At 36.8% G+C, this 138485-nt stretch overlaps 18 protein-coding genes and 1 long non-coding RNA gene across 37 annotated transcripts in view; 11 read left to right on the top strand and 8 right to left on the bottom strand.

Annotated features, from left to right (window-relative positions):
- Positions 1–1224, top strand: part of LOC114722239 (U1 small nuclear ribonucleoprotein A) — a 5641-nt gene extending 4417 nt beyond the window's left edge. For all 7 annotated transcript variants that reach the window (XM_028908218.1, XM_028908215.1, XM_028908217.1 and 4 more), the window contains exons 9-10: positions 534–619; positions 779–1224. In XM_028908218.1, the coding sequence (XP_028764051.1) occupies positions 534–619; positions 779–821 (129 nt within the window). In that variant the 3' untranslated portion in view covers positions 822–1224. The remainder of the gene's footprint in view (positions 1–533; positions 620–778) is intronic.
- Positions 1225–5399: 4175 nt separating this feature from the next.
- On the top strand, positions 5400–6691 carry LOC114722277 (ethylene-responsive transcription factor ERF011-like). Its single transcript, XM_028908266.1, has 2 exons — positions 5400–6114; positions 6154–6691. The coding sequence occupies exon 1, from the start codon at positions 5400–5402 to the stop codon at positions 6078–6080; it is 681 nt and encodes a 226-aa protein (XP_028764099.1). The 3' UTR covers positions 6081–6114; positions 6154–6691.
- A 1672-nt stretch (positions 6692–8363) lies between these two features.
- Positions 8364–11926, bottom strand: LOC114722282 (CBS domain-containing protein CBSX1, chloroplastic). 2 transcript variants are annotated; one of them, XM_028908270.1, is made up of 8 exons: positions 11517–11926; positions 10564–10651; positions 10395–10459; positions 10063–10111; positions 9882–9958; positions 8998–9113; positions 8818–8875; positions 8364–8726 (listed from the first exon to the last, which is right to left on the bottom strand). In XM_028908270.1, the coding sequence occupies exons 1-8, from the start codon at positions 11733–11735 to the stop codon at positions 8652–8654; spliced, it is 747 nt and encodes a 248-aa protein (XP_028764103.1). In that variant the 5' UTR covers positions 11736–11926; the 3' UTR covers positions 8364–8651. The 2 variants fall into 2 exon arrangements, with proteins under 2 accessions (XP_028764103.1, XP_028764104.1); XM_028908271.1 differs by having other exon boundaries at positions 9906–9958; positions 11517–11922.
- Positions 11927–18313: 6387 nt separating this feature from the next.
- LOC114722280 (floral homeotic protein APETALA 2) lies at positions 18314–21797 on the top strand. Its single transcript, XM_028908269.1, has 10 exons — positions 18314–19412; positions 19523–19548; positions 19743–19773; positions 19913–20000; positions 20118–20263; positions 20353–20397; positions 20499–20587; positions 20680–20852; positions 20937–21077; positions 21179–21797. Exons 1-10 carry the CDS (start codon positions 18886–18888, stop codon positions 21392–21394), a joined length of 1482 nt encoding a protein of 493 aa, XP_028764102.1. The 5' UTR covers positions 18314–18885; the 3' UTR covers positions 21395–21797.
- Positions 21798–30549: 8752 nt separating this feature from the next.
- LOC114722235 (OTU domain-containing protein 3) lies at positions 30550–37203 on the bottom strand. Of its 6 annotated transcripts, none has more exons than XM_028908203.1 (13): positions 36717–37203; positions 35554–35777; positions 35234–35340; positions 34850–34925; positions 33897–34046; positions 33544–33605; positions 32801–32885; positions 32525–32674; positions 32239–32356; positions 31832–31956; positions 31611–31705; positions 31260–31406; positions 30550–30802 (listed from the first exon to the last, which is right to left on the bottom strand). In XM_028908203.1, exons 2-12 carry the CDS (start codon positions 35617–35619, stop codon positions 31274–31276), a joined length of 1167 nt encoding a protein of 388 aa, XP_028764036.1. In that variant the 5' UTR covers positions 35620–35777; positions 36717–37203; the 3' UTR covers positions 30550–30802; positions 31260–31273. The 6 variants fall into 6 exon arrangements, with proteins under 6 accessions (XP_028764036.1, XP_028764035.1, XP_028764037.1 ...); XM_028908202.1 differs by having other exon boundaries at positions 31611–31708; positions 36717–37199; XM_028908204.1 differs by having other exon boundaries at positions 31611–31708; positions 31832–31947; positions 36717–37192.
- A 2981-nt stretch (positions 37204–40184) lies between these two features.
- LOC114722233 (filament-like plant protein 7) lies at positions 40185–45371 on the top strand. Of its 3 annotated transcripts, none has more exons than XM_028908198.1 (7): positions 40185–40327; positions 40474–40665; positions 40875–41002; positions 41363–41507; positions 41639–44090; positions 44194–44251; positions 44781–45371. In XM_028908198.1, exons 3-7 carry the CDS (start codon positions 40907–40909, stop codon positions 45279–45281), a joined length of 3252 nt encoding a protein of 1083 aa, XP_028764031.1. In that variant the 5' UTR covers positions 40185–40327; positions 40474–40665; positions 40875–40906; the 3' UTR covers positions 45282–45371. The 3 variants fall into 3 exon arrangements, with proteins under 3 accessions (XP_028764031.1, XP_028764033.1, XP_028764032.1); XM_028908200.1 differs by having other exon boundaries at positions 40875–41005; positions 41366–41507; XM_028908199.1 differs by having other exon boundaries at positions 40474–40772.
- Positions 45372–45933: 562 nt separating this feature from the next.
- On the bottom strand, positions 45934–54416 carry LOC114722237 (protein IN CHLOROPLAST ATPASE BIOGENESIS, chloroplastic). 3 transcript variants are annotated; one of them, XM_028908209.1, is made up of 11 exons: positions 54408–54416; positions 49043–49187; positions 48757–48840; positions 48012–48086; positions 47686–47728; positions 47545–47602; positions 47215–47382; positions 47078–47140; positions 46728–46997; positions 46516–46626; positions 45934–46290 (listed from the first exon to the last, which is right to left on the bottom strand). In XM_028908209.1, the coding sequence occupies exons 2-11, from the start codon at positions 49152–49154 to the stop codon at positions 46150–46152; spliced, it is 1125 nt and encodes a 374-aa protein (XP_028764042.1). In that variant the 5' UTR covers positions 49155–49187; positions 54408–54416; the 3' UTR covers positions 45934–46149. The 3 variants fall into 3 exon arrangements, with proteins under 3 accessions (XP_028764042.1, XP_028764044.1, XP_028764041.1); XM_028908211.1 differs by lacking the exon at positions 54408–54416 and having other exon boundaries at positions 46728–46809; positions 46903–46997; positions 49043–49239; XM_028908208.1 differs by lacking the exon at positions 54408–54416 and having other exon boundaries at positions 49043–49242.
- On the bottom strand, positions 50933–52603 carry LOC114722234 (uncharacterized acetyltransferase At3g50280-like). Its single transcript, XM_028908201.1, has one exon. The coding sequence runs from the start codon at positions 52433–52435 to the stop codon at positions 51131–51133; it is 1305 nt and encodes a 434-aa protein (XP_028764034.1). The 5' UTR covers positions 52436–52603; the 3' UTR covers positions 50933–51130.
- Positions 54417–59909: 5493 nt separating the features above from the next.
- Positions 59910–61364, bottom strand: LOC114722317 (protein ENHANCED PSEUDOMONAS SUSCEPTIBILTY 1). Its single transcript, XM_028908326.1, has one exon. The coding sequence runs from the start codon at positions 61349–61351 to the stop codon at positions 60011–60013; it is 1341 nt and encodes a 446-aa protein (XP_028764159.1). The 5' UTR covers positions 61352–61364; the 3' UTR covers positions 59910–60010.
- A 4514-nt stretch (positions 61365–65878) lies between these two features.
- LOC114722316 (uncharacterized) lies at positions 65879–83600 on the top strand. The gene is made up of 3 exons (XR_003738150.1): positions 65879–65947; positions 83165–83169; positions 83589–83600. It is a non-coding gene; the product is annotated as an uncharacterized LOC114722316 (long non-coding RNA).
- On the top strand, positions 70552–74233 carry LOC114722314 (PI-PLC X domain-containing protein At5g67130). Of its 2 annotated transcripts, none has more exons than XM_028908323.1 (9): positions 70552–70781; positions 70874–71005; positions 71144–71281; positions 71594–71692; positions 71800–72103; positions 72187–72410; positions 72510–72596; positions 72840–73240; positions 73864–74233. In XM_028908323.1, exons 1-8 carry the CDS (start codon positions 70677–70679, stop codon positions 73029–73031), a joined length of 1281 nt encoding a protein of 426 aa, XP_028764156.1. In that variant the 5' UTR covers positions 70552–70676; the 3' UTR covers positions 73032–73240; positions 73864–74233. The 2 variants fall into 2 exon arrangements, with proteins under 2 accessions (XP_028764156.1, XP_028764157.1); XM_028908324.1 differs by having other exon boundaries at positions 70554–70781; positions 70883–71005.
- LOC114722315 (F-box protein At5g67140-like) lies at positions 74947–77758 on the bottom strand. The gene is made up of 5 exons (XM_028908325.1): positions 77622–77758; positions 77381–77527; positions 75924–76059; positions 75450–75548; positions 74947–75272 (listed from the first exon to the last, which is right to left on the bottom strand). Exons 1-5 carry the CDS (start codon positions 77714–77716, stop codon positions 75108–75110), a joined length of 642 nt encoding a protein of 213 aa, XP_028764158.1. The 5' UTR covers positions 77717–77758; the 3' UTR covers positions 74947–75107.
- A 43-nt stretch (positions 83601–83643) lies between the features above and the next one.
- LOC114722276 (probable E3 ubiquitin-protein ligase RHG1A) lies at positions 83644–86958 on the top strand. Its single transcript, XM_028908265.1, has 4 exons — positions 83644–83889; positions 86148–86228; positions 86399–86512; positions 86824–86958. Exons 1-4 carry the CDS (start codon positions 83644–83646, stop codon positions 86956–86958), a joined length of 576 nt encoding a protein of 191 aa, XP_028764098.1.
- A 1929-nt stretch (positions 86959–88887) lies between these two features.
- On the top strand, positions 88888–91972 carry LOC114722260 (transcription factor SPATULA). Of its 2 annotated transcripts, XM_028908251.1 has the most exons (9): positions 88892–89441; positions 89499–89708; positions 90110–90214; positions 90314–90379; positions 90468–90533; positions 91087–91407; positions 91483–91561; positions 91649–91781; positions 91887–91972. In XM_028908251.1, the coding sequence occupies exons 1-9, from the start codon at positions 89271–89273 to the stop codon at positions 91945–91947; spliced, it is 1212 nt and encodes a 403-aa protein (XP_028764084.1). In that variant the 5' UTR covers positions 88892–89270; the 3' UTR covers positions 91948–91972. The 2 variants fall into 2 exon arrangements, with proteins under 2 accessions (XP_028764083.1, XP_028764084.1); XM_028908250.1 differs by having other exon boundaries at positions 88888–89708.
- Positions 91973–93195: 1223 nt separating this feature from the next.
- On the bottom strand, positions 93196–105283 carry LOC114722254 (DNA polymerase alpha catalytic subunit-like). The gene is given in 32 exon segments (XM_028908241.1): positions 93196–93607; positions 93698–93772; positions 93881–94000; positions 94082–94135; positions 94300–94427; positions 94430–94512; positions 94901–94977; positions 95086–95175; positions 95263–95379; positions 95507–95590; positions 95709–95822; positions 96095–96140; positions 96254–96351; positions 96428–96550; positions 96894–96986; positions 97100–97156; positions 97255–97327; positions 97432–97550; positions 97989–98081; positions 98232–98552; positions 98650–98769; positions 99432–99545; positions 99630–99809; positions 100725–100839; positions 100969–101132; positions 102149–102337; positions 102440–102530; positions 102874–102938; positions 103086–103160; positions 103297–103380; positions 103512–103682; positions 104108–105283. Coding segments are annotated over 32 exon segments (4656 nt in total). The 3' UTR covers positions 93196–93460.
- A 2937-nt stretch (positions 105284–108220) lies between these two features.
- LOC114722275 (2-keto-3-deoxy-L-rhamnonate aldolase-like) lies at positions 108221–109027 on the top strand. The gene has a single exon (XM_028908264.1). The coding sequence runs from the start codon at positions 108221–108223 to the stop codon at positions 109025–109027; it is 807 nt and encodes a 268-aa protein (XP_028764097.1).
- A 9434-nt stretch (positions 109028–118461) lies between these two features.
- On the top strand, positions 118462–119406 carry LOC114722274 (2-keto-3-deoxy-L-rhamnonate aldolase-like). The gene has a single exon (XM_028908262.1). The coding sequence runs from the start codon at positions 118462–118464 to the stop codon at positions 119404–119406; it is 945 nt and encodes a 314-aa protein (XP_028764095.1).
- Positions 119407–124545: 5139 nt separating this feature from the next.
- Positions 124546–128114, top strand: LOC114722257 (probable serine/threonine-protein kinase At1g01540). Its single transcript, XM_028908243.1, has 7 exons — positions 124546–125459; positions 125539–125643; positions 125757–125879; positions 125993–126163; positions 126237–126366; positions 126459–126668; positions 127559–128114. Exons 1-7 carry the CDS (start codon positions 124810–124812, stop codon positions 127652–127654), a joined length of 1485 nt encoding a protein of 494 aa, XP_028764076.1. The 5' UTR covers positions 124546–124809; the 3' UTR covers positions 127655–128114.
- Positions 128115–128950: 836 nt separating this feature from the next.
- LOC114722261 (PI-PLC X domain-containing protein At5g67130-like) lies at positions 128951–132332 on the bottom strand. Its single transcript, XM_028908252.1, has 9 exons — positions 132098–132332; positions 131928–132008; positions 131700–131822; positions 131498–131635; positions 130488–130586; positions 130052–130355; positions 129710–129933; positions 129527–129613; positions 128951–129336 (listed from the first exon to the last, which is right to left on the bottom strand). The coding sequence occupies exons 1-9, from the start codon at positions 132101–132103 to the stop codon at positions 129154–129156; spliced, it is 1245 nt and encodes a 414-aa protein (XP_028764085.1). The 5' UTR covers positions 132104–132332; the 3' UTR covers positions 128951–129153.
- Between the last annotated feature and the right edge of the window lie 6153 nt (positions 132333–138485).

Genomic DNA, 138485 nt, shown 5'->3' with positions numbered 1-138485 from the left:
GACAATTAAATAAACAAGTATAAAATGAGTGCAATGACGATGACATGAAAACTGTTGCGAGGTCTGTCACCCTTTTTTTTTTTTTTTTTAATAGAAACTGAATCGCATTACTAGTAACAAGCAACAAGTACAAAGTTTCTTCTCTTGATCAAGATCCACCCCATGGAGCATAGGTGGAGATTGATCAAAGATACAAAAATTTCCATCTAATTTATGAGAAGCTTTCGCTAATTGATCCGCTAAAATAAGGTTCTCCCTAAAACTATGCTTGACTAGGACCTCCCAATCTAGATTAAGAATGAATCTAGTATCCTGCATAATGTCTGTCACCCATTTCAATGCATTATATTTAGACTAGCGTGAGTTTGTTTTTAGAAGTAATCCATGAAACTTTTTATTCAGCTAACAAATCCGGGGGTTGATCCAAATGAACATGTAGACCGTTGTGCGAAGATCTGAATGCTTTTTCTTTTGGATCTTGATTTCGCTTTGGGTGCTAGCTTTGTTATTCCTCATTGCATGCTTGTGTGCAGGATGTTGCCAGTTCAACTGGAGCTCTAAACAGTCTTCAAGGCACCGTTCTTTACTCCTCAGCAGCTGGGGAGGGAATGCGGTTGGCGTATCCTTTGTTCACTCCTCTTTTTAATGCTCAATTTTCTTTCATTCACTGGAGACAGAAAATGAGAAAAATAAAAGCAGTAAAGGAAAATGCGTTTGTCTTGTATATTACCCTTTCAAATTATCCCCAGTGTTCTGTTTTGCTTAATGAGAAATCTAGATATGCAAAATCACGGATGGGTATGCGGAAGAAGCCGAAGTAAGATGCTTGCTGCAGGAACGATCAAAAATAAAATGAAAATAAAAGGACGAAAAGGACAAGAGACACGGATCTTGATCAGTCATTTTGAGTTGCTGTCCCTCGAAATTTGCCTGCCAATTGAAGAGTGGGTGGATCGATGCTATGCATGTACCTGACTTCCATTTTTTGTTTTTACGTCGTTTGTCGGTCCCAGCGCTTTCCGAATCCTTATTTCCATTATGAAGTACAGAACGATAAAAGTTGTGTTCTCCGCTTTAGTGCCCTTGGTTTAGAATCCTCACGTCCATACTGTATTGTAGTATGTGTATATTTATTTTTCATACAAGTTCTCACCTCAACTGTCAACTGTTGTACTTGGCTAATTGTTTTTTCCTGGATTTGACACGTTTTATATTTTATGCTAATTAAGGCAAAACTAATTTGGAGTTGTGGTTTTCACTGATTTTGAATTAGATCCTTGAGGCCCCCTCCCAAAAAATTAGGTCCTTAATCTTTCTGCTGTCAAATCTGTTAGTCATTGCTGTTAAATAAGTACTACCTCCGGTCTTAATTATAAGGCTCAATTGACTAATTTGGAAAGATTAAAGAACTTAATTAAGTTAGTTGTTTGTAATGAATATGTATTATATTTTCTAAAATATCCTTGCTAATCAAGTTTGTTATCTAGAATTATCATTATTAAAAGACTATCTTAGAAAAAAATAGGTAAATATAAAAGACAAAGTAAATTAGGATCTTTTATTTATGATCAAAATAAAAGTCAAATAAAGTCTTATATTAAGGATCAGAGATAGTATTAACTCTTAAAAATTTCTGTTTAGAAAGCAGTAATACAACTCTGAAACATTTCCCTCGTCATTCAGCTTGACCTGTTTGGAGCATCATGATGCTCGAGTCATCTTTTGCCCAGGCGACAAAGTGAGGGTCACCCACAAGAGTTTCCCAACAGCATCCCCACCCTCATCAGTTCGTGCGACTGCTGCAACTCAACTCCACCCTTCCACCATTGTGAAACTTAATTAGAGTATGTACAGTGTTTATTGATTTTCTAGGCAAAGCATGCAAAATGTTAAGAAAAGCGCACATGAGCTTCTAATATATAAAACTACAAGGATGAGAGAACTTTTGAAGAACCGGGGTTTAAAAAAAATTCAAGGGAGATTGAAAGAAAATAATCATCAATAAGTCTTAATAACAAGTAAGAAGTTGTTATTTATTGCTTTCGAATTTGTTATTATAACTTGTTTTGTTGTCACTGGAACTTTTCAATGACTATGTTTTTTATTTGGAACTTTATAATAATTGTCCTAAAATTTAATGATGCATTTACCAATATAATTCTTCCCAATTGTAATACTTGATAACCCTTTTCATTAAAAATGGTTCAAAATCTGAATACGCTTCATTCCTCACAGGATATAAGCAGCAAGCAAAATTTAAAGTGATTTGAACCTCCCCAAGTTCGTGTTGTGAACAGAAGGAGGTGTTTGACTAGCCTTTTAAAAATAATTTTACGGGTATCAAAATAAATATATAAAAAAATTGTCTCAATTGAGGTTTAAAAAAAGAAAAAAAAAAAACCCTCTTTTTAGTGTTTCCGTTCCCAAACACCCTGAAATCACTCTGTTCTTTGCTCTGCTTTCTTTGTGCTTTCCTCTTTCTTCAATTTCCAAGTCAGAGCTCCATAGCCAACCAACAGAGTCCCAAACTTTTATGAGTCAAAGTCAGATAACACTGTTCTGTTTTCCTGAACTATCGTCTGAATTTTGTGCACCAAACATTTAAAACCGAGGAAGGCATTGCTTTACAGGATCACTTGGAAAGCGAATTGAGGAGCATCCGATAATAGTGAACAACCAAAAGTCAATCGCAATAAAAGGCCATTGAATTCCCTCTCTTCCACTGTTCTCCCAGCTTTGACTTTGCTCTTTTTCCACAATCATACGAATCTTTCCTTGCAATTATCTCCCCAGTGTCTCCATCGTACAAACAAGTTATCCCTCTTCCGTGCTATTGGGTCACTGGATCCGATGACTTCGGCGCTAATATTTTCAGACACATCTTGTTTCCTAACGTTGACTTAACTTACCGAGAAGATAAGTACACCTAATCTTTAATAAATATATAAATTTGGACGCAGAATTACTTTCTTTCTTTCATTTAGATTAAGGCCGGAATCGTCTTTAGGAGACGACAACTATCAAAGATAAATAGCGGTCCAATCATCTCATGCATGTGTATTGAAACACGTTAATTTTTAAATTCATCAACTCCCCCGATTTTAAGCTTAGTTAGCTTTGAAAAAAGTGTCATTGAGGAGAGAAAGAATCGTTGTCATTTGAACCTAACCTATCAAAAAGACGGAGAATTTATTGGTTAACATTTTCAACAAATTTTCTCTGGCCTGCGTTGGGAGTGTTTCTTGCAAGTCTTGTTAACAAAGCACCATGCTCATCAATGATTGATTCTAATGTTGCCCTTTTTTATAATATCGTGTTACGCACATAAAGCTTGCTTAAAGCGTTACAACCAATTTGCCTAAAGCTACGACCTTGCTTTTACGTTTATTTTATGGCAAAGCAGAAAGGCCAGAGGAAAGTTAGCCCTTTTCTCTATTTCCTGGCTCTGTTCTCAAAAGTAGCCTCGGCGAGGATAGAAAACATTATTGTGTTTGGAGCGCAAATATTAAAAAAAAAAATCCTTGGACTATTAATACACTGGGAAATGAATTAGACACACCAAAGGCAAAAAGGCGTGGGCATATTTTAAAAATATTATTTTTGGAGCTGTCATGCAATAGTGTGAGCATTATCCCTGATTGCTTGATTATTTTTCATCCTTCTTAGCTCCTTGTTTCAATTAGACAATTGCTATCATTTTATTTATGAATTCGAATTTTTCTTTTTTCTTTTTTCTTTTGGGTTATTATTCTATCCAGTCCTAAATCTAGAAACAAAATCATGTAAATTTGTTAAAAAAATTAATTAAGTCAATTATCTGTAAAAAATAATTTATATGATTTTTTTAATATAACTGTATCAAAGTAGTTGCCATATTGAAAAAATAACAAATATAAAAGATAAAGTGAATTAAAAATTTATATTGAAGAACAAAATTTACTTCTCAAAATTTTTTTTGATAGGCATGGAAAAGAAACTTACTTCTCAATAAGTTATTATATTTAGTACCGATTTTTCTTTAGATTAGTATACCACGCTGGTTTTAGAATTTGATAGAAGTAAACTATATAGACATACCAAATATAATTTCGGGATTGGAGGCAAGTATGTTTCTATTTATAAATTATTTTTAACATGTTTTATTAAAATTAAAAAAATTTAAGTTGCGTTAATTTTATACTGGAAGTTGACAATTTTTTAATTTTATTTAATATACAAATCTTCTATCAAAATTTTTTTTGACTCAATAACGAATATAGGATAAAATTATATATTTATATGAAAATTTAATAAGCTAACTTATAGATAAAAAAATCACAAATAAATCTTTATTTAAAAAAAACATTTTGTAATGTCATAATCCAGTTGAGTGACGCGTTGAGAAGCGCCAACCAATAGCTACACGAAATTACCCTTAATAATTATGTTGATAAATAATTAACAGAATAAAATGGTTGTAACAATTATTTTAAAAAGCCGCCCCTTAATATGATTGGTGGGGCGCCCCAACTTTAATTTTGTAGGATACTACTACATTTTTTTAAAATTCCCAGAATACCCCCATGGATATGCCTTTCGGTATTGCGTAGAGGAAAAGTCAATTCCCAACGGTATCCATCCACCGACCACCGACCTACCTCTTCAGTCTCGCCACACTTTAATTATTTTAAAAATACATATTGAACTAATTATGAGAAACAAATTAAAATTTTAAAGTTTATGCTTCTTTTTTTTTTTTCCAATCAGGCTTTCAATTCCATTTCACTAACCCGCAATAGACAGCAACCAACCCTCACCCCCACATGCCAGATGTTACGTCGTATTGTAATCCTAAAAGATTACTGCTACACGTATTCGTTTTTGGTGCCAAAAAAAAATCCCCAGGTTAGTAGTTCGGTAAAGCACGAGGAAATAAAACATATGCCAGCCCACACAACCGGGTCTTGGAGCTTTAATTATTTTGATATTTTAAAACATTCATTCAATTTAATTGTAGAAATTTCATTGCAATCCTTTACCAATTTCCTTTATTAAAATACTTTTATAAGAGTTAAGTAGATTGTGCTCAATTTTAATTCTTTAATGCCTCCGTTTGTTCAAAATACTAATTAAATTTAATTTAAAATAATAAATATGTCACATATTTTTCAATTATATGAAAGTATATGAGAGATGAATAAAATTGAAAATTCTCGGAGGAATTCTCTCCCAAGGTGTATATCGGGTCACAATTGATGAATAAATGGCCACATCAGCTTTAAAATACATAAAAAGATTAAAAAAATAATAATAAGAGATTATGTCGGTGAAATGGTTTTGTAATTTAGAACTGGTTATTGTTTTTTTTTTTTTCCGCTTTGGATTTGGGTTTCAGGAAAGGGACGTGGAGGCATAAGTAGATGACAAGGCCAGTGGAGGAGTCCCGCGACCGCGAGGGTGTCTCCAAAAGGCATCACTCTTTTCCCTCTTCGTCTCTCATCTCACTCTCTCTATATTCCTCGTTCCTCATGACGATTCACGCACTCTCTCTCCCTTTTGATCAAACTCGTCGAGAGAGAGGGATGGATGGTGAATCAGCGGAAGGTGGTGGAGTGAGGGGCAGAGAGACGCCAACCAGGAAAAGGGGGACCGTCGAACTTGCAGGCGAGAGAAGGTACAAAGGGATTAGGATGAGGAAGTGGGGCAAGTGGGTCGCCGAGATTCGAGAGCCCAATAAACGCTCTAGGATTTGGCTCGGTTCCTACTCCACTCCCGTCGCGGCGGCGCGGGCTTACGACACCGCCGTTTTCTATCTCAGGGGACCATCGGCCCGGCTTAATTTCCCGGACCTTCTGGAAGACGGCGGGGTTGGCGGATGCGACTGCGACATGTCGGCGGCTTCGATTCGGAAGAAGGCGACGGAGGTTGGTGCCAGAGTCGATGCGCTTCAGGCCGCTCTCCTCCATCACCACCATGCCTCGGTGGCGCCGGAGCTCATCTCACGCAGCGCAGTCTCCGGAGCGGGCTCCGGGGGGTTTTTGGAGGGGGTTGATCTTAACAAGATGCCAGAACCCGAGAATTCGGACTGCGACTACGAGTGAGATGGGAAGCAGACTAGAAGCAGTAACCTATTCTGCAGCTCAGTGCTTGCCTTGCTTCTCCAGCGGGAGAGAGGCTAACATTCAGCATGAAGACAGAGGGCCGATGGCTGATGAAGCCCTCCTCATCACCTCCTGGTCCTGGCTAGCGTTTTCTTCCATGCCGAAGAAATTTTGGTGTCGTTAGAAGAGTTGTTAAATGTAAATTAACTAATTAGTAATTAATTAGCCTTCTTCTATTTCGACGATGGTTTTCGTTGTTGAAGATGTTAGCAGCTTCTTGTCTCTTGATGTGTGAAGATTTGTTGTGGCTGAATGTGTGAGTTTGGAAATTAGGATTCGCGGGTTGAGAAGAGGGGACAGGAGTGGCCTACAAGAGGGGGAGAAGGAGCCATGTTACCCACTAAAGTGATAACTACTAAAAGAGAAGCGATAAGACCGAGAGAGTTAGGTGTTTGTTTTTCTCGTTGCGCTGTAGATTCACAGTGCCAGTGGTCGCTGCTTCTGCTTCTGTTTTTCTTTGGGGAGGATAACGACGCTGATGGGGTCGCCTCATCGGTTTTGTCGCCCTTCTCCTCCTAATTCAACTTGCATCTCACCATTAACCATAAGAATAAATTATCCTTGCTTCTCCGTGCCAAGCCAAAACTACATTTCCCTTGCTTATAAAGGTCACTTCATTCATAATATCAAGTTCGGTGACCTTTAATCCTCTCCTAATACTATGATCACTGTTATTGTTCTGGTCATATATCAGTATTATACTACTATTTAGATTATGTGTTGGTAATTAACACTTTCAATGGGTTTCGGGCTAGGTTGGCAAAAGGGAAAAAAAAAGAGAGTTAGATTTAATAGAAGGGAAAACAAATCAAGATTTAAATCCTTGTTAGAAGAAATATGCTTGATGATGACTTGAGTAATCTACGTAACAAAATAAAAGAAATTAACACTTCCAACAATTTGTCAGTGGTACTGTTTATGACGGTTACTGCTAATTGCTAACGCACCCATTAACGGAGCACTGGAGCGTTGCCGCTGCATTAAAAAACTAGCTTCATTAAAAGCCATTACTCATTACTAGCTGCGATGCACCTTTATTTCCTTAATATTTGCCTCCGGATCCTCTCTGTACAATTGGCCAACTAACCAATAATATATCTTGCAGCGATTTTCTGATTCGGATCTGAGCTGTACCCCATACTTTTAAGTTCGCAAAGATCTGTGACTAATCCATGATTAGCGGAGACTGAGATAACTTTTTAAACCCTGTTCTTATCTGAGGGGTGGCTTCCGGTCAGAAGTAGTAGTTGTCTCTTTAATCTATTTAAAAGGTCGGCCTCCCAGCAGGGGGGGAAAAAAAAAAAAAGATTCTCTTAAGAGGCTGAATCAAACAAGGCAGGGAAAGATTTATTCCAAGGCAAAGATATATCACATGTTATCACCAAAAAAAAACAAAAACATGCTGCATGTGGTCACAGGCCTTTAGCTGCAAAATTAAAGTGAAGAAGACATTCAGAAGCTCCTGCACTGTGTTTCCCCGAATCAAGGAATGTGGACGGGGAAGAAGGATCCAAATGACAATGAAAATAAGCTTTTTATGACTCACCACACCGTATTTCTCTCATTATTGATTTTTTTTTATTCACAAAATGTGAACCCTCAGTCATATTTAAAAGAATACCTCCACGATTCCACCAACAAGAATGACGTTCAACGGAAAAGCTAGTTTCTCACGACATTATGAATTAAAGTTTAAATATTCGTTAAGAAAAATATTCACATTTAGTATCCAACTGTGTAAAAAAATACTTCTGATTAGAAAAAAAAACAAAAAGAACTTCCTCTACTCGTATTTCACTGTTGTCTTAGGTTTCGATCCTTGTTCCAAAACTACTGTTTTAGAATCTCATTCTTTGTAAACTATCGCATTGGAGTTCGAACAAGGGGAAACCGGCTCAGATTAAGTCATATAGATGGCCCAAATATGTTGGACACTTCAGCGCAACGTGTTTAAAAATAAGATTAATACTATATTTAATTCTCAAAATTTAAACTTCTCTAAATTGAAAACAAGGTTTCAAGAACCAAAAATAGTGTTTCAGGGGGGAAAAAAAACTTTAGACAGACCAAAATAAAATGCCTCAAAATTCAGGAAACAAAATTAAACTGACATCAAATTTCAAAAATTAAAAATAATATTAACTCTAAAAATATCTTCATAGGAACATATTGATAGTTGACATTCGTACATTAATGGCAGGGAAATTGTTTGCAAATCAACTGTTGCAGGGTCTAGTAAAGATTCACTCACGTCATGCTCATCACTTTATTGCGTCGGTTTTCAGTTTTATGCCAAACATCAGACTGAGTTTCAGAATATATAGGGGTAATTTTACAAGGGAGAGTTGGTCATTAAATAATTAAATGACGATTGACATTCCTGTAATAGCAAAGCAACACTATAACTGATATGCACGTATGCATGCATATGCCAAAATTTTAATCCTATTCAAAGCTAGTATCGTCCACCAATTCAAACAATAAATCATATGAATGGTCTTCTAAATCGTGTCATGCTTTCTTTTCGATCTCCCCTCTAATTCGAAGAGCGGCTCTGACCACATTTCCTCTTGTGATAATGCCGACCTTCATATCATTAACAATGGCGCCTTAGAGACCCAAATTAACATGAAGACCGAGAAAATAAGAAAGAAAACGGAATTTAGGAGTCCCTTACCAGCCTTCCCTTAGCATCTACAACTGGAAGTCGTCGAAATTTGGTCTCCAGCAATAATCTGATGGTAGAGAATATAAATTTCAAAGGTGTCATCTTTGATTAACCAAAGTAAATCCTACGAGAAAAAAGAAGTGGAGGAGGGATGAGGTATGTTGAACTAAAGGGAGCACAATAAAGGACCTTGCAGCATCCTCAAGATTGGTGGTCTCCCGAACAACCATAGGAGTGGGGGTCATTAATTCACCAATCACCTGCCCGTTGGTCTTGCTAAGCAGTTTCTGAAGCTCATTGAAAGTCTGCAAGTCGTTATAATATTAACAACATCCATCTTTCATAAATTAAATAAATCATGAACCATCTAGGTATTTAAAATCCTACAAGCAGCAATGAATCCAGTTTAGCGTAATCATGGTTATGCCAATGTTAATTTCCCTTTCTGCCCATCTTTTATCTCAAGTAAATTGAGATGATTTCAGATCAATTTCAAAAGTTGCTCTTGTCTTTCAACCACATTGGGCAACAGCATTGTAAGGAATGGCTGGAATGCATTTTCATCAATATGTGATCTCAGAGTGTTACTGTGGGAAAAAGAAAAGGAGTTATTTAAATGAGTCTTGAAGTATGGTACAAAGGAAGGTAAGAAAAGGAGGAAGATATCTATCATGATTCATGAATACCCCCACATCCCGTGATAGCATCAACATATAGAAAGGGCGAAAGGAGGACATGCAGTGAGAGGTAAGGACTAGGAATTCAACCAGAATGGACAACTATGGAGTGTCGGAGCTGAAAGAGAACAATATACACAGATTATATGCATCATTGAAAATTACACCAGGTATAAGCTTTACAAACACCTCCCTGAAACATGGTGGACAACTGCAATATTCATATTTGAAATTGTTTAGAAAGCAAAGCAGGTATGGAATGCCCAGTTATATGCATATGTAGTGCTGGTGAAACGCGGCAATTTCAAGAATTGATAAGCCCTTCTTAAGCATCTCATCAAATGGAACTAAAATTGACAACTGCAGAACATACAAATGGAACTGAAATTCAACTACCCGCGGGGAGGATTTTTCACATACTTTCCAAGTACTGTCAACTTCAGGAAACATGCTGTTATCTATTCGTCCATGGCCTGAAATGAGCATTACATCTTATTTGAGCAAAGACGGCTTATTAATAAAAATAAACATCACAAATGCCAACAACTCATTTTTCATGTTTACCGAATCAATTTACCTGATATAGAGTCCAATGCTAACAGGTCATAATCTGAAACAACACCAACCTGCAGAGGAAAAGAGAATATTCAGAAATCATTTCATGACAACTAACCTGCCGATAATTTGTTGAACTAATCACATGTAAGCCTGGCTATGTAAAGTACGGAGAGCTTATGCAGCATAAATGATTACCAAGCATTTAAATGGATATTAATGTCTCTGAATATTTTAGAGAGAGAAAAAAATAAAGTTGTAAAATTGCCCAAGAGTTCTCTTCATCAGTGTAAGGACACAGATTACATTGGCAAAATTTAAATTGATTAATGAAAATGGGTAGAGAGGACTCACTAAATTCCAATCATCATCTATGACAGGAAAACCAGTTATTCTGTGTTCAACAAGAGTTTCCAGAGCTGTTGCAAAGTAGATAACATGTTAGAAATTTAAATTATAACCTCTTTCCCCACACCAGGAAGAAATTTGCGGGATAAGACATGAACATAAACATAAAAATTACCTTCCTCTACAGATGTTGTTGGCTTTACGACATGCAAGTTCTCCTTCTTTGTCATAAAGTCACCAACAGTATAAACACCACTCCTAGACTGCATGCCACGCCAAAATTCAGTTAGCACAACGAACACAATTTTCATAAGCGGACTTTATAACGGAGTAACAGTAGTGAACCTCTAGCATTATCAGGAAAGCAGAAAATATTAATTTGGCCTTGGTTTTTTCTACCTCACAATAAGAGGCTTCTCTCTGTTTGAAACTGCCAGCTAAAAAGATTTTCTTTTAATTGCCTTTGTTCTCCGTCACTTATAAAGTGGATGCACCGAAGAAGACAGATAGGGCCATGAAAAAAGAAGAAGAAGAAGCATAGGGATGTGAAATTACTCAATGTTTTTTGCGAGCAAAAGGTCTAGTCCCTGGACCCCGGGAAGTAGAATTAGTAGCTCGGTGCAAACTTTCAACCATTTTTATTTTTCCTCCCCGCCTCTAGTACTACTCCCTTTAGTTTAAAGAAGCCGCACATCACTGAATAAGATAGCCAAATAACTAACAAAATATATGTGCCATAGCTGTTGGAACAATGTTTGAAAATGCCAAAACGAGTCAGGTTCAAAGGTTTAAGATTCAGTTTCCCATTTTTGAACTCTGGACAGCCTATAAAAACAAATCACCCATACTTAAACTCGTGCGTAAAATTGATCCGTAAATTCAGGAACCAGGTCGACTATGTTGTGACATACTGCTTTTGTTTTTTTGGGCCAAATGAGACTAAATTTAACTACACATAATAATTAATTAATTAATTAATTATAACTCACACCTTCTCTTTCTCTGTTCTTTTTTTTCTTGGCACACATCGATTTTAATGGAAAGAATAAGTCTTCTCATTTATCAATATACACAAGGCAAAAGGAATTGAGTATAATTCAAGCGACACAGAGTACAGGAAAGATATACCGGGACTGAATTAGTCGCGAGAGAGCTGGAAGCGGCCACCAGTGATCCACGAATCCTCAGAACTCGACGGAAGCGGTGGAAGCAGGGAACATTAATGGAGGAGGCACCGTAACTGTTCCAGGTGGGAGGTGAAAAACGGAAGACGCAGGGCCGGTGGTGGTTGGAAGAGAAGCCAGGACCAGGCAGCAGCAGAGTGTCGAGGTGTATAACAGAGTCCATTGACAGCGTTTAGTGCTCCCAATTCTGGACTCGGAACTCGAACTGGGGAGAAGGGGCTTTTCGATGAGCAGCTAACACCCAGCAGATATTTGCTGGGCAAGGCGATCCGCGGATGGAGACCGCGATTTCTTGCTTTTAGAGTGAAAAATATCGAACGGATATATCCAAGCGGCGCCAGTAAATTCCTGGCTGTGTTGCCGAGATGTAACATCCAGAACGGATAGACAACCTGCAAAGGAATCTACGTGGAGCCATCGGAAATCGGAATATCACGACTACAGTGAAATGATGGGTTAGGCCCATGTATAAGGCCATGTTTCTTGAACGCTATGGCCCATCAGACTGCATACTGAAGCTTCTCTCCGACGATTGCGGATTTTGGGCCATCTTCAGTCAAAGAACGTCCAGCAAAGGTGGCAGACGCTTTTATGTTTTGTCCAGGTTCGGTTTAGTGTTTTATTTTCCTCAGTTGGGATTGGCCCTCTCTTATATTTTAAAAAAGAATAATCAACATATCAGAGGACACACACAAAATATAAAATTTATAAGAAGCTACGTTGTTTAAGGATCGTGAAAAGTTTTGCTTATTTATCCTTATATAATGTAATTCACGAGGCTGGCCAATCTAGTTTTTGAGGAAATAGGCAAAAAGACCCGCGTCTTATCTATTCTTATTGATAGGGTGTAATTGGGAGTAAATGTTTGTAGGAGCAAGCAGTAAGGAACCCACATCTTAATCAAAATTCAAAACTGAGTCCCAAATAAAGAGAAGCCCAGTCATATGTTACAAAAACAGCGTAAGAACGTCATTCCAATAAGGCCCCCATGTGACAGTATGGCTTTAGCTCCAAAATTGTGTTTTGGCTTCCCCTCCCTTCTTTTCATGCTCCTCTTCCTCTAACCCAGCAAACTAAAACTAATGCGTTTCATGCATTTTACACGCGAAAAAAGTCCCAATAATAATTCAAAAACATTGAATAAAATCAACCCTTTGTATTGTAAGTTCTGGTTTCTTTTTTTTTAAAAAAAAAGTTCTTGCATCCGCTTATTTTGTTAAAAGTAAAAGGGGGGAAATAATCAATAAAGTTATGAGAGGAGTTTTATCTTGAATTATGTAAAAATATTTTTTAAAAATATTTTCTGATTATTCCAAACATCCTTAGATATTGTGACGATCATTAGTTAGAACTTGAAACTTTATCACCGGTCAGTGTTTTACCAATTTTGACGGGCCCTGCTGGGGATCTATGTTTTTTTATTCATGTCTCTGTGTATAAAATCGGCGCTCTTTTTTTATTTCCCCGAAAAAGAGGTTGGTTTGGAGCAAGTTGTTCTCCGGCCCATCGTGAGAGCCTGCCGCTCCGATTAAACGTTTTCATAATGTAAATAAATACTTCCTTCCCTTGTTCTATTATATACTACTTCATGTGTTTAATATAAAATATTGTTTAATTTTTATTTTTAGTTTTACTTACAGAATTTCAATCTACTTTGTTTTTTATATTTATTTATTTACTTTTCAAGATAGTCCTTCTAATAGTGACAGTTCTAACTAATAAATTTGATTAGTAAAGATATTTTAGGAAAGACAACATCTATTATTACAAATAACTAACTTAATTTATTTTTTTAATCTACTTAAATTAATCAATTAACTCTTATATTTAAAATTGGAAGTAGTATGTCTATCTTTTTTCTTCCCGAAAAAGAAAAAGTGTTTCGTATGGTGTCTTTTCTTAATTCCATGGCGACAGTTGATAATTTTTTATTTTACCCCGGTGATAAAATAATATGTGTATCTTGACATATTTATTACATTCTCAATTTTGTCTTGCAATAAAAAAATCCAATGGAAGGAAGAGAGCGCATAGTATAAAGTGGAAATCTTGATCAAGTTGGCCAACTTGTGCCTTTGGGGGGCTACTTGGAGCCTTATTTTACTTGTTGAACTGCGGCTCCCCAGCAGGAGTCATCTAGGAACGGCAGCTGTAGGCATATTGATGTGGAGTGGACTCTGTCTCTTTCCATCTCGACGCCCCACAAAGTCAATGAGAGATATTACTCCGGCGCACCCGTTTCATTGCTGCATCTCGTGTCTATCAGCTCATTGTACTTCTGACTTACTCCTAAACCTTCATTGTTGTCACCAACTCACCGTTTTAAGGATTCCTCCCATCTCTTCAAATTAGTGCGCCCCACATTACAACATTAAGCTACGTGATGCGATCTAAATTAATTTAAAATTTTGTATTCATACAATCTTCCTGTTCCTTAAAACTTGATTTTATTTTAATTTTAATCTCTAAAATTTAAATCTAATAATTTTGATTTATGAAACTGAATCTCATTTTAGTTTTAGTCATTATTTCAGAGACCAAAAATACTGTTTTAATAACCAAGAATCTCTACATGAATCAAAATGAAATCAAATTTTAGTGAACAGAACCACTTGTTTAAAATTTCAGGATCAAAATCATTGGTTTTAAATTTTAGAAATCAAAACTAAAACTATATCAAATTTTAAGGGCTAAAGATGATATTACTCCCGAAATTTCTAAATTATAATATTTTATAAAGTAACTTTTTTTTTAGTAACGGTAGTTGTGAAGTTATTTTTCGGCAGAACCTGTGGGTCAAAACAGCCTGGCTTTGATGGTGTTACGTAGCGTCTATCTGGATGGGCACTGTATAGAATTAACGGAGGCGATGGATTTAACTGAACAGAAAAATCTGGTGGTATATTGTTTTAAGGAAAAAGATAACATATATCACCTCATATCTTTAATATAAAATCTTATTTAATTTCTATTTCGATCCTAAATATAAAACTTTAATTTATTTTATCTCTCATATTTATTTATTTTTTTAAGATAGTCCTTCTAATAATAATAATTCCAACTAATAAACTTGGTTAGTAAAGATATTTTAGAAAAAATAATATTTATTTATTATAAATAACTAACTTAATTTATTTTTTTAATCTACTCAAATTAATTAATTAATTTTTATATTAAACAGCAAAGGTGATATAATTTACGAATTAAACTTTGTTTAGGAGGAAGCACTAAAGAATCATAGATATGCCCATGTTTCGATGACTTACTAGGTAATGGGCACCTTTATATAATTAAAGGCAAAGCATGAGGGGGGCTAGACATGGCAAGTATTAGTATGATATTATGTCCACCCCCCTGACCAGCCTCCACGTGTTTGTTTCCGTACCAGCTTATTGATGCCATAACACGAGTCTGATAGGGCTCCACGTATGCAAATGCTATCCTTTGTATCTTCCGTAAAAAAATAATAATAATTGCAGTACATCACTGTGACTGGACTGATGCCTCAGTCCACACCATCTCAATTCACATGATTCACGGCTTCTCGCCACTCGCCAGGTCAACAACCTGGGTTTGATCACAGTTCCTCCGAAGCGCCTCGGACACCGTCTGATGTTTCTCCCCTCGCATCGGCTTTTGGGCCCCACCTCACCACTCCCCCCTTGTCCACGTATTTACTGTGGATTTGACCCTGCCCATTTATTCCCCGGACCAGATCTGAATTCCTTCATGTGGCTCCTTTTTTCCCGCCAACATCACAACGTTTTATACTATGAGACTGGGTTTTGACGGTGTCATCAGACATGAAATTATGAAATGCCAATAAAGAGAAAATGTTGGATGAAATTAAAAAAAGGCGAATGATAAATCATATCATGGGATTCCCTGGTAGGTCGGGGTCGGGGTTACTAAAACTGCCAAATAATATATAATTGATCACGAATGGGCTCTTTGCTACATAAGGGAAGTAACACACGTATTTTTTTGGTGTTCCTTGATATTCCAATTCTCCATATTGTCAATGAAACATCATGTTACGCTTTGAATATGTTCTTTTTGCCCATTCCCACGCAAACTTTGTTACTTGTTTTATTAAGCACATATGCCCTCCCCTCGCCCATCCCTGTCCCTTCCTTTTTCTTTCTCCTCTCGTATCCTCCCCCCCCGGGGCGAGAGGTTCTTTAGTTATTCCTTGTACCTCGTGGCGTTATTTTGCTTCAATCAATCCCAACAGACTGGCGTAAATACGCTCTCGAGCTTTTTAAACATAATTTACATTTGACGGCAGCTTTCGTAAATTATATATTTTCTGCGAATAATTTAAACGAGAAAAGGCTCCCGAAATTGATCCGAGCGAAGACTGACACGGATGCCATGTATAGAAGTAGTTAGGTAATTAATGAAGCAACAGTGCTTGATAAGGAGGAAATTAAAATCCGTGTTTGGACAGAAAGGGGATTTTATTAGGGCAGCGGAAGTGTGGTGCTAAATGAGGCTGCAACCACCCAGATATTTTGGCGGAGACGAGTGAAAAAAATTAATAATTGAGTGCCCCACTGGAATGGATCATTCATGAATGGCAACACAGAGAGAGGACCCCTCCCATTAAATTAGCTAATAGAAACCCCGAGACCTAATAACTCAACCAAAATGTATCATCATGACTTGAAGAAACCCTCGTGGGAGAATCCTCCTGCAACTGCTAAATTTGTCAAAAAAAAGCCGATAAGTTTTCTTTTTCTGCTTTTTTTAATAAATAATAAAAATAATTAATGGGACATCAACAGTTGGGTTAGACAGAGGGCCTAGAGGCTGAGAATAATAAAAGCGAGTGGGCCTGGCGGTAACACAGCTTTAGTGGTGGGCCTGGGCTTGATTATTGAATGAGAGGGAGTGGGGGCCCCACTCGGTTGGGGTACTGTTTCCCGTTCAGGAAAACATGCCTGTGAAGGAGAGCCTCGTCTCACTTCCATTATGGGAAGGTTGGTTTTCTTTGAAAGATCGTAGCGGCGACCCCCACTCATTGGCGCGATGAGAGAGAGAGAGAATATATGAGGATAAGCACGTTCCTTGTTTTTGCGAGGCTGGACTTGATGGCAATTTTGTCTGGGGTGCGCCCTGACGTGGCCTTCTCTGGGTGTGTTTTTTGACAGCCCCCACCTCTTCCTCCACTTTTTTTCTCCTCTTCTTTTTTTTTTAAAAATAAATATTTATTAGTTACTATTTTTCTTTGTGCTGTCCATAATTTTCTATAACGCCGATGATGTCAACCATGACGATATCTCTAATGATGTCCGAATCTATCTCTCGATCTTTCGCCCCATGGTTTCGAGTTGCCTTCGACATTCTCATACACGGGCTTCGACCCACGCTCGTCCGCCTCCCGTTTCTACGCATGCTTCTTCTACTTTGGTATCTCTATCAAATCCTGATTAGTGTCATTTAATTTGCTTTTAAATTTTATATAGTGTATCCATTTACTTTAGTTGAGTGGCAAGACATAAAATTAGTAATTGTATACGAGTAATTAAAATGAAGGAAGACCAGCTCATGTTAGGATGAACAATAATAATATGAGTAACTGACCATAGGTTTTTGTACCGTTTTTCTCTCTCTTTTTTTTTTATAAATAACTAACCTTGTGATGTAAACTAATAATTTTATTATAGTGTTAATCATTTTGCCAAAAAAAAATCTCTCATCCTAAAGTAAAGATATGTTCTTATGTTGGACCAAGGGATAAAGCGGAAATTACATAAATAATCATTACACAAAATAAAAACTAAATTGGAATGAAGATAAAAAAAACGTGGGATGCTTAATTGGTGAAAGTATAATGATGAGTTGGAAAGCGCGGGGGGGGGGGGGACGGAAAAGAGTCCGGAAATGGAGCATGAGTGGGGAGGGGAGAGAAGGGTAAAAGGGACCAAGGAGGGAAATGAACAGGAAAGGGGTGGAGAGCACGCGCAGAGGGGGGAGAGTGACGTAGCGAGAAAGGGTCATAAATACGAGGTACAGCGTAGGAAGGCCATTGGTCGTTTGGAGAACGAAAGAGGCAAATGTGGCCCGCTTCCCGTACTCTTGGATTCATTGGACTTTTCTGGAAAGAGTTTCCTTTTACTCCTATTATTCCATTTCCTTTTCTGATACCAAACCCCCCCTCCTCTCTCTCCTCTCTCCCCTCCCCCTGCTCTACGGCTCTCGTGGATTATTTCTCCACTCCCTTCCCCAAATTACCCTCCTCTTCCCACCCTTATTTCTTTCCTTATTTCGACCTCCTATGGGCCCACAATTGGTGACATTTAGTCATCAACTTTTTTTATTTATTTAAAATAAATTGTAAAAAGCAAAAGGAAGGAGAAAGATGGAAATAGACGAAGACGCAGGACGTGGATAGAGATGACTCGCGTGAGTCATGATGGGAATGATGAGCGATTACATGGTAGAAAAAGGTAAATTTGAGTTATTAGCTATCTTTTTGGAGTGCTTGCGCTGTCTATTTCCATTAGTGGGTAATTTAGAGGCAGAAGAGAGAGAGAGGAAGAGAGGGAGGGAGGAGATGCTTTTCGATCTGGTTAACGTGGGAAAGTTGTTTAAGAAAGAGATGGTTCTTTATTTCCCCGTTTTCCCCCTTGTAAGTTCTAGTATTATGAAAATAGAAAAATAGTAAATAGCCGGAGTGAATTAAATACGAATCACCTTTGGTTTTTTTTTTTTGGTTGTAATTATAAATCAAAATTTTTAAGAGTACATGAATGCAACGAAAGAAATAAAGGACACTTGACAGGGCCGGGGGGGAGGGAGAGAGAGAGAGAGAAGCAAGGGTGAATTATGAGTCATTGAAAAGAAAACAGAGGCCAGTGGCTAGAGAGAGAGAGGATGATGGTGTTAAGGAGAAGGTGAGATGCTTTCGGCTCAGCTCGCAGAAACTGGCCTCGTCTATGCTGTATTGGGCAGCTAGGGGAGTAAACAAAGATCTTCGAACGTCTCCTCCTTTACTACCTTTTCGCTACACCAACCTCTTTTTTACTCCCTCTCTTACCCGTCCTAGGTTTAATTTTGCTCCTCTCGATTCTCAATTATCGAGCATCTCCATTATTTTATTCACTCACAGCAGCAGGCTCGCAGAAGGCGGAACAAGACACGCAAACTGCTTAATTTTCTATTTCCGAAGAAAAAAAGTTCTCTCCTTTTCTTTGTTTGATGATGGGGGAGCGGGAATCAGAAATCTGAGCTCCCTGCTCGATTCTCATCGTTAGTGCCTGTGTAGTTTCGTTGCTGGCTCAGAAGCTGAAATCTTTACCCGAAGAAGAATGTGGGATCTGAATGACTCGCCCGATTGGAGAAAGGACGAGGAATCCGAAGGTGGTTCTTCCTTGAAGACATCCATGGACGGAGACGAGTGCAAAGGGAAAAGGGTCGGATCTGTGTCGAATTCTAGCTCATCTGCTGTGGTAATCGAGGACGGATCGGAAGAAGACGACGGTGAGAGGAGCAAAACATTGAAGAAGAAAAGCAGTAAGATATTTGGGTTCTGCGTGAACCAGGACGAGTCCATGGATAGTGACCCACCCGTGACCCGGCAGTTTTTCCCGGTGGAGGAGGAGGCGGCGGCCGTCTCATCAGGCGGAGGGAGCGCGGCCTTCCCTCGGGCCCACTGGGTGGGCGTAAGATTCTGTCAGCCAGAAGCAGTCGGCGGTGCTGGTGGTGGCGGAGGAAAATCCGCGGAAGTGGCGTCGCAGCCGATGAAAAAAAGTCGGCGAGGACCAAGGTCGAGGAGCTCTCAGTATAGGGGAGTCACCTTTTACAGAAGAACAGGTCGATGGGAGTCGCATATATGGTTAGTCCTCTCCATTCCATAAAATGTGGCGCCAGAAACCATTTTGTTGATCTTTGTTTTTCACTCATCTGCCATCCAATCAAATTTTGATTCTTTTGGTTTTTTCGCAGGGATTGTGGAAAACAAGTGTATCTGGGTAAGACTATATATATTGGGCCATTTCTACGATCATTTATTTATTTTTATTTTTATTTTTATAAAAAAGCTTCCTTGACTTGTTGTTCTGAGCGGCTTAAAAAAATATTACTTTTGATGTCTGGATTGGGGGAGAAAAATACGGGGTGTGATAACTGACGATGAGATGGTTTTTGTCTGGGTAAATTTGTGTAGGTGGATTTGACACGGCACATGCAGCTGCTCGGTGAGCACTTGCTCTCTCTTCTTTACCAAAGCTTGTAATATTACTCTTCTATATCTTGGGAGACAATAAGATATAAAATTCATTCTGGAAAATTTAAGATTGAAATAAGAATACATTTGCCCATTACTTCTCTGAGCAGTGCATATGATAGAGCGGCTATTAAGTTCCGGGGAGTAGAGGCGGACATCAACTTCAACATTGAAGACTACGAAGAAGACTTGAAGCAGGTAATGATGAGAGAAAGAGGGATTCATGAACTGACGGAGCTGATCTTATCTTCTACAGTGTTTTATATAATTATATTTTAAGTTTTTTGGTCTGGTTGCTTCGGCTGAATGCCATAGATGAGCAATCTAACAAAGGAAGAGTTTGTGCACGTACTTCGTCGGCAAAGCACTGGGTTCCCCAGGGGAAGCTCCAAATATAGAGGCGTAACTTTGCACAAGTGTGGAAGATGGGAGGCTCGAATGGGCCAATTTCTTGGCAAAAAGTATATATACATGCTTATGTTTCTGGCTTCTCCTTGTTTTTGTGTATCCTTGCCCCATAACTATTAACGCCATTAAATTTATTCGCCAGGTACGTTTATCTTGGTTTGTTTGACACGGAGATTGAAGCTGCGAGGTATCTTCTGCTCCCAATACGGTGTCAATTTTTTCATCTTCCGATATCTGCCAAGCGTTAGGGTTTTGAAATTTTCATTCTTTTTCGGGTAACTCCCATAGGGCTTATGACAAAGCAGCAATAAAATGTAATGGCAAAGAGGCCGTCACTAATTTTGATCCCAGCATCTACGACAATGAGCTTAATTCTGGTAATCCATAACTAGGAACCGAACCAAAGTTATTCACTTCAGTATTTAGATTTCATTGTTGATAATAAAATATGCATCACATCGTTGGGCAGAATCCTCTGGCAACGCTGCGGATCACAATCTGGATTTAAGTTTGGGCAATTCGAGCTCAAAGCAAGCCCATAGTCAAGCAGTGGGCAACGATGCCCCGAACGCTGGAACTGATCATCACCACATGGCATCCGAATCTAGTTGGAGAAACAATGGAGGATTAATGAGGCCTAAGGTTGGTGTAAGATTTTAACATCTGACTTTTACTAATCGAACCATTTGAATTCAATGCTTTTTCCCCTCTTAATGTTGTTTGTAGTTGACACTGCCGGATGGTCAAACTCAGCTTCATTCTGCAGCACCTAGAGAAATGCAAAGATTTGGCGCCTACAGGACATCGAGAGAGCCTCAAATGCTCCACAGTTTTGTTCCATCGCATCTTCAGCCACCAAGCTTTCATGTGGGTGACCTACTTTTTCCTGATTTAATTAAAGGATCGATAATTTGCACATTACATTTCTCTGATTGTTGGCTCTTAAAAGAAAACTGTGGGAAATGCAGTTTCCAAGCAGCAGCAACGAAGGGCGGATAGGGAGTGATCTTTCACTGTCGATGAGCGAGAATCATCACCAGCAATCGGGGCCGCCGCCTCCTCTTCATCAAGCTCATTATATGGCAACTGCTGCAGCATCATCAGGATTCCCAACGCAGATTAATAGACTTTCCCAAGGATGGCTGCAGAAAAATGGGTTCCACACACTCATGAGACCCAAATGACCCACAATTTAGGATCTTTTTTCTGCATAGCCATTTTAATTAATCCCTATTTCCAAATTCTAATAATCTTTATCTTCTTTTTCCTTGGGCATACCCATTTAAATTACACACTGGGATTTGAGCGTGTAAAAAAAAAAAAATGGTTGCAGATTTAGAGCTTAGATTCTTGCTTTATGTAGTGTGCTTCATGCAGGAACAGACCTCAATAGGTTTTATAATTGAGGGTGAAACAAAGGGGATTGAAAAAGACGCTCCAAATTGGGAAACGGCAGCTGGGGTTTTGGTCAAACTAACAAACCGACGAAATCTTTAACTAGATATTCTTGTTTCTGAGTAAAAACTCATGATTCGTTGGTTTTCTACGTTCTATGGTATTTATGACGCCACATATTCTTTTCTTAAATTGCATTCGCGTAGACTGTGAAGCTCCGTCTGCTGTTATTTTGTGGCCTCTGGCTTAGGTGGAAGATGCCGGGCGTTGTTAAATTTGACAAAACAAGGCGACAAGTGGTGGCTTGAAGAAATGTGGAGATAGCTGTTGCGGTAGCGTAGACTGAAAGAAAATATACTATATATATATATTCAGACTTCACAGAGAGAGAAAAGCTGAGTAATTTACTATATTTTCCTAAAGTCTCTCGGAAATATCACGGGGGTGGTGATGTATAGTCTCCATCAACGGTGTCCTTTGAATCAGTTCTCTCGGACATAAGCAGTCAGACAAAGCTATTATGACGAGAGGGACCTATCATTGTTCTCCTAAAGCTTCAAAAGGACACCCATTCATTGGGTGCGAGTGACTGACACACAAGCACCAAGCCATAAAGCTCTAATGCCTCCCTCCCTCGCTCACCACTATAATCAATCACTTTTTAATCACCAAGGGGCAAATCGTGTTTAGATCTCTCGATAAAATATCATAATGCTAGGGTATGCCAGTACTGCATGTGATTTATAAAAATAAGAGGAAAAAAAAGAAGCTGGGGCCCTGGTTCCTAAAAGGGATGATGGGGAGTGAGGGTTTGATTATTTATGGGATTTGCCTTTATGGAAGAAGAGAGAGTAATTGGTTCATCGGGGGATATGCTTTGTGAGCGTGGGAGGGAACAGGTTCTGACCTGGTAATGTATGAGACCCGGTATTTAATGAAGTGTGTTATCCTGTTAGCTGCATAATTACACTCATATGAATATAATAATAATAATCCCACCCATTTGGGATGTGGTTGTAGTTAGGTGAAGTGAATGAAATAGCACGAGTGCTTCCATCATCACCAGCGTCACTCTAGATATTTTTAGAAAAGCAGGCACAAACTCGGCCATCCTCATTCCATGAAATTTTCATGCTTTTTTCAGATCAGAGTCAGACATTTATAATGTGGGCAACACCCTCGTCTTTTTGCCTACCATTTTTAATTCATGCCATACGGAGAAGGGAAAATTACCGACCCAATCCTACTTCCCTTGCCTAAATGAAGAGCCTGCTGTGAAGTGTGGGGGAAATAGGCTATTGGATTTCTGTGATGATCATGTTTGTGTGGGGAAGCAGGGAAAGCCAGGAAGGATATGGTAGGTTAACAAGAAAGTGGTCCAAACAGAAAATGCCAAGGGCCTTGATTTTACGTAAAGGGAAGAAGAGAACAAAAGTGGTAAACGTAATTGGTGAGAGAGAGGGAGAGAGCAGTACAAAGTGGCCGTGTCTTTCACTAGCTTCAGGCCCTACCTCTTCTTCCCCTTAGATCTCCTTTCCTTTCTCTTCTCTGCATCGCATCTACATGACACACCTCCCTCCCTCCCTCCCTCCCTGTGATTTAACGGCCGGAGGTTATTACAGACCAAAAGAAAGAAAACGCCAGGATAAGCAATTCAATCTGTCGATATTTTAACCATTTCAAAAGAGACAAATTTTTTTGCTGTATATAATCCATATCCATATATATATAATGTATAATAATTTGTAACAGTTTGTGCTATTTATAGGTCAACAGCTCGTTTCTTAGTTTCTGTGAATACGCCCGGTGAATAATGAAGTGCATGTTGAAACTTGAAAGTGATAAAAAAAAGTGAAAAGGTATAGTGAAATGAAATTATGAGCAATGAAGAGTGACTGGATGAACATTGTATGGAGACAAAGGGAAAGAGGGGGGGGGGGAGGGGGAGAAATCAGAAAACAGGGGATGGTGGGGGGTATATATGCAAAGAGTAAGACAAGGGTAAGAAAAAGGGAGTAAAGCAGAAGATGAATAAGGAAAAGGTTTGGGTGGAGACCACCTTTTGTTCCAATGAGTGTTTCCGTTTATGGGATTTCCTCAACGGTTGCGATTTGATCGTGGCTCTACACCTTTAACTCGTTTATTTTGAATTTATAAAACAAATAAGGAGGTTGGGTCGCGCGTGTGATTGGCGCCGGGTTCCAATCTTTTAATAATTAATATGATAATTGAGAAGTTGTTGTGGGGATGTATAGTGCATATATGAACCACAATTGCAAAAACTCGTGATCCGAATTCCGTCCGACTAAGCTGGTCTCATCCAATGCATATAAGCTTTGCAATGAAATTAGATCAGACAAGATCAAACTGGCTAGTTGGCTTAAACCAGCTTTCAGCCTAAGTGATTACATGAATTTTTTTTTTTTATATTCTGTAATTTGGATGTTGCTTTGCTTTTTATTATTGTTGAATAATATTGGAGATTCTTGCAAAGTTACAATTGAGTTTCAATGTTTTGTGATGATTTTTATATGATTATAAGTATTCTTTATTATCATTTTTTTGGTACAATTATTTTAATTGTGTTTATCAAATTAAAATCTTGTAGCTCATAAAAAAAAACAAAAAATAGGTCTTGGAATACTTGAACCAGTTTAGACACTTCGGCAAATCTGACCTTGTCCAGCCTAACCTTAGGTTAGAATCGAACTAGACCAAATTGTCAAGTGGATGCATGATTAGCCCGGTTCCATATAAGCTATGCACATTCCGAATAGAAACAAAAGAAGAGCAGGTAATGTACCAGGATTTGTCGAATTACTTATTTCTAGTTCAATTTTTTTAAGGGGTGAGTTTTAAAAATTTTAGGTTTTTACTTTATAAGAAGGTTTTCCGGCTCCCTCGTAATAAGCCTTCAAAAAAAAAAAACTCATTTATTTTTTGTTGTAAATTACAATTTTCATTTAATCTAAACTTCTTATATATTTGGTTAAAAAAAACTTCTTATATCAATTTTCAATTAAAAAACTAACAGAAAACAATGATTTAAAACTAAAAACTTTAAATATCATTGAATAAATTAAAAAAAACACGCAAATACATTTATAAATGTCTCCATAAATGAATTTTTCAAAAAAATTAAACAAAAATAGAAACCTCAATAAATGCCAAAATTTTACACAAAATTCGAATCAATTTGATTGTTATGATATTCACAAACTTGAAAAATGACATCGTAATTATTTAAAATGATAATTCTAATTGTTTTGATATTGATATAGTAGTAATATTGGGGAAGTTTAACCCAGCCCCACCTCCTCCAATAAGCGGGCCAATTTTCGGAGGTCGAATATTTTACTTCTGGGTAATGATATGTAAGATTTAAAACTTATATTTATATTATTTATTATTTTGGATTCTGGAACTTAATTTATTACTTCAGACATTTATTTATGTATTATCCTATGAAAAAACTTGAAAAAATTTTGAAGCACCTATGCAGGCTCTCGACCTCAACCCTTGAACTCTTGAGAAAATTGACAAAAATTAGAGAAATACAAACTTGCGGACTTTATTTCATGTGAGCCAGGACCATAATTAAAGGTTAGCCTTACCTGTTTGGTCTCTTGTTGCATCCCTTTCACCATTCACTCACACAAGCTACGTACTCCTCTGCTTTCTCCCTCTCACTTCCTTTTCACTTTCCCTTTCTGGAATCCCATTGCCTTCCTCCTCCTTTATATTACTCTTCTTTTCGTTAACTTCACAATAGGAAATAGGTTTCACATGCAACATCCCATTATGTAATTCGTTTCCCTCCTTCTACTCTCTAGCTGCCGTACGCTTATCTATCCTTCAATTTTTAACAGGAAAGCCAGTCGTCATCAGCTTATACCATAGATCTAGATATGCGTGTGTGCGCGCGCGCGCGCGCACATATTCTCTCTTCTGTTTTTTAATCCCAGAGCCATTTGTATACATATATATGCTCCCATGAATCTACTTAAAAAGGAAATCATCGAGAGGTTGGCAAATCTGCGATCAATGCTGGAAGTTAATTTGATGGGAATTGAATTATATATGAGAGTTGCAAAAGAATATGGTCCATGAATCTGCAAACTTCATAAAGAAGTTGGGTGGGTTATCATAAAGTAATGGGGAAAGATCATTTATTCCTTTGGCCCTACGTTAAGACGCTGGACCACAAATGGGTGGGGCACTCTCCCTTACGAGCGCAACACCTAGAACTCTAGAAGCTAAGCCCCTTTGGATGGTCCCCCACCTTTTGCCTCCACGTTATTAATTTACATTTTTATCGCTCACTGTTGTTTTCCACCGTTTGCTTGTCTGCGATTTCGGCGTTGGCAAACGTTGTTTTGTTCATTTCTACGGAGGCATTATCAGTTTGCTGATTCCAGGTGCTTTTCCTTAATTTCCACTTTGTTAATTTTGTCCACATCAGACGATCCATTCCACACGTCAATCCTGCCATCTCTGTTTCTGGTTGCATTAGCTGTTGTTTTAAGTTATGCTACTGATCGGGTAAGTCTTTTATGCACATGGAAACAAATTCAGGTTCGACGACGAAGTTTGGGGGCATTTGGAATGCTCAACAAATGGAATTGAAAACTGTCTCTAATAGTTTTTGTAGTTAGAAAAACGTAATTCTAAAGACAAAGTAGAAAGTTTTGACATGGCTACGCAATTCCTACTATTGCTACGAATCCAAAAGTGAGAAACACACCGGATTTGAAATCAAACACAGGAAACCCTTAAGTCATCACATTAAAAAGGAAAAAACTTGAAGAAAATAAAACGAGTGCAGGTGAAAACTTGTGCAAGGCACTGGTTAATGAAAGTGAGACGAAAGAGTATGAATATAATGGTATGTAAGAAGGAGATAATATCTCGAAGGGGATTAACGTGGCAATGAATAGGGTTTGCGTCACGGGGTGGTGCCATAGCTCCCAGAAGGAAAGGTATCTATATAGGATGCATGGTACCCAGTTACGTACAGATAGGATGTGTGTGCGGCGCGCGCTTTTTCCTGTGTGAACCCTCTTTCGTTTTTATAGTCTGTTTCCTACAAAGTGGCCTTGCTTCCATATGAATCTCAAACATGGTGGACTCCACACACACACACACACGCTTTCACGTTGTTAGTTCTCCACTTAACTCATAGATTAATCCCATTCTAATGCCGAATTATACAACCAAACATTTATAACATATCCTCAGATATTTCCTCTCTTCGTTACATGTGAGAAACAATCGAGCAGTTTGTCTTGGGCAGCCAGGGTACCTTATCAGATACTAACTCTTATTTTTAATATAAAAATTAGTTGGCTAATTTGAGTAGATTAAACAAACTAGTTAAGTTAGTTATTTGTAATAGATACATGTTGTTTTCTCTAAAATACTATTGTTAATTATGTGTATTAATTAGAACTATTATTTAATAAAATATTTAATACATATATAACTACTACAAGGACTATCTTGAAAAAAAGAATAAATATGAAAAATAAAATAGATTGGAATCTTATATTTAAAACAAAATTAAATATTAAACTAGTTTTTATATTAAATATAAAAAGTATGATATACATATACATATTAGATTTACGACTATTTTGTTACAATTTTCCCATTCTATAAAAAGGGGAAAAAAAAGTTACAGTAACAAAATGAGCATATATGTTGTCACAAAAACGAAATAACAAAAGCTTATATATGTGTTTGTGTTTAGGTACCCACTTGGTGGTGAAGTGTCGGCAAACAGTACCGAAATTGTTTAAAGACGTGTGTGGGCAAATAGAGAAGAATATTTGTCACATCAATATAGTTCATCAGTCGTTGCTCCAAAGGCATGCGTCTGTTTGTTGTCCTCGACACAGCCAATAAAGATTTTTTGTTTTCCCCAATGATCACCCAACTCTCTCTTTCTTTATTGTTTTTAATGAGAGCCAACAGTAAACTCCACTCTTAATCTGCCATCCCACAGGAGATGTCACTGAGACAACATGGGCACAGTACGAAAAGATAGAGGATGGCTTTAGGTGAAAGTCTCATAAAAGTGGTTTTAGACAAGACAATTATCTTTAGCCAGTCGTTTCCCTTAAGGTGGTATCATTACGGAAAGCTACCCGGCAAATTAATCAATGCTTTTGATGTGAGACCTACCTTCTCTTCCCCATAATTATATTTTTCTCATGGCATCCGCTCTAATAATTAGCGTGAGAATTTAAGACGTGATCCGAAAAAGTTTTGCGTAATGGGACTGATATTGTTAGAGTAATTTTGGTGAGCACGACAAGAGTTATAAATTGGAAAAGAGAAAAGGACACAACTCTATATATCCCTTTCAGGGATAACTTGCATATATATATATATATAAAATACCACACCACACACAAGAAGAAAAGAAGAGAACGGGGGAAGAAAGCTTGTTCCGTTATTTATGTTAATCTTTCCACTAATTTTGCCGTGCGTTGTGTCCTTGACGTCTAGATCAAGGTTATAAACTAAGTATGGTCGTTAACGAGAAGAATAACTTTGTTCCTCATTTGTCAAGACTGAAGATTTCTTCACCTACTTGTCAAGCAAATTCCTTCTTTATTGGCTTAGCTTCAGGAAATCAAGCAAGTAAAATCTGAAAAACTGACGGAGTAACAAGCAAGCGCTTAACAGAGAAACCTTAATCACTTAACGTGAAGACTTGATATTACTCGTTTAGAGGTACTCTAGTTAAGCAGTCATCCAGAAGAGAAAGCAAAAATTAAAAGGTCCCATCTCACTATTAATTTGCAGCCTGATAGATCTGGACCAAATTAACTAGCAGCGAAGATTAATGTCAATCACATATAATAACAATACTCAAAAGGTTCCTCCAAACGCGATGTCAGATCGTTGCGGGTTCATTTCAGCTTTCACTTTCCTTGAACGATGTTAAACGGTCATATATGACTACATTGATATGAAGTTCATTACACATGCATGCTGCCTGAGCACGGAGGAGAGTTCACGCAAGTGCTTTTTCCTAAGATAGAAAAAGGAAAAATCGAAGGCCTCGTTACCTTAATGGAGGCTCATAAATCATTTCTTTTGATGGCCAACGACTCTTATGAAACCTTTAATTTTGCCAATAAATATGATGGAGGAATAGAGACCAATTAACAGGAAAAACACTATTTTTGGTGATGCTTGTCAAAGACGCCTAATCTCTAAGATAGTCGATATTTTCCTGGTGCGTCAATCAGAGAGGTCTACGAATGTCTAATACAGGGAAATGAATGACTTTTCCTCAATTTTCCAACTGATTGTTTTGTCCAAAAAGAGGGACGATGCCTAGATGATGCTCTGGTCCTAATGAGCACCGAAAGAATAGAGGGTGGCCGAAACGGCGAAACCTACTTGGTCCCATAAGAAGCAAAAATTGGAATGGTTTGAAATGTCTTGATGGGTTCTTTTCTTATTTGCGTGGGTTTGCTGAATTCGATGGACTTTTGGGGTGCACTGTTCTTTCTTTTATTGGAACAAGTTTGGAGTTTAACGCAAGCTCTTCCTCACCTACCTCACAAGTCATAGCTGATGTCATTGCATGCCATATCTTCTCTTTGCCAGGCTAAAGCGTGATGGTCATGGATAAGTAACTCAAAAAATCATTTTGTGTGAGAATTCTGTTCTCTTGCTTCTATGGAACACTACTGAGTACTGTGTAATCAGAGCTGATATTGATTCTATGCCTTTTATTGCAATTTTGAAGAATGGAAGAACACTGATACCTGAACATAGATGCCCTAGGTGTTTAGGCCGCCAACTAAAATTGGTATGAAGGAACTCTTTCAATGCAAATTTAGCCTACGCGTCTAAACCAGAACGTAACACTCTCTTCCTTTTAAAGGAGTGAAGCCTAGAAAGAATACCTGTTGCGTGTTTTCTCATTTCTGTTTCACACACTGGGCCAAAAAAAAAGAGAGAGGAGAGAACTGTTTTAGGAGCATGGTGTACTTTTCAAGGCAATTCTCTAAGTCCGCTAATTAGATGGGCGAGTCCATTTCTTCTAAACAGAACTCGGAGTACCTGTTGTATAACGGTGTTTTTTTTGGCAATAAGGTACTTTCTTAACCTTGTAAAAAAATTGTGCTTCCTGATAAAGTTAGGCTAGGGGTAGTTTTTTTTTTTTTTTTTTTCCGGGTCAAAAGCAGGATAGGGATAGTTTATATTCGATCCTTTCTCCTTTTTGGTTTTGTTTCTCATTAAGGCGTGTCCTGACAAGCAAACACAAGTTCCCTGTTACCTGAGACTCTCTCCTTAAAGTTCTACATTATAATTTCCAGGTGAGGCCGATCCACTTAATTGATATTTTATTACAAACCAAATACATTTTCAGTTTAGTCAACATACATCCAAACAGTGTATTAAGAAAAAATGTATCAAAAAACATACATCCAGGCAGTTGATTACAAATCAAATATTTACCTCACTCGTGAATAAATGTTTTGGATATTTGTTTTAAATAACTTTAAGCCTTAGATGCCTTGCGATTTTTCATGAAAATGGAGGGATAGATATTTTCATGCTTCCCTTACTCTGAAAGGAAGCACTAATTCCTATTGTGTACCATGCAATTAAAATGGAGAGTTTTTTATGCTCCTTTTCTCGAATCTTGTTTCGCTCATGTTAAATATGATCTTGAGTCCGCCAAAATCCTTTTAGCTAGATATATATATATATATATATCATATAATGAAATTTCTTTTCTAAGACCTTTTACAGATTGGGCCGCTACGTTTAACATCATATCGGATCCAATTCATAATGTAATTCGGAAAGCCTTTCTTCATATTTCCCAAACCTTGCTTCAACAACGGCAAGAAAACCACGCTGACCCTCCGAGGCACCTAAAACTATCCACTTTTACAAAAAAAAAAAATTTTTAAAAAAAACGATTATATAACATGTTTCCCCTGTTTTCATCCCTTTTCCTATCTTGCTCTTCGCTTCTACCAGAACGAAAGGGGAGCCCGGCCATCTATTCTTTTCGTAATATACATGCTACAGACACAAGTGCACATTTGATTCAAATAATCAGTAATCAGTAAAACGATCAAGTGTAGGAAGGCACCGGCGGATATTGGGAGATCTCAGATATGAAGGAGATGATAGCGTAGATTGATATCATCTGTAAGAAGAACCTGCAAGATGAAAAGCAACTATTATCAACTGTGCCTAAAAACATAATTGCACTCAAGGATTTGTTGATCTCCCTTTGACTGGCATCTTGCTAACCGATTAAAAAAAATAGCAATTGAATCGTGTAGCATCATAAAAATAAAGAGCTAAGCTTATATTATAAGGGTAGGTAAGAATCCCTCCTTCGCTTCCTGACAATGAATAGGCCATAGGGAAGGATGAATTGTAATAAGGCATCTCCTAGAAGAAACAATAGGAAGAAATTAACAGAAATAGAGATCAATCAGTGAAGAGAAATGGCCACAGGTGAACAAGAGCTAGAGATTACAACCAGATGCTACTGACTCATCAGGAGTTTCTCTCCTTCTGGGGAAGCAAAGTTTAAATGGCAACAAGATAGCACGAATCAAATTCATGAAAAGCTAGAAATTCACTGTAGACAAAAATACAAAGTCTTACATTTGGAATGCATGTCAAATACAAAGCGCACCCATGTCTAGCGTCCCTCCATCATCATATTCGTGTATCACATCATCTCTAGCAGGAACACCTTTCTTTCCCTGCTTCTTTTCTTTCCTACCCTTCCTAGTGTCGGCCGCTTGGTTGCTGATACAATAATAACATATTCAACACAAAACAATTTATTGTGCAACCCTTCAAAATTACATTCTCAAAGTCGGCCAAAGCATATTAACCAACATAAAATTCAACGAAGGAGAAGCAAACTCTTGAAATGAGCTATTTGAAAAACTCCAAGGAAACAAAATCTGCATAGATGAAAAGGACTACAGAACAGTCTAAGATACATACACAACTAACTTAGCAGATTGTCTCCCCAAGGCTGTACCACAACAAGCTTTGTATTTCTTTTTTGACCCGCAAGGGCAGACCTTGTTTCTAGGAATCTTCTGCATACCAAAACAGCAGGGAAAAAACAAGGATAGTGTAAAAGAAATCAAGATATCAGAATGGAGTGCACGCATAGCACATTTATATAACTCCTTTGGGGAGAGTGAGTAAGAAAAAGAAACCTTATCATTTCTTTGCAATCTGTTGTCGCCATTGATCTTTGTGGAGTTATTCTTGGACTCATCATTGGTGGGGGTAGCCCCTATTGTTTCTTCTTTTTTCTTATTTTCATCGCTGACTGGACATCCTCAGAAATTAAAGGAAAAAATTAGCATAAAGTCAAAAAGTAATTTTCCTTTATTATTTTCTCTAGGTGAGGGAGGAAGATGGGAACTTGGAGAATATTAGAGTGGAAATGATGCTCATAATTGCTCATGTTAAATAGTAATGAATAAACAAAGGTATGCCTGAAATATACCAAACCATAGGTTACTGGGGAAAACATTATTTTAAACAGAAACTAATGCTTGTCAAATGTCAAGTCCTTTAAACAAAATAGAAAATGCAAAACTCACTGATTGGCCATTACCAGAAGCATCAGTCAGGCTGGGAGGGGAATCAGACTTTGTAGAGCTCTCTTCTGTTCCTCGTTCTGCTATTAAGAACTCTATTGCGGCATCAACATCTCCGTTCACTTGTTTCAGAATCTGTCATCAAGAAGACATATTTTAAATACACCTGAAAGTTGCATGCAACGTCACTTTCTCAAAAAGTACCAACAGGCAAGATATCTCCCTGAACTGAAATCTTAGTCATGGAACCCAAGAAGCATAAACATGAACGGAGACAGTAAGAGAGAATGCGCACTTCATCACCTGTTCCACTTTTGCAGCACTTTCACATCCACTCCCTACCATGACAAGCTTTATGGACCCTGACTGAAAGGTTTCCCCGCCACCTTGCCTGTGAGACTTGTTGGCCGTGACTTTTGCTTGATGTGATGTTGCTGAAAGATCAGCATCAGCCTTTCACAAACTAGAATTGATCAGGCAGTAGCTAATACAGCTAAAAATTTTACTGTGCACAGATTTTAGGGTAATGCAAAATGAAATTTTAACTTAGGAGTTGGGAGACAGGATTCCATTCTAGACCTTGATCACAATTGGCCTTGCAGGCCCATCACCAGGATCATTCTTTAACCGCACACTATTATAGTGTTCTCCATCATGATAAGACCTGGAAAAGGATACTTACACCATCAAAATTCATATGCCAGATGAGTAAAATTTTGTATAGGTTACAACATAGAAATCAAAAAATTGTTCCCAGACAGACAAGCTATTGACAAGGATGCTCCGAAACATAGTTACAAGCACAAATAGTTTACTTGATAGTAGACAATGTTGTATTCCCCTAAACCAACAAAATGGCATAGTTTACTTGATAGGATACCATTAGTTACTTATTAAGCAAATCGAATCAAGAGTGTCTGCAATAAAATAAGGCTTAAATAACAATAGAATCCAGTCCTTGTTAAAATCATCAATGGAATTTTTCATCAAGAGACAAGGAATGGGTGTTTGTAGCTTGCTTTTGTCAATTTTTCTAATAAATAGCTCCAATGATATATATATATATATATATCAGTTACAAGTTGCTTCATATGCCCAGGACTAATTATCATTCGTCATACCACAGATGCAAGTCATCAGTATTGTGCTGCTATTACTTATTTAATAATATATATGGATTTGAAGAAGGAACAAAAGGTAACTAGTTGAACACTAAAAACAGCTGTCTGAACTAAAGTATTTTTCAAGAATAGGTTGCAGCACAAATTGCACAATTATGTAAGCAAATGCAGTTACAAAACTGTATGTTCAATAATACTTACAAATGGATCATACGAGCTCCACAGCCATTGAAATTTCTAATGTACCAACGAGGAGACATGTTCTGTTTCCAGAAAACCAATGAACGTGTGAATTACCAGATAACAATATACAGAAACTATCCAACATCTTAGAGGAGCCTGTCTCCTCGTGTATGTGTCGCTACACATGTTTGTCTTCACAATAATGAACACATGAAGAAATTGCATGGAAAACATGATATAAGGTGCAATCCTCCACCATGGAATTTCATTCCAGTTAAAATATGAATGACTAAACCAATAATCAGTATGAACATAAGTAAAAATGAGATGGGGAATATCATTAGGAAGCATTAGTTATTACTACTACCAACCCGGTGAATGCATATATTACTGTGTGTTACGAGAGAAGCTGCCTGCAATTCCATATGTCCAGCCCATGTGCCATCATTTTGCATGGATTGGCAGTATTCCTCAAATGGGACCTCATCCTCAATAAAGGGCTCAAATATGTCCCGGTTGTCCTGTTAATTACAGCTTCAAAACCAGATTATGACAAGAGGGTTTCAATCAGAAAAGAGAGATAACTGACGTGAGAAAGGAAGCTTTCAAGCTAGAAGAAGAAAATTAGCAAGCGATGCTCTGTCAAGTAAATCTATATAGCAATTAGAACGATGTCTTGCAGCTTGATGTTTTTTTTGGCACGCACAACAATTCACAAACACACTAAAATGGCCTTAATCAATTGTTATATAAATTAAAATAACTACCACTTAGAAAAGCAGGCTTGCAGTAAGTTGGAAAACCACAACCCTTGCGTTCTTCAAGCCATCAGCAATAATCACCTAACAACTGAACCTATAACTGTCTAATATAATATCATAATCAACATTTATTTTGCATCACTTTCATTCTAGTGTTCTACCATCTTTCCTTACTAGCTTAGTTTTAAACAATCAGGTTATTTACTGCATGAAGTTTCTTACTCAATCTTTCATGTTCCCCAATTGATCATCCTTCTTCATGTGACTCTGTGTGGGGGGGGGCCCAGAGGGGTTTTTTTTTTTTTTTTGGGGGGGGGGGGTATGCATTTCAAGTAATGGCTTTCATTTATCGTACTGTTATGAAGAATAGCATAACAAAGAAGAGGGGAAATGGATTGATGACATCAAATATGCCAGCTATGAATTTCATAGTTCATGCGCATCAAATTTATCAAATAAACAACATTGAAACAAGATTCTACAAGAGTAATCATTAAAATATTGGCTCCAAAAAGGCTATGAAAGAATCGTAATGCTTCTTTTCTTTTTCATAAACAACATACCATAATATGTTTTACTACCATGCTCCGATACTTTTGATGCTCCTCCTCATTACCTTCCAATTGATCAGCAAGGGCTCTACATAAGAAAGATCCACAAGATGCGATCAATTGTTCTTCAACCATCGGTATACACAGACATTAATAGATAACAAGTATTACAGTGACATACTAATTGAGATAGAAGCAAGATCCCATCTGACAAGGCCAAGATCTTAGGGCTCTATCTAACTCAGTTTCACAAGAGTAGATGTCATGAAAGTTGATGCTTTGGGAACAAATGAAAATACCTAGTATGTAATAAAGCACGGAAACTTCCTCAAGTATTTTCACATATCACATGTCATGGATGGCGAACGCAAATAAAAGTGAGACATAGGGGCTAACCTGAAGAAACAATTACCATCAGCAGTCACTTCAATAATCCGAAGGCCCAACATATCCAGCTGAGAGCGTAACTGGGAAACATCAACTTGTTTCCCTTGCTTCTTGATCTGCCATCCAACAGAATAGGGGTTTACTCACTGCCAGCATATAAAATAACATCACTTATCCCTAGAGCATAACATTTGGATTTAGTACAGACCACATTGGTTGCGAAGGTTCATTATTCTATGGTTTCCAATATTTTTACTTCGAAAAACAGCTAAATTTTACTTTAAAGTCATCAACTGGCAGTTGTAACTTTTCTAGAGGTGCAGGCTAACCTCCCACGTATAGAAAGTCAGAGATGGCAGATTCAATTTGCCTTCCAGAAACAACTTGTTCAGCATTAAGACACCATGCTATTGATATGATGCAAGAAGAACTTGGGCAGTCCGATAAGTCCGGGAAGAGTAGGCTCAGAACAGAGCAAAGGTCGCACAATAGTCCAATGAGCCCAATATGGAAGAAACAGCAATAGGGAATCAGAATGAGGCCGTGGTGAGTCCTGAAGGGTTGAAGAGGAAAATTACCATCTTTAACTCAAGATTACCACTTGCACAGCGAGCCAGAGAATTATGCAGTCCATGATTGAGAATGTTTGGGAGAATAATTAAGCCGTTATGCCATTGCCAGTTGTCCTCTTTACCGTTTTTTGTTGAGTGTTATCCGTTACTTGTTAAGTATAGTAGGAAGCACCGGAAAGGTAGTACAAAGTTTGTTTTCCCGAATCCATGCAGCAAGGGTGTGGAGTCATATTCCCTTCGCTCGCAACAAAGCAAAGTTATGCTACTTTTCATAACCCTTCATATCATTAATATGGAATCATCAATATTCAGAATAACAAGAATTTTTAAGTGTTTTGTTTGGCCTGAACAGGAACCATATTACAATTGATTTCCTCATTAGTTCTTTCACTCTGATCCAATAATGTGTACGGCTCCTGCTTGTCAGTTATCGCCTATGGAGAATTCTAAACTCAAGTAGGGGTAAACAACAGAAAGGCTTGAAGATATGCCGAAAATACATAGCTGACGCAATCTCAGAGGCTGCTTTAGGATATTCTATACCCACTTGATCATAATTATTTAGTTTTAACCTCCAGTTGAAGGTAAATTAACTGCACCACAGCATCAATTACTACACATTATAGAATGGTGAACCAAATGCTGGAATACAAATTCAAATGCCTCAACCACACATGCTCTCAACTAACGGTGGCCTATCCTAAGTAAGACATTATGATACTGTGAAGCTCTGAAATTCCCAAGTACGAATGATGGATTGGAAATATCGACATATTAATGATTATGAATATTTCAAATCTTAAAGAGTGAATCAAACAAACGCAGGAAAACACGAGTATGAATCTCCGTATGTTAATGATTATGCGTACTTTAAGTCCTGAGGAGTGAATCAAACACAAGAATACTACATAGAAGCATACATGTGGACGTGGTTGTTTCTTGGATGGCTTCTGCTGCTTTGGTTTAGCCATCTCCTGCTCCTGCTCCTCCAAACAAAGAACCAGAGATTTCTATGATAGCCCCGGAGGTCGCCTGGTTGAAGCTCCAGCGATGAATATCCGCTTCCAGTATAGGCCCCACTCAAATTAGTGGCCCATGGACTTGGTGAATATCGTTTGCATAAATACAAGCAGTCCGTGGGCTTCATGAATTGTGATTTTAGGCCACCTCCACCCAACAGGATCCAAAAACACCATGAGCCCGTAAATAGGTGGCCGGCTTGATCGTGAGAATGTGTTACATGCACCGAACGTGCTTTTCTTTTTTCGGAGACCAGGGGAAACCATTCTCAGAATGTCAGGCCGAAAAAAAAAATGAAAATCAAATCGGATATTTACTTTTCTCGGTAGTGAATGAAGGAAGATCCGTCCAAATGAAGAACGAGCGCATCCTCGATATTGTTGAGATTTCTGGCAAAAATATATATATTTTGAGATTAATAATTTCCCCCCAATCCCGAGTATCTGTTCTTCTATGAAATGTGGCAGCTATTAAATTTTTCTGCCGCAGCAACGGTTAATTAATGGAGGATTATTTGACTAAAATAAGAATTAATGATTACTTAATCTAAGTGTCCTTCGTTCACAAGAAAACCATTTCTTGGAATCTTTTTATGTTTTGGCCGAATATTTCGGCATTTATGGAGTTACCAACGTATAGAATATACACATCAGGGACAGATCATACAGTGAAGATGTTAAGATACTTCGTAACTTTCGCATACAGGCACTGCAATTATATTTTCAGACCTCCAGAAAATCAGAAAAACACCCAAAGATGTTGTCCAGCCAAAACTTGCAAACCCAATATGCCACGTGCCTGGTCCACGGCAGGGGCGCCCGGGGGTATGGAAGAAACATAACTGAGCTCTGTGCTCACAAGAATATTTAAATTTGTTCGTGAAAAAAATCAACAAGAACTATATCTGCAAAGCAAAACTAAAACTGATTGAGTGTTTGAGATAAATGTTAAAAGCTATTTGCCTATCACCCCAGCAGATAATGGAAGCAGTGATGCCATAAAATCTCTCCTCTTTTTTTTTTTTTGTCTTAATGAATCGTATGGTTCAAATTACAGAAACGAGTTGCAAGGCCATTTTGGTGAATGGAGTAGACGAAAAGCAAGAACAGGAAAAAGAAACTGAGAGAAGGAGAGAATAAGTGGGAAGACTGGGGCCACCTGCAGAAAAATAAACACACATTGGGGCTAACAGGATATTATTATATGATCATTATTTAACTGAATTGGACGGTAGGTGGTCACATTATCAGAGATTCAGAATAGTACCACAAACTGAGAGACCCCAGTTCCCACATTGAATTTAATTTAGTAGCACAACCACGCCATGCAATCACAGGTGGCATGGAATCCAATGTTCCCCTCCAAAATTTTCCCTTTTATTTTTTCCATAACGCACGAGAGCAACTTTATCCAGCCCCAACTAAAGAAGCAAATAATAGAGCCAAGTGCTGACTATGAACATCACCCACCCCCGGGCTAATAATAATCTGTGTTCCAAAAGAAACTGAGATTTGCTGCATAATAAGCTAATTAATTAATTACAATGAATTGATATAATGCAAACCGCTCAACTGAACGACTCGTCATCAAACTCGTCATTATTGTTAAAGTGAAGGCTACGAAAGTTTAGAGAAGGATGCTAAGAGTAGTACTCAAGCCTAAATCGCTTTCTTTGCACTTGGATTTCTGTTGACGAGCCATTCTAACTAGAAACCAGTTGTTTTTTTGTTGTTGCTAACTAGCAAATCAGTCAGTTTTTCTTTCTTCATTCCAAGCTAATGTGACCCCTCAATAAATTATTAGTTAATCGATCATTTTAAGCTTGCATATATATCTTTTGTTCTATGTTACTCAACACCCACTACCTTCTCTTTTTCAAACATCATATGTACGTAATGGTTGATGATAAACACCATATATTTAAATCAAAAGTGTTTTTAAGAATCTCATTCCCAGCATTCAGTGGTGGAACTTTTTAAGTTTAAAATGAGGCATTACCTAACAAAGGATAGAGAGAGAGAGGAAAAAAAAGGTCAGCCTTGCTCTTAGGCCTGAGAGGAAAAGGATACATGGTTGCTGCTAACTCGGACACCATAGCGCATAAAGGAGCAATCGCAATATGTAGTTTTTGAATAAAAACTGGGTAATGAACAAGCTCAAGGGTCGAGGGTCTGTTTGATATGAGAGCAAGGAGAGAAGTGAAATTAAAACTTTTTAATTATTTTTTTCTTATTCTTTTTTATTAAAATTTTATTATCCCCCTTATCCTATTTTTTAGACTGAACTCATCTCTCTCTTTCCTTCCATTTTCGTTCATATACCAAATATTCACTAAAAGCAAGGTCTTCATCTTATTCCCAGTGATGAAGAGCGGTTCCGATCCAAGATGATGAGGCGCCGTGGTCTTGTGTAATGGATTTCCTTTGCGTAAATGAGCTCCAATTGTTGCACCAGCGCATACATGATTGGACTTTAAACCTTCGTTGGATCGCTACACACAGCGAGTTGCCTCAAGTCTTCTTCCCAGCACATGGACAGGTCCCCCAATTAATACCTTTATGTATTAATATTTGGATAATATAAAACACCTCAAAAACTACTTGTATTTTTATCTAATTGATGTCCTTATTAACTATATATATTTGAACAATAATTTAAAACATTCTCCCGTGAAAACAGAAAAGTTCAATGTTTAATTTAATTAATTCAACAAGACTTCCCTCTAAATATCCGCACTTATAAATTTCAGCACTTATTAGTGCTTATTTTAAAATTGTTTTTAAATAAAGTTCTGTTAAAAAATCCTCAAGAATCGAGCTGTTTGCGTTGGGAAAAAAAAAGGATAGGGAGAAAGAATATTAGGAACGAAATCTTCTAAATATTATCCTTAAAATTGAGATCTCATTCAAAGAGAAAAATATCAAATATTTGTCTTTTCTACCTAATTTTTCTCATGCAACTATAGGGTCAAAGTAAAATCCTTCATTATTTTAATACCAAAAAAATAACACTCATTAAGTATTCTTATTAACAATATCATGCATGGTTAGTAAATCCTTGAAAATAATATCCAAGATCAAAGTATTTAAAAAAGAGCAGGTTAAAAAAAAATTCCCATCACTCACCCCCACATGGCGCCGCTGAAATACCATTGGGCGCGTGACGGTTCAGAATCGAGACATAGACCTCCGCTCTTCCGGTCCGTGCGATGAAAGAAAAAAATCACCGCCAAAACCTAACTGAATGCTGTCAATCTCGTCAACGACCACGCGCGTGTTCGCACTCGCGTTTCAGTCAGATTCATCCCAAGCCGACACTTTGCCTTCCCAGGTACCAGATCCATTTTCCCGTCCTCGCCCGGAAATCAACATCTCACACTCCCTCACTCTCTGTCCTTTTCTCTTAGCTCGGACACTTCACTTTACTTTCCCATCTTTCTACCCTTTTTCTTTTATCGCCTACCAAACACACGCTGCTCGAAAAGCTTTGGTGATGGTAATTGTGGTGCCCGGTACGCTTCACATTTCCACTCGATTCATTTACCTGCAATATTCCTTCGTTAAGAGATCAAACACCATACCGTACTTTCTCATTGCTTCTGTTTCTTATTTTAAGCATTGTCTCTGTTTTTTTTTTTTTTTTGGGTGAATTTTTCAGGCGACGCGGAACTGAATCTCTTGGCCTTGGAACCCCTTCTCTTTTCTCCATGGGCATTCATGCATAAGCTGAACCTTCTTCTTGATGGTCATAGGCGAGAGAAAATAACGCCCTGCATTGAGCTGCAGTGGCTCTTCAAGAACAACCAGGCTTAGAAATTCCCTTTGCTGCTTCGTAGCCCTCTGTGATTAAGTCTGCTAACACACCCTTTTTTTTGTGCCATAAAGATATACATTTTGTTGCTTCTTTATTAGTTGCATGCAAATATTTTGTGGATTGATAGAAATTTTAACAGTTTGGTATGGTGGAACATCTTATAGTCGTTATTTTGGTTCAGTTTTATTATCAACTCATCCTGCAAGTTATGCTTATTCATACACCTTCCCCTGGCCCCTGGGCAGGCTTATATTCATCCGAGGTCTCCCTGGCCGTTATGGATCACAAGGCGTGGCTCTGGAGGAAAAAGTCCTCAGAGAAGACAACCAGTGCAAGTGACAAAGCCAATCTCACCGTGAAAGAAAATGAAGAGGTATTGACTCATTATATCATCAAATATTCTAAGCGATCACGGTATTTTTCTTGTTCATAGAATGCCATAAATTTATGACGTATGATTGACTTTAAGCTGCTAATATCCTACTCTTTTGAAGTATAAAAGCATCTTTAAGATTGCTATCAATTGGCCCAAAACTATCTGTAGTTTTTTTCCCCCCCGCCCTGGACTGGACCCCTTACACTGAATTAGATTTAGTCATAAAATCGGCAGAATAATTCTGGCCGCACCTAATCACTTGAGAACCATAATTCATTCCAAATAATATTACAATCGTTTTTCTAATACTGTATTCAAATAGTTGTTATTTTACCTTGTTTTATCTCTGCATGTTAGTTTAAGGAGCTTCTAGCTGATAAAGAAGAATTGGAGATTGAACTGAAAATTCTGAATGACAAGCTTGCTTCGGCTCTCTCTGACTGTAAGGGTAAAGATGAACTGGTAAAGAAGCAAACAAAAATAGCACAGGAAGCAGTGGCGGGTAATTTGTCCACAACTCTCTGTTTCTATCCTTCCCATACCCCTTGTAACTTGGGGCTGCAAATTTTCCAATTATGCATCAAGTTTTCGAGAGTATCTTTTACTAGTTTCTGATAAAAGCTTCATCTGAAGGTTGGGAGAAAGCTGAATCTGAAACTTTGTCTCTAAAGCAAGATCGTGAGGAAGCCTTGCAGCAGAAACTATTTTATGAAGAAAGAATGACACATTTGGATGGAGCACTGAAAGAATGCATGCAGCAATTACGTTTTGTACGTGAAGAACAGGAGAAAAGGATTCATGATGCTGTGACGAAGGCTTCAAAAGAATTTGAAAAAGCACGTATGGTTTTTGAGGAGCAGCTGTCAGAGGCCACTAAAAAGCTTGCAAAAGCTGGGGCTGAAAATGCTCATCTTAGCAAAGCTGTTCTTGATGACCAAATTTTGATTGAAGGTCTTAAAAGACAATTGACCCAAGCTGAGGCAGATTATAGTGCACTCATGGCTAGATTAGAATCCACAGAGAAAGACAACATCTCACTGAGGTATGAAGTTCGGGTGCTTGAAAAGGAGGTTGAGATTCGAAATGAGGAGAGAGAATTCAATCGTCGCTCAGCTGATGCATCTCACAAGCAGCACCTGGAGAGTGCAAAGAAGATTGCCAAGTTAGAGTCAGAATGTCAGAGGTTGCGCGTCCTGGTTCGCAAACGATTACCAGGTCCTGCTGCCCTAGTGAAAATGAAGAATGAAGTAGAAATGTTGGGTAGGGACTCAGCTGAAATGAGGCGAAAAAGGTCAAACTCAATCAGTTTCATTGATGACTCTTCAGTTGACAATTCTTCTGAAACTACCATGAAAAGAATCAATATATTGAATGAGCAGCTATGTTCTATGGAAGAAGAAAACAAGACTTTACGAGAAACCCTTAATAGGAAAACAAATGAACTCCAATTCTCAAGAACCATGCTTGCTCGAACAGCTTTCAAACTGTCGCAGGTTGAATCACAGCTTGAAGAACCATCAAAAGGTCAAGTGACTGGGGAGCAGCCCACTAGTCTCGCATCACATGAATTTTCTGTGGCGTCAATATCTGACATTGGGAGTGATGATAAGGCTAGTTGTGCTGAATCCTGGGCTTCTGCTTTGATTTCAGAACTGGAGCAGTTCAAAAGTGGAAAGCAAAAGGAATTTAAGTCAAGCAAAAGTATTGGATCTTCAGACATAAATCTTATGGATGACTTTGCTGAAATGGAAAAATTAGCAGTGGTCTCTGTCGAAAAAGCCCCTGAAATTTCACATGCTTCTTCAGAAGCAGCTAATGGAATTAATGGCTCCTTAGACACTGGGCTGATTGAGATTACATCTCCAGTAGTGAGCAAGGAGATCGTTCCTGTGTCTGAATCATCCAATTCCAATGACATATCAAATGGTCAAATTCCTCACTGGCTTCAGGGTGTACTTAAAGTAATCTCAGAACAAAGCCACATCACGCATAGAAATCCTGATGATATACTTGAGGATATCAAAGTGGGGATAAGTCATCTGAATTACGCAGACCTTGATGAGCCTGATTCAAGCAAAGGATCAGGACATATTGTCGCATCAAATTCTCCCCATTTCAGTCACTGCATCCCTTCAGATGATTCTTTGTTGCTAAATCCATCCTCTGGAGTAACTGATGCTGTCATGTCACCAATAAAGAGAAGGAAACAACAAACAGATATGAGTAAATCTATAGGCAAGATTATTGAGATCATTGAAGGGATCAACAAGCCTGCAGAAGAATATGATAATTCTGATCCCATATGCAGCAGAGATGGGAATGTCGTTTCATACAAGAACCTAGGAATGCCAGCAGGCTACATGGTGCGTGTTTTCCAGTGGAAAACATCTGAACTAAATAATGTCTTACGCCGGTTTCTCCAAGCTTGTTATGATTTACTGAATGGCAAGGCCGATCATGAAAAATTTGCTAGAGAACTAACAACAGCTTTGGATTGGATTATCAATCACTGCTTTTCAATTCAGGATGTTTCTAGCATGAAGGATGCCATTAAAAAACAATTTGATTGGGAGGAAACGCAAAGTGAAATTGAAGCGGAGATTGGGATGATGAGTCATGTTGCAGAGGCAGATAGGTTGCTTCTTCCTCAAGAACAGTTGCCATGTTTTCCAGCTGTATCTAATGTCAATGGCCATGAGCTTGAGACCAAACAGCTACAATATGATAAAGACGAAACTGAAGATACTAAGGATAAAGTGATTTGCGCTGAAATTAGAAAGGAAACAGCTGAAGACAGACTTCAACCAGCTGCTAATAGGACTATATCCTCGAGGAGTCAACTTCCGGAGTCAGATAAAATTACTTCGTCAGAATTACAAACCATAAAAAATTCCAATGGAGAACTTCCAGGGCAAACACAAAATCACGAACTGATAAATGCAAGTATTGATGCCCACCTTACAGAAAATGAAATAAAAGAGGCTCGTCATAAGGTTTTGGCATTGGAAATGGAATTGGAGAACAAAAACCATTGTTGTGAAGAATTAGAGGGCAGATGTCTTGAATTACAGCTTCTACTTGAAAGGTATTGACAATTTTTATACGTTTGTTTCGGTGCAATATGCTCTCGAACATTGGCTTTTACTTGCTTCTTTGAAGATTGTGACTCATCAAATTATTCTTCTCAGCATGAAAAAGGAGCCCTCCAATCATAATGTTAATCAGAAAGAGAAGCCATTGCGAACTGTAAGTGACCTCATCTTATTCGATTTTCTTTTCGTCAGATCGCTAGTTACTGTCTGACATTTGAGAAAGGGGAATATATTGTAGAAGCATAAACAATTTAGAGTCAAAGGCGCATATCTTTGTTTGGTTGAATGACTTGCTTGCTATATTAAGAGTAGATCCCTGATTGAAGCATGATGTGCAAGTTACTTCGTTAATCTATAAATTTCTTTATAAACACTATTTATTTTCCAATTTTTACACCTGTTCTTCTCAGATTTGCGAGCAAAGGATGTGTTTAAAAAAATATATATATTTAAACCATGCAAATAGGAAATGAAGTTTGGCCGAACAAAATTAAATGAACAGATTTTTTTTTTCCGGAACAATAGATAAAAGTCAGGAAAAGCAAAGACCTTTTTATTTGTTAGCATACTGTATGATTGATTGTTATTCATTATTAATTTAACAACACTAATTCGCTCACGGCTTCTGTGCATGTTATATAAAATGTTGGAATTGGGCTGAAATATGCTGATCAATTCTGCAGGACTGGGAGATAACAGCGGCTTCAGAAAAGTTGGCTGAGTGCCAAGAAACCATCCTTAACCTTGGCAAGCAACTGAAGGCACTGTCTGATCCGAAAGATGCATCCCTTTTTGACAAGGTCATTGCCCCCCGCGGTAATGCAATTACCAACACGACCTCCAGTACTGTCGATGTCGGATCAAGCCCCGCCCCTCCGAAGGACGCAAGTGTGAAACAACGGGCTTCTCTACTCGATCAGATGCTTGCTGAAGATCACACTAAAGTCAATGTTAATAAATATCCAAAAGCTGGAGATAGCAATAACATTTCTACTGCGGTTGTCGAACCACTAGAAAAAATCCTAGTTTTGGATGGAACGAAAGATCAAGATGACACTGCTGGACAGAAATCTTTGGCCATCGTTCCTGCCAAGAAACGGGGAGGAGGAAGCTTGTGGAAAAAGCTATTGTGTAGAAGGAAAATAGGTGCAAACAAGAAAATATCCGGTCCTCTTGCCACTTAATTGTTCTCACTTAATAAACCGCAGTATTGTTCAGTATCAAGGGACTTTGCAATAATTTTTATTGATTAAATTACGTTAAGTTCTCTTGAATTTTGTGAAAATTATGTTCTTTATTTTTAAAGTGTCTATATATATTTTTAAAATATATAGTTATTATACAGTATACTCTAATTTTAAATTTTTAACTGGAATGCTATCATTAATCTAAATGTATATTTTTTAAAATAAATAGTTCTAAGTGGAGGGTGTTTTGTTAAAAATTTAAATTTTTATTTTTGCATAAATCTGAGAGTTTATCTATCTTTCTCAAAAGCCAGGTAAGGTCAGTGCAATTATAGTTAGGCTTGGAACTCCCCTCGAGTATGTTCGAATATGGGTTTTTCGGTGCTGCCTCCAGGGTAATAAGTTCTCTCTCTCTCTCTCTCTCTCTGTGTCTGCGCGCGCGCCAGCTCTTTGCCCATTTCCGATTTATCTTGTTTTCACCGGGTTTTTTCCTTTGTTTTTGAATAAATTTCCAGATTCAACACAAGTTTTCTTTATTATTAATATTATTATTAGGCGAATCATATGAAGACGAGGGGCATGATAAAATAAACGCTGAATCAGGGAACAACATAACGACGTGCGCAGTCGAATTTTGCAATAAAACGAGTGCACATTCAAACTTGTCAAGCTTCCTCCATTTGATTTATATCAATGGTACCTCTGGTTTTATTTTCCTTATAATCTAGTTTGGAATAAATTATTTATGTAATTTACTATAAATTATATTTTTACAAAATTTCATGCGAAGCACTGAAATGTCCATATAGCAAGGAAGGAACAGCGTCCTACGTTTAGAAGCAACATCTACCGAAATCAAGAATAGTTAATCTCTATGAAGAATAAATCTTGCAATATCATTGAGTCCTGCCTCCTCGTAACATTCTGCAATTCGCTCCAAGTAGTCATCCCACGTCCCCTCAATAGAAGCTAAATCCATCAAAAAAGCAGCTTCATCTAATACAACCTGCAAATAATTTAAAATTTACAAATGAGAAGAATTCAGCAGGCACCATTGTCATGACTAAATGACAATGTTAATTTATCGGTATCAATATCAGCGATAAAACTTACTAATAATTTACATCATGTACAAGTCATAAAAGGCAAGATTTATTTCCCAAACTCTTTGAAATGTAGAGGAGTCGTCCAGTTAATAATTAATGATTAAACTAAATATCATCCACAGAACCTGTGCGGGTGCCTTCCCCTTCTTAATATCTTCTTGCCTTCCCTCCTCAGTCACCTTCTCTTTAATGTACTCAATTTGCTCATCATCCCACTGTGCAATCTTAGCGACGTCCTGAGCACAGACAAATTCCAGCACAAGCCATATCACAAATGGAGTAGGAGGAAGAGGAGGAATCAACCTCACTATCACACCAAAGATCAGAAGATTTGTACCTCATATTTGCAGCCTAAAGTCCACCATGGGGATTTCAAAGCTCCTCTGGCAGCATCTTTAGCTTCTACATTACGCCCAACCCTGTCAATGAAACAAAAAGGGCGGCCCCTATGAAAACAGAGCCCGGTATCAATTTTAGACCGCCCATACATGGTAGAAAATATTACTACAAACCTCAACAAGACCTCTGCATTGAAAACAAAAGGTCGAGCAAATCCAGGAAAATGCTCCTTCTTAGTATAAAACTCCCCCGTTACTAAAGCTGAAACCTTTCATTAGAGCACTAAATGATCAACAAGTGAACCAAATGATTCATGCTTTTGGAATTATGAAAACAAGAGAACGTTACTTGATCACCCTCCTCAAAATGTCGCATCACTTTGCGTTCTATGATATCTGGGAACAGACCAACCTAAAAACAAATCAGATTCTTGTAATAATTTGTCATGAACGTTAACAAGGCAGTTCAAGAAATTTCTTTTGTACCTCTTTTAAAAGATAGATGTCTAAATTAGAAATTTTGGACTCTGCAAAGCCACCCTTTTGATAAAGTTTCTTCCCAGCATCAGCTGACACAATAAAAAGCTCATCATTTCTCTCTTGACTGTTTTTCGCATCTTCTTCCACCAATATTCTGTGAATATATTGGTCTACCTATTTGTGTTGTGTGTGTATGTGTGAATGAAATAAGCATTTAGCATCAGGCCGCTTTAAAGAAATATGAGCAAGATGAAGTGTCCTATTAACAACATCACTGTGAATTAGCTGCAAAGGAGCCATGTTTGCGAATTAAAAATCCAATCTTGCTCCACTTACACTCTTCGCTAACAGCTTGACTCCATGTTTGTTAACATCCACAACTGGCATTTCCATCCTGCAAATATTTAGAATTGGAAAACATCATAAAACATCAACAGATTAAGCAAAGAAAAAAAGGTCAATATTAGGACTTTTTACCCAGGTGGAGCTGTGGGCCACCGCAGCAGTGCAGTTACAGCACCTATGAGGAAAAGAATTACATAAAATATTTAAGTTGAAGATTTCTCCAAGGATGCATTCGGTAAATGAGAATGTTAGTTTCCCAGGCACTTGAATACATATTACAGAATATTTGAGGGAAAGTAACGTGAAAATCTTGCAATGTGTTTTGGGCTCCTAAATAAATACTGGTTTTTCATATATCTCTTATTTAAAAAATTTGTATGTAAGTTATTAAATACTCAGCAAACTACATTGTTCGCATACCAAACACGGCCTGTAAATATGCAATCTCAAGCCCATACCTGAGCTGCTTTTTGTTAGTGGTATGGCAAGGGGAATCAACCCCTGCTTAGCTCCAGGAAAAACGATAGTTTCACCTGTTATATAGCAAGGAGTAAGAGAACTACTCTAATTAAATGGACTACAAAAGAAATAATTCAGCCTTGCGTACATGGCCTTATTTGATAGACAATATTGAGTCACATTTTCAAGCACCTGATGGCATACAGATTCTAGAAACTATTTCAGCAGTGTACCATTACAAATTGATAATGTCATCCGAAAAAAGTGCGATCCTTATAATAGTCAAGTTCCTAGCGGAAGAATAACCTTCGAAAGCTAGCTAAACTAAGCAAAGCAAGGTGCGCATTACTGCAATATTTCCTGGAAAGATAGAATGTATGGATTGAAAGCTAAATTTTTTTTAGGAAAAAAATGGCAGAACAGATCCACATTTTCAAAGTAAGCATTTCGTTCTGGTCGGTATACACAAAAAAGAAGCCGCATTCTCGGTGACGCTTATACATTTTGAACAAAACCAGAAATTTAAAAAAGACGGATGTTACTTGATATTTTTGTCACTGCCGAAAGGGAAGGCAGCCGAGAAAATGAATGTCACTTGAAACGCACAGCAGAGAAAGCTACGATGAATTAGACAAGTGGTGCGAAGGGAGAAGCAATGGAAAGCAATCAATATCACAAGGATTTTGATAATCCTCCACCAATAATGTTTACATTTGGAGAATGAAAGGAAGAGAATTGAGCTACCTTTGGCTTTCAAAACATTCAACAATTGAGACAAATGCTCAGGAGGCTGAGTGGCAGCTATGTCCTTGACGAATGCTACATGGTCTGCAAATGTTGACAAAGAATTCCAATAAAAAAAAACTCTTTATAGTAAAACAACCCCTCAAATGGTCTAATTCCGGAAATCGAGAGAACCATATCTATGAACCAAGGAGGCCGTGGGCGTTAAAAAATCTACAATATACACTGGCAAGTAAGCAAAAGAGCGATTTCAGCACAAACGCAAATGAGTGAAGGATCACATTACCAGGAGTAGAGGAAGAGGAATAGCAGCGAACACTAGCTCTACCGTGGCTAAGAAGGAGTGGCAGAGCGTTGGCGCGTGGACCCCCGTACACCACTCCGCCGCCGATCCTCATCCTTTTTTGCGCCTTTAGTTTTGGGTCCAATACGCATCACATGCTCATTCTCGCCTATGACTTTCATCGCCATGTTTTCTTTTTTCTGGGGGCAAAATTATCTCTTTTTCCTTTTCCTAGATTTATCCCAAAAAGATCTCAGCCACAACTGAATCGGGCCCATAAACATGTCCCGGGCTCGACGTTTAAAGGCCTAACAAAATCTAGCCCGTGGCAATATATTTTTGGGGAAAATCATTCAATGAATATCAAAACATGCCTTGCAGCCCATAATCGAGAGAAAGTTCTATTTTACTCATTCCGGGTCTTCTTCCATTTTTCTTCCTTTGCATATGGGAAGAAAGAGAGAGAGAGATGAGCCCGGGGAGTATTGCAGGAGAGATTACAAGAGATGGTATTGCTTTCTCTTTTCCTTTTTTTTTTTGAAGATATTGGATATAGACGATAATGGAAAAATATTAAAAAGAGAAAATTAATTTTTGATCCCTTTATTTATTCAATTATAACTCAATCCCTAAACTTTATTTAAATACAACATAGTTTTTACAATTGTAATTTAATTTCTAAACTTTAACTGGACTTGATGTATTCCATTCCTCATCCTAGTTATTTGATTAAATCAATATTTTATCAAAAAAAACTGCTAAAGGTCAAATAAAAAAAAATTAAGCCATTGAAATTTGATTTTAATAGTTCTAAACTGCAGTAAAAAAAAGTCGGAAAAGTTAAACTTATAATATGTTTTTTTTTAAACAAAAGTATTTAGATCAAACTTTAACACTCTAAATTTATTAACTTATTTGTTACTGCCTCCGATACTTAATATAAAAGCTCATATGACACTTATTTTGGTCTTCAACATAAGATCATAATCCATTTTGTCTATTATATTTATTCATTTTTTGCAAGATAGTCATTATAATAATGGTATTTTTAACTAATATACTTGATTAGCAAAGATATTTTAAAAAAAATAATACTTATTTATTACAAATAATTAACTTAACTAGTTTTCTTAATCTATTCAAATTAGTCAAATAACTTTTATATTAAATAGCGGAGATAGTATGTAATACTTAATAATTCTGGTAGTTTTAAAATAACATTAAACTTTAGCAAGTGAATAGAATCCTCTCTCATGTTGATCTGCCACAGAAACTCAAGCAATTTTAGATCATCGAATGGCATGGAGGTTGGAAGAGGACTACGTTCCCTAGTGTGTTATTCTCATTCTGAAAGAACCGAATGGAAAATTGCTACTGCCATTTCAAAAATTGGGAGCCCATGGCATGGTGCCAAATCACTGGTGAGTATCTTTTCAATCACTGCGATGTCTTGCCTTGCACGAGCGGCAGCAACGATATTGAGGACAAGGTTCATTACAGGCTACATTTGAAGCTCTGCGTTCGGCCTTAAGCTCGCCTCTCATCATTGGCTATTTCACCAACCTCACTCTTATAGCGTTGGTGTAATTCCTCAGAACCTTCCTTTTTATTACGTGTTGGCTGGCACATGTCTGTGCCATGAAGGATTCAATGTCTTCTCAACCGTATCGGAAACTTGCTCATTTTGTTTCCTTCCCTTGTCTGCCTCAGATTTGTACTCTACTTATTTATACTTTTAGCTTAAGGCCAAAACAAAAACGTGCGGGTGTATAGCATGACTGAGATTTGAGGAACCGAGGGAGAAGGAACTTGTGTGAAGCAAGAGACGTATTTCAGATCCTACCACACAGGCACTCAGCGTTGGAGAAAAATGAAGATAGATAGAATCGCAGCTTAGGCGAATTATCGAGTTCAATGTTTTATTACTCGATCGCAACTCCGACTGAAAATAGAGAAAACATTAATCATTAGCGAAGGATCAATTGTCTTCGCACTAACGCACAGAAATCGCCAAGCCCTTCCTCACACAAGATTATGCCTACGAAAAGAACCCTTAAACTGAACTTGTGATCGTAGCCTTGAAGATGTCCATTAGATAGAAGCAAAAGACGTGAAATCAGGGTCGTTTGCCAGGTCCTCTAAAATCTGGAAAGGCAGGCAAAGTTCAACGTCAATACTGCCTTCTTCAGCTCCAGCAAAAACAGTAAGCTTTCCGTTAGCTTTATTTGCAGAGCCACTTCGGACAGCCACCGGCTTCCCCCAGCCGAAGTCATTTCCGTAAATGTCGAACCTCGGGGAACTGCTTGTGGCCAATGAGTTACTTTTCATGCCACTGTATCTAAAAAGCTCTGGGCTCTGAATCCAGGACTCATAGAAGCCCTTAAGCTTCTCTTCTGTGTGTAAAGAAACCATCTTGTTCATTTCCAGAGCAGCATTGCCAAGCCCTTCCTCAATCAATTCCCCTGCTTTCATGGCTATTTTACCAACATGCAAAGCATTTCCAAAATAACTATCAGGTAATGGTGGGTGCGATATTCTGGGCCTGGCACCTATTAATAGCAAGAATTTGACATCTTCATTTGGATCGAGACGTTGGTTGCGGATCACGGACCGCCAAACATGACTTAAAAGCGCCTGCAGTGATGATATCTTGTTGGTGCTAACCTCTGCGTTGGCTTTTGCTTTCAGTTGAGCAATGTTTTCCCTTGTGAAGTGAAACACCCTCTCTGGCGGCGGCTCATCAGATTGTTGCTTTTCCTTTATAAAAGGAAAGCGAATAGGGTGTCGAATCCCCTCAGGAAACCAGCGTTCAAGAGCAGGGAGCTTGGATACTCTGTCCAAACCCCGAGAGATCTCGGCCCAAGAGTTGAAGAAATGCCAAAACGATCTGCCATCCACAACGGAATGATTGATTGAGCATCCGATGAAGACGCCGTCGACTAGCTCTGTAACCTGAACGGCTAACAACGGCTCAGAACTGCCTTCGTAATTTTTAGATCCGTTCAGTGGAAAAAAGGAGTGCACAATACGAGGAACGTAGATGGGATCGAGAATATCAGAAAGAGCAACGTTAGAGGCGATGGCGTGGACAAACAGGGCACCGGCGTTATTGCAGGAAATGGAAACAGAGACTGCATTATCGCCATGTTCAACGTTGGTGAGACGTCCAGCAAGGGGAACGAACAAGTCTAGAGCGGAGGAAAGGGTGTCTTTCAGGCGTTGGATGTAACTGCGAGTGTCTTTGGCTATAGGCTTGTGAAAAAGAAGTCCTTTTTGGATGGTTTCGATTGGAAGAAGTTGGAGATCCCATGGAGTTAACTCCATTTCTCGAATGAGATCGCCATTGTCGCTTCGAGCTTGAACCAAACTTGTGGAGATTACTTGGATTTGGGTCATGGCGTTTGTTTTTCATTCGTTGTCTTGAAGCAGAACCAGACTATATAAGCGTATTGCACTTGCAGGGTCAATAGTGAAAGGACAAAGATTCACAAACAGCGGCGTGGCTACGGTGACCGCAGAGAACTGATATATCCGCTGGTGCTACAGGGCACGTGGGCTCCCACGCCCAGATGCTCCCACTAGGCCACTACCCCCAGCCTCGTGCGGTGGATCCTTGAATTGGGTCTCCTATCCTTTCTCATTATTATAACGGATCCTCTAATATAGGGTCATGATATTTTGATTATGATAATAATTAAATAGGTTATATATTAATTTTAATGCTGTAATTAATAATCTTTTGTTATTTAATTAAATAAATGCTAACTCCAATCCTTAATATAAAAACTCGTTTAACTTTTATTTTGATACTAAATATAATATATCAGTCCATTTTATCTTTCATATTTATGTATTTTTTTCAAGATAGTCTTTGTGATAATTATAGTTTTAACTAATACACTTTAGAAGTAAGAATATTTTAAGAAAAATAATATATATTTATTACAAATAATTAACTTAATTTATTTTTTTAATTTATTTAAATAAATAAACTAGTTCTTATATTTAGAATAGAAAGAGAGTGCGAAAACTTTTCATAATTACATCGACGTGGCCACGTGAGACCAGAATCTGGTGATGGACTAAATGATTTTATTAATTATTTATGATTTTTTTTTTTTTTAACTTTATGTGGGTCTTAGAGTTGGAGTGGAGGCGGAGCTGTCCTGAAAAACTGAGCACTTAATTTTACGGTGATATTTCTATTATTTTCATGTAACTATTAAATTTTTTATCAGCAAATAATACATAAAGATTAAAATCATTATTGAATTTTGTAAAATCATAATCATAATTTTAGAATCATTTACAAAATGTAATTAACATAAAATTTCATAGTAGCTTGGATTTGGCCTTTAAATGATTATATAAAAATTTAAATGTGTGAACGAAATATAAAGCCCAAAGGTAGAGATAATGGTACGATGCAGGGGCGGTCGCGCTGGTGGTTTTAAAGAAAAGTGAAATTAAAAAAGAAAAAATTTGTCATTTTTCCACCTAAACGGTTTATTCGGTTTATTCGGTTATCACCGATAACCGAACTGAAAAACTGAATACTCACCCCTACCTAAACCAGAGGAGTTCGACTTGGTTATTAACTCGAGTGCAAAAGGTACTCTGAATGCAAGCCTCGCATTATAATATTCACTCAGATTGAAAAATGACCATAACAAGTGAGCCCCACGCTCATCTATGTGGTAGTAAAACGGGAAAAGTTAACATACTTTTATTTAAAACTTTAAATTAACGAATATTGGCATGTTGTGCTCTTTTGAAATTTTCAGATGTGCTTTTATACATGTTATGATGTTAGGGTTGGTTTCTATAAGCTTGTGTGTGAAAGAAGAGGAAAGCATCCCGCTTTCAAAATTCACCAGACGCAATGCAAAGTGGGAAAACAATGTCAGGGAAGAGCCCAAGAATTTGAAGTTGGAACCAACACATCCCGGCCTCTCGGATGACTGAAAATCGAAGCCGCTGGAGAAGACGATTTTGCCACAAAAGAAGGTGACACGCGGAAGATAATTTTTTTGTTCGGGCACGCATAAATATCCTTCAGTTAGAGGTATTATTATGAAACACTAAATGTGAACACTTCTCTTATTAAAAATTTGAATATTAATTTATTATGTTGTGAGAAACTAACTTATTCTATTAGATTCAGTGTCGTTGGTTGTGGAAGACAGTTAAAGGATATGACTTCTTATGCATCCAACAAAGCACAAGCGTTGGTGAGCCTGGGCAGCTTGTAGGTAGGAGTGAGCATTTGATTTTTCAGTTTTATGACTCATCTACTACCCTAAAATATTTTTTATGTGCATTTAATGTCTTAAAATATTTTTTATTTTGTAATATTGCATCACAAAATATTTTGAAATACTGAAAACATATTTCAGGGTCCTAGCTAATTCATAAAAGGCTTTAGAATACTAGGTAAGTCCAGACACAAAATATTTTAAAATAATGAACGCATATGAAAAAATATTTTAAGACTCTGGATCAACGACAAAATACTTTAAGATACTGAATTTTTAAATATTTCAAGATACCATAAAATACTTTAAAATACTAAATATATCTAAAAAAGCATTTCAGAATACTAGATCAACCTTAACTAAAAAAATTCAAATACATATAATTTTCTTTGCAGTGAAAAAGAAAAAATAAAAACAAAAACAAAAAAAGGATAAAGGTCCCTCACTATACTGTTCAATGCCGAGCACAGGATAATCAAGATGATGAGCACGCACGAAACGTGGACGCCTCAACTAGCACAAATTTTATTTCTATTTTGGATGGGATGGGGCAAAAAAAATTCCTATAAAAAAAAATCTCAAATTTTTATGTTTTTTTTAATGAAATATTTTTCTCTCGGTTTTTCCCTTTATCTAAACCAAGCCTGGAGCTCCCGATTGGCTAGGCAAATATAAAAATTATATTGCAGCACATTACGAGTTTGACATGCCCTCGGGAGAACAAGACTCGCATTAATGAAATAAAAAGAAAGAAGGACGGAAAGATGGCAAGGGCTTCATATACATAGTTTTGTTTTTTATAAACTGTAGTATTGTGACATCTAATTCATCATAATGAAGTGTCCTGATCAACGCAAGAAAGAAATAAGAGATGATTGCAGACACGGATGCTGTAGAATCGTTTCCTCTTGGGAACTAGGGTCACTGCGATCCATCGTGGGGCATGTCTGGAAATTGGTCATTTCCGATCATTCTGTCTTGTGGCCACACTTCGCGCGCGATGGCAATATCATCAGCCAATTTGATTATTTCACGGCAAACAGTACACATCTCCATCGAATAAATCCGACAAACATTAACAAAAGACAGCCACGACACGAACAATTAATTAATGATGGATAGATACATATGATCTCAGAAGATGCCCTGCATCTTTCGAGAAAACCATCACACACGCACTCCTGGCCACAGCGCTTCAAGCACCTTCGGCCGCCATGTTCCTACTTCCCAGATCAGACAAGACTTCTCCTCTCACCGTGTCGCTTACCCATTTTCCTCTGCTAAAGCCTAAATGCTTCCTGCCTTTCTCCTGTCTGTATATATATGCACGGAATATACGAATAATTCTAAACAACTCGCATTTATGCTCCTCAAATTATCAGTAGAATGGAAAGAAAGGGGAGAGTTTTTTTTTCATTTCTTTTTTAGTGTATAAAACTGGTATCGTGCATTTTTAACCCGAATAGGCTTTTTAAAAATTTAAATCCCCTGGAATTCAAAATCTCCCACTATTGGAGTTCTTTCTTGCGTAGGGTTACCTGCATCTCACATTATTTTTGTTCTCTCTACATTTTTCTGCCTTCTAATTTTTATTTGTCTTCCCTCTTGTATAAAGCGCGTTGCCCAAAAACCAAAATATGGAGGTTGGGCAGCGATGACTTGAGATAGATACATGTCGAAGAAAAATGGTTGATATTTTAGCATACACTGCGGTGGCATTTGGTCGGAAGTATGAAAAATAAGAGACAAGAATTATGATTGCAATTGAAAAAATTTATTAAAATAGTATTTAGTATAAGTAATTACTTATTATATTGGATTAGACAAACTTATAGATTAGAAGTGGGATTGGGGAATATCACTTTTTCTCATGGTATTTCCCAATTTGTGGTATTCTCCAATCTCATATATATGAGTTTGGCTAATCCTATATAATAAATAATCTTTTGTGTTACTTAGGGCTTATTTGAAATAGCAGCAGAATCTTTCAAAGACAACTTTTTAACTGTAATTTACGAAATATGAGATGAATATGAAAAGAGCTTTGTATTGATTTACATGAATAAGTGCTTTTAAAAATCATAATTGTAATCCCAAATTAAACAAGCACTTAATGGTTCCATAATCTAAAAGGAAGCCCATAGTACATATATGTACTCCTTTAGTCCTATTTATAGGGCAGAGAGAAAATATATTTTTTATCATATTTATAGGGTACTGAAAGAAATTTTTTATAAAATGTATAATTTTATTCCTCAATTATTATTATGTTGATTTTATTTACATGAAGTATAATATATATTAAATAAGGATAAAATTAAAAAGTTATTAAATTTTAAATGAGAGTTAATGAAGTTTGAAGTTTTTCTTAGTATGTGTAAAACAAGTTGGAAGTGCCTTATAAATAAGACCAAAAGAATATCTCTTTACTTAAATTTTAAATCATGCTATATATATATTTAAAATTATGGTCTCAAGTCATTTCATACATATACATCCACGACAAATTTCAACTTATGCCATTTTTTATCATCAATTTTAGTTTGTGTTGCTGAGAATTTCGCGCTCCTGTACACCGCACGGTCATTCACACACACACACACAATGGTTATTGGTGAAATAAAAAGAAAGAAAGAGAAAAAAACAAACGCGTAATGTAGAATCGTTTTCTCTCTGTAACCTGGGGTTGTGAAATACTGTGTGCGCGCCCGTCGGGAAATAGTCGTTTTCGATCTCCCCAGGCTGCTGGTACGATTCCTGAGGATAATATCACCAGCCAATTAGTTCGATTCAGACGTTACGTACCGTACATATATCATATCGAACACCGACAAATATTAACAAAAGACAGCCACGACACCTCCATTGATGTGCATACATATTTATGATCCTAATACGCGCGATGCATCTTTCCAGAAGAGCCACCAAAAAAAAAAAAGTGTGACGGATACCTACCGCTGGCCAGTCCCTTTCCTCCTACGTACGCGTCTACATTATTGTATTTGATCGAAAAATAAACATTAATAATAATAAATTTTATTTGAATATTGCTCAGATATGGATGGCGCAACATCATATTTTTCACGACGAAACACACATCACTGATTTTAATTAAAGGATTATCTTCAAGGACAGCACGATGACTTCGATTACTGCTGGCATATATGGCCATTCAAACGAAGGATGAAAATAAAGGAGCTTTAATTAATTCTAGCAATGATTAATTAATCCTAAGAAGCAACGACGCGAGGACAGCATCCACTAACTAAGAAAGGGAAGCTTCCACATCAATGCTGTCGTTTTTCAGCTCCGGCGAACACAGTAAGTTCCCCCTACGTTTTGTTCCCGACGCCGCTCCCGGCCTTCTCCATCCAAACTCATTGTTCATCATCGTACGCATCAGATCCCCACGCCCTCCTCGTAACCAAATGCATTCCCAGCCATCCGATCCCCTGTAAGCAGCCTAGGTTTTTGCATCCATTACTTTACACGTGGCTCACGAGTTTCTCTTCGTTGCACAAAGCAATCAATATTAAATTACTAGTATTTGTATACACTATCTCACTAAATGCAAAATCAATGTCTCAACCTGCCAAGGTTGGCGTTTGTTCAAATATACTTTCTTGTTTTGATTGGTGTGCACAGACATTTTTAAAAGCAGTCACGTCAGGCTGAACATTTTTCTCGGCAAAAATTTAAATATTAATTTACCAAATTGTGAGAAATCAATCTTTTTTATTAAATCCAACCTCGTTTTGTTATATATTTTCTTGTCAATATAAAAGTTAAACAACTTATTTATGAATATTAAAAAATTTACTTAAATTAATTATTTATAATAAACGTGTGTTAATTTTCTATATAATATCATTTCTTATCATATCTATTGTAGCCATCTACTAAATAGAAATTCCCTACTATAATCAATAGAATATTTTTAAAAATTATAAATTTAAGAGTCAAAATTGATTAAGATGTTATATTTATAATCAAAACAAATCTCCTATCTAACTTCTATATTTAGGACATACAGGAGATATTAAATTATGCTATATAACATGATGGTCTCTTTTATACATAACGATGATTTTGTACATACTAATTATTGAATTTAACTTGTGCTATTAAGAATTACTTCCACACGTTATATATTAAAAGAAATAAAGAAAAAAGAACAGCTTGATGCCCTTTTTTTTTTTTCAGTTTTAACTTCCATAAACTATGTTATGTTATTTAACTGATAATCAAGTGTCCTATTCATCAAAGGAAGGAAAGAAAGATTATTGTAAAAACTAAAAACGTGTGATGCAGAATCGTCTCCTCTAGGCGAGTTAGGGTTACAGGAAAGCCCGTTGTGGAAATAGTCTTTTTCGATATTTCTGAGGTGTTGATGGCACAATTATATTCCTGAGGATAATATCATCTGCCAACTTGATTATTCCACGCCCGACGCTATCGACCTCAATCTAACAGTGACAAATAATACTCCCTCTACTTATTGACATAAAAATTAGTAAATAAGCTTATTTCAACTATTTTACCTGCTAAAATTATAAATTTTTTCAAAACTCTTCCCATCAATAGTTGATATTAAGAGAGCTCTCTATTAAAGAATTAATTTTCAATATAAATAATTGAGATAACTAAATTAAATAATTTTTTAAACATCAACAAATTATTTAATTTTTAAAAAAATAATTATAAAATAAGTCTTCAAAAATTTTCAAGAAAACTCACGCACACAAATGTGTGAGGGACACGCTCCACATACACGGTCAATGGCGACCAGACAGTGGATCTGGACCAGTTCCTCTCCTCGCCCGCCTCACTTCCACGTTTTAAGTCATTTCCTCCCACGTGTCGACACTGTATATGATAGGAAAATAAACATATATGAATTAACTGTGGTCGAATATGAGTTTGCATGGAAGGGGCGAGGGCACGGCGGGGGGTGCCGCACCCACACTGCTAGTCAATTTTAAATTTTTTAAAAAAGGTGCAACATTCAGGTCCAGAAAGGAAGAAATAAAAGAAAGAGGGAGAGAGAATACAACACTTGATAGGCGAACGGATAAATTTAACTAAACCTGTCCTTACAATTCACAAGCACACCAAAAGAAATTGATCAGCCAAAACACAACAAAATGAAATTAAACCAAAAAACCATGATGAGGTATTTTTCATTTTTTTTTATTTTGAGAAATAATAAGAACATAACATTTCAGGTAAAAAATAGTGAAGGCAATGTAACCTTGACATCTTTACCTACATGTGTGTGTGTAGTGATGAATGCTTCTCCACGTCGCCCCACCAAAAGAAGGAATCCTTTTGTTTAAAAATGACCTATGTTTTCATAAAAACACACTATTTTCTGCCATTAAAAAACAGATTATTGTTGATGACATTTGACAATTTCATTATTATTTATTGAAAATAAAACAACTTTGGTCTATTTCGATATAATTCTATTTTATAATGTTCATTGAGTACGTATAGGACAATAGCCTAAATAATGACTTTTAATTTAATAAAAATTATTACCCATATATATGATTATAATTGTATCATTTGCTAACATATAATTTTATTTTTATTGAAGGATATCTCCCAGAACAGGACAATAACTTCGATTGCTTGCCTAGTCGAAAGAAACACAGAGCATTCAAGCGAAAGGATGAAAATATAAACGAGCGTTAATTAGTCTTCTAATGATTAATTAATCATAGGAAGCAGCGGAGACAGCATCCATGAACTCGGAGTCCTTTGCCATGGCCTCCAAAATTTCATAAGAAAGGGAAACCTCCATATCAATGCTGCCGTTCTCAGCTCCGGCGAACACAGTGATTTTCCCGTACCTTTTGTTCCCGGCGCCGCTTCGGACCGCTACCGGCTTTCCCCATCCAAAGTCATTACCGTACACATCAAATCTCGGCGAACTACTCGTAGCCAATGCATTCCCAGCCACCCCATGCTCTGTGAGCAGCCTAGGGTTTTTCATCCAAGACCTTACGTGGCTCACGAGCTTCTCTTCGGTGTGCAAAGCAACCATCTTGTTCATCTCCAAAGCAGCCTTACCGAGACCATCTTGGGATAGCAGTTCCTCTGCTTTCATGCTCACAGTACCATCCTGCAACGCGTTTCCAAAATAGTTCTGAGGCAATGGCGGACTCATCCTCGGCCTTATACCTATCAGCAATCTGTAGTTGACCTCTTCTTCTGGGTCAGTACCCTGGTTCCGAACTATAGCACGCCAAAGATGAGTCAGTGTTGCTTGCAGAGAAGATATCATATTGGAACATGCCATCGCATTAGCTTTTGCTTTCAGCTCGGCTACTTTTTCACTTGAAAAATGGAACACCCTCTCTTGTCGGAGCTGCGAATTGAGGTGCCCATCAAACTTCATCTTCTCCTTCGCCTCGGCGAGACGAATGCGTATAGGGCGATTAATGCCGTCGATGAACCAACGCTCGAGCGCGGGAGGCTTGGATAACTCGCTCGAACCACGTGAGATTTCAGACCAGGAATTGAAGAAATGCCAAAACGACGTGCCGTCCGCGACGACGTGGTTGACAGTGCACCCGATGAACACGCCGTCTCTTAGCTCTGTGACTTGCACGCCTAGCAGTGGCTTGCTCGTCCCCTTGTAGTTCCTTACTCCGTTAAGCGGGAAGAAGGAATGGACAATGCGAGGAGTGTAGGTGGGTTGAAGAATATCTGAGACCGTGAAATCATCTGCGGCGGCGTGGACAAATAATGCTCCGGAGTTGTTGCAGAGAACAAAAACGGAGCAGGTGCCGTCGTCGTATTCGTCAAAGGTGAGACGGCCGGCGAGGGGCGGGAAGAAGTCCAGGGTGGATGAAAGAGAGGCTTTCAGGCGGTGGATTACCGAATCCATGCTAGCTCTGGGTTTGCGGAAAAGAAGCCCTTTCTGAATGGGGTCCACCAGGAGGAGCTGAAGATCCCATGGAGTCAACTCGATCTTTGGAGTTGGATCGCCGCTTCGAGCCGCTACAGTTTGCACGTTGCTGGTTGAGATGACCCGGATCTGGCTTGCCATGACAAGTATAGTTTAGTCGGGAAAATGTCGAACAAAGCTATATGGCTGCAGTTGCTGGGAAGTGGGGTGATTACAACTCACAGGAGTATTGCTGTATATAGCATTTTTCGTGATCATTTGGTGGTGGTGTGTTAAATTGTTTTTGGTGGGATCTTTAATTTTATTTTTATTATAATTATATTATTATATATTATATATATCATATCTAAAAAAATTTTTAAAAAATATTTATATAATTTATTTGGTACTTTTAATTAAATATTAAAAAAACAAAAAATTTATTATTATTTTTAGATATTGTATAAGAAAAAAATAAAAATAAAATAAAAATAAATAAATAAATATTGGCAGACCAACCCACTAGCCCACTTTGACGGGTAAAGATTGGCTAAAAACCATCTCATCTGAGTTTTTTCAAGCCGACCCACCGAAGATTCAACTTTTCACAAGCTAACCTGCAACTCGTGGATTCATCCATGTTACCAATTCTACGCTGAATGTCATGAGCTCAATAAAATTATTAAATTATAGAACATTGAAAACCCGAGGATTCCTGACCGCACGTCATGTTAACTTTCCACGACGGTTTTTTACATGACTATCATGTTTTCTTTAACTTTCAATATCGACTGTATCCACTTCGCTTCCAAAACTGTCGTGAAAAACTCTTAATAACTATAATTAAAAGCCTTTTTTCTTACAGTGAAAAAAATGATTGCAAGACAATTATATTGTCACTTTCGCTCTCAAACATATTACTATCTCTTATCCTAGATATAAAAGCTAATTGACTAATTTGAATAGATTAAAAAATAAATTAAATTATTTATTTATAATAAATATGTGTTGTTTTTTTTAAAATATCCTTATTAATTATTTACTAAAACTATTATTATTAGAAGGATTATCTTTAAAAAAAAGGATAAATATAAAAAACAAAATAGGTTTGAGTTTTATATTTAAGACTAAAATAAAAATCAAACAAAATATTATATTAAAGACAGAAAGTAGTAATTTATAAGCGACTGCTTGCAAACTCCGATCCAGGCAGAATGTGGCGCTGATGCAATCAGAGATCGTAAGAGGAACTGGATATATAGTTGGGTTACTTCAAACGCTTACTTTTGAAGCTGATGAATGAGCTGTTCAAAGAATTAAGACTGATTTGGGAGTTTTGGTTCAAGATAAGAAAGCTACTGCCCTCTATTTCTATCTTTAATATATGAGGCAGTTCCACATTTAATTTAATATTAAATACAATACTTCAATTTATTTTATCTTTAATATTTGTTTATTTTACCTTCAAATAATGCTTATAATAATTATATATGTTAAGATGTTATTATCAATAATTAATTCAAACAACATATATAATTAATAAAGGTATTTTATGAAATGTAACATTTATTTGCTACAATAACTAATTTAATTATTTTTTAAAATTTTTTTAAATAATTAATTAGATCTTATATTAATTATAAATCCTTGAATCGAATCTGATACGAAGAACTTGATTGATATGCTTCAGGCTAATAAAAACAACATCAGTTGTAGCTTGATGTCCGTACAGATTCCAAACATGCTGACGTTGAGTTGGGAATTGCGCGTGACATGTTCAAAAATTACTTATAAATATATTTTATATAAATTAAGATAAAAATTTTTTCATATACTTATATCATATTTTATAAATTGTAATTAAAAATTTATTTATAAACTATTTCAAATAGGTTTAATATAAAACAAGATTACTCAATAGCTCTGGCTTGTTAGACGTTTGTCTGCCTTATCTTAGGAATGGAGCAAGAGCGTATGGGGTTAGTTCTCTCTCTAAGCTGACTTAGTTTTGTTTTTTTTGTTTCGGAAACATTTGTGAAGGGATTACGAGGATTCAAAGGTTTTTTTTTTTTGAATTTAATATCACTTCAAAAGTGTTAAAAGAATAAGTAATGCTGAACCATGACCGTTAAAGTTTTTAACAAAAACGATGACGTTGTTCATATTTTAACACTTTCAAAATCATGTTGAACAAAAAACCATTTCGGATGCTCATAATCTGTTCACGAATACTATCAAAATAAAAGTGACTTTTAACTAGTTTTGATACTATAAATGTCTCATGACTAAATTAATAAAACAAAACCTAAAAAACTTCAATAGATACAATAAAATGTCTCGTGATATTTTTTTAACATTTATTATATTATAATTTAAAACTCTTGTGAGAGATTGATGTCAGTTATTTTTTAATATATTTTGCGTTCATTCAAGTCTTTATCTGTATCTATATTTATATAAACAACTCGATACTTTTTTCTAGTTAAATTTACGAAGACATAATAACTTTAAAATTTTTAAAGTCCGCATTCATGTAACATTTAGATCTATTAAAATAAAATATGGAATAACAGAAATATTGAAGAGATCAAATTAATTTATAGGAAACCTCGTGAAACGTGCTCAGGGTTGGGAAAGAAAATCACTACAGAGGCTTTGTTATTTGGATGTATTTTCAAGAGTTAACATAATATTTGAACCCTAAGATTTGTTTTTATTTTGATTTTAGTTCCTCAAATTTTAAACCATATCAATAAGTTTTAATCATTCAAGGAGTAAACTGGTTTAAGTTTTTCTTAGATTACCTCAGGGATTGATGTTTAAAATAAAAAAATAAATGATCAAAGCTTATGATTTAAAGTTCGAGGGACTAAAATCAAAATAAAAAATAAATTTGAATGACTGAAGTTTATATTTTTTTTTTTTGGTAATGAATGAGGGCTGAGCCCGAGAATAAATTAATAAACTCAGAAGGGAACGGGTCCCATACAATCACTTGATAACAGAGTTTCTAAATGACTAGGACAGGAATGTAAAACAAAGTTAAAAGAAAGTCCTTGTTTGGCTAAAGCATCAGCCATCTGGTTTTGTTCCCGAAGAACATGAGTCACCTGCACCTCCCATGAGTAGTCAAGCATGTTCCATATCTGGAAAAGAGTAAGACTACTGCTATAAAAGTTATCCTTGGTTTGAACCATCTCTACTAGAATCTTTGAGTCTGATTCCAGAATTATTTTCTTAAATCCACATTCCCAAGCCAATCTCAAACCTCTTAACATGGCCCATTCTTCCCCATCAAGGATAGTACAGTTTCCAAGAGTTTGAGTAAACCCCACAATCCATGACCCATCATGATTTCTAATAATTCCACCACATCCAGCTTTGCTCCTAGTTGCTGAAACAGCACCGTCTACATTCAGCTTTAACCAACCATGTTGAGGGGGTATCCATTTTGATGAGGCTCTTTGTGGATAAGATGCACGCGTTGAGGAAATATCAGTATCTTGCACAAATTTCCTCCAACAACTCATGATAACAGCAGCTGGGTTGTCTGGTTTTTTAAAGTCAGCCTCAAAGATAAAACTATTCCTCCATCTCCATGGCATCCAAACGGTAACACCCCATAAAAGACTCCAAGGAATAGATGAGTTAATTCCTAAGTCTTTTTTGAGATTCATGGCAAACCAATCTCTACTAGAAGCAGCAAAGAATTGAGTATAATGAAGCGGGTTCAAGAAACATGCCCACAACTGTCTAGCATAAGTGCAATCTCTCAGAATATGCATCACATTCTCTATTGTAGCATTGCAAAGGGAGCACAAAGGTGAAGTTTGTGACCATTTGCTTCTCCATTCATTAGTAGGGAGTCTGTTATGAAAAGAAGTCCATAAAAAGACTCTAATTCTTTCAGCTCCTCTCCATTTTCAAATATTTTTGTAAGTTGAGCTATACAGACTATTGGGTGGCGGTTCAATCATATAGTAAGTGCTTTTAATAGTAAAGTTACCATGACTATGGGCATTCCAAAGCATGATGTCATTACCAGCTTCTGTCATCGGGGGAAGGATTACCATTAGTTGCTTTAAAACCTCTTTATCAACAATAGAGCTAAGTCTAGTGAAATCCCAAGCGCCATGTGCTACCCAATCAGCAACTGTACTTTCTTCCTCTTCTGGAGTAAGCACTCTAAGACAATGATCTTTAATTTTTGAATCTTTAAATAACCAGCAATGATTGAAGAAGCTTACAAACTGACCATTGCGAATTTGCCATCTTGTACCTTGGTCAACGATGTCTGTTTGTTGACAAATGAACTTCCAAAGACTAGAATCACCCCGCTCTACATTCAGGAGATTGTCATCACTCCTAATCATATATTTTTGTTAAAGAACTTGAGCCCACAATCTATCCGAACCAGCCACCAAATGCCAGGCTAATTTTGCCCTGAAGGCTTTATTCATAGAGGAAAGCCTTTTCAGACCAAGACCCCCATAGTTCTTTGGTTGTACAATACGCTCCCAACTAAGTGGGTGAAATTTTCTGCATTCTTGCGTGTTTCCCCAAATGAAGTTGCGTTGAATGGTTTCAATTTCATTGCAAACGCTAGCTGGAATTTTCACAACTTGCATTGGGTATAAAGGAATAGTGTTCAACACTGATTTTGCCAAGGTGATCCTCCCTGCTGTTGATAAACATTCAGCTTTCCAAGAAGTCAATTTAGATCTAACTCTATCCACAATATACTGGAATTTTTCCTTGGTTATATTAATCCTGTTTTCAACTACTTCATCAGATAATAGGGCTCAAACCTCAAAACGTGAAGGCCTGTGTTTTTTTGGACCTCAAAAACTTGAAGGCCCATGTTGAAAAAAGCCTTTACCGTAATTGAAAATACCCATTTTCTCAATCAAGTTGAAAACCCTTGAAAGTTATACTGAAGATCTCAGAAGCAATATTTGCAAGGGCACTTCAATTAAGTTTTTTTTTTTTTCATTTACTCTTGTGATGTCTCCAACTTGCATGTGTCATTTTTCTAACTTAACTCTTGACATCTCAAAAATTGAAGAATGGACAGGGAAAAAAAATAATTTCATGAGATTCACATAAAACGTTAAATTTAAACAGGGAGTTATAGATATAAATTTAAACAATTACAGACAGAATTTCAGTTGCAGACTGAGTGTTAGTTGGGAACGTAAATACTCCTCCGATCCTTAATATATGACCTAATTATTGAGTTAATTTGATCATAAATATAAGACATATTATCATATTTATCAACTTTTTCTAAATTATACTTATGAATACTCCTTCAACTATAATCAAGTAGAAAAGAGATATGAGATATTAAGGAAGATGATTATGGTATTTTAAAAAAAACATGTCATATTTCTTATAATTAACTAACTTATCCAACTTTCTCAGTATAATTAAATTAGTTAAATAGGTTTTATATTAAGGATAGGTGGAGTATCTTATTTGTATGTGAGACTTTCAAATTTGTAATTATTCGGAATGATATTTCGAACTCATTTTTTTCAGGAAAAAAATATCATCAGAAATCTAACTAATAATAAAATGATCTTTTGGAAGTCAACCGTCATTCTCCTTTCCTGCAAACGAGTGAAGTGACGATATAATTTGTTCGATTTTTTTTTTAAGTTATAAAAGGAATCAAAAGAAAAATGTATCACCGGTCAATCCGGTAAAAGCAGGAGGCTTATTGCATGGAATAAAGCTTAAAAGATCACCATATCTTAACGGAAGTTACGCCATTTGATGAATTTGTCACCTTGTAAGTGTACTCATTTCACCCGGTAGGGCCTGCAATTATTAATCTCTCAACAACTAATATCACACGCACAACAGCGACAAGTTCTGCATCCAAAAAAGTTCAAAACTCCAGAGAAGGTGACGCATTTAATTAGCAGACATTAAAAAACGCTTTTCTTAACATTATTGCTTTTCAAGTTTTCATTTGTTGTTCTACATATAGTGTTATGATCTAACATATTTCTCTGCACGAAGTCTTGCTAGACTGCTGTCATCAGTCAAAATTTCTATCATATTTCAGAAACTGCCAATAGGACTGGAGAATGCTTAAGTGCTTAATCAACCGCAACGTGTTCTAAAATTACATGCAAAGTAATATACTCCTCTTAAGATCTAATCAATCAATGAATGGGAAAATGACAATAAAGTCCTACATAAGAGAATTGAATACAAAAAAATCTCTTGAAATCATTAAATTAATTCTCTTGGATGGGATCTCATTATAATTTTTCATTAATTAATTTGAGTGGATTAAGGATGTTAGTTAAATCAGTTAAAATAATATGTTATTTCTAAAATACCCTGATAATCTTTCTTAATTTTCTTCCTCCTCTCCTATTCGATTATTGTTAAGGGAATATCAGTGGGGTTAATTTGAAAAAAAATATTGATAAACATGTGAAATAGGTCTTACATATGGAACCAACATTAACTCTCAAATTAGGTCTTATATTAAGAATAGGAGGAGTAACATATATGCGAGTGAATGAGCAGTAGCATTAAGGGGGATCCCTGACCCTCAGGCATATTGTGAGAAGCAGCAGTAAGTTTTTGCTTATATATATATCTACACCCTCCATATCATATTCTACAGGCAATTTTGCTTCACATCATCTCGGACGAGGGCCCTCTCTCTGTAGTCTACTAAATGTAGCTTATGCATATTAAAGGTTAAACGCATAAAGTCGTCTGGCAGACCATATAATATTACGGAACTCGCTCAAGTTACGTTATAATGTGGCTCATAATTAAATGAAACCCAGGAGGCCTATGTGAGTTAAAATAAAACTCCCTGGATGTTTAGTTAAAGAATGAAACAAAATCTGCACTTATATCACACAAGAAGATTATAGTAATAATAACCAACTTACTGGTACATGTATAATCAGAAAAACAACGTTGTTATCAGACTATTAAAATGTTATTGGAAAAACTTGCATGAAAACACCTATGGACAGCTCAGTACGGGTAGTATGTTCATCGCTGCACATAGCAGCATATCTAAGAAGCCAAACACGAAAGTATTCTTGTCGGTGCAATAATCAACAGAGCCAGTCTCTTGAAAATATATATTTTCAATCCATTGTCGACCCTGTCCTGATGAGTGCATGTAACATGGATAAGTAGATAAAGCACGTTGTTGAGAACATGATCCGTATAATGGAAGCAACATGGACGTGCGGGAAGATTTTTAAAACGTAAAAATGATAAATCATAATCAAAATCACATCAGAAGTTTGCCGCAAGGATTAATATAAAGCTTGCCGATCAGTATATATACAAAGCATGAAGAAAATCAAGTCTTACATAGCAAGTTCAACTCCCCTGCTATTTCAGTACTTTAGACAAAAATGAAAGGAAAAAAGGAGCATACATAAATTTTGAATAGGAGATGATTACGACAAAAATATATGAAGGATACACAGATACAGTGAGACGTATATCTGTAAGAGTCTGCAGTGAAGATTACGAATGCTATACAAGAGAGTCCATAAGACGATCCCTTCATATATACATCCAAATAGAAATAACTAGGAAAAAGATTGTAAGCTTGTGAAATTAGAGAAACAGATACCATTATTACGAAGCAGCCATCAAATCACTCATCCTCAGAGTTGTATTGTTATAACGTAAGAGATGGGAAACATTGCAAATGCGTCAGGCGCAGATCTTTCGAGTCCTACAATATTATTCTTCTTCTGGGAAAGAAAGGACTTGCTGCTGGGGTTGTGTGTGTTCGTGGGGCTTCACATTGCACAGATCACAGAGTAGGGATTTTGGCCAAGGAAAGGATCCGTGGTGGGGAGGAACTTTTTTATGATTATCGTTATGAGCCCGAGGCACCTCGGTCCAGAAAAGATGACGGCGCTCCTTCAAGTGGTCGGGCGAAGAAGCTTGCTTAACCGTGAGGATTTTTGGCAAAAAGTCAATATTTAATTCTTTTGTTATTCTTTCACAGGTAGAGGAAGCAATCTAATCGATGATAGCGGAAAGCAATGCTGTTTATGCAGGGGCGATGCCATTGTATCTGGCGTAGGTAATTTTATAAACAATTCATTTTCACATTTATGCTTACTGAACTCGCTAACCTAACCCATGTGATGCTTACTGCCCGAATCACAATACCGAGTTTCGTCCCCATTTCCCAAGTTTAACCGCCAAGTGCATTCTCTGGCGTTCTCATTTCCATTTTTAATATCAAGTGTGTGAAGAAGCATTTCCATTGGAGTGAGCATTGCAGGGCGATACCCCACATGGAAGGCAAAGATAGGAAGAGAGGGGGGAGAGAGCGGAGCACTTTAACCAAAAAGTAATGTTGAGTGTCCTTCTTGTTTGGGCCCCGCCCCGCCCCGCCCCGCCCTGCCCGGCCCGGCCAAAAACTGGAAAGGAAGAAACTATTGTGACCCTGATTGCTGGGCAGTTGATTTGCTTTGTTGTAATGGAGGCGGTGGGTGAATGGACGAGTGCTTTGCTTTGCAGTAGTTTCGGACTCTCATGCATACAGTTTCGCTGCTCAGCCAACAGAAATTTGAGCATCCGATAGGTATATGGGTTTCATCCATGGTCATGGACAAACCTGCTTTCCACGAAGAAGACAGAAGGGTCATTAACACGGGTTTAATTGTCTATTTAACTTCAGTTTAACAACCAATACATTAATGTTCTATTTTATTTTTCCTAATATAACATGCATACTTTTAAAAATACTAGTTCCATTCCATTCATTTTCCTCTCTTCACTTTGTTTCATTTCCCCTTTTTTTGCCAACAATTTTATTTCCTTTTCCTATACTAATTATTCGTATTAAACTCATTTTTTTGTTCGAAATATTAAAACTCATGGATCATACCAAATTGGGCACAAATGAAATCTTTAGATTACCGTAATTCTCAAGACTCAGAACTTGTGTGTTTGATATATGTAAATAACAACAGCGGGTAATAAAATTTGATCTAAAATTGCATTAATTTTTAATTTCAGAAAAGTAACGTAGCATGTAAGAAACCCTATTGTACGCCTTGCCGAGCTTCATTTTATTGGGATGAACTTTATAATAATGAAAAAATTATTCTGCAACTAATTACAAGTCTTAACTTAAAGATCACTGTCATATCCATACTTGCATGACAACAGACAAATATATAGTTCTGGTAAAAAAAAAAAAAGAACGGACAAATATATGGTGAAAGTTTTGGTTTTTCATTGAAGAAAATAGAATGGTAACTTTAGAATTGAAGTGAGACTGTGACAGCGAAAGTAGCTGTTGCCTAAAAATAAGAGAAAATTAAAGGCGATAAAGGCCGCGGCCGATGCCAAAACTATGATTGATCGACATTCTCTTCCCGCATTGGCTTCCACTATCTTCTCCCCTCTCCGCGCCGGGTGGCTTCCACCGTCTGCGTAGGCATCCGCTTTCCTTCTGCACACTTTCTTCATGTACGGTGCAAAATGCAGACCTCCTCTCATTGGCTTCCTCTTTCTATCTCTCCTCTCTCTCTTCATTGCCTTTTCCTCCGCCTGCTCTAATGGCAATTGTCAGGTTCTCTCTCTTCTTTTCTATCAAGGGATCCGTGCTCTCTCCCTTCTTTTTCCTTTTGTCGTTTTTCCCCAGTTTGAGCTGAATTTCACCAGAATTCACAGCTTCTGGAATCATGCTCCTCGTCCACGGATTGCGGGCCAGGTCTCTACTGTGGCAACTGCCCTGCTTTGGGCAGGACGCAGCCTATCTGTACCAGAGGCCTAGCCACCATTCCATCATCGATCGTAAGCTTCTTTACTTCTGCAGCTAGAAATTAGAGTCTGATACACTCTGAATTTGCAGTCTAACTTCTTTCTTTTGTCTTGGGAATTTGCCGGTCGATGGTGGGAACTTTCGTTTAACTTTACTTTTTTCATATGCAGATTAACGGATTGCCCTTCAACAAGTATACGTGGATAATGACCCATAATTCATTCAGCATCGTTGATGCACCATCCTTGCCTGGCGTGCAGAGGCTAACATTTTACAATCAAGAAGACACTGTGACCAACCAATTGAGAGTATGCCTTTGCGTTCTTCTTTCCCTATTCTGAGATTCCGGAGAGGAAGAGACGGGGTTAACATCACAAATATTTCTTGTCGATTTTGTTCTTGTCCGTTGCTTGTTTCTTACTTTTTTCCTCTGTTCCTTTTTGGGTCGGGTTGGATTCTCATTCGGCTTCAAGATGAACGACTGAGAATGATCTTCTTTCCTTTCTCTCGGTCCCTGACAACTACTCAAGATTACAAAATCCTATTAACCTTTCGTATCTTTTTAATGCAATCATTTCATCAGGGAATCTTATTCATGTGTTTTGATGGATATGATGTAGAATGGAGTGAGGGGACTTATGCTGGATATGTACGACTTCGAGAACGACATCTGGCTTTGCCATTCCTTCCGGGGACAGTGCTTCACTTTCACCGCATTTGTACTCTAACCCATGTTCCTACGTTTTTTTTCCTTACCATCTAAATGTACTTTTATGATTGCACTTTCATGGGGCGTCTTTTAATATGTCCATTGAAATATACTCAGCAACCTGCAGTAAATACTTTGAACGAAGTCGAAGCATTCTTGACAGAAAACCCAACAGAGATTATCACCATAATAATTGAAGACTACGTCCATTCTCCAAAAGGATTGACTAATTTATTTACCAGAGCGGGACTGGATAAATATTGGTTTCCTGTGTCTAAGATGCCGAAAAAGGATGAAGATTGGCCCACTATAACGGAGATGGTTCAAGCAAATTACCGTCTTCTTGTTTTCACTTCCATTGCTTCAAAGGAAGCTGAAGAAGGAATAGCTTATCAGTGGAATTACATGGTCGAAAATGAGCGTAAGTACAATATCATAGTGACAGGCATATGGTTATGAACGACTGAAATAAAATATTCATAATATTATGTGTCCTTTTTTCAGCTGGAGATCCTGGAGTTCAACAGGGATCTTGCTCGCATAGAAAAGAATCAAAGCCATTACATTCTAGAAGCGCATCACTTTTCTTGCAGAATTACTTTCCAACCTATCCAGTTGAAGCTGATTCATGCAAAGAGCATTCTGCTCCACTTGCGGCGATGGTGAATACTTGTTACAAAAATGCAGGAAACATGCTGCCGAACTTTATAGCCGTTAATTTTTATATGGTATTCCTATTTATTTACGGTTTTAACTTGGTGCGTCCTCGTTTATGCATAACCAAGACCTTGCATTTTTGCTTTAACATTGAGTGTAATTTCATGCAGAGAAGTGATGGGGGCGGTGTTTTTGATGTTGTGGATAAAATGAACGGCCACGCATTATGTGGGTGCAGTACCATCGCAGCTTGCCAGGTTTGTCTTCGTTGCTTTATTTAGTAGTCGGTCATGCTCTGATCTGAATCTTTTTGTTTTGAACCTGCTTCTTTGTCTTGAAAATTTCCCTTCTTGTCTATATTAACAATTTGCTTCGTAAACTGCATCTCTTGGTGGACACATCCTAGATGTGGATGGCTTTTATCTTGCCAGTTTCTACTTGTATATCTTTCGTGAAAGAAAGCATAGCTTGTTAGTCACATCGTTATTGGGAATTTGCAGGCTGGGGTGCCTTTTGGTACCTGCAAGAACATTGCGGTACCCAGTGCAAGTCAAATGACCAATACTTCTGGAAGCTTTGGGAGCTTTACTGGATCTGTTCAGTTTACGAGATCTGCTTCCCCGGCCCATTCTCCAAATCATATGCTACTCTTGTTTTTCTTCCCACCTGTAGCAGTTTTGCTGCTACTATGATATCAGTATTATTGTATATCATATCAGAGGCATTTTTCAAGTATCTTCTAGAATGTTAGTATGTTTGCTGCTATCGTGCTTCATCTGTGAAATTTCATGAGACAGAAATTTGGGATTGACGAAGCTATATAAATGGATCTTGTGCCGTCATCTAAGGAATGCATTGATGAGAAGAGAGTGAATTGTTCCTCGAGTTGGAAGTATTTTAGGTACGTTTTATGGTTGGAATATAGTTTGGTTTCTGGATGTTTTACTCTTAGCAACACATTCGCTTCTTTCTCTTATTTGTCTTTAGGCACATCAATTCCATGAATCTGAAATGGAGTGGTTCTAAAGAAAGTTGTCTGATACTGATTATGATTTGATATTTGCATATGCATCATGTCTGGTGTTTTTGACCAAGTTCTGATTAGATGATTTAGATGTTAAGTTTCCCATAATTACCATAATGCAGCTCGAGTGAGTATGTTAAGATGCTACAAGTGAGGTCGGGAATTCGTTAACTTACGGGAAGCTTGTGATTCAACTTAATATAATTGAACGATTGAAGGCTTTTGCATTGAAAGAGATCTAGTTCACTTGTAGATTAATATAATTTTATGATGATTGTAGTTATTCGAGATTTGTTTCTGCCATTTTAATCAATGCATCTCTCTCTAAATATTGTGTGTTTGAAAATTGAATCATATATCTGTTGCTCCTTTTGACGATGTGCTTAATCATCACCGCACGAAATTTACAATTTTGCTGTCTCCCGCGTACCCCATTTTAATCATGTGCCAACAACTTATTTATGCTAATATTTGTCATGTTTCTTCCTGTTATGTTTCAGGTTCAATACCCAGGCATCATTTGTGAAAACGACAGAAAATATAAGTTTAGGATGGGTAGCTTCCGGTCATTGTCAAATTGTTATGCTAATATCCTAACAAACTTGTTTCTAGTTTCTTTCCTCTCCGATAAATGGGGTCTTCCATTTTCCTTGAAGTCGGAAGTCGATACAAACAAGTCTTAAAAGCCTTATAACGAATTTAGAACATGGGCCTCTAGGTTTAGCAGAGGAACTTGTACGAGTTTTACATATTAAATGAGAGCTTCATGGAGATTTGATGATCGAAATGAATGTAATTATGTTATGGGACAGGGAGTAAAACATATTTTGTGATAATCGGAAAATGTGCTCGAGGTAGTCGTGGACTCATGCTTCAACTGTGGCCGTCAGTGTTGAATTCCTCTGTTCTGTTCTCTGTGTGGCTTGGAGGGGCTAAAACCATGTTTGCTCTGAAACGACAATAGGGTCATTTTCGGGCAACCCACCAAACAATGTGGCCGGAGGTTGCAGGTTTCAAAAATCATCCGTTGCGATAATAGCGTGCACTCTGATATGGCCCAAATTAAGATCATGCAATTATTTATCAGTGCTCACCTTAAATATCAGGAGCACAGCGCTATGGTTTTACACAATCTCACCGCCAACTTATCTCTCTGGGTTTCAATTGTCCTAGAACTCATAACCTATCACGAACCATCTTTTCAATGCACTCAGTAATGGCACGCCTCAAAATCCAAACTTTCGAGTAGCTTCTATTGTTCTTCGTGGCCTTTCTTAGTCTCTACATATTCTCCAATTTTTTATAACCCCAAACAACCAAAACTTCCTTTGAAGCCAACGTTCATTTTTCATTTATGAAATGGAATTATATATCCTTTGCTTCACTTTCGAGTTTCTCTTTTCCGTAACCTCACTTAATCTGCCATTAATCTTGGTCTCCGCCATAGTAATAGTTTAATAGGAAGCAATTCACAAATTAAAATTTTAATATTTATAATGATAAAAAAATTGTTCTAAATTCTGGTGAATTCCTATTATTATACCCACAGAAAAAAAAATTGAGAGAATCATTGTGCCAACACATTGAAAGAGGAGGAAAAATAATAGAATTACGAGAGGATAATTCCTGTGCAAGATATGAGATTGGAACACACACATATGCTCGGTTTTCTTGGCAGAGGAATTCAAGAATACAAGAAAAGTGTCCCTGAAACGGAGAGCGTAGAAGCGGCCCAGATCAGTTCTCAAACTTTTATCTGAAGAGTTGGACATCTGATAAGCAAGCTGCTGAGACAGTGTTCAGGAACACCTGTTCCCCATACATTCATCGATTTGAGCTTCCGACACTCATCAACTAATACCACAAGCCCACTCTCGGTAACATGACGGCAGCCCCACAGTACAATGGACTGAAATAAACGGTAAATAATCATGAAAAATAGAAATATCAGACGTCATCCTCTTTACGTGGTCAGGCTCAAGCAACGGATGAATTATTGGGAGGGGATAACATGAAAAGAGGGCAACTTCTGACTCTTGCCGAGGCAACAAAACCTAGAGTTCACTTTCTATACAGCATAATTTACCTCCAACTTTGGACAACTTCTGGCGATAGCAAACAATGTTTCGTCCGTGATAATTGTTCCACCAACATTCAGATGTTCTAAGGATTTAGTTCTCGATATCTGTTAGAATCATGGGGAAAAAAGGCATTAGCTAGTCTTCAGAAAATGCTGAAAGGTCCAAGCTAAAAATTCACCAACCTGGCAAGCGCCAGGAAACTATGTGAATCCAACCCAATCCAGTTTTGATTAAAAGTTGCATTTAACTGCATACCATTGGTTCCAATCTAGCAGAACTGACGCCTAACATTCAAAAAATGTTTCATAAAACCATTATCTTTTAACTCAAAGTTTCTCTCCATTTTGTTTTTTTGGTTCTTGAAGTCAATATCATTTTTCTGAGACTGTGCATATACTCAGGTTATAAATAACAAAAAACATAGCTTAAACGCACCGTCCTTGAAATCTAAGCTCGAAAAACGTAAAACTGTATATTACCAGTTGAACAACACCTTCATCTGTGATCCCTGTTAAACCCCACAAAGATATGGATGTGAGATTGCCAACGCAGTTTGCTAAAGATATCTTGAGCAGTCCACTATCAGTGATTTGGCAACCCCATCGGCTCCTTGGGCTGAAAGCACAAGAAAATTTTAATATAATACACTTTATGTATTGCATGCTAATAGCATACAGTATGACAAGTTATCTGCTCCCACCTGGTGAAAAATGGATCAAAATGTCAGCAGTGACTTTTTTTAAAAAAAAACAGATTTTAGTTTTTATTAGTCAATCCCACCCTTCGATGTCTCATCCATTGATCAAAGGTTTAAAATAAAGCTGTGAGTGTAACATAATTTGTTCATCTCTGTATCTAGCAGAGTCAGAGTGTGGCCTCACTTTAAATCATATATGATTTATCATCATATCAAAAATTAATGTCCTGGAAACAAAGCTACCATGTAGTTACAACCACCAGCCTCCACAAATTAAAAAGCAAACGTCAAAGATATGGCTTCGCTAGCTAGTCCATTAGAGAGAGCTATTGACTGCGAATGTGGTATGTGACAGGACTGTCCGGTCATTGTTTAGCCGCCCAAGTCCATTCTTAAGTTCATAATGGACAACACCGAAAAGTGATGAAAATCAATTCAATTGCCATATTGTATTACCAGTTTACTCAGAACAACGGAGCCAGACGCTTAAGACTAATTAGCTAGATTGTGAAGTTGACAACTTTCACGAAACTAAGAAAATCTTCATCATGTACTCATTGAGAGAAGTGTACTGAATGTGCATCCATTTACTGATCAGGTAGCTTCTTAGTTTGATTACTGAGATGCATAACACCCCAAGGCCCAAGGGTTTCTAATTGACAGGTTAGACTGAAAAACAGATGACCAACAAAATGTCAGAGAATTTCAAAATTCTTTCGTTTCTTTGTCAAAAAATGCAATTAAGGTATGACTTATGCAGAAGGAGTTGAAGAGTGAAACATTGTTAATCCATTACAAATGGACACAATAAGGAGTGGTGGAGATTCATATCAAAAGTGAGATGTTGCTCTAGCTTAGGATTTTGGGCCACCGGACACAAGCTTCTGATGATTGTTTCAAATGAAACCATAATTTTCTCACCGTCCATCAATCGAACAAACATGTTATCAACTTTTTCCAGATAACATTTCTCCTTGACCTTGAAATAGCGGGAGGACCGTTAAATGGTCAATTCAGTTGCTCAAACAATGTCATTTTTTGAATCCAAAATTTGTTAATCATCTCCGAAACAATAAAACTCATTGCTTTGCTTTTCAGAAAATACTAAAAAGCATATTTGGTATCCAAAAAACAATGCAGCGATGTAAAATAACGTCTAAGAAAAAACTATCAAATAAAACTTGGCAGGAAAATTATAACCGAGTATTATGTAATGAAGAAATGTAGACAGATACACACATGTCGAGTTCTCTAAGGTTGTAGGCATGGCAAACGAGGCGAGCGATGGTGTCATCATCCATTTTCCAACCGGCAAAGCTCAAATTTCTTCTGTGAGCCAGGGATTCCCTTACCCCTCGCTTCCATTTCTTGCACACGATACTGGCCCTTGTAATTTTCCCGCAATCGATAACATTAAGAGGAGAATGAGGAACTAGATAAGCATAGGCGTGGCGAACATAAGAAGACAGAAAAAACTTACTGGGCCAAATCAGTGAAGGAAGTAAAGAAGAGAAATATGTGAGCCAACAAGTCAATGGGTAACTGATCAATCTGGGCATCTTGCAGTTGCTCCATTTCTGCGTATCAAAGCCAGAAGCTTTTCTTCCTTTTCCTTACAAGAGAGCCTGGAATTTTTAATGCCGTGAAATGGCTGCTTCTTTCATGTTATTCGGCCTAGTAAGCAGCCGTGAACAGGCGCGCTATGTGAAGAAGTGTCCTCATGTTTCGTCATTGTGTCACCAGATGCCACGTCATTGGAAAGGGCTCTTGTAAGTAATGAAGCAACCTTCTATTGACGCTGGATTGTGGACTTTTTGTTTTTCCTTTTACTTTAGGCGATACATATGAATTCATAGACTCAGATTTTCAGGGGGCAAATAACTAATTTGTACATATTTTAATATCTTCTTGTTTCTAGATTATTGCAAACGTATATATTAATATTACCATCAAGCATTAAAAAAATTTAGGAAGCCAAACTTTTCATAATAAGTAAATTATGCGGGCTTATTTTACATTTTGTGCAAATGCGTTGAATCATCACTTTAGTTTTTATTTAATATCGCATGGCTTCATTGTTATTTAACAAAACATTTTTAATCTAACAGCATAATTGTCATTTTTATTTAAGCGTAAGATTGTGAGTTAAAATCTTCTGTTCTATGTAAAGTATAATATGTACGTGAGTTATGATTAGAAAAATTAGACAAAATCTTTTTGGAGCTACACTCCCCAGAATTTGTAGTGCTTCACCGTTTTATATTATACAAGGGGTGTTTTTGTCTCCCAACAAGCTATTAAAAACATAAATAATTATTCAAAGTATAAATCTCAAACACGACATATTTTTTTTCGTTAATTTTTTTTTCCAGCATGCATGAATGGAAACCATTTAATTTGATGTGAAAAAAACAGAAAGCGCTTAATTTGCTGAAATTCAGTGCACCTATTAATCTCATTATCAATATGAGGATCTTATTAATAAATAATTTGTAAGTATATCTGTAAGTGTTTTTGAGTTTTGAGTCATCTCCTAATCTTAATAAGCTCTCCGACCCAAGTCATTTCCATTTTTTTTAATAGAAAAAAAGCTCCTAACTCAGACAAATCGAGTACCAGAAGGCCCAGCCCGTTAAAAAGCCCACAGAACTTCCGTAGGATGTGAAGGGGTGATTGGGTGAATGTGATATCAGGCCCAAAAAATGTGAATGATTTGAGGACGACGAACTGATCTGCAGTTTGTCGGCAGGCATGCAATGAATTTAGGTCGCCGTTAGTGTTTTTTATGGTTCATCTTATTTGGTGACTTTATTACATTTACTTCGCTCTCCTAATAAACTCTCAACTCAACATAATAATTAAATAAGTATCTCATCATTGGCTTCCTTCCACCTTCTTTATACTTCTTAAATGATCGTCACTTCGAAATCTTTGTAAATATGAAATTATTTCAACAAGGCATTGATTCCTTATGTGCTACTACTACCTTGGTAAATTGTGGCTAAAAATTTCTTAGTTTATCTGTAAGATTATAAATCTGTGGTGTGAGATTAAATCGATCCGTGGTTAAATCACTGTGCTGCGAAACGGTCCTCTTCTTTCATGTTTCAGTCGATGGGTTTGCAATAGTAAACCTTTATGAAGCAGTCTTGGAAGTGCAGGATTCTTGGAAAACCTGTTCATTCTTCCATAATTAACTAAAAAAATTTACTATCTAAGTAGTAATGAAGTACTAGTTTTAACATTTGAAAAGCGTTAATTATTTTAGTTTTAAAGTTTTAAAAACGTTAATTATTTTTAAGTATGGGGAATGAGTTTAAGGACCTCCCTTATCCCCTCTGCAACAGGTATTGTGTATATCAAGCACAGTAATAAATTAAATTGAAATGTGATTAAACTCGGACAGCTCACGTATTTAGTTTATTATTGATTGCTGATTGTGTATTTATAATGCATGCATGCCCAGGAACTGGTTCCTGCATGCCCATCACCGATATAAGGAATGAATTGTTTATTTGTTTACAAGGTGCGTTCACTTTCACTAAAGAGGAAATACGTTAACTAGCTATCCAAGTTCGCAATTCCTGAGGTTTTCGCTTTGAATCTCTATGCATTAAAAGCATAAATTTGAAAGATTAGATGACAGTAAAAAAAATTCTACAATGACGACAGCTTAAGACCAAATACACCCACTAATTAAGGGCATTCTCTTGCAAAATCCTTCCTACATCTGCTGGATATTCTTTCTTTGACACAAATATTTGCTAGATTCTTGTAATATTGATAAAATATCTAAAAATTGGCTGGATCTTTTCTTACCTTCCCGCCACCCGCCTGCCTATAATTATTAATTTATTATAGACTATTATAGAGTTTTAACTTTTAAGCTAAATTTGCCATCAATTTTCGAAAACAGTACGCTTTATTATACATATATGTTTTGTTACGCATATTGTATTGATATATTGACTGATTTGTAAAGAAAATGAACGATTGTTTTTGCCATAAAAAACGAAGGATTCATAGATACGTAAAAAAAGCTGAGAAAGAAGTTTGCATGGTGTTTGCTCAAAAAAAAATAAAAAAAAGAAAGTAATAAAATAGCGGGTGCTGAAGACTGAACGTGCAAAGCGAGGGCGGGAGTTTCCGACTTCCCATTCCAGCGAGCATAGCTGGCGATGACACAGAAAAGGGACAAAAACAGAAGGGATCAAAGGAAGGCTCTGGAAGCAGTAAAAGCAGGCTTGAGATGCAACGAGGTGGAAAAAACGAGGGAGAAACTGCCTCCATGCAGAAAATCGGGAATTCATGCCACGGGGCGTCCTGCATTGAGGCTCCTAGCAGCGTTACGAACCCTTTTGGTAGAAGCCAGCCATGACCCCATTGCCTTATTAGCTGGGTTCTTGGTTTTCTTATGCCATTATGAAACTCTTTCATCGAACAGATTTTGGCATAGGAACTCAATGCCAATCCGAACAGTTTTACCAACACAGCGCTTCAGTTTGATCCATAAAAGATCCCATCTTTGCCTTCGGACTGTTCAAACTTCGCAGGGAAGCTGAAAGTGTTCGACACAGGAGACTAAGTAAGACCGTCGAGGAAACTGTCACCTTCGAGATACCCTACTAGTGATTCCTTTTCTCTACTGGGTAAACACTCAATTCTTCGTCTTACTTTTACAATTTTATTGATTGGTGGGTTTCAGGTATCTCACGACCTCTATCTTCTTCTATGAATAGATGTTCTACGTTCTTGGGAGTTTGGGGAATCATCAAAGTTTTTACACTGGTTGTGTATCTTGTCTTCGGATTTTATATTCTTCTTCAACTTGTTAGTTGGGTATCCCGGTCTCAGTTTTCAGCGTAGTTTATGTTTGGGATAATTGTAGCCCAACCATATGAGCACGACAGATTTCATGATTAACAATGTCAGGGTTATGTTCTCCTTTATATGCTTCATGGCTTTAGTTCGGGGTTCAGACTGATGGAGAGCTAATCAAATGGTTATCACGACTTTGGTTTGAAATCTCAATTTTGAGTGTTCCAAAAACAATCTTTGCCTGAGAAGTGTGAAAAAAAAAGCCACATTTATTTATTGTTTCTTGCATGAAGTGATTGCGTATCCCCCCTTGAATGATCATTAATCTTACTGCTTAATTGTATTACTGTATTTCTATCAGATTGTTTCTGAAATTTAATCATTGTATGTCGTGCTCTTCTGTGGAGTTTATCGTCGGGGGTGTGGGTGGTAATATTTAGTACAGATTTCTTCTATGTTGTTTTGTTATAGCTGAGACATTATGTTTCTTGTTGTTAGATTCCAAGTGTCAAAACAGAATACTGTCCATCTTTTTACCAGCTCGTGTGTCAATCTGTTTAAATATGGGCTTTAGGGTTGGATAGCTGATTATCCGGTCTCGTCAGTTTATTGTATTGCATGTATCATGTGCGAATATTTATGATTATCATATGGAAGATGGCTATTTGATTTCATTTTACCATTCAAAAATTTTATCGTTACTTTGCATTAATTTAATCTTTCCCAATTTTTGGCTTTACAGCTCAATTATGTGAAATCGTATCTTTACTCCCTTTCCTTCTGATAATTGACTTAGCAAATTAGCTTATTTATATTTTTCATTATTATGTGTCAAGTTTTGATTATAGATAAAGATTGTTTGTTTGTGATTTTTATAACTTATATTTGTCTTGCTTTGGTTTCACGACCTCTTCCAAACAAGTATATATACATACCCATTTTACTTCTATCTTCTCACTATGCTTCTAGTGTCTATTTGATTTGTATGTACCAGTTATGACTGAATTGACTATCTGCTATGCTTCATTGTTGAATTTTTATGGAATATGTTCTGCATATGGTATCGAACATTAATCCCAATTGGCTAGTAGTGATATTATCATTTTAGTTTGAAGGGAGAGGTATTTTTTATTTTATGTCCCTCATTCAACTGCTTAGTTCTTTTGCAGACTGAATGAATTTGCCGGATAACCACAGTACGTGATCTGGTGTTACATTTTGGTATACTTTCCTAGGAGGTAATTTATGGGCAATGACGAGCCATCAAGGTAACTCTGCCTACTTCATCCCATAATCTTTTGATAGGGACCTGATTTTTTGGGATTATTAAGGATATCTTCATCATATATTTTCTGGCATTTCCTCAACTGTGTTCTCACTATTACTGGAGGTTTAGGTCAATACAGTTCTAATGAAAGCATCCCAACCCAGGCCAACCGTTGGGAATCGACTGAAGCCCTGGGAGTTGTGTGTTGGTCAAGTTCTCGTGCCGGAAGCACTCAAAGTTTCTCAAATAGTGTTAATGGGCCAAATTTTCTCCCTCATCAAGAGCATCTTAATGTTGTTCAAAGCAGTGATCATGATGCAGGTGTTATCCATCATAACCTAGATTTAAATGCAGAATATGTGGAAAATGATCATTACACCAATCAGAATGTGTCCATAGGTTTGTGTCTACATCCATTTGAACCACATGCACCAGACAATCAGAGTAACAGTAATTTATCTGACTTAATGGCAATTGATAGTGGAAGATCCTACGTAGTAGATGAACAAGGAGTGGATAACAGCTTAGTTAACATGAGTTATTTGTCCTCCAACAGATCTCCTCAACGTGCTCCTCGAGAATTGTTAACAGGTGAAAGTTCTAGATCAGCTACGCAAGCTAGGATCCCTGAATCGCAGGCTGCTACAGTCCAAGTCAATACCAGTAACAACTTGAACATAGTAGCTCCTTGTCTGGTACTGCAAACATCCGCCAACAACAGTTTGGTGCTGAATTTGGTCATGAGACTATAATGCCAATTTCTAACATGCAACAATTAAATGAAGCTAGGCATGGTTCTGCTAATAGTTCTCTATTTTCATTTGAGGCTGCAATTGATCATGGTATTACCTGGCCATTTTATGACATGCTACGCTTCAGTCATGCTAGACAAATTGGACGCTTTCAAAGCAATCATCAGACAGATGCTAGTCCACTAGCCTTTGTACCATCCACCAATTTGTCAGTGGGGCATGCATGGAACTTTCAGGCTCTTTTTCCCAGACAAACACCTCAGTATCACAGACAAGATCATCCTCGTGTCATTAGCCAACCACAAGCTTCAGTTGGTGCAATTCCCTATGGGCAGCCATTTGTGCAATTTCCTAATTTTCATGAGATCCTGCTGCCTGCCCCTTGGGTTAACGTTATGGGGCCAAGAAGCGTTGCACCTCCATTTTCGCCTCTTTGTACTATGCCAGGAGGCGGAAACTCTGACAACATTCCAAGAAATATCATGTTTGGTTCTCAAACGGGATGGGGAGCTCAGTCACCTTATCTAGCAAACTTGAGTTTTGACCACGGAACTGCAAACTTTCTTGGAAATTTTGCTTCCCCTTCCCATTATGGTCCTTTTTCAGATAGTCACTTGTTGAATGCTCCTACAGGTGTCCCTTGGTTCAATGCTTTCGCACAGCATATGCCAACATTATTGGGAGTTGGGAACCAATCTGCAGCTGCACCTATTGGTTTCCCAGTGCCAAGTGGAAATAACCTATTAGATTTAAACCCTCCAGCAATCTCTCGAGAAAGGGACCTGGCTATTGTGATTAATAATGCTGGATTTCAGAACCAGCTCAGAACGTCACAAAGGTCTGAGGATCAATCTTATCTCAATATTGGGCCTCCTTTTACTGATGAAGCTAGAAACATTCTGTTAACTCAGGTATATGCTTTGATGAATAACATTTTTTTGAGGTTTCGACTTTTGTATATTGTGAATTTATTGTTAGGACCGCTTAAATATTAATATATGTTTGCTTTATTCTGAGGTCAAACGAGGAATATTGGATGATTTATCTTTGATTGCTTGGCAGAAAATAATTGATATGTTTTTAATGTGTGGACATGCAACATTCAAACTTACATGTGGAGGGGGTGCTGAACAAATTCGTAGTTTTGATGGCAAGAATTTTTTCTTAATATAGAATGAACGGAAAAAGGCTTGAGAACTGATACAACTGCGGTGAATCTCTTGGGATGGGCCATAAAATGATTGTACCAAAAAAGGTGGTTTAGGTTATGTTTTGCCGGGCAGATTGGAGTCTCTGTGATGAAAGTAGATTTATTTCCTATGATTCTTCAAGCTGAAGATGATGTCCTGCCTTGTACCTAGTTTTGACTGTCAAGGTGTTACATTATTGTTGTTAGTTAAGGCAAAAGAAGAGTCCGGCGCATCCCATATTCCCATGGGGTAGAAGAGCCTCCTCCAATTTCTTATCAGGTGTCGGTGGAATATTTCAAATAATATTTCAGCATTTATTTTCTCTTTTATTAAATGTTGGCTAAAGTATACACTTAATTCTCTGATTTTAGACAATGTTTTAATGATCTTTTAACTTTAAAAAATATATTTTTTTCCACTAACTATAAAATTTTTAGTTTTAAATTATGATTTTTTTTGTAACAATAATGATTGTTTTGAAAATTAAACTTAATATGTTAGCATTTGAGAATGTTTTATCAGTATTTAAGATCTCAATATCATTATTACTTGTTAACAGTTTTAAAGCGAAAAGACTAAAAATATATGTTTTAAAGTTAATGGACCAAAATAAAACTTTGTATAAAATTAAATAATTAAAAGTATATCTTATTCTTAAATATTTTGTAGTTTTTTTATACTGTAAATCTTCCATAGGCTTATTTTAAGCCTCTCTCATAGGCTCACACCCTATCATTTTATATAAAGTCTTAACCCTTCAAGCTCTATCCTGCAACTCCTTAATATCTCTGAAGTTTGGAAATTCATGCAACAATTAATGGCATTGATGTCTTAACCCTCTAGCCAAACGAGGATAATTTACTTTTTACAGTTAGCGTCATTCATGAAAATATGCTGATGGTCTATATTTTGCAGTGGTGTGGATGCTGGCTCTGTATGTATTTTTTGCTTTAGGGTGTTTCATGGAAATTTTGACTTGGACTAGAAAGCAAGTCTTTTATGAATAATAGTGATTTCTTAAGAGGGAAGAAAAAGAATGTTCAACTCATGCGAGTCATAATTGTGTATTCCTTTTCTGCAATATGGAAAATCAACGACCCTTATACTGCATAAGCACTGTGTAAACCGTCAAAAATACTTTCATGTAGCAAATATTGGGATACTATCTAGATATATGAGCCTAGGATGGTGCAGAAGTTTCGAGTGTTTTGTCTTTTTATGGTTATATTGATTAATAATTGATTTGATCATTAATATAATTTTCGCCCAATCTAATGCCTTTTATGTTTCCCTTCGCAAAAGGTTCGAAACACCATGCTACATCTGCGTGATGGCGTATCTGTGCTGACACAGGTTGGTTCTCGCTGAAAGGATGCATATTTTATTTGTGGGAAATGGCCTGTGTGCTATGCTAGTTTAGCCAGGCCTTCAAATTCTTAAACATCCCCCAAATCCAGAGCCGTAATAGTAACTGTTTAGAAATGCCTAGACCCTGACTTAGAGACGTTCAAAGTTCAGAACTCTATAACCTTGACCCAAGTGAGTAGAGTTCGTAGATACCAATGGGGGATGCTCATATAAACATCTTTTATTGCGTTAGGTCGGCCTTTGAATTTCCCTTGGGGCTTTTGTCACGTTGACAAATATGTATTATGAGTTTATTGGTTTCGATTCTTTTTCTTTGCATCTAAAATTTATTAAGGTTCCCCTTGCATATCATGGTGGAACACTGTGGTTCCTTTTTCTTTTTCTTTTTCTTTTTTGTTGTTGGGGGGGGGGGGACAAAAACATTGGACCCTAATATCAAGAGACCAACACATAAGACCTACAATTAAGAATTCCTGGGGGACGCACAAAACAAAGGGTAGGACAGAAGCAAACAAAATATAAATGATGAGCTGATTAGTCTTCATTTTCGTTCCAGGTTTCCTGTTCTTCAGTTATAAACCTCTAACCTGAAATTACTAATGGTTCCACAGGAATTACTGATCATTGATTATTCACTTCTATTATATTTGCCTGCGGATAATAATAATGAAGAGGACGATGAACAGGATGAGGTAAAACTTTAGTAAACCTGAAAAGCAAAGATAAATTCCTTGTTTAGTGAGGTCTTGCTAATGATGTTAAACTCCTTGATATTGCCAAGTTTAAAATAAATAATTTGACCTTAGCATTATCAGTATCTTGGGGGAAATATTTATGTGCAAATAGTGATCTGGGGCTGCAGGAGACTGTAGCTGGATTGAGTGAAGAAGATGTTATGGCAAACCTTAGGCTTGAAGAGTTCCAAACCCCCACAGGGGTCACTCCAGAAAATGTTGATCCATGTTGCATATGTCAGGTGAGTTCTGCCTTATCTTGATTCACGCAAGTGAGACCAAGATGAGGTCATGAAATTGATGTTTTTTTTGTTTTTGTTTTTGTTTTTTTGTTTTTACTGTTATCTCTGATCTGTCACCAATGTAAAGGGAGCTCCCTGGCTGGTCTCTCCTCCTTATAATTATTGACACTGATGATGCTTAATTTTGATTCGATTCCCTTGCTAGTGTGCACTCCTGCATCCTGCCAATTATTGTCATACCTTCTATAATTGCTCATGGAGCATCGCGCTCACATATCTCTTAATATATATGCTCTTAAAATCATTTGTAGGAGAACTACGCTGATGGGGAGGACATGGGGGTGCTAGATTGCCGCCACAAGTTTCACTACGATTGTATCAAAAACTGGCTGGGCATCAAGAACACCTGCCCCATCTGCGTACAGACAGGACTAGCTGTGTCATAGACCTTGATTAGCCTGTCTTGGGCCCTTGGCCGTGATTTCATGAACTGAATGTGTTTATTTTCTTCTTTTTCTATTTGGGGAGAAAAAAAACGAAGAAAGAAACTCCTGCATGGATCTGATCTCTGTTTCAAGTCCTTGATTTCGTTGAACATGGATAGAACATGAGTAAACTCGGGTGTTTACGGAAACGGCTGTCTTCCTACAAAGCACAAAACTTGCTTAGGCACTGATGTTACTTTAGAAAATAACGGGCGATACTCATTAATGGGTTAGCATATTTCCACCTAATCTTCAAATGTAATACATTGGGTAAGATATGGGTATGCTTAGAACCTTTCTAAATCCGGTATAGGTTGGCTATTAAATCCCCCTCGGTTCCGCACGCTCCTTTGCACAGTTCCCTGCGAGGCTGCGACTATGCTCCCCCCTTAACAGTTTAACTTTTCGTGGGAGCCAGAAGAGTCAAAAAGCTGCACAAGAAGACGTTGGACGGAAAAAGAGGAGGCCGTCCTCATGTGCTCGTCGCCGTTGGATCTTCATCGCCGATTACAAATGTCGCATTTTGATATTTAATTAAAAGCTATGATGAAACGCAACGTAATCGGAGGCCGGGGAACAAATATTGAAGGGTCTGCCTCCCCCTTCCAATCAAATCATATCTAATCGGGCAAAGAACAGAAGACGTATCTCGAGGCATCATCGTCCGGTACCGGAAGGGGGTGGGCCCCACCCGTTGGGCAAGAGGGAGGGAGAGCAAGGCAGCAAGCGTGGCTTGCTTGCCGTGTATGGAGGTTTATCCTCTGGGCAGGTGAGCGTGACGTGCGGTGACATTGACGCAGATACTCCGGTGGACCCTTCCTCAGGACAGAAATTATGTGCTTGGATTCGAGATCCTCATAGCCAATCAGAAGCAGACACGTATATGATCTTGAATTAACAAGCCTTGGCTAAAGATATTACTAAACATTATTTTATCCCGGCTTAAGGTGACGTTCGGTCGGACGCGACAGTGATGTGCCTGAATCGGATCCCTTGCTCGTCTCTTTTCAAGACAGATACATTACCTCTGCTCGTAAGAGGTAAATATTAATTTATAATTAAATTATTTATTTATAATAAACTTGTGTTAATTTCTTTAAATAACCTTTTTAATCATACATATTATAACTATTTCTTCTTTAAAACTCTTTTATCATATACAATTAATAAAATGTTTTAGGTAAAAATTATAAATTTAAAAAAATACAGTGAATTAATGTCCCCTATTTAAAATTAAAATAAACATCTTTTTAACTCCTATATTATATTTAAGATTGAAGGTACATGATTATATGGAGTGCTTGTTTGGTTCTGAAAAAAATGATATCACTCGTCATTATTAAAATCAGGATATCGGATGCATCCTTCATTCTACTTCCAATCCTTAATATAAAAGTTAGTTAATTAATTTAAGTAGATTAAAAAAATTAGTTAAGTTAGTTATTTGAAATAAATAAAGTTGTATTTCTTAAAATATCCTTAGTAATCAAGTATATTGACTAAAATTATTATTATTATGAAAATTATAATAAAAATAAATAAATATGAGAGATAAAATGGATTAAACTTTTATATTTAGAATCAAAATAAAAATTAAATAAATTATTATATTAAAAATGAGATATAATATTATATTAGATGTTGCGCGCTATTTATCCCACTCTTGTTGATAAAAATGTCGAAGTAAAGAATGTGTATTACTTCAATAAAATGGTGGGGACTGCCGATTGAAAAGACCGAAGACATGAGAATCAATGGAAGGGTACGGGTCTAATAAAGAAAGGCGGGGATGGTACGAATGAGGGAAGAGGGTCAAATGTTATATGGGGGGGGGGAAAAAAAAAAAGCTTGGATGAGGCCCTCGTGCGACCTGTGCGACCATGATAACTCTACTTGCCTGACGCTTCACTCTGCTTTGCACAACTGGAAACCGCTCAACCCAGCAAGCGACCTCCCTCTCCCTCTTCGTCTTCCTTGCCTTGCCATTGCCCTTCACCATTTGGCGTGTCACCATTTAGGTTTAACTTCTATTTCAATCTCCCCACTCGCCCTTCACACGCGTGGCTCTGCTGCATTCAATTTTGAGACGAAACCCGCCCACAATTCCCCATATTCTCAAAGTGCACTCACTGTGGTTTATGATGTCAAAGCCAGCATTTCGCAGAAGCTAATCCCCGTCTCAACAACTTCTGCACCCGACTCTGAAGAGGAACAAAAGCATCCTCGAAGAGAAAAGCAGAAGCTCTGTGAAATATTCGGCCCTCTGTACAAGAATGGGAGATATGTATAGCTATGATCATACCGATAATCACAATTTCCCCATGTCTTCAACCTCATCTCTTTCCTCATCTTCACCTCAAGACGAAATCTCTCTTTTACTGCATCAGATTCTCCTTCGTTCGTCATCCTCGTCAGCATCATCGTCGCTGCTTGTGACCCACACGGCTAAAAACGCCCACACCTCGACGGCTGGACTCTGCAGTTCCCAAGCCACGCTAGAGAATCCTCACCCTTCCGACCGATCATCACTTCTCCATGGTGGGATCTCCGTCGCTGATTCCTCCATTGGAGTAGGCGCTCCGAACGATGCTTTTCTTTCCTCTCCGGGGACCTGTACGTTGGCCAATATGAAGGGCAGTTCAGCTGTAGACATGCCTTCATCTCTCGGAGTAAGTGAGAATGAGTTGGACGAGTATGATTGCGAGAGTGAGGTAATGCTTCTGGTCTTAAACTTTAAAGCTTTTGTTCAAATGCCTTCCTTCCTTTCTGGTTTTTTCATATGCCGCTTTGCCAAGATTAAAGAAAACGGCAGGTGATATATTTTGCTCTGGTACTACATATGCTTGATATCATAATAAATCATATGCATGTGTTATCAATATTCCAGATGCATGCCTAATATTACCTTGTCAGATTAGAGGTCTGGCATGGGTCTTAACGCTGATGTCACTGATTAATTTTCTCGACTTATATACATATTGAAGAACGATGTAGTGTTGAATTTCGCTGATGTCTCTGTTTGGTAACTGAGGGTATGGACATAGAAAAATGGCATTTTGATTTGATCACTCCTGCACCCGGATCTTTGTGCAAACCTTTGCTTTAAATGTAGGAGGGGATCGAAGCATTGGTGGAACAGCAGCCGGTAAAGTCAGTTCCTCCTCGGAGTTCATCAAAGAGAAGCAGAGCTGCGGAAGTTCATAATTTGTCTGAAAAGGTTAGTGACTTGGCTTTGTTGATTTCCCTGCATGGGTTCCATTGGTTATATGTGTGCCTATTGCTTTTGTACTAAATCTGGTGGGGGATTTCTGATCAGAGAAGGAGAAGCAGGATCAACGAAAAAATGAAGGCATTGCAAAATCTGATTCCAAATTCAAACAAGGTCCATAAGTTTCTTTACTCAATTTTATTGATGACTGTACTTTGAGTCCTTGTTCTGACAGTTGTAAATTGGTTTATGCCTGATGCAGACAGACAAGGCTTCGATGCTGGATGAAGCTATTGAATACCTGAAACAACTTCAGCTCCAAGTACAGGTGTGCGATTTAAGTTGCATTATTATCCGATATATGTAAGTTTTAGCCCTGTCTTACTTGTGTAAAATTGCACGTTATCATGAAATTCCTATTTGAATCTAAACACAATATGCTTATAATGACGCATTTGATTGGATTGACTTTTAATAGCAGAATTAGGTTCTAAAGATGGGACTGTAATTTGGGGTTAGCTATTTTTGCTGGCTATCTTATCAGTAAAGAACCTTTCCTTTTTGGGCTGCCTAGTTTAATTGTTGATGAAAGATTCTATTCCTGTTGCTGAAGTATATTGTGTTTGGATTCTGGCCCCCTATCCCTGAGTGAACCTTCTCCCTTCTCTCATTTCGCCCTGCTCCTATCAGATGTGAGACTATCAAAATGTAGCAACGTTGTTTAAGTGACACTCGCTAGATGCCGGCTTTGAAAAATTCCCATTCTAAAACTCCCAAGCGAGCTTTTAAAACATGAACCAACCCTTGACGCTTACAATGTGAACAAAAATATCTGCTCTGCTCTCCTTGTTTCTGATTTGTTTTCATGATTAACGTTTCAGATGCTGTCAATGAGAAATGGTTTGAGTTTGCATCCCATGTGCTTTTCTGAAGACTTGCAGGCTCAGCGATTTGGTCAGATGAGGTGTGAGTTCAGTGAAGAAAACAGGTCTTTGCCTGTAAACACGGCAACTACTCTGCCTTTGACCCAAGAAAACCCCTTGCAATATGAGTCGAAATCCAGTCTACCTGACAAACTCAGCACACAGGACCAACGATTAGTGCCTCCTCCATCGTATAAAATTAACCCAGAAACTTCTTACGGGCTAGAATCCCCAGTTCTTCCGCATATAAGATCCTTTCCACAGAAAAGAACTTCCGAGGTAAGCTTGATTGTGTGAGTAACACATACGTATTTGAAGAGCTCACTTGTGATGTTAGTTTCAATTACAAAGCAGATGCGTAACAATGGGATATTGCGGCAGCAGAAATTAAATGTGAGCCATTCAGATTCCAATCCTTTAGGTGGTTATCAAGGTGTGCATGTTTTAGAATTCTGCAACTCTGCGACCTTTAGTTTATTTTTGTTCTTTTGCCTTGATTATCCAAATTTTTGATTTACAGTATCACACACCTTTGATATGCAAACGTCCGAGCAGAAAGACAAGGGCTTTGAAACAGCTGCGGGGAAAGATCAATTGGCATTGATCCTAAGAAATAGCGTAAACAACGTTACTATGACATCGCGGCTTCGGAGGTAATTCTTGGAATATGATTTATGAAATCATGCTTTTTGTATCATAATCGTTATCACGCCTGCCCCCAAGTGTTACATGTTGGTATAAGCGTTTCATTTCTCCAGATTACAGGCGGGAGAAAGTATATGCGAAGACGACATCAAGACAGAGAAACCTCGTTTGTGAAGCGTGCGAGGCTTTCGCTTGTTTTGAGCTGTCGGGTTTCCTCATAGAAGCGGGGGAATCATGTGCCCCTCACATGCCAGTGCACTCGCGGGAAAAAGAATCCATCCCAACCGTCTCATGTTAAATACTTGCCTACGAAATTTTGCAGGCATCAATGCAGATTGTTGTACGAACTGCTGAACATATACACTACCTAAAAAGTCTCTGATGATTTCGACTTACGGATAATACTGTTTGTTTATTTCGTCGTGGTGGCATTGGAACTTGATCCCGAGACTGAAACCTTTTTTTAATTCCTTTGGAAGGGATCGGATTCTAGTTTCTATCGCCCACTTTTTGGGTTTCAGTGTTCGCCACGACTCTAGTGTATGATGCAGAATTGAACCTCCTTTCGTCTTATAATTAGACACTTTCTCTCTGTTAGTAGTTTAACAAATCGGAGGAGCGCACTTAAAGCCCCTCCTCAACTTTTTTTTTTAGCAGTATCAACGACGAATTACTCAGAAATAGCGCGTAAAGAAATATTCTGATCTTATTTATAAATTTTAAATTTAAAAGGTGTAATTTATTTTGTAAGTTTTAATTTAACGTTTGTCTTTTTTTTTTTATTAATTCTCTCTCCTTACCATAGTATCCTTCATCACATATTTTCTTTTTTTTTTCATATTTATTGTCATTTATTATAAGAACATACTTGAAAACAAATATATTTTTAATTTATTTATTACTTTTAATTAATTTTAATTTAATTATTTATTTATTATCCATAAATTAATTTTTTATTTCGTTGGCAAAAAAAACTTTTTAAAAATCGAATCAAGTATATAACTTCAAAGTAGCTTCGACTCTCCCGCTGCAGCCTGCTGGTCAAGGAAAACAAGGCTACGACTCTCCCGCATGACGATAAATCAGCAAAGTTTAAGAGGTTATTTGCGTGAAGTCCATGCTTAAAATGTCGGCCCAAACGTCAAAAATATTTAGCGTCCCTTTTCGTTTCATGTGGCTTGAGGAGGCGCCTGTTCCTGCTATGACTAGGAGTCTAGGAATATAGAATGGCATGCCTTGAAGCCCTAATAATGATTGAATAATGAGATACACAGAAAAAGTTGTACCTTTCATTCAATATACAAGCACTTGCTGTTACCTTGGTACCTTTTAGGCTGACCCTTTTTGTCGCGATCGAATTTGTTTTTTTCGGACGAACTCAAATAACCCATTAGAAGTATAAGAATTTGTTGAGGTTTCTCAGTTATTTTTCCACTCCTAATATATACATGTCAAAGCCACAAAATGTTTAGGCATCCCCCAAAAAAAAAAACCAACCCGTGATGCCACAAAGTTGTAGTCCGGCGGCTTCCCCTACTCATCTTCAATCGAGCTCGATGACACCGCGCACGAACGATGATGATATCATCAGTTTATCAAAATTTCTTGGAAGAGCTCGCTAGCATAGATCTTACAAGTGAAGGTGAAACATCACTACCATCAATCCGCCAAAATTGGTGCTGTAAAATCATACAGTGATGACCAAGTCCTGCATCTGTACCCACCCAAAGGCGCACCGATCCCGAATCTCCTGTATCGTTGATGCTGCCAGATCAATCATTGGCCTAATTTTCGACAACTCTTTCTCAAGTGGTATCCTAGATTTAACCTCCATCTGCGAACCCAAGCAACATTATAAAATTGAGCGCTATCAGACTTGAAAAGAGAAGCAAAACTGCGAGTTCAAGGAGTATGTTCGAAGTACCTTTTCTATCCAGGAAACAGTATCCAGCACATGGCAAAAATACGAGAGCTGTTTATACAAGTCTGCCTCCGTGTACTAGAGAAGCAACAAACTCAGGTTAATCGAACTTTCAGAACAATAAAACCTTTACAAGTATGCGTCAGATAATAACAGACAAATGGTCAATGCGTTTGCGAGTGAAACCTGTCTTAGAAGACGCCCATTGCAGCGAGGATAATTTGGACAAACTGTTCCTCTTTCAGAATCACCAACCAGCCGGAGGTTGATACTTCGTGTCGAATACTTACAGGTTTCGTCGTCGCACTGGAAGCAAAATAAAATTACGACGATCGTTATTAACTTTACAGACAAATACTTCATGATGATATTGGAGAGGATGATTACCATTAACAAGCCTCTGTAGTACATTGAAATGAACTTATCTGCTTGCCTTTTGACCTGAGATAAAATGTAAGTATTAGCAGCAATGCTGCGAACAGTCTTACGGCAAGCCAGATCCACAAACAAATATGCTTATGATCTGAAACTTAAAAACTCCCTTCCTGAAATGCAGGAAAACAAAATATCTAAGGATAAAACTGAAATTTTAGACCGGTTAAAACCTGATTGGCAATCATTGCCGGAGAAAGTCTGCCGACACCATCTTCTTCTGGACATTTAGGACAGCGCAGCTTACGCCAGAAATTATAGCCTGATTCCTCCATGCCTGAGCTTGTCGGCTTTTCGCTTCCGCAACAGATTTAGAGATAGGAGGACAGTCAAAAGTATCAGAGCAGCTAGGACATGACAAAACTAACGGCTGACACCCTTGATACCTGCAATTTGATTTATCACATTTAATTCGTTAATGAATAATAATCACCCTTGTAGGGAACTTCCCACTATGAAAAAATCACAGCACAATAATTGATGAATCATATAAAATGTTTGAAAGATTAGAATTTTTTTTTTTTACAGCCCATCAGAAATATTAGAAATTAGACTAAGGAAAAATCAAATTCCAAGATAGCATGTTTACATCTCTTTAAAAAATGCTAGTTTCGAAATGTCTGCTGCTTATCGATAACATCTTAAATATTTATCATCAAGAAATCAATGCCTTCAGATTCAAATATTCAAATAACCATTGGCAGGAATTATGCACATGCATGAAATTTGTGACCAATAATAGTACATCAGCTTTAAACTAAAAAATTTGGCTACCTCTCTTTGTCATCAGCAGCAAACAAGAGTGAATTTGAGGGATAACCATTGAAGGCTTCACTTGACTTGTGTTGAAACTGTAAACCATTCACAGCTCATCAATCAAGTAATGCAATTGAAATCAGGGGTAAAACATTAATTGCCTCTAAATGTAGATCTAAAACACAGTAGGAAAGCGGTTCTACTTTTGATGCATCAAGCCCTAAACAATCAGCCAGTCTTTCTGGACTCGTTCCCTGAATTGATGCACAGAGACGTGAAACAACGGGATGAAGCTGCAAGATAAGGAACGGAAAAATATTCAAACAAGGTACCGTGAGCAGCAATAATGGCTAACTTTGATTTGCTTTACAAGAAGATACCTGTTGTGACAGGTAATAATCAATATCAATCATCCAATTCCCTTGTTCTTGTTTTAGTTCCTCAGGATGTCTGGCACGTTGAGCAACACTTGTTCCACTGCTTGAATTACTGCCCTGCTAGAGCGGAAAATCGTAGAAAAGAGGCCGCACCATGCATGATCAGTATCGCATATCAGACGCAAAATAATACATTTTCAACGTTTCAGCTTCTGGTTTCTGATTGAGCAGCAACTAAAGGGCAAACCTGCTCATAGCAAATAATGTAGGGGATTGCATCACCGACAGAGCACCCAGTGGAGTAGCCCTTTTGCTTCAATCTCTGTGCCACCTAAATAATGATCCACAAAGGCATTCTTAAAATTGTATTAAATCACAACAAAAAGCAAGAAAAGAAGGTTTTGAGGTGAGCGACTGCTTCAACTAAGAATCAAACATATTGAACTCACAAGAACATGCGGTTGATTTTTGGCATCTGGATAGGCTTCAGGAGGTTTAGTCAATGTCTTAGTGATGATATATTTCTCTAACGGCACTTGTCCACTCCTCATCTCTTCTTGCACCTGTTTTAATTTTCACATGTTATTCCAAGGAGAACCTGGACCTTCTATTTTGAAACAACAAATTAAAATTTTCAAGGGGTACAAATCTCTACTGTAAGCAGGGCTCCAGTAAACCTTAATGCTTTTCCAGAGGAAATACATTTAATAATATCCCCACCATCCTAGCAGGGATTTGCAATCCCAGAGCTCCAAGAAGCAGCTTCTTTTAAACTTTCAAATCGCGTGATAGGTCATCATATCCAAGAAACTAATGTTAAGACAACAAATCATACCTTATAAAGAGAGCTGTGAATTGATTCGACAACATCCTCACATGACCTGTAAGTGCGAGAACCATATTTCCACTAGATAAATGAGTGAATCCTGCATCTCAAATTTCTAGTTGGCCAAAATGAATATATGAATTGGACGCAAGTTGGAAGAATACGTACCCTCCTGACAAAATTTGACCTAGGCAAAAATCTCCTATTTCTTTAGATAATAGGCTCCAATCACGACGAACAATATCCAGACCTTTACGTTCAATAACCTGCACCATCAACAGATCGCACAGGATTTCCTCCCAAGAAATCAGGAAAAAAGTAAACCTTAAAAGGATGAAATACCTCATATGGCGTGCCATCTTTGAACTGCACCTTGACAGCTGCATATTTCTTTTTCTTAAGCAGTAGCATTCTCTTGTACAGACCATCAAGATCAATTTCCAAGCACCTATATTTCTTGTTAACCTAAGGCCAAAGTAAGAGAAATCACGGCCCGTGCAAACTTTAGCCAAGAAAAACACACACAGAGAGACACACAGAGAGATGTTCAAGTCATTTATAGCTGCAGCTAGTGCAAACCAAGGAACAAATTCAGCTTCCTCTTTTCTCAACCATTTTATAAAGACTTTATACTGTAGTAGGGTGTCCAAATTCACATATCGCAAGTCTTTGTATTGATCAAGGAGTACAGACATAAAATACTGAAATGCTAACAAGAAGCACGTGTCTTGAGCACAGGAAAGCCCAAAAATATCCACAAGTTTTATAGCTCCCAACAAGCTAGGCACCTCCCGTAGCTGAATCCTACCTCTTGAATCACTTTTCCAGCCATTGCTTTTGCTTTCGCAATATCATCTAGTCCACTGTAAATCATGATTGAATCAGTGTCGCCATAGATCACCTATGAAATGGAACAGCACAACAATTAAGAGCTACTCCTCTCGAATTCAAACATAGAGGTACCAAAAGCCTGCTACAATAACTTCAAGCAAAAAAGAAAAAAGGGTAATTAACCTCTAAGTTCAGGTTATTCTGAACAAGATCAACAGTACTTTGTAGTATCTCCCTTCCCTACACAGTCATGAGACTCATTAATGATCTGTTTTCATGTTGAATTGAGAGCAAGGTAGCCACTGTTAATGTTGAATAAGTGAATATCTTGTTCTTACTTGCAGGGTTATAAGCTCAGCCAGCGGTTTTGCATAAAATCTTGAATTAGCAAATCCAAGGCATCCGTACATACTGCATCACCCACCATATTTTTTCATATATAGAGGAAAGAATTAAATGCCATCAAGTACCAAGATTTCTCAGTAAGTAAACTAAAGCCAGGAAAAGACACAAACCTGTTTGCAGTAAGCTTAAGTGCTTGTTGCTGAACGTCCAGTTGCTGAACTTTAAGACCAGAAGCAGTTTTCATCCATGACTTCACCATTCTCCTCCTTTGAACCAGATTTTTCAGCAACTAGCAGGAAAAGACAAATTCAGATCATATACGTGCACATGTTGTTTTTTTTTTTTGGGGGGGGGGGGGTGGCAACAATGTCTTAGCGTCAACTGATGAGAATCCTAAAAGATGCGCCATACTATGTTAAACGCATCCAACTAAAGAGCTTACACCCAATGCTGGAAATGGAAATGCACTAAAAGAATACAAGGGAAAAAATTGTCAGTGCTCTTTAACTTAAGTAATGCGTATTAGACCAGTCTAATGGAAGCAAGAAACCTTGCATAAATACTATCGACAGGATACATGCTAAATCATGCAAAAAGAAGGAAGCAGGAGAAAACAAAATCCAGCATAAGTTAAGGTTTTACACAATCCAACAAGTTCTTTTTCTGAATAAACAACCAAAAAGGAGGAAGTATTGTGAAAGGAAAATTTTTATCTGTAGCAATTTACCTCTGGCAAAACTCCAGATGTTTTACTAGATGGCAGACGAGGAAAAGATCCATCTGTAGATCTTTCAACAGTTGTGAAGCAGATATTGTATTCCTGTAAGCTAGCTCAGTAAGACGCACAGAGATCTAGAAATTGCCATAATTAAAATTATAGCAAATGAAATCAACAAAATAAAATTGAAAAAAAAAAATCAGCAGTTTGAAAATTACGCTGATGGTCAGAAAGTTAAAAGATGTTACTAACCTGAATTATAGAAGGATAAAGACTATTGAAGTCCAAAAGCAATATATATTTGTCATATAAACCCCTTTTAGGCTCCAAAACCAGTCCTCCAGCGTAGGACGGAGTCCTCTTGCTTTTACCATGATCACTGTCAGGAGCATCATTGTCATAGTTTTTATTGTCAATAACTTCGTCAAAGCCAGCATCCTCAACGCCATGAGTTCCTCTGCGTTTTGTCAATTTTGTTTCTTTGGTATGGGAAGGAATCTTGTCTGGCACGATATATTTCTTTGCATGGAAAGCATGCAACAACAGATACTCGACTCTCTGTGCCCTCGCACCCTGAAAGGGAAAAGAATAGATGTGAGGTTCAGCTCCTCCTAGTACATATCCATCATCAACTTGTTCAAGCAAATGGCTTCAGGATACGAGAGCTCACCTGAAGTGTTTTTCCCCACAAGTTACCACTAATATTAGTCAGCTGACGTGTGAGGGGGAGAACACTCAAATGAAACATGAGTTCCATAGATAACCATGCATCTGTCTCGCCATACTCAATCTGCACAAGTCAACAACACCATGAGAACCAAAATAAAGGTAAATCTCATTCATTATCATCATTGATCAATGGAAGTTCCAGATATAAATTGCCTAACCATGTCTTGAAACTTCGAAAAAATAAGAACAATGAGATATTTTGGTTATCAAATATCTAAAATCAAGCATAATATGGCATACTTTAATATGATGATGAATGCAATCTTTTGCATCTTGTATCTAGTTTCATTTTTAATTTTGTACACTCTAATTTGTTCAAAAATGAAGGCATGTTTCATTCTGCAGGCCTTGATTTTTGTGTTTACACCAGTTTTATTCTTTTGTACGGGGTTGGTTCCACTTTTTTTTGCTATGGGTTTTGAGCTAATATGAGTTTCATCTTTCTTCAAAGAAAAAAAAGAAAGAAAAGAAAAAATAAAAGTTGGTCCTTACCCAAATAAAACAAAAAAAAAATAAAGGCATGTCCAAAAAATTAAGAAATCAGAATTGGGCCTGCCACATTTCATAGTTCATTTTACAACAAATTTTTCCATTTGAAACAAACAATACAAAAAAACCTGCAAAATATGCGATTCAACTAGCCTAATACAACATTGGAGGGGCTGGATCCCGATTTTCTTCTGATAAGGAAAAAAATAAGCTTTAGTAGAGATTGGCACCTACAAGTTCCACAAGGGATTCTGCTGATTGGAACATTTTTGGAACATCATGTGGAGCAACCTCTTTTCGAACTTTATTCAGCTGAGTTTTTGATAGTTGAGATAAAGAGTAGCTAACCTGGAAGAACCAAAGTAATGAAGCTATAAATTAAGAAATAAAAAAAAGCTCATGGTGAGTGCGGTTTCCCAACAAATATTATACCTCCTTTAAAAGGTCACGAGCACACAAGTATGTATCACAAAGAAGCCGACCAGCAATGCATGACAAGATGCCAGGAGTAGCTCCAGACCCAAAAACAGTGCTTACTCTGGTAAGTTTAGGCATCACAGACCGTTTAAGGCGGCCTGTTTTGGACCACATGCTGCTTGGCACTTTAGAAGCCTGCATAAATAGAGTTTTGGGTGCTTCAGGCGTAAAGGCTCCTCCAAAATGTCAAGCACAAATCATACAGATCAGAACAGAGTCCATTATTGGAAGAGCATAACGGATGTTACAGTAAAATGATTATCTGAATAGGAGGACGTTCAGGAACAATGACAGCTCTTTAATGCAGTAATGATGAAGGCAGTAATGATGAAGGCAATTTGAAGTTACAAAATTTAACTGATAAAGGAGCAACTCTCTGAAATGATTTTCCCCCTTCAATGTTTGTGCAGGAAACAAGAAAGAATGCATTTGCTCATGAGTTTCATAGCAAGTAACGAGCAACCATGTCCATTCAGCAATTCAGCAATTGGAAAACAATTACCCACTTGCCACTAGAAAGGTAAAATAACCAAAACAAATCACCATAAATAGCTTAACTTTGGACAAACTACAAGAATCATCAATCGATATTAATTCAAATGTCCAAGTGCATCCTAATTAATTCTCCATTTATTTCGGTCTCAAGAAATATGTTCAGTTAGTGATATTAGTGAATAGGTGTTATTGGCTTAGACCCAGCCTAGCAGGGCATTACCTGACAATATTTCAAAGCTATACATATATCAGTTTATTAATTAGCAATGTTCAGGTTAAATACATTGAAATTATAGTCTAATCCCTGTCCACTGATTTTGGCGTTTTGCCAGCACATTCATCAACATTAGGAAATCAGATCATTTTGATGACCATTTAATTTCTCAGTTCTTCTAATTAAAAAGAGCATGTCTAGCCATTGATTTTAAAGCTGAAATCATTTTAACCAATGATTGGCTTATGAATAATAAGTCAAGGTATGAATTGAATGAGGAAATTTAAAACAGTCTTAAGATCATCTCATCCAGAATAACTTAAGAAAGCAAAAGTTCCCACCTGACATCTGTGAAGAAGAACATCCAGGTCAAATCCAGAAATGTTATGTCCAACAAGAACATCACTATCCAACTTGTGCAATTCTATCATCAGGCGGTTTAGTAAAGCCCTTTCACTGCAAAGCAGACATGAAATATAGATCAAAACAAGAGATAAGCGTATAATTTTAGTGATTTTTTATTATTTCTACTAAAAAGGGACTCTAAGAAAGAAAGACTAAAAGCACAATATTTAAAGTTTCCACCTGCTCTCAACACACAGAACATTTGAGCCAGCTTTAGCGTTTCGGTCTGTAACTTCCTTGTTGAATCCCAGTGGAAATATGCCTCCATCAAGCTTACGGACAACGGTAAAATGGGTCAGTAATCCAGGTCTCTTCCATTCCGAAGCCAACATGGGAGTGTCAATCTGAAAAGTCATACAACAAAGTTGACTGCTGATCATACTTTCCGCTCAAATATATCAGGCGTAGGACTGAAACTATTTGAAGACTTTGTGAATCAATTTATAAACATTATGCAAAAATAGTTAGCGGAGGAAAACATATTGGCACAAAGGAGGCGGGGGGAGTCATGCACTAAGTTCGGGCTTCATTCGTTTATATCAAGTCAAGGAAATCATTGTTCATCGAGCAAGTATTCTCCATCAAGATTCCAAAAGAAATAAACAAGTTTTTATTCTGTTGGCATTTCAATGTTCATCAAGCATCATCCAAAATATTATACAATACTGAAAAATATTTTTTGTGGTGTAATCACATGAAAATTATTACAATTTTTTGACAACTAGATGTACCAGGCGGTCTAATAAAAGTTTTATCTTGTCCAATGTTTATATAAATGATAACAATATCACCTTGAGTTTGCATTAAAATGACCGACTTGCGTATCTGTATTTGATAGTGACAGTAGAAATTAACTTAAAAACTTCAGTCCTTCAAAAAGTTAGTCAATATGACAGCTACTAGGGGAGCACTAGTTTGGCTCTTTATTCAATGGTCACACGCTGTAGCCATCTAGAATCAGCCAATATTCAACTTATGAAGCAATCAAATGCTCAGTAATGGATCACAAATACAAGTAACTATAGCCATTCAAATCACTCATTGACAAATATTAAAGAAAACAAAACCAGTAAATTATTTATAACATCTGTGCCTTATTCAAGAAAACATGAGCTTTGTTCTGCACATTTTGACTTGAGAGGTATAGATAGCAAATCAAATCTGACAGAAAAATAGATTTGTTTTGTGTTCATCACTAAAAAACATATTCATAATCGTTATTATATTTACATATAGAATATTCAACACACATTAATACTACTTGGGGTCATCACAATACAAAAGATGAGCTAGCACCCTACCACAACATTCATGTGATAATAAGAAAGCCAAACACTGACATCAAGCACCCAAAACAAACCTTGACCCTGCGGCAGCAAACAACGGATGCAGAGACAATCTCATTTAAGTTTTGCTTTTCATTTATGATGGTTTTCAAATTTATAGCTGTGACAACCACGGGAGGAATCTCAAAACTGGATTTGGAGGAAGTTGAAATCCTTATGTCTTTAGGAGAGTCAACAATCACTTCAAATTTGCACCAGCTAACCTGCAAGTGCAGTGCTGTGATCAAACATTGACCTGCAAGTGCATATAGAATTAAAGAGACAAGAAAATTCATCACTTCTGGTAGTAGCCAAACTCAAATTACCCTTTGAGAAGCAGGCCGGGAAGAAAAGTTTGAAACCAGTAGCCATGAGGGCCCCTTTATCTCTCTTTTAATTAAGAAAAGCTCCAACGCACTGCAGATCATGATAAAGTCAGTTCACATGCTTTTCTCAAACAAGCCGAATGTTGAATTTACAGACACTTCTTGCACAGGTATGTATCTTAACTAAATTATGACGTGTTTAAATAGCCGAAGGTACTGAACCAGCATAAATCTTATACTCCCCAATGCAATGAAAAGGCAGTTTGTGAGCAGGTTATCACTAAAAAAACTACATGTAAGATAACCATGTATTCAACAACAAAATGGGTTCCTAAGTTTATGAAAGACTGATTCAATTGTCTCCGTCTGTCTTCAAATTTCAGCTTCAAATAATTACTGAAACAGGACACCTTAGATTCTTAAAAAATGTATACCTGCAATGAGTTCCTAGAAGAGCACAGAAACCCTCTCCTTTCAGATCTGCTGGAAGAGGTGGGTCCTGGATCAAAATTATCGTGGTAATGACTTAAAACACAGTTTGAAACAAGTCAAAATTGCATGATGAATCATCACATAAATGAATTAAGATACACTTTGGTACTATTATTCGTTTTGTTTGAGAAGAGTTGTATATTGAGTAGTGTACCTTGAATGGATAATTTATTTTCAGCACATAATTTTCACCAGCAGGTATTTCAGAACGTTCAAATGCATACTTCCTCTGCAAGGCGTTCCCAAAACACATATATGAGCAAGAAATCATAATAGCAGAATGAGCAGCAAATGTAGGGGACACAAAAGTATCCAAAGAAACAAATATGAACCCTCTGAGACATCAGATGCTTCAATCAGCAAACCTTAACAGGTTTCATGCTAAAGGTTGAAGCATTCAGATTTAACAGCTGCTTTGCTATCTCATTCTTTAAACCGGACACCATATCCTAAAATTTTAAAAGAGAAAAGGGAAAAGATAGAATGCATTAGCAGCTGCAAGCCAGCATAAAAAATGGAAAGTGAGGGGGGAAATATAATCAAGGGAAAATGAAATTTTAATTCAAGAGTAAAGACTAACTTGCAGCTTTTTTTGAAAGTCTGTGCGAGAAATCCGAGACTCTTCAACATCCTTCTCGAGTGCCATCATTTCACCAGTGTGATGTAAAGGACGACTTGGAATTGCATAGACACACCTCTGCATGTTCTTTACAACAACACAGCAACTTTGATACGAACTACCTGATTTGACCTAATTCTCAACAAAGAGTTCCAGTAAGTGAACTTTTCACATCCAGGCTCCACACAAGTGAGCAGTCATGGGTCGCTGACTGACACTTTACAAGCTTAAATCCAAAGAGTATAGAGAAGTAACATTCACTAGGGCTTGAAGACTAAAATAACAAGGCAAAAGACAAAAAGTATGCATCATCATGCACTGGGTTTGATAATTAAAATTGAATTGCAACAATTAGTCCCTGCTGTTATTAGAGCTTGCCAAACAAGATGTTGAGATATTTATCCTAATCTTCATCCTGCCCCTCACAAACTCTTATGTGAGGATCCTGTCCCATGAACCTATTATGTGTAATATAGCTGAGAGAATAAATCAGAAATAATGAATAGTCAAATTAAGAGAAACTGGTGGGACATTAGCATGGAAAATAAGCAAATTACCTTCCCGAACAAATACAGTGTACCCATGTTAGCTCCATAGAATTCCTCATGAGCATCAAGTATGTAGAACGGCAGCGACCCATCAGCCTCCAGATTGAACTCTAAGTTTTCTTCATTATTTAAAACTTCGTCGGCCACCTTTGAATCAACAACATTCACATCCCCCCCGCTCTTTGCTGCCTGCCAACCTATAGTCGCACTCAGTGCAGGGTCTTCTTCTTTAACCTTCGCATTCAGAAGAAATACCTCCTTCTCCACTGTTTGTTTGGCTTCTATCTCGACACCCTTTAACATTTTTTCTTCAGTCACGTCTCCGTTGGTTGGACCACTATGGGTTTGCATGGCTGATGCCAGACCATCGTCGGAATCAATATTTCTCCCATCTTCTGATTCTTTAGTAGTTGCCTCTACTTTGACTCCTCCGTAATTTTGTTCAGAACCCAAGGCAAAACCATCATTTTTCACAACTCCAGTAGATTCATAATTGCCATTTGCGACAGCATCCGACGACAAAAGATCTCTCGTCGGATCATGACATCCAATCGCTGATTCCTCTCTCTTAATATTGTCAACCGGCAGAGCATTGTTGGCACTTGAAGGATTTGTTGGCCCGCGTCTACGCCTTAATCTGTCAGTCTCATCCGGGGCGAACTCTGCGATGACATCATCAACAATACTATCACAAGAAAGTCCTTTAGTCTTATCATCCCTGCTTTTCTTAAAAACCGACGAAGTGAACATCGATGACAACCTCTGCGCTCCTATCATCGCCGCCGCAGCCGATAGCGAAGACGATGGCCTTTTAGGTTGCGGATCTTTCTTTTCTTGTCTCTTCCTTTTGGGCTTTTCAGTTTCGCCACCGGATTCATCGGAAGACAGAGAGAACCCAGCTTTTGACCAATCCTCCTCCTCCCCTTCGTCCCCGTACCCAAGACCGTCATCGTCCACAATGAAGCCTCTGGCTTCTTCGCGGCGCTTGGCGACCAGTGCATTGTACTCGTCCTCGGCGACAGTATCATAAATCGGGTTATCCAGCTTAATCTGATATCCATCGGTGTCTGAACGGCGACCGCCACGAAGTCGGGCTTTTAGACGTTCCAAAGCTTCGGAACGCGCCGATGCCTCGGCACCTTTTCCCCTTCGTCTGGAAGTCGTTGAAGGCTGCTCATCGGCCATTTCCGTTGCCGTGATCTGATGCTGGGAGAGCCACTGTGGAGCGGAGCAGTTGGCTACTTGCTGAGTATTTTTACAAAGGAAAGCGCGGGAAACCCTGCTACTTTTGGCGCGAATGTGGCCTTGTCCAGCTAATGTTTTGTATGGTTAAGATAAAATTAAAAAAATAGGTATGGATTGGAGGCAAGTCATAGCAACAATATTTATGTTAGTTTATTTTAACAAAACTAAAATGTGGGACAGTAAATTCATCAAAGGGTGTGTTTGGATGAAACCAAACCATGGTTTGAAGAATAGCTTCTAGAGAATAGATTCTGAAAAAAATAGATTTTGAGAAGAATAGATTTTGTGAAAAAGTGATTTTGAGAAGTGTGAGTGTTTGGATAGTTGTTATTAGAAGTACTTTTTATATATACAAATTGGCATAAATTAATATGATAATTATAGAAAAAATATATTTTATGATATATTTTAATTTGAAGGAATAAAATTGTTAATAATATATTTTTTATTAACATATATTAATAATATATAAGATAATATAATTAATAAATAATTAATATGTATATATATTTATAAGATATAAGATTAAATATGTTTATAAAAAATATGTTTATAAAAAAAACAACAAGATACATATCCTATAGGCTCTCACACTCTCCCTTTTTTCTCCAAAAGTAAAAAATTTCTGCTTTTCTCAAAACTATGGTTTTGGAGTCAAAACCATGGTTTTGAACCCAAACCATGGTTTTGATTTTTTTAAGGGTGTTTGGCTAACATTTTTCCCAAACCATGGTTTGGGATGCTTGCCAAACACACCCAAAGAGAGTGTTTGGATTCCCCCATAAGTGTTTTTTAAAAATATTTTTTCGTAAATTGAGATAAATTCCTCCACATATTTACTTCGTATACCGTAAAATCACTTCTAAAATCATGGTTTGGTTTGCATCCAAACACCCCTAAAGTCGAGGTCAATAAAATAATTAACAGGGAAAAATGATGCCAACTGCCAAGCCAGTAAATTCCCTTCTTGATGGGCATTCATGTGAGCATGCGTTGCGGGATAAAAACCCCCCATATTTACCTTTTTTTTATTTTTTTTCCTAAAGTATAAGTATTCTCTTATTAAAGGCAATCTTATTCGAGGCACTGTCGGGCATTAAATGTAAGCACCTCTCCCAGCGGGGATTCGAATCTTAGTTTACTATGTTGTGGAAGACTAATCCTTTCTGTTATACTCAACTTTTGTTAGTTTTTTTTTTTTTAAACTTTTCACTGTGCGCCATGTGAGCCTCGTTTGTGTTGTTCTAATGCCGAGGCCCAATTCCCTTGTTTTCCCTTTTTTTTGGACCTGATCCCTGGGTCCTGGGAGCCCAGTGTATTATGGTGATAGTTTGCCGTTGAGTTTTAAAATAAGACATTGGGCCCCCACCCGCTAATGTTCTTTGATCACCCAGTGTGATAAATATCATCTCACATGGGTCACTCCCCTCATGTGCGTTGTGATTACGAGGCTGTTTGAGAGTTTTTTTTTTTTTTTACTCTTAAAAAAAATAAATTCTGAAAAAAATAATTTTAAAATTTTAAAATCTCAAATCAGAAATTATTATAAAAATGTATTATCATTTATTTTTTAAGTGTAGTAAATAAGATTTGGAATTTTGAAATTCAAAGTTTATTTTTTTTGGATTTTCCCTTTAAAAATGAAAGATAAACTATTGTATTGCATTATCATCACTTAATATAATTCTGAACATCTGTGATCCCTCTTCTGTTATTTTTCAGGGAAACAAATGTTACCAAAACTGATATTGTTTGCTTTTATTTTGATATTTGATGATATTTTAAATACTTATCAAATGGCTGGTGGATAGAAATTAAAATCCCTATAATCAATATTTATTTTGTATTCATGGAAGACCACTGCAGGAGTAAAGAAAAGAAAATAAATACAGACCAGTGAATGAGTGAATAGAACGACCAAAGCACGAGACTTCACTGGCAAATTCTTTTCCGGCCGGCCACCTAATCTTAGGATTAATAGAACGACCCCATTGAAAGAGTGATGAGGCAGCACGGATAAACTGTTGATGATATTCGTCGAAGCTCAGCAGCGATCGAGAAACAGAAAATAGTGAATGATCCAGCCATTAATCAGGACAAGTCCAAAAGAAAGACGTCAATCAGAACTCGTCTCCTTCAAAATCACATTAAGCGAAATAGAGAAATACTCGATAAGCTGCTAGAAAAGCATTCAAGCATAAAAGTACCCAAATTATATTGGCTTCTTACACATGTGTACAGCAACCTGCAAATTAATTAATGGAAGGAGAACAATCATGGAAACTGGAAAGACCCCAACCATGCGGGCGCGTGAATCTTGATATATAACAAATTGAAGTTACAGTAAAACTGACAGGCAGCTCATATCATTGATCTCATATATTATACACGTTACACAAGGACGATGGTAGAGTTTAGAAGAAAAAACCAACAAAATACGTCCGAGAGTTAAGTTGTGTATAATACTAGTACAGAACAAGTGTGATTTCAAATAAGGGACGATATATAATTGGATCTGCGTATCCCAAAGCTGCGGGAAAATGAATGATTGGGAAAACGAGAAAGGAGTGTGCAAAGCGAGTTGAAAAATTATTGACGACAAAACAGGTGTGGTAGTTAGATTATAAAGATGTGCAGCACACAACATCCTTCTGCTGCCCTGCCACTCCTCTTCTCTCTACCCATACTCACTTCATTACTCAGTATATCAATATTACCCCACTAGGGACCCACCACCTGTGAATCATTTCGTGCGCGCCTGCACTATCCTATAAATACCCCGGTCCTTGCTTTTCAAGGTTCAACTCAACAAACACACTCTTCTTCTTCTTATAAACCATTACTTCTAATTAATTAAGCTTCCAGCCTTCTTTCGAAATGGCAAGCACCCAGAAGTCCCTCAAGGCTCGCCTGCAAAATGGCGAAGTCCTGTATGGGATCGCCCTCCTTAGCTTCTCACCTACCATGGCAGAAATAGCTGCCTTTGCCGGCTATGACTTCGTCCTCATTGACATGGAGCATGGGTTCGGTGGCATCGCTGACGCCTTGCCCTGCATCCACGCCGTTTCCGCCGCCAACACTCCGGTGATCATCCGCGTTCCCGAGAACTCACATGTGTGGGTCAAGAAAGTTCTCGATCTTGGCCCTCAGGGCATAGTCTTCCCATTCATCAACGACGCCGATCAGGCCAGAAAGGCCGTATCGCACTGCCGTTATCCCACCAAGGGAGTGCGGGGGGTGGCCACTCCCATTGTTAGGGCGTCCAAGTCCGGCATCGACGAGCACTACGCGGAGCACTACGAGAAGGACCTGCTTATTATGTGCCAGGTAGAGACGGAGGAGTCGGTAAACAACGCGGAGAAGATCGCGGCTGTGGACGGGGTAGACGCCGTCATGGTGGGTCCTTATGACCTGAGCGCCAGCGTCGGGTGCATGTCCAACCCAAATGCTCAGAAAGTGAAGGATCTGCTGAGGAGCATGGAGAGGACTGTACTGTCCTCTAAGAAAAACGAAAACGGAGGCCCATTTTTGGCTGCATTTGCAATCGGAGCAGATGGGTCGGAGGACTTCCGAAGGCGAGGGTACCAGTGCATTCGTGGGGCCTGTGACGTCGTGGCGTTTAAGAATGCCTGCCTTGCCGACGTGAGGAAGTTTAAGAAGGGCTTGGTCAGCTCCAGTCATTGACATCTACCTGGGCATTAATTCGTCAGTTGTGCCATATGCAGCAAAATAAGCTTTGAGGTGCTTGAGGTCAATAGGCCATGCACGTTCAGTCATTTTGTTCAGTGTCATGGCTGGAAGTTTATGTTAATTTTGTTATATTTTTACCATGAAATTATCAATTTTTATGCCAGAATAATTTTGCGAAATTTTTATAATAGAAATCATATCGTGTCGTGGAGATCGGAGAAACAATCCTTTTCCTTCAGGCATACCAATCCGCCTTGGAGGCCATATGCTCATGAACGTATGCTTTGCCGCCGACTGTTGTGCAGTCCTCGCACGGAATCATAGCTGCAGCGCTCCCGCACCAACACATATAATTTTTAAATTTTTTATGATTTTTTCAAAAAAAAAAAGCTTTTTTTTTAAAAAAATTATAAAAAATTCAACGTCACTAATTTTGCGTAGAGTCTGATGATTAAAAAAAATTTTGGAGATTGGAGCATTTCAAGGGATATTAAAGAGTGGAACATTAGAAGCCCCTTGCCTAGTTTTTTTTTTTTGGGGGGGGGGGGATAGATTGCGGACAAACATTCAAGAATTAAATACTCCGCCGGGACCAATGTGTCGTTGGCATCTGCATGATGCCTGTGTGCGTGCGTGTTAATGCTTATGGGTCAGTTGCCATGATTTCCGTGGTGAGGCCTGAACCGATGAGCAGTGAGGTAAATTAATGATTAATTTAATTCACCACGATCTGGGGGTTATCTATAATTATAATCGATCTGGGGACTCAGGTCTGCCTACCATCAGGTAGATTTTGAAGCATGGATTTTATCGATGAGGCCTGTTTAATTTTAGTGTGCCTAGTTAATTAGCCTGCTTGGTTTGAAATGTGTACTTCGGTCCTAAATATAACATTTGTTTTATTTAATTGTGAAAACCAAGAAAAATAATTGCATTGATAATATTTATTTATGTGTAACTTGTGTGTCCCTGTGCAGCATTTCCCAAAATGCCCATAAAAGTATTGAGTGTGTGATATGAGAGGGTGAAAATAATCGTGGCATAGACAAAATGGGTCAATATAATGCCCTGTATTAAAGGCTAAATCACATCCATCGCATTGGAGGGAGCATAATAAAAGTATACATACTCCTCTGTACTTAATGTAAGACTATTTAATTATTTTGATTAGATTAAAAGGCTAGTTAAGTTAAATAATAATAAATATAACTTCTTTTTTTTTTGAAAATACCCTCAGTTAAAACCTTTTTTTAAGAAACTGACATTTTTTTTCAAAAAAAGTAGACTTTGGTTAACTCTCCTTCAACGTCTGCACTAATTCCATCCCAACTTGTTGGTTTCCCAAAATACCTTCAGTTAAAACTTTTTAAAATTGCGTTGTTATAGTCTACTCGTTAAATTATTTTATTAAAAATTATAAAACAGTAGAATTGAATGTGTGTAGAATTAATAAGTAGTAAGTATTAATCACTCTATAAAATATATAGGTGTATTATTAAGTTATTACTGTTGTATTTAATTATTTTTAAGAAACAATTAATAGGGATAATTTGAGAAAAAATGATAAATATAAAAAATAGTTTCTACATTTATGATCAATATCAACTCCCTGATTATATCTTATATTAGAGACGGGAAGAGTAGTATTCACAATCCAGTCTTTTTTATATCGGGACTTTTTAAAAGAAATGGGTAGTCACATGCTTAGTTATTGTATGGAGTACTAATTGAGTTTTCGTAGGATTACCGTTCCATCAGTTTTATAGGCATGCATTTAATTATGAGTGATTATTTTTCAAACTGTGCTTTTAAATAGTATGAGCAAAATTGCAATGTTTTTATTCATATGTGAGATTAGTGATTTGATTGCGGGGGTGCTTGGATGAAACCAAACCATGGTTTGAAGAATAGCTTCTGGAGAATAGATTAAGGGGAGAATATATTTTGTTAAAAAGTAATTATAAGAAGTAAGAGTGTTCGGATATTTGTTATCGGAAGTATTTTTTATATATACGAATTACTAAAAAAGACACAAGTTAATATAATAATTATATAAAAAAATAGATTTTACGATATATTTTAATTTGAAGGAATAAAATTATTAATAATATATTTTTTACCAACATAATTAATAATACATAAGATAATATAATTAATATGTGTATATATATTTATAAGATATAAGATTAAATATACTTATAAACAAATAATTGAGGGATGTTAAAGTCATATTATTGTTGAGATCTACTCTGACAAGCACGATCATACTCTCCAATTTAAACCAAAAGCAGAATAGATTCACTTCTCCTGAAACCATGGTTTTACGTAGGGGTGTTCAAGGCCGGCCCGTCCCGGTCGGCCCGTTCCGGTCCCGATTTTATTGGGACGGGACGGATCCGTCCCGAAATTTTTCGGGACGGGACACGAGACGGGGTCGTCCCGTCCCGGTCCCGTCCCGGTTCCTTTTAAAAAAAATTAATTTTTTAATTTTTTATATAATATCATTTTTTTCATATTTTTTTAAGATTTGAGACTATTATATGGAACTATGGATATATTTATTTAGAGTTTTTATATTTGTTAATGATTTGAGATTATTGATGATTAGAATTTTTAGCAAGTTTTTATTGTGTTAAAAGCTTTTGTTTAAAGTTTTAATAACTATTATATGTAATATTTTGAGCTTTTGTTTAAGAGTGCCCAAACAAATAAAAAAGATGTTTTTATAAGATTTAAGCTCAAAAAAATATAATTAAAAAAATCAGATTTTTTTAAAAAAATAAAAAATAATAATTTCGGGACGTCCCGTCCCGTCCCGACCGGGCCGGGACACGGGACAGAAAATCTGTCCCGTACTGTTCACCGGGACGGAATCGGGACGGGCCTGTCCCAGTCCCGATCCGTCCCGTGAACACCCCTAGTTTTACGCTCCAAAACCATGGTTTCGACCTAAACCATGGTTTCGAATTATTTCTTTAAAATTGATGCTGTTTGGGTGACATCCCATCCAAACCATGGTTTTACCTCCCAAACTATGGTATTGAGGGGCACCCAAACAAGCCCGTATATTTTTATTGGTCCAAGGGAGGTTGTTAGAGATGATTTATGTAAGAGATTGAAGGGAGTAATATAAGAATCGACCACTCCAGCTCAAACATGAAGCACTTTCTATTTGGGCACAATAGAGAGACACTTAAAGTCAATTTAACTCATGGGGGCCACCCTTGAGCGGGGCATTTACAATTAAAAAAAAATCACATATCATTAACCTTTTAAATGATAATCATCCAGTCCTCAATACTCCTCCAGTTCAAAACATAAACTAAACTTTATCTATTACGTTTATTAAGAAACTAATTAAAATCAATTTAAAACAATAAATGTGTAAGGCATATATTTGTTTTTTCTTATATACCCTTATTAATGAAGAGAGTAAGTAAAAGATGTAATAAATGAATTAAAGAGAAAAGAGAATATATGGGGTAAAATTGAAAAAGAACTCATTAAATGCTTGGACAAAAGTGAATGTTATCTTATAAAAAAACTAACCCCTATAAAAAAGTTTAGCTTATATTTTGAACCAGGGGAGTATAAAAACCTAGTTGTTGAATTGATATTAATCCTAAATATAATACATATTTCTTATATTTTTTTTTTTTTTTAAATTACCCATATTGATGCTTATTCGATCATAATCAAATGGGAGAGAAAAGAATAATATCAATAAAGATGATTATGATATTTTAAGAAAAACATATCACATTTTTTATAATTAACTAATTTTACTTAACTTTCTTAATCTAATTAAATTAGTTAAATAAATATTATATCAAAGACAAGAAGAATACATATATAACTGATTGCAACCATGATAAAAAAATCTCTCAATCACTTATAATATCTCAAATAAGTAAATTATTTTTATGTTCAAAACTCCGATGCCAACAGTCATTTATTTGACACTCCCAAGAAGGAGAAATTGTCACTGTAACACTTTTCGAGAGATTCTATCCACTTATTTAATACAGAACCTTTTTAAATATTAATATATTAAATTTATTTTTTTATAGTAATTATGTTTACAAAATAATTATTATTGGAGACCATTGGCGTTATGGTTAGAATACTAAAAATATATTTTTCTTAATTAGACGAACAAACTGAAATACTTATAAAGTCAGATGGCTACTAAACCACACGAAGCAAAAATAATTATGGAGATACGCCGAGATCCAGTATGAAATCGAATATAATAATGGTGGTACTGCGTCAGTCGCGTGCGTGTTCTCAGGTGTGGGCAGCAAATGAAGTGGGTGGTGGGTTTATAAATGTAACGAAGGCTCAGTATTAGGTAGAGTTTTAGTTGTCCATACTCCATTCATATATATACCACCACAAGATCACTGGCTCCATGGACGCCCTCAAATCTAATCCATGAATGCATAGTTAATTAATCTCTCCGTTATTAATTACTCATAAATAACACCTAAATATAGTAATTCGTGTAAATTAAAAAAAAAAAGGCCAGTTCAATATAATTGAGGAGCCGGGATCTTCAGAAAATGTCGCCCATATATTTCCAGACAAGCGTCTTCAAACTCCCGATAGACGATGCCTAGTCAAAAAAAGATCTTCCTACCAAAGGCAATCTCTATTTACTGTATAAACTCACGTGGATGACTGTTTTAAAGAATATTTTAATAGAAACTAAGTCATAATTTCAAAAATAATTTTAAAGTGTACAAAATAAGTATATGAAAAGAGTTTTGTCTCAATTTATGTAAAAATACTTTTAAAAAGTATTTATGGAGGTTCCAAACACCCCTTAGTTGATTAATTGATGCATTGGGTGCGTGTGATAGAGCCCGCGGACGTTGTCGTTTTGTGAGTGATTTGCAATCAAGAACGATCAGCTAATTAAGGGCGTAGTCGTGTTTTCTCAAATAATGGCTCAACTTGGCTGGGAATGCAATCAACTATTCAGTTTCTCGATGGATAACGAACACTTTAAAAGCCCCAGTAACCTGCAACGCCCCATTAAAACGCAAACAACCAGGCACTGCAATACACAGCCCTCGCCACCATTAGTTTCTCTTCTCGAATGAACCATCGCCACTAGTTTCTAGTTACTTGATGGGAGGGCTTGCCGGTTGCCAGTCCCTTGTGGTCTCACATGGTCCTATCAGAGTCCAACGGAGCATATCCATTCCTGTTATTAGATTACCACAATGTTCATCCAAAAGGAGTAAACGTAGTTGTATATACGTTAGAAGATGAGTGAGGGCAGTTGGGACCGTGGCTGAATCCAGATTTGGAGAGTTTGGCAACTCTTAGAATCACTTAAAAAAAAATATTTTCGTAAAATCATTTGCAGTATGTAACAATTTCATGCTCAACTTCATTTAATAAACCATGGCTGGCTAATTAATTAAGCTCGACGTCACAAATGTTCATATAAGCACGGCAAAAAAAAATTAATTTCCAGTGGAGATGCCACCGCATATAATTTGTGATTTATTGAAGGCAATTTTTCAAAGGTAACCTACACACCTTCGAGAGAGGATAATGGAGGCTAGGAAACAGTGGTTTGATCTAATAACAAAACGTGTTACTCCATCACAACATACCAGCTAAATTCTACATTCATTGTTACTCTTCCGGTTCTCAATGTACTATCTCTAATTTTTAATATAAAACATCGTTTGATTTTTATTTTAGTTTCAAATATAAGATACCAATCCATTTTGTCTCTTATATTTATGTATTTTTTTTCAAGATAGTCCTTCTAATAATAGTAGTTCTCGCCAATATACTTGATTAGTAAGGATATTTTAGAAAAAACAATACCTATTTGTTAGAAATAACTAACTTAACTTATTTTTTTAATCTATTCAAATTAGTTAACCAGCTTTTATATTTAGGACCGGAAGTAGTAATGCCTAATTATTGATTTGATCTTGGTCTTAAATATAAGATTTATTATTCATATTTATCAACTTTTTATAAATTACTCCTATTGATATATACTCTCTCAACCATAATCAAATAGTAAAAAAAAGGGATATTAAATAAGATCATTATGATGTTTTTAGAAAAACATGTCATATTTTTTATAATTAACTAATTTAACTTCCTTACTGTAACTAAATTAGTTAAATATGTTTACATTAAGGACCGGAGGAGTATTAGAACAGACGTTGATGATCATTAGCACCCAAATAAAAACTGCCCTCAGGTGAAAAAATACAGTGCATAAGGGGAACTAACTAATACCGTTATTTAATTTCCCTTGAACATCAACGCGATGTATCTCTTGCAAGTGACGGTGTTATTAACGACGAAGTTGCACCATGCCCAATCTTTCTGCTTCTCGAAATATGCATGTCAGGCATCTGGCCGCATCGATCCCATTATATGATGCTGGATTTTCGTTTTCGTATTGTTGCTTTTGGTCCGGTTCTGTTGGCATTATGTTCCTTTAAACATCCGACTTGTTCGTGTTTAATTAATCCACACTGGGAAACAAATTATTTGATGGAATTTTAATTATTTCGCTTTCGAGGAAGAAGGAAGAATCAGGAAAACGAGTGTAAATATTGAAAGGATAAACAAAGCAATGATGTGCTCAAATTATCCTGTACTGTCTCAGACGACCACATGACAATTATTCCAGTATATATGGTCCCCGGAGTTGTTGAATTCCATTCTCTAGCTGCTTGCACGTGCTAACTGATACGTCTTTGATCTTCTTACTCCTCCCGAACCTATTTATATAATAAAACATTTGAAGAGACGGGCATTTGTAATTTTTTATATATAAGACGCCACATTAATCATGTATTATAATTTTTTCCTTTTATTCTTATTTAATACGGATGCGAGAAAGTAAGAATTTTTTTTGAGGACATGATTAATATGGATAAAGCAAGAAGCTTATTTGATTTTTAGATAGAGTTATTAGGTTTTAAAGTTCTCCTTAACTTATCCTTGTAATACTCCTAACAAATTAAATCATCTTACATTATATAAAAATTAAATACAACAAGAAGTTGGTGTATGTATGCACACCGAATTACATTTTTATAACAATACAAAGCACAAACATCACATCACATTTATGAGTTTTCAAACGATCAAGCAAGTGATGAACTTGATTAAGAGAATCTAATTATCGTATGCGGAGTTACAAAGGGTGAGTATAAATACTCTATTTAAATCGTCGCAAATCATTTTAAAAAAACACAATATTCTTGTAATTTTAAAATGAGTGCTGATTAAATGTATTTCATCATAATTAAACAGTTTAAAAGAATTTTAATATGATCACTGCACAGATATAAACCTTCTACTTGATCTTTGATCAATTTTCTGGTCTATTCCCTCATCTATATATATAAAGTCAGTTATGATTTCAATTATTTTATTTCTCATGAAGTTACTACTAAATTTATCAGTATTTTAGCTCACACATAGTTTGTTTGTTTGATTTCTCTCCTGATTGACACGCAAATCAGTTCTAATATTCCATTTCATGAATTTGAAATTTAATATCAAACTTCCAATGAATAACAGGGGAGGAGATATGAAAAGAATGTAAGCATTTCGATAAAGTATTGCTATATTAAAAATATAATATATAAATAAAAAAATTATTACCTCAAGTCTTTGATATAAGACCTAGTTGACTGGTTTGGAGAGATTAAAGAAGTTAGTTAAGTTAGTTATTTATAGTAAATAAATGTTATCTTCTCTAAAATGTCTTTATTAATTATATGTCTCCTAATTACAAATTGATAGAAACCCCTAAACATATGAGACTATTATATGACTTACTTGAGAAAAAATAAATAAATATTGAAGACAAAGTAAATTGAGGTTTTATGTTTATGACCAAATTAAAATAGTCAAACTACTCCTGCACTACCTCCGATCGTTCATATAAAAACCAATTGACTAATTTAAGTAAATTAAGAAAACTAGTTAAGTTAGTTATTTATAGTAAATAAGTATTGTCTTTCCTAAAATATCATTGCTAATGAAATACATTGACTAGAATTATCATTATCACAACAACTACTATGAGAAAAGGTGGATAAATATGAGAGACAAAATGGATTGGAATCTTATATTTAAGATCAAAATAAAAATCAAACAAATTTTCATATTAAGAACTAAAGGTAATCTTAAGAATCGGAGGTAGTGCATATTTATCCAAGGCCGCTCTATATCACTTGATTTTACTTGATAGAGTTTTTCGCGTACACCGCAAGATTTTTTATATGCAAAAAGAATAATGAACCAGAGAAAACTGATACTACCTCCAATCCTAAATACCACCTCTAGTACTTAACATAAAATCCTGTTTGATTTTTATTTTGGTCATAAATATATACAAGATCTCAATCAATTCTGTCTGTCATATTTATCTTTTTTTTCAAGATAATCTTTCTAATAATGATAGTTCTAACAAATAAACTTAATTAACAATAATATTTTAAGAAAGATAACACATATTTATTACAGATAACTAACTTAACTTATTTTATCAATCTATCCAAATTAGTCAATTAGTTCTTATATTTATGACTGGAAGTAGTATAAGAGTTAGCAAAACTTTAAATTTGGTCATAAATATAAGATTTCAATTTATTTTATTTTTATATTTATTTATTGTTTTCAAAATAGCTTTTGTATAAGTTGCACATGTTAGAGATTATATTAAATGGTAGTTTTAGCTGATATATATAATTAGTAAGAATATTTTAGGAAAGACAACACTTATTTATAACAGATAACTAATTTTAACAAATTTTTTAATCTACTGAAATTAATTAATTAGCTCTTAATAGTCAAATATTCAATATGATTCCACAAGATCTAGTTTCATTCAAGTAACAGATTCTAGCCAATTGAAAGGATCTTCTGATCAATCCAGAGATCATTTCGATTCCATTAGTAATGAGGATTCGGAATATCACACATTGATCAATTTGAAAATAATACATGGAGATGTATTATTATTCAAATTGAATTTGCGTCTGGCCTGTGATAATCAAGAAGCACGACGCATATAGGAATCATCAAAATACTACAATAATGGAGGTATCCACATCCTTCGACCAATCAGTTCGTGCCTGATTTTGGTAGTGGATCCACCCACCAAGTCCCAAGCATGCCCAGACTTCATTCCAGCACGCTCACCCTGAGAGCTGCCATCCACCACCAGAAATTAATGATTTATCTCTCATATCGATGATGAATTCATCAATATCATGCACGTCCATACCGCGGCCTCAAGCTCCCCTACCTATAAAACCTAGCTACCTTGCTCGCTTCTCCCTCAAGCGCTTCCCGCTTCTCAGAGATCCTCGCCACCCTCTCACTCTCTACTCTTTCCTCCTGCTAATATAATTAACTATCCCTCTCCAATGGAAAGTATCAACCACACCTACGGCCACTCCAATGGCGGCAACAACGGCCACACCAACGGTAACCATCCTCGTCACACCGCTACCAATGGGCAAGCACGCCACGACCAACCTAAATCCAAGTCCCTCAAAGCTCGCCTTCACGATGGGGAATGCCTTTATGGCATGTCCTTCCTGAGTTTCTCGCCGACGATGGCTGAAATAGCCGGGTGGGCCGGCTACGACTTCATCATAATCGACCTGGAACACGGCTTTGGCGGCATTTCGGAAGCCCTCCGCTGCATCCACGCCCTGACTTCCGCCAACACTCCCGTTATTGTTCGCGTGCCGGAGGTTAACCACGTGTGGGTCAAGAAAGTTCTTGACCTGGGCCCTCACGGCCTCATCTTCCCCTTGATCGACGGCCCAGAGACCGCCAAGAGAGCCGTGTCGTACTGCCGCTATCCGCCGGACGGAGTGCGAGGAGTGGCCACCCCCATCGTGAGGGCGTCGAGGTTCGGAATGGATCTCGATTACGCGTGGGACTACGCGAAGGACCTGCTGATATTGTGCCAGGTGGAAACGGAGGAGGCGGTAAACAACGTGGAGGGAATCGCCGGAGTGGAAGGAGTGGACGGCATCATGGTGGGGCCGTTGGACCTGAGTGCAAGCGTGGGGTGCTTGTCGGACCCGAGAAACGAGAAGGTGAGGGCGATGATGAGGAAGATAGAGAGCACCATTTTGGGGGCCAAGAGGAAGGAGGGCGGTGGGCCTTACTTGGCCGGAATGGCGCTGCCCTTCGACGGCCCCGACCAGTTCAAGAAGCGTGGGTATCAGCTGATTCGAGGGGCCACAGATGTTGGGCTGTTCAAGAACGTGTGCGTTGAAGACGTCAAAAGATTCAACCTCAACAAGGTGAAGGCCATTAATCAGGGAAACGATGCTGCTGATGCTGCTAGCCAGTAATTAATCAGTAAGCCAAATCACCCTTCTGCACTTTCTCACGAGAATCTAGTCATTGATATGAAGCTAGCGTGCTGCTTTTCTCTTCCTCGCGGACTCGTCGTTTCGCTCTGTTTTGGTTTGTGTCGGGTGGGAATCCTCTCACTCTCTGCCATATTTGTTACTTAATAATGTGTACCAATTTCACTGCTCTGCTAAATGTGATGTCGGACTCCGATCCAGCCTTTTGCTATTCCCAGGTGACTCCGTGTATCCATATTTAATTTCCCTTCGCCCGTTACTAGTTCCACAATCATACGGCATAGCGGCATGTCAAGGCCAACAAGCTACGCACTAACATATTAGCCCAGCACGAACACCAGGGAGCAAAATTGGACCGGATTTTACCGGATAAAACATTCAAATTCTACGTACAAATTAACCGTGCTACAAAACCATCCATCACCATCCTCTTGAATTTTTTTTCCTTGTATACTGGCTAAAAAAATAACTCAGCAAGAAATGATTCGAAGTTACCAGGTGACATACTTTGCATGAGGATGCAGAAGGAGTCGGAGTGCCGAGAGGATCAGGACCCTAGAAAGGGGGTCACCCTTGTATCACCCAAAAAAAAAAACAAAAAAAAAAAGAAATGATTCAAAGTTAGTGCTTATCATGGTGATGAGTATGAGTATTGTCATACTCATCAAATCTCAACCATTTAAATTTAATATCAACAATCGAAATTTAATATTTGATATTTTTGTTTTTTTTTAAATTTATTTTAATACGCGTATAATCCAAAATAAATGTAATTCCTTGACTGTAAGTTTTAAAAAAAATAAGTTTTTTATTTAAAAATTACTAATTAAGAATTTTAAACCTGATTTTAGATTGTTTGGATTTCACCGCAACAATAAGAATCATGATACTCATCTCTATATTGAGTGATGAAACTGGCTGCTAGTAGAAAGCATACTTGGTGTGATTCGTATGCATGATTAATGACTTGACATCGTAGAAATTCAGACAATGCATGTCTTTGGATTTAATAAACTTAAAAGATCATTTGAAGTTTTGCAAAAGAAAAAAACCACTCTTTTTATTTGACATGCCATGTGCACGAATCATGAACTCGCGATCCACGTTCAGGATTGAATTAGCAGTGATTGACCAACCTACTCGATGGACGTCGAATAAATTTAACAAAGGGCATGAATTATCAAACCTGATGAAAGTAAAGCTAGCATTAATTTGGGTTAGGGTGGCAAATAATTCCATCAATAATTTTAGCTTTAATATCTACAAGTGTATGCCTCTTTTTATTCCTATTTCCCTTAATTCAAAAACTACTTAGTTAATTTGATTAGAGTAATAAATTTGGTTAAAATATTTCATTATTGTAATAAGGGTTAATGTGTAAATATGTATATAAACTTATACTAAATGTGCGCCCGGCATCGTAAACAAACCTTGGGTGCAAAAATATCTATGATCATTTCAAAAAGTTGCAAAAATACCACGACCGTTAATTATTGTAACATTGACCGCTTGTTTGACTGAAAGTGTTGATGTGGATGCTGACATAGATGCTGATGTGGCTTAAAGGGTTGATAAAAAAGAGTGAAGGTGCAAATATACCTACAAGCTTGTCTCAAATATGTGCTTGACATTATAAACAAACATTTAGTGCAAAAATATCTATGATCATTTCAAAACAATTCCAACATGCTATAATTGTTTAGTTCATCAAAGATGACTTTATAATTCAAACTTTTGACTAAAAAAGGTGACACGGGCCCTAGGCTAGTATCTCAGTCTCCCTCTTTCAAGTGCACCTTGTTGTGCAACTTGTTCCTCCTTTCAAATGATTGTGTTTTAGTCTCCTTCCTATCCTGATGATGTTTTCTCCTCACCGTTGCATTTTCAGTGAAGAAAAACAAGCTGAAACTCTCCACAAAACTTACCCCTTTCATTTCATCTATCAAGGCCTCTCTTTTTCTAAGAAGCACAACACTATCCTCTCTTAATTGCTCTTGTCACGTCTCCTCTAGTTTGTAAAGAGGAGGGGTTACACTTGAAGGATGAAGACCGAAACACTAACTTAATGTCTGTCACATTGTTTGGTCAAAAGTTTGAGTTATACAATCATCTTTAATGAATTAAACAACTCTAGCATCTTATGGTTCTTTGAAATGATAATAGGTATTTTACACCATAGGTTTGTCATCTGTGTGTGGTGTCAGGTGCACATTTGACAAAAGTTCATAGGTCTCACTCTTTTTTGTCAGACTTTCTAAGCTAGGTCAGTATCCATATCAACACTTTCGATCAAACAAGCGGTTAACGTTATAATAATTAACGGTTGTGACATTTTTGCAACTTTTTGAAATAATCATGTATATTTTTGCATCCAAATTTTGTTTATAGTGCTAAATGTACACTTGGTATAAGTTTATAGGTATATTTGCACATTAACCCTCACAATAATAACACTTTTTAAAATACCTTTATTTTTACCCCCCCCCCCCCCCAAAAGTATTTGTCTCTCCTTCGTGGATCCTTTCTAGATGTTTTGGACCACAAGCCCGCTTAAATATTTTGGGCCTCCTTCTGCTGACTTGTCAACTGGTCCGAAGTATTTTGGTCTGCGTTTACGCCGACCTTTTCCTGTAAACCCCCACATGTTCTCAATTTTTAATATTCCAGATATCCTCGGGGCATTGGCAAATGGCAACCCTTTCTAATAATGGGAAATCCCTTTTGTTCCTCTGACGATACAACACTAATTCGATCTTCCTGCTAAATATTATTTCTAATTTTATCTTATTATCTTAATCAATTATTTCTCAATTTATCCTGCTATAAAATTATCTTTTAAAATTTTTCTAGTTTATTCTATATATTTTCATTTATTCAGTTACAAACAAATTTATTATCAGTAGTATTATTTCACGATTTTATAATTGAAATTTGGAATTAGCAAGTATGAAGGAGTGTAATATTTTTTTCCCAAGATGTTATTATTTATTTTATTCTTATAGAATACTTAGATTGATAATCAATTTCATTAATATAAAGATATTTTTTATCATACTTTATTCGTAAATCATGAAATGAAGAACAAAATCACGCATAAAAAATATTTTTCAGGAAAAAACTAAGTAGACAAATTTGAAAAATATGCCACGTATAAAAGATGATTAAAGTGGGCTTGGACTTTAGCAGAAACGTCAAATAGTGCGGCCCAGTGACTACAGTTATTCGGGCTTCCATGCGGGCCTTATTTGTTTCATCTGGCAAAACGGAAAAGTCAACAAAGATCCTGTCCAGTTGTTGGACTTGTATTTTTAGGTTTCAGCTTCTGGGACAGAGGGCGGTGCCTTCTCAATTTCATCCTGTAATTCATAAATAGCGCGTGTAAGCTCATTAATAATGCAACTTGTTAGAGTTTTTGTATTGTATATAAATGCATAGATTTTTTTTATAGAAGATATTTATTGTCGATTTGATTGTCTTAATTTATCCACATTTGCTTGTGCAGTACAGATTTAGAGGACATGGCTTCCAAATTCGATTGTTAATAGTGTTAATTTTATTGTCGTTTTTAGACATTTGAATTTATACGCGCGATATTTATATGTGGAACACGTGAGTACTTGACATAACACAGATCTCTGAATATTAGTCACTGTCTTTTCTTAAACTTGCTGCGGCATTAAATAAGTTGGAATCTATTCATTTATTTTTTTTTAAATGGAGAAGGAGTAGTTGCATTTATAGTAATGGTTCAGAAGAGCATCACCGATTAGGATAATCCACATGGGAGCGAGGAACACATGCATGTGTTGATATTAATATTCTGTTTTTTTGTCCGAAACCAAATATTTATGGTGACGGTGGGCGACAGAAGGCAATGGTCACTCAGATTTCCTAACGGTAACTTGCAAGCTAAGCCAAGAGGGGGCAGTTTCGTAATTACGAAACCATGCGGCTGTCCTGAGCAGATGATTTTGGTGGGGAAACGTAAGCACTTGGAGATTCCAAAAAATAAAAAGCCAGATTGAATAATAAACCGGTTGACATAGCGGTTTAAAAGTTAGTTGGTTAGATCGGAATCAACTCAGGATCCAACTGATCATATTAAAATAATATAATTTAATTAAAAATAACAAAATATAACAACATTAATAATCACTAATAACAAAATATAAGAAAATATAATAATAGTTTGATTGAAACAATAACAAAGTATAACAACATTGAGAATTTTGATTTTTATGGTTCAATATTAACTAAAATTGATAATCAATTATACCAAAATCATCATTAAAATTCATTTAAATCTATAGGAGCTAAGATATTAGGAGTTGAATGAGAAAAAAAAAGATAAATAATAATATAATCATCTAAATCAGTTTATTACTGGTTTTCACCAATTAATATCGGTTTGACCGGTTTTCTACTAGCTCAACTCTTCCTGATTCAATATCCAAACAGAATCGGACTGCTGGCGGGTTCACCTATTAAACCAGCCAGTTTGGTCCTTTTTTTTGTCCTCTGATTGCAATTGACTCGTTTGAGTGTGTGACGATTTGTTGGGATCATTATGAGTGGCTGTAAGATGCTTTCTACGGAGACAGCGGGTGAATTATGACGAATTTTCATGATTAATAAGACCAGTCACTACTCAAATCTTGCGTGACCCATTCTTTATAATTATAAATACCCACACAAACACGGACGCCATAAATTCCTAGCTACCCAATAACTCCAATCCAACTCATGGTTGTTAGGGTTTAAAGCCTCGTGGTTTTTTTTGGCTTGCTGCAGTCACTTGAAAAGTCATTAATATTTAATACCGAGTACTGGGACGCCAAGTTGGCAAGATACTGTTTATCTACTCTCAATCATGAACGAAGCAGAGCGTGGAGTCTGATGCCTGGGGTCAATCCATATGTGAAAACTGAAACTTTCCATATTATTTACTGCCGTGTCTGCGAATGGAAAGGGACGGGGAAAAAGTGGCAGATTAAAAAAGGGAAGAGAAACAGTGTGAACTGGGAAGTTACTATTTATGTTTATGTGAAGCAAACGCCTAACGGCCTTCCAGGTTTGAGGCAAAGCAGGTTATATTTATCCATGGCGGTTTCTTAATAAGCCATAATCTCACCTGACCTTTTGGCGGTTTATGTTTTACCCCGGGCGCTTGGACTTGGAGGCTTTCTCGCGAACTGCGATTGATTGTTCACTCTGTTATTTCCATAAAGTCCCATCATGCCAGCTCCTCTTTCCGTTCCTTTTGCTTTCCCTTTCTCACTTTCTGCTTATTCCTTCCTTCTTCTTTCCTTCCCATTGATGTTCAAGCCTTCATCTTCCTCTCACCCCCACTCATTTCTCATCCCCAATTCATGAGGTCACTCTCCAATGCTTGATCCTTCCTCTCCCGCCATGAACGACCAGCTCTCCAGACCCACCTCAATCTTCGGACTCCGCTTGTGGGTTGTGCTCGGGGTATGTGTAGGAGCCGCCATCGTGCTGCTTCTCTTCCTCCTTTCAATCTGGCTCGTTTCAAAGCGCTCCAAGACTAACCCCACTCAAAGGCCATCCATCCCGCTCGTCTCCAAAGAGATCCACGAGATTAGAATCGACCATCACCACGATTCCAAGCTCAGAGGGACCCGTATCCCAGTCGACCCGTCTCCCGAACTCGATCCAATTCCCGGAATTGAGCGCCAGGCTCTGCTCCCAGCATCGGAAGAAGAAAGCCCATCGGGGATCAATAGAATTCAATTTGAGATTGGGAAGAATCACAGAATTGCGTACCCTGAGCGTGCTCTGGCTCGGTCGTCTTCACACGGAAGCGGGGAGGCACGGCCCGTCGACCAGGGGCCTACGGTGATTCCTGAAGTCTCGCATTTGGGTTGGGGCCACTGGTATACTCTGAGAGAGCTTCAGGACGCGACGAATGAGTTCGCCGACGAGAACGTCATCGGGGAAGGCGGCTACGGAATTGTTTACCATGGTATTCTGAAGGACAATACTCATGTCGCTGTTAAGAATTTGCTCAATAATAGGTACTTTCTCCCATTTACGCATTATTCTGGTTTGTTACCAAATAATCAAGTTTGGTATGTGATGTGTTCATCGCGTAAGGGGACAAGCTGAGAAAGAGTTTAAGGTCGAAGTGGAAGCTATAGGACGAGTCCGACACAAGAATTTAGTAAGGTTGCTAGGATATTGCGCTGAAGGAGCTCATAGGTACTCCCTTGTAACATCTGCAACCACTAATTACTCCTATTTTATATCTATATTCCTTTATAAGAGCTCTCTCTATGTCAACAAATTCTTCTCTCTGTAAAACGTTTTGACAGAATGCTCGTATATGAGTACGTTGACAATGGGAACTTAGAGCAGTGGCTGCACGGGGATGTTGGGCCTTGCAGTCCTCTCACTTGGGAAATTCGAATGAACATTATTTTGGGAACAGCGAAAGGGTACGTAACAAGTTAATTTATTGATCTCTGCTTTACTTCCTTTTTATTCTGAAGTCTAAACTGATCAGATATTTTCTTTTTTGGTGAAACTGATCAGATATTTGATTCAACAGGTTAGCTTATCTTCACGAGGGGTTGGAACCAAAAGTTGTTCACCGTGATATTAAATCAAACAACATTCTGATCGACAAGCAATGGAATTCAAAGGTGTCAGACTTTGGGCTTGCCAAACTCCTCGGCTCTGAGAGCAGCTACATTACAACACGTGTCATGGGCACTTTTGGGTTTGTAAATTCTCCCCTCTATTCTATCACCTTCAGTTGCCAGCAATTGCTTGACATCTTTTCCCTTTGGTAGATACGTAGCTCCCGAATATGCAAGTACTGGAATGTTAAATGAACGAAGTGATGTGTACAGTTTCGGAATTCTTATAATGGAAATAATTACAGGCAGGAATCCAGTTGATTATAGTCGGCCTCCAGAAGAGGTTTTTCGCATATCTCACTTTTGTCATTTTGATACTGCTGTTGCAGTCTGTTCCTACTTCTTGTTCTTGTAACTAAAAATGATGATTTTCAGGTGAATTTAGTTGACTGGCTCAAGAAGATGGTTAGTAACAGGAATGCAGAGGGAGTGTTGGATCCCAAGCTCCCTGAGAAACCAAGTTCAAGGGCACTCAAGCGAGCCCTTCTTGTTGCTTTGCGTTGCACTGACCCTAATGCACAAAAGCGACCTAAAATGGGGCATGTCATACATATGCTTGAAGCTGAGGATTCTCCTCACAAAGAGGTAATAAAGCAAGCAAACTAGGTTAAAAAAAGGGATGTACAGCATAAAATCTATATTAGCTTCCCTTTTATTAGTTAATGTTGAGATGACTCAAATTGCTTTAATCGATTGAGATTATTTTTATTTATTATATTGGCTTAAAATTCATCATATCTCCATCATATTTATAAGTGATATTTTAGGAGATATTATTGATTAGCCAAGTTAATATTTTTAGCTTTTTTTAGAAACTCTAAGCATATCTAGTCTCTCTGTCCTTATAAAGATGAGACCATCATTGTGAGTTTTGTTTTTCAGCGGAATTTCTCAGTCTCTGCCTTTGGTTTTTTGTCTCTCACGCTGGGGTTTTCCATGTCACATTTTGTGTGTCATCTTCGACTATTTTATCTTATTTTATTTCTTGATCATTTTCAATTGTTTTTTCTTTTTATATACTCTGCTTCTGCAATCCCGACCATTAAGAAAATATATCAAGACATGATACATATTGTGAAAACAATTTAAATTTGGAAAAAAAATTATTGGAAGCCGTGCTTTCAATTAAATGGAGTACTATTTTTCTGGAAAAATAAATAAATAAATGGAGTACTTCCTTTCCATTAGCAAACTGTTTTGAATGTGCAATAAGAGAAAGACCTTGAAGGACTTTTATTAGTGATCCATTATCTTAACAGACGTTAATGTTCAATGCTGCTATGACAACTTCTGAGTTATTGTGATAAGATCTAAGGTAATTTGCATCTTAGCAATGCTACTCTTGTGCTTTCCAAGTAAACCAGGCCACAATAATACCACATTGTACGTAGTAGATGGTGACCATTGCGTATATCCCTGATATTTTCATGGTCCTACCACCATGAAGCTGACTTTTGTCACTTTGGTCATCTCAGGATCGGAGGGCAAAAAGGGATGCGGGAAATTCAGCTAATGATGAGGATAGGTTAAAAGAGGAGGCAACTGTGACAAGTGATGATGGTAAAGTTTGAGAGAGAGATGCAGCAAAGCCAGTGAGACAAGACCACGCCTTCAAGGGGAAAAGCAACGAATTATGCATAGCTGTATCTATAATGAATCAGAAGCTTGTGTTGCCCAACGCCCATTACTTTACAACCTGTCATTTGCAACTGCTAAATGCGATTTTAGTCCACCAGGCTCCAGCATAATTGGTCTTGTATATATTTTTTGGCTTCTTAACCCCAGTCCATAGCCTCAATACCTTCAGAAGGAGCTCTGCTTTATTTTCTCTGTTCTTGCCTTTGCCTTTATGGAGGGAAGCTTGCAGCTTTATGTTGGATCGGGGCATGTAAAGTTATATCATATTATAGCTGATATCATCCATTATGAAGTGGTTGTTATATGTCTTTTGTTTTGATCTGCCTGAACTTTGAAAACACAGTGCATTGTCGATATTGTTTTTACTACAGCAAAGAACACTCAAAGACGAGATGATATCGAAACTGTCAATTTTATTTGTGTAGGGAGAGATGGATGCGCGCATGCGTGCATTTTATTTGGGGAGTTCTATGTAATTTGCCCTTCGATAACCTTGTTCTGTCCATATCTTGAAAACCCTCATTCTATGATCTACTTTGACAACTCGATATCTGGCTAGGAAGTGAGGAAGTTGTTCCCAATACAAGATCAAGTTCCTCCTCCAAGAGTTCCCTATATTTTTTTTTGGGTGCCAAGAGTTTCCTATTTAATTTATTTTTCTCTGATCGTAACTTTTGTGAACATAAAAGGAGCATTCAAATGCTTAAGGTGCAGCGTTGAACGCGAGGGCATCCATTTGTTACATAAAGAAAGAATTGATTGTGGCCTCACTTTGGGAAAGGTCCTTTCAATGGCCCGACTTTGTTGATCCTAGACAGCCATTAACTCGGCTTGGTTCCCCACAAGCCATGTGCTTCTTATTGTTGTTGGTATAACCAGTACAATTATATCGCTGGAAAAACTGTGCCTATGATGAAACTTGAGCCTCGTAGTAACAATCTACTCCCGGTCATATTTATAAACTCCAAATTTAGAATTTAAAATTTACTTTATAAGTTTCAATTTAAAATTTACCTTAACACTTAATACTTTTTTCTCTCTTAATTATTAATTCTCTCTTTTATCATATTCTTTTTTATCATATTTCCCTACAGACTTTGTTTTATCATTTATTTATTTATTTATTATAAGGATATACTGGGAAACAAAAATATATTTTTAATATATTTGTTGTTTTTAACTAATTATTCATTATTTATAAATTAATTATTTGAAATAAGAATAAGAGCAATACAAAGGCAGCACATAATAATAGACAGAAAGAACCATAGGAATATGTGCACATTTAAACAAAGCTAGTCATGATAAATAACCGCGAAGAGAGCCACATTAAGGGGGAAAAGACTCCCAATTCCCCACAATTCTCAGAATGAAAAATGAACAGACAAACCAATATATTCACATGCCCAAAATGTGGAGCAAAGGATACATCCTATAACCATGCGAAGATCGTCACCGTGGCCAGTAATATTCCTTGCAGTAACTTGGCCGGTTTGTCCACGTCAGCTAAGTTTGCAGCAGTTTGGGGTGGCGGGTTCCCTCCGGACGCCTCCAATGCAGCGGGTGGAGGCGGAGAAACGGGAGGAGCATCACAAGTGCCAAACGTAGCGTTTGCCTGCTCATATGTCGCAAATACTCAGTCGAATGTTTAAGGTTTGCCTTCTAAAAGTACCTACTAACTAATGCATACACTTCTCACTTCATACTCTCATTTACATCTTCACATACCCTCATATAGCACCCTAACCTTGCTATGTTAAAAAGCTATAAAAAAGTATGGAAGGAAATGGTGGAGGAAGTAAAACCTTGCAATACGCAATGTTGTCGCACCCACAAGTCAGATGACCATTGGCTTCGTCAACAGCTTCTGGGGCTCCTCCGCCATCACTCCTCTTCAACAACAGTCATCATCAATAAATTATGAACTATTTACGGAGGTGAAGTACATAACACAATCAGCAGGATTGAGGATTTGAGAATCCACGTACCTGGTAATAATCAACAGCAATGAAATTTGGCCATCGTTTGCCAGCTGCATCGTAGCAAGTCTTCATCATGTTAAGTAATGGAGCAGAATTGTCCGCACAAGCTTGAGATCGATTGGGGGCAGAATGAAAGAAGTTCTGGAGAACCAGGGACCTTGATTTTGTGTTCATTGAAGGCGACTCCGCGCGATTTGGACACGAACCTGCTACCATCCCTTCATCTCCATCTGAAATCCCCCAACAAACAAAACAGGGCTTAAGCTCTGCAAGACTGTAGCCAAAAATGAAAACAGAAAAAAGGCACATCAAACAGGCTTCTCATTCTAGTCCCAGGATTAAACTCACATTGATTTTCAACCACATATTTCCACTGGTAAGCAATGCCCTCGGAAGCTTCCTTGGAAGATTTGGAGGTGAAGACAACGAAGCGTTGATTCTTCTGCACCATGTCATCGACAGTAGGCCAATCTCCGCCATTCTTGGGCATCCGAGACAGTGGGAACATATACTTGCTGAGGCCAGAAGCTTGGAAGATCTTAGTTAGGCCGTTGGGGGATGTGACATAGTCCTCAATGAAGATGGTGACAATTTCTGAGGGATTCTTGTCCAGAAAGGATCGAATGTCTTTGAGCACGTTAACGGCAGGTTGCTGGGGATACAAAGTGAAATTAGGAATTGAGTGATCGAGAGGCAGAGGAAGATGTTACACCGTGTGAAATATTGAAAAGGACCTAATTAAGTTTCAAGCCCATAGAATGAGCGAACAGAGTCACGCACTTACGAATGCAGTGAAGTTGTAACATTTGCCTTGAGCCGAGTGACATAACCACACATCATTCTGAAAGTCATACATGTCCAACATAAGTCCTCGAACGCCATTCTGCAGCGCACACCCAGCAGCCAAGTCAGAAACATGTCGATCGTAATCTATTCTAAATGCTAATAACTTTTTTTGTCACATTTGCAAGTTGTGGAATCACGACTGCAACCGCTGCAGAGAAAGTCAATAATTTTAAAGGATCACATGACCCCCACTGTATGCTATCTCTGTATTTATTTGTTTTCCTATGTTAATATTCGTTTCCCGATTCATGCCCTCAAAATTCCACGATGCCCAATAATATTTAAGAGTAGGCAGCGCGTATTAGCTAGTGTCTGTCGTAATAAAATCAATAATTAACAATATTGTAAATCTTTGTCCGGACACTGGACTGAGAATAAAAGAAAAATAAGAGCAATCAGGAATGCATATACTCCTCCGGTCCTAATTATAAGACCCAATTGACTTATTTGAGGAGATTAAGGAAGTAAGTTAAGTTGGTTATTTATAATAAATAAGTGTTGTTATTCCTAAAATATCCTTGCTAATTAAGTATATTGACTAAAACTATCATTATTAGAAGGATTATCTTTAAAAAAAATACATAAATATAAGAGAGAAAATAGATTGGGTCTTATAATTAGGACCAAATAAAAAGTCAAATTGGGTCTTATAATAAGGACCGGAGGAGTACATAAAATAAATATTTAAAAATGCATTTATAAACCATGTCCATTCATTAGTTGGCGAATCCGATGCTCCCCACCTTTGCGAAAATGGAAGTGAAATCGGTGATAAATCTCAAGTTAATGAATGGAACCGAAAATAGGTGTTCTATTAATTTCAAGTTGGTATCATAAATTTTGAATGGATGGATTTAAGAGATTAAGAAATAAGAGGAGAGAGATAGATATTAAAAATAGCACATTTCTCTTGGTTTTGCGGAGAAAAAGAAAAAAGGAAGCACATACCTGGAGTTGAGCGGCAACAGTGTCTTCCTGATTCATAGGAGTTATGAGGAAAGAACCGGTGGCCGATCTAGCTCCGGCGAGGGCGAAAGAGTTGTGAGTGGTGAGCCACGAATACCGATTAAACGCCAAACCTTTCACCTAAACAACCAGGAAAAAAAATTAAAAACAATTTAATAAAATGAAAATGGGAAATTTGATCGACCTTGGCAGCGGGACCCGTAGGCTGGATCCGGGCACATCGGGGTCGGGTATTCCCATTCGCAGCGCACGTCTGGCAAGTGAGGCCGGCATCGCATTTGTTCTGCGACCCACAGGTTTCTCCGATCTGCTACCACATAACATAACCCATTTAAAACTAGCAAATATTAGAGAGGATTAACGTCTAGTGGTGTACAGAACAAGAGGAAGGAACCAAGAGTAAGAGGAGGACCTTGAGGGCGGACGAACAAGAGAACAGACAAATTGCGATTACAAGGAGAGAGGTCCGTAAATTACGATGGCAAACAAAGGCCTGCAGAAAATGAAACAGGGAGTGGGATTTGGCGAGTCAAAAAGAGATGAAAAGAAGTAAAAGGGAAGAGAGGGCGTGCTTAGGCTTGCCTTCATTGGTTGAGTCTGTGAGTTGAGGCTTCTCCGTGGGAGGGAGAAGGAACGGTAAGAGCAGCTTGTGTGTACGGTGTGGGTGGGAACCAGAGCTGAGGATTGATGGGAGAGACAGAGGGTGGGAAGAGGAGGGATTTGGTGAGGGGGAAACGGTGGGAAACGAAACGGGCGACGTCAAATGTCATGGCCCCATTAGGTGAATTCACCTTCTGCCTTCCACCCTCTCCCACCTTCCTTCGGGCAACATCAAATCAGGATGCGTCCTCTAAACAATCATCATCATTTGTACTTTTATCAATGTCAGGAAAATGAGCTGGCTCATTGTCTAGTTACTCGGAGGGTTTAAAACATTCTCCATAAACACGATTTATATAAATCGGGATAAAATTTTTTATATATATTTATCTCATATTTAATAAATTATTATTAAAAAATTATTTATAACTATTTCAAACAAACCCCTTATTCACGGTTTAATAGTTAGATTATTGTTTGAATTATGATTCCACCGGGTGGAAATTAATTAGTATATTTTGAATAACATGAGCTGAAAACAAAAGAAAATAATTTTTTAAAACCAAAAAGTAATATATATAATAAAGAAAAAAGATATCTATCGATGATTGTCCTCATCAATAATTATTTCATAATTTATAATTTGTAATTATAGAAAATGTATATCTCTTGTTTCAAAACATGTTTCTTAAATAATTGTTCATTTTTCATTCTTTTGTAGTGCTTATTAATTAGGTATAAATTATAGTTTGCAAAATAGATTAAATTTATATATACATATATATAAGAATATACCAACCATTAGCTTTGGTTGCTTAAAGTCAGTTTTATCAATTTTTAACTGGTCCGCTGGACGCTGGTTGAAGCGGGAAAAAATGGCTCGCTGGTTTTTTAATTTCTTGCAATAAACGCTCCGGACACCGGACTGGTACGGTTTAATCGGTCCCATCATCTGGTCCCGTTTAGTTCTCAGAGCACAAAAGAAAAAGTACCATGTGGTTTCTAAAAAAAAAAAAACTTATAAGTAAATAGAAGAAAATAACAATTAAATTCACGCTACTTATTTGTTATTAAAAAACTAATGCTACTTTTCTACTAAAAAAAAAATTAATGCTACTTATTTGTTATTACAGAATTTTTATCATTATACTTTTTTAGTCCTTGTAACGATTTCCCATCGTTTTTATTGTAGCTTTTCAAGAAAACATTTAAATTATATATAGAAAATTTATACAACAATTACAATGTTAGCATGGTATTACCTCTGGTGCTTAATATAATACCTTATTTAATTTTTATTTTAATCATAAATATAAGATCCTAATCTATTTTATTTCTCATATTTATCTATTTTTTTCTAAGATAGTTTTTATAATAATAGTAATTCTGACTAATAAACTTAATTAGCAAGAATGTTTTATAAAAAATAACACATATTTATTACAAATAACTAACTTAATTTATTTTTTTAATTTATTCAGATTAGTTAATTGATTTTTATATTTAGGATTGGAGGGAGGTAGTATCTTTTTACCTGCCCTTGCCTTTGAAATTGTTAGACTCGTTCTAACATTTATTTATCAGTGGAGGAAAGTGGGAATTTTCTTAACGCTATCAAGATTGCCGAACCATTAAAGTGTTTTTTCTTTTTTCCGGCAGGACCATTATATCAACAGAATCCAGAAATTGGTAGTATTTAAAATATATAAATAATACAAACTATTTTTATCCTTTTAGTTTATCACGTATTTTACGGAACTTGTTGTAATTTTCATTAATATTGTACACCTTTTTGTACATTTTATATAACGAAAAAAATGAAAACGATCTCTTGAGAATTGCTGGGTGGAAAAAATAGCTATTTTGAATGAGAACAAAAAGAAGAGAAGTGATTTATACACACAAAACTACCTCCACTCTTTAATTTGAGTAGACTGAGAAGGTTTATTAAATTAGTTATTTGTAATAAATAAATATAAGAGACAGAGTCGATTGAGGTCTTATATTTTGGAAAGAAACATCTCCATTTAATTTCCTCTCCATTTTCTCTCTATTTATTATTTTTACCATTAAATTAACATTCAATAGTTGAGATTTAATATATTATAACAATATTATTATAATATTAATTAAACCAAAAATACATATAAGCAGTCAGATATTAATATGCACACATTACTTTTGTAAATTTTTATTAAAATATTTTATAATTTTTATTTTCATCCTATGCTGTCTGATTATAATAATATCATAGTATTTACTTATGTATAGATTAGAGTTGTTTATATATATTAGAGTAAAATACTCTAAATACCCTTCTGATTTGCATCAATTACATAGACTTTTACTCTATTTTAAAAATATATAGTTTAATCTAATTAGTTAACACTGTTATAGATATTCTTAAAAGATTCTAAAAATATTAGTTTTAACTAAAATGTATATTAAAATAAATTTTATTTACTATTTTACTGCTCGTTCTAAAAAATTTCTAAATTATATTTTTACATTTACGTAAATTTCATTCAGTTAAGACAAACATAAAAAATTTGATTAAAAATTTAATTAAATTTTTAATAAATATTTATGTACTTGACTAAATATATTTATAAATTTTTATAATAAAAATGTGTTAAAAGTTTTGAATTTTAAATTTAAATAATTTATAAAATATTTCAAAGTCATGTCATTTAAATTTTATGATAAATAAAAACTATGTATTTGAAATATGTTTTTACAATTTAAAAGAAATCAAAGTAAATAATTTCTAGTGGATGTGATAAAATATTAAAATTATAAAATTTTATGACTTCAATCAAAATTAATAAATTTTGCAACATATTTAAAAAAAATATGCATATTTTGGTTAGAAAAATAATTTAAAGCCAAATTTAACAATCAACTAATGGTTTAGGTAGAAAGAAATGAAATCTTAAATGCATAAGAGAAGTTTGTGTAACATATATTTTAATTATAAGAGAGGTTTATACACGTTTTTAAGATAAAATGGAGGTTTTTGTAATTGAGATAAAATAGAAGAGTGATCAGTATTTTACTCTATATATTTTTATTATATAATATTATAATATCTTTATAATATATCAAATCTCAATCATTAGATATTAATCTAATGGTAGAAATAGTAAACGGAGATATTCTTTTCTGTTTATATTTAACACCAAATTAACAAACTAGCTGTTATATTAAAAGTCAAACGTAATATAAGAGATTCAACTTTTTAATAAGTTCAATTTGTAAATGAAAAAATTTCATTTAAAAAAAAGATTGACTTTTAAATATAAAATATTTTGCCTTATAGACATGCAAACTTGGTCGTAATAAAACAAATTTATTTTTTTTTCCCGACCTTATCTGCGGCTCATGGATAATTTCTCTGAGAAGATTAATCAAAGAGCGTACGGAAGAGGGGCATGAAGATGGGGCGTGAAGGGGGATATGATGAGAAATTAAGAATAAAGAAAACAAAAATATAAAAAGAAGGAGGAGATCCGGTTCGATGCGGACACGTCACATGCTTGGTGCATAAGGAAGGTCAGTGTCATGGGTAATTTGCAGCATTAGTCCCTCTCAATTTTCCTATTTATAAGGGCTTCTTATCTGGACGCACATCACATGTCGCCGTCCTTCCCATTTTAAATGATGCAAAATTGCAAATTAGTGAATTACTCCCCTCTCCACCACTCCCCAAAAAAATACCAATACCAATACCAATAATAATCATAGTCAGTTAACAATAACAACAATATAAGAGTTAGATATCATTTTAATTTTTTAGGTAAAAAAATGATCATTTTAATTTTGATTTCTATAACTTGAAACTGATAATTTTGGCTCATAAAACTTTAAATCGGTATTTTAATTCCTGAAATTTAAATTTTATTTTGTTTGACTTAAGATTTTTTGTCCTTGAAGTAAAGATTAAAATTACTTGTTTTAAAATTGAAGAACCAAAATTATTTGTTTTAATTTTCAAAAATTAAAATTAAAATGAAATTAGATTTTTGAAAGTAAAAGGTCGTATTAATTTATACTAGTAATATAATAATAAAAGCCCCGCTTCTCAATTCTCGTGAACTACTTCTTTTGTTTCTTTCTTTTCCGTTTTTTCCCCCAGCGTGGTGGCGCCTTTCTTTTGCCTTCAACTAATAAAGTGTTTAGATAGAATCAAAGTCATAATTGTAAAAATATTTTATAATGTACAAAAAAAATATGTAAAAAAATTTATTCTGATTTATAAAAAAAAATATTTTTAAAAAGTGCCTTTACACTAATCCAGACACCTCCATTTAGGAGGTGTTTTGATAGCACCAGAAGTGCTTTTAAAAAGCATTTTTTTATAAATTAAAATAAATTTCTCTACATATTTACTTCGTACATCATAAAAACACTTTTAAAATCATGATTTTGTTTCTACTTAAACACTTTTAAGTGGCACCGAGCTTTGAATGTAACGAATTGGGTGATGATAATTAAACAAGAGAACAGCTTTGTTTCCCGTTTTCGCAAGCATCAGATTCTGCACTAATCTAATCATATCCATAAAGAGACGTTATAATAATTATTTGCAGTCTGCAATACAGGTGTAAAATTCCTTGTTTTTTTGGGCCGGCGTATTCGCACAGGTGTAAAATCCCAACATATTTATATTTATAAATCAATGTGTCGTGTTAATCTCGCATGCTTGTTCAGCCAAAATAAGTACATCTACTTACGTAATTTAATTTTTTTTAACAATGTGGAATTGCGATTTTAGTAATAATTAATGATATTTAAAAAGTAAATACCTGATTTGAGATGTTAAAAATTTTAGAGGTACTATTTTTTTAGGATTTTTTTTGTGTGACATTTTAGTCGAATTGTAGGGAGATGCCTTTCTTTCCTTTTCTTCTTTTTTTTTTTTCTTTGTTGGCAAACAAACGAATGTCCGTTGTGCATAACGATCAGCAATTGATATAACGCCCCTTGGACATACAAATTATACACATATATAATGAGGGTGAAGACTTTGATTAAAATTTTAAAATAGATTCATAAACTCAATTAAAATTATAGCTATTTATATAAAATTTGCATACATACATATTTATATACGTGATTTATAAATATATCATGTACACACTCATGTAATTTTTTTTGAGTAAAAGAGAGGTTCAGGTGAGTTGGGTCCTGAAAATTTACTAAGTTCAGAACATATTTTCAGACTCAAAAAACACATATAAAAATATTTAAATCGCCTATCAACAAAGTATTCCCTCATATACTTTTTATAAGAGCTTGAAATTTAAATTACCTTAATTTTTTTATAGGATCTCACTTATGATTGTTTGAATATTTAATGTGTTTTTATCATTTTTACCCCTAATTAATTTTATAGTTTACATTAATTAAAATGTTTACTACATTTCCTTTCTTACTTTCTCTCTCTTACTGGCCCTTTTATAAATAAGGATGTTCTTAGAAAAGAAAGTTCATTTCTTACATATTTATTAGTTTTAACTACTCTAATTATTTTTTAAAACTGTATAATTTATTTATTAGGATTTTATAAAAAAGATGGGAAAAAAAAACTACTCTCTTACAACAGGATTTTTTTTCTTCAAAGAACTAACAGATGGACCTACCGGTTTCAAACTAACCCAAGTCATAGGTCTCTAGGAGACTTTCTGGCCTATTTCCATACTTAAATGCCCACACGCCAATCTGATCATATCCACCCACACCTGGTAACACTTAACGGAGAATAAATATTTTCTTAAAAAATTTCAACGAACCACCAGGAAACAATTATGAACGCTCAGAAGCTGGTTCGTTATTCGTTCGGATGAAATGTGACTAGCGAATTAATATACAATAAATAGTACTCCTCCGGCGGTTCTAATTATAAGACTCAATTGGCTTATTTAAAGAGATTAAGGAAGTAAGTTAAGTTGGTTATTTATAATAAATAAGTGTTGTCATTCCTAAAATATTCTTGCTAATTAAGTATATTGGCTAAAACTATCATTATTAGAAGGATTATCTTGGAAAAAATACATAAATATAAGAGGCAAAATGGATTGGGTCTTATAATTAGGACCAAATAAAAAGTTAAATGGGATCTTGTAATAAAGACCGGAAGAGTACAATTCCAATAAACTGACAAGGCAGTGAAAAAGACCCCTATACAAATAGTATATTCATCCATCATGCCATTTAAATGAACGAGAAAAATAATACTCTACTGATTTTGAGAGTGATGTGATTTTTGAAAACACTGAAAGGGTAACTCGATACTTGTAGTTTTCAGATCTATTGGAAAGCCTCAGAAGCTAAATATGCTGTCTGATGTCTATACCTCACGGACAATTAG

This window comes from Neltuma alba, unplaced genomic scaffold, assembly GCF_004799145.2.
Source record: "Neltuma alba isolate B1F8T4 unplaced genomic scaffold, ASM479914v2 tig00012088_pilon, whole genome shotgun sequence".
NCBI classification, from domain to species: domain Eukaryota; kingdom Viridiplantae; phylum Streptophyta; class Magnoliopsida; order Fabales; family Fabaceae; genus Neltuma; species Neltuma alba.
The sequence above is the reverse complement of the archived record's forward strand: the minus strand, read 5'-3'. Positions and strand labels throughout refer to the sequence as shown.

What these genes read in the sequence shown, in the direction of transcription:
- LOC114722277 (XM_028908266.1), top strand. Translation starts at nt 5,400, where the DNA reads ATGACAAGGCCAGTGGAGGAGTCCCGCGACCGCGAGGGTGTCTCCAAA.
- LOC114722282 (XM_028908270.1), bottom strand. Translation starts at nt 11,735, where the DNA reads ATGGACTCTGTTATACACCTCGACACTCTGCTGCTGCCTGGTCCTGGC. An exon ending in AACAACATCTGTAGAGGAAG is followed by an intron (nt 10,460 to 10,563) that starts GTAATTTTTATG and finishes ACTTTGCAACAG; the next exon opens with CTCTGGAAACTCTTGTTGAA. An exon ending in AGCATTGGACTCTATATCAG is followed by an intron (nt 9,959 to 10,062) that starts GTAAATTGATTC and finishes TGCTCATTTCAG; the next exon opens with GCCATGGACGAATAGATAAC.
- LOC114722280 (XM_028908269.1), top strand. Translation starts at nt 18,886, where the DNA reads ATGTGGGATCTGAATGACTCGCCCGATTGGAGAAAGGACGAGGAATCC. An exon ending in ACGAAGAAGACTTGAAGCAG is followed by an intron (nt 20,001 to 20,117) that starts GTAATGATGAGA and finishes TGAATGCCATAG; the next exon opens with ATGAGCAATCTAACAAAGGA. An exon ending in GGCCAATTTCTTGGCAAAAA is followed by an intron (nt 20,264 to 20,352) that starts GTATATATACAT and finishes TTTATTCGCCAG; the next exon opens with GTACGTTTATCTTGGTTTGT.
- LOC114722235 (XM_028908202.1), bottom strand. Translation starts at nt 35,619, where the DNA reads ATGCTGAACAAGTTGTTTCTGGAAGGCAAATTGAATCTGCCATCTCTG. An exon ending in GGAGCTCGTATGATCCATTT is followed by an intron (nt 32,886 to 33,543) that starts GTAAGTATTATT and finishes ATCCTTTTCCAG; the next exon opens with GTCTTATCATGATGGAGAAC. An exon ending in CAGCCTGACTGATGCTTCTG is followed by an intron (nt 31,957 to 32,238) that starts GTAATGGCCAAT and finishes TTAATTTCTGAG; the next exon opens with GATGTCCAGTCAGCGATGAA.
- LOC114722233 (XM_028908198.1), top strand. Translation starts at nt 40,907, where the DNA reads ATGGATCACAAGGCGTGGCTCTGGAGGAAAAAGTCCTCAGAGAAGACA. An exon ending in AGCACAGGAAGCAGTGGCGG is followed by an intron (nt 41,508 to 41,638) that starts GTAATTTGTCCA and finishes CTTCATCTGAAG; the next exon opens with GTTGGGAGAAAGCTGAATCT. An exon ending in AAGAGAAGCCATTGCGAACT is followed by an intron (nt 44,252 to 44,780) that starts GTAAGTGACCTC and finishes TCAATTCTGCAG; the next exon opens with GACTGGGAGATAACAGCGGC.
- LOC114722237 (XM_028908209.1), bottom strand. Translation starts at nt 49,154, where the DNA reads ATGAGGATCGGCGGCGGAGTGGTGTACGGGGGTCCACGCGCCAACGCT. An exon ending in TTCCTCTTCCTCTACTCCTG is followed by an intron (nt 48,841 to 49,042) that starts GTAATGTGATCC and finishes CAACATTTGCAG; the next exon opens with ACCATGTAGCATTCGTCAAG. An exon ending in ACATCTATCTTTTAAAAGAG is followed by an intron (nt 47,141 to 47,214) that starts GTACAAAAGAAA and finishes ATTTGTTTTTAG; the next exon opens with GTTGGTCTGTTCCCAGATAT.
- LOC114722234 (XM_028908201.1), bottom strand. Translation starts at nt 52,435, where the DNA reads ATGACCCAAATCCAAGTAATCTCCACAAGTTTGGTTCAAGCTCGAAGC.
- LOC114722317 (XM_028908326.1), bottom strand. Translation starts at nt 61,351, where the DNA reads ATGGCAAGCCAGATCCGGGTCATCTCAACCAGCAACGTGCAAACTGTA.
- LOC114722314 (XM_028908323.1), top strand. Translation starts at nt 70,677, where the DNA reads ATGTACGGTGCAAAATGCAGACCTCCTCTCATTGGCTTCCTCTTTCTA. An exon ending in CTGTGACCAACCAATTGAGA is followed by an intron (nt 71,282 to 71,593) that starts GTATGCCTTTGC and finishes GATATGATGTAG; the next exon opens with AATGGAGTGAGGGGACTTAT. An exon ending in GTACCATCGCAGCTTGCCAG is followed by an intron (nt 72,597 to 72,839) that starts GTTTGTCTTCGT and finishes GGGAATTTGCAG; the next exon opens with GCTGGGGTGCCTTTTGGTAC.
- LOC114722315 (XM_028908325.1), bottom strand. Translation starts at nt 77,716, where the DNA reads ATGGAGCAACTGCAAGATGCCCAGATTGATCAGTTACCCATTGACTTG. An exon ending in ATGAAGGTGTTGTTCAACTG is followed by an intron (nt 75,549 to 75,923) that starts GTAATATACAGT and finishes TGATTCTAACAG; the next exon opens with ATATCGAGAACTAAATCCTT. An exon ending in GAAGTTGTCCAAAGTTGGAG is followed by an intron (nt 75,273 to 75,449) that starts GTAAATTATGCT and finishes CGTTTATTTCAG; the next exon opens with TCCATTGTACTGTGGGGCTG.
- LOC114722276 (XM_028908265.1), top strand. Translation starts at nt 83,644, where the DNA reads ATGCCAACATTATTGGGAGTTGGGAACCAATCTGCAGCTGCACCTATT. An exon ending in GAAACATTCTGTTAACTCAG is followed by an intron (nt 83,890 to 86,147) that starts GTATATGCTTTG and finishes ATGGTTCCACAG; the next exon opens with GAATTACTGATCATTGATTA. An exon ending in AGGACGATGAACAGGATGAG is followed by an intron (nt 86,229 to 86,398) that starts GTAAAACTTTAG and finishes CTGGGGCTGCAG; the next exon opens with GAGACTGTAGCTGGATTGAG.
- LOC114722260 (XM_028908250.1), top strand. Translation starts at nt 89,271, where the DNA reads ATGGGAGATATGTATAGCTATGATCATACCGATAATCACAATTTCCCC. An exon ending in AACTTCAGCTCCAAGTACAG is followed by an intron (nt 90,534 to 91,086) that starts GTGTGCGATTTA and finishes TTAACGTTTCAG; the next exon opens with ATGCTGTCAATGAGAAATGG. An exon ending in ATGACATCGCGGCTTCGGAG is followed by an intron (nt 91,782 to 91,886) that starts GTAATTCTTGGA and finishes TCATTTCTCCAG; the next exon opens with ATTACAGGCGGGAGAAAGTA.
- LOC114722275 (XM_028908264.1), top strand. Translation starts at nt 108,221, where the DNA reads ATGGCAAGCACCCAGAAGTCCCTCAAGGCTCGCCTGCAAAATGGCGAA.
- LOC114722274 (XM_028908262.1), top strand. Translation starts at nt 118,462, where the DNA reads ATGGAAAGTATCAACCACACCTACGGCCACTCCAATGGCGGCAACAAC.
- LOC114722257 (XM_028908243.1), top strand. Translation starts at nt 124,810, where the DNA reads ATGCTTGATCCTTCCTCTCCCGCCATGAACGACCAGCTCTCCAGACCC. An exon ending in ATAGTCGGCCTCCAGAAGAG is followed by an intron (nt 126,367 to 126,458) that starts GTTTTTCGCATA and finishes GATGATTTTCAG; the next exon opens with GTGAATTTAGTTGACTGGCT. An exon ending in AGGATTCTCCTCACAAAGAG is followed by an intron (nt 126,669 to 127,558) that starts GTAATAAAGCAA and finishes TGGTCATCTCAG; the next exon opens with GATCGGAGGGCAAAAAGGGA.
- LOC114722261 (XM_028908252.1), bottom strand. An exon ending in CTTGTTCGTCCGCCCTCAAG is followed by an intron (nt 131,823 to 131,927) that starts GTCCTCCTCTTA and finishes ATGTGGTAGCAG; the next exon opens with ATCGGAGAAACCTGTGGGTC. An exon ending in ACAACATTGCGTATTGCAAG is followed by an intron (nt 129,337 to 129,526) that starts GTTTTACTTCCT and finishes ACATATGAGCAG; the next exon opens with GCAAACGCTACGTTTGGCAC.